Raw genomic sequence first — 133553 nt, 5'->3', positions numbered from 1 at the left:
CCAGACGGGGAGAACAGCAACAGCCAAGGCAGCAAAAGTCGTAGCTTTATTTGGAGGAAAAGGGCCCACAAGTACATCCGGCACTAGGAGGCTAAACACACGTGCTAGGAGCTGAGAACAAGAGAAAAATTTGGCCTTAACAGTAAAATATCTTGCAGTGTTTTCCTCTGGAAGCCTTCGTCATCACATTAGCCCTGAATGCTTTCTGCATGTTCCCACAGCGCTTGCCCCTGCAGGCAGGAGGAGGCTGGAGGCCAGCGGTGGAAGAGGCTCCCCCAAACCTGCTGCCCGCCAGCTGTGGTCCACAACTGCCTTCACAGAAAGTTCACCTTGGGCATCTTGGAGGCCACGGGCACACGTGTCCGCTATATCATGAGCTTCTCCAGCCGCTGCCCCTGCTCACCCTCTGGCACCCGCGTGCCCAGTGGGCCACGAAGCCAGCTCGAGGTTCACCAGCACTGCCTGACAGCCGCCTCTCCTCCACCGCTCACACCCAAGGTCTCGTGGTGGCCCACCCCAGCTTGCAATTCCAGAGCTGGATCCCCAGCTCCTTCACCAACCACCACCACCACGCAGCCACCTTGTCACAGCCCTTTCGGTTTTGTCGCTGAGGACACCGGCCCCAGTGACAATGAAGGCAGGGCTGAATTCCTTTCCCAGCCCAGCTCCCTGTTTTGCTAAGTGATTCTTTTTATAAATCCCAGGCAGAGTATCTTTTCACAGGCAGCCGTAAAGCTGGATTTAATGCATGTCAGAGGCAATACACGAGAGCTCTCGCAAGTTCTGTGGCACATTTTTTCGGCAGCTCCGTGAACGCGCTGGCCAGTAGCTGACCTTGCTTCCTACCACAGCGCACGGCCACCAAAGGCTGGGCCCCGTTGCTTATGTCCCAGACTTCTCATCCTACGTCTGATTCCTCCCAGGACGACTGCCGGGATCCCACCAGCCATCCCCGGTAACTCGTTGCTGGAGGAGCACAGCCAATACATAGGCACACAGGGTACAGCCCAGGCATCTCTGGTTCCTTGTCCCGCCTTGCAGCACCAGCGATATTCCTTCTTTTGGTGAAGCCCTTCCCGGTGCAAACAGGGTGAGTGCAGCCCTCACAGGACAAGGGGAACGCGAGGAAGGAGGAGCAACGTCAACCTGAGGTCTAGGTGTGCAGAGCAGGCTGGGCTACAGCCACCTGAAGACCCTATCCCAGTTCTTCCATCGCCATCACAGGTGTCAGACAAGATCTTCCATGTTGCATTCAACCCACCTACACCTCAAATAGCCTAATCACCCTGAAGGTCCTTGTCTAAGCCTTCACATGAGATTTCACTTTCCCTGAGATGTACTCAGCAGTTCATAAAGCAACTACAATCCCATTGTCCCTTTCTGATGGGCTTTCCAACAGCCACCACAGTTGCTGTCCTCCTCCTCCTCAAGTCGTCGAGCATCTCTTCTCCCTCACCTGAAGTATGAGTGAAATGTAAGATAAATCACGTTCTTCACATAGACTCTCTAAAGAGAAGGTTTTCTAAGGTGCAGCATGTAGGTTTGATGAACCAAACATCAATAGAAAATGGGTCCTTATGTCTCCTTATATTTTGAAATCTCCTGTGCCCTACTGGGCCTCCCAAATGTGCATCCAGGTGTAGGAGGTTCACACGGAGCCACTCCGGTTCCTAAGTCCCTGCTCTTTAGACAGGCTGGCCCCTCACACCGGCTCTTTTCCATTTACACCTACTCTGTCTAAAGGGTTTAGTGCTCTTTGCCCTGGAAAGTGCCCCCAGCCCTGCATGTGGCTGTCAGGTGTAAGGTGGGGTTCACGCCTCCCTGCCCGGACAGCCCTGAGAAAGACACGTTCCCCGCACACAGCACTCCCCAGACCAGGCTGGCTTTGAATTTTGCTTTAAAAAAGTGCCATAAAGTGATTTTGTTCTTTCAGAAGTCATGCAGCACTGCGAGTCATCCCTCTGGAATATTCTGGCATTTGTTCTGCTATCGTCAGTCTATAAAACAGCTGATAATTTTCCCCTGTATTTTTTTCCTTAAAGCCCTGAGGCTGAAATTTTACATTTTTCTCCATTTGCAGGATGAAAGCAAGCTGCTCAGGATTCATTCAGCCCATAGCCCAAACAGCACGTGTCAGCCTGCCGGTGTCACACAGAAAGCCCCACTGCAGCTACGGCCTCCGACAGACTTTTTATTCAAGGCGACTGAAAATACTTTGGTTTTCTCAGTAGAGGGAGCTTCTCACGTACCAGTTTGAGCGCCGCAGTGGTCGAACCCTCTGAAACCATGTCCCATTTCTGACTGTACCAACCCCGTGCCAAACAAACAAGCATGCAGGAAATGTGGTGGTAGGTGATTAGGGAAATGTACTCCTAGCCCCTAGTACCCATGGGCTAGTTTATTTATTGAATTAAGAAGGCTTGCAGCCTTTCCAAAATTCTCGTTCTGTTTTCATGGTAGTTGCTGTTAAAATGCCCATCCTTTCGATGTCCTGGTGCCACCCAACAGCAGCTCCGTGGCAGCCAGTACCAGGGCTAAGTGAGATCGCATGAAAAAAGGGCTTTCTCACTGTTTTCAATGCCTTTCTCTGCTACCACTGAATGCCTCTTGATACTTTTCTTACGGAGACAGAAGTTATCAGCCTACTTTTTTTCTGCAGCTCCAATGCTCTGTACGCTATTACCATGTCCCTTTAGCTGTCTCCTTCGAAAAATAGCTGCGTCTTTTAATTCTTTGTCCAAAAGCCTTTGCACAGTTATTGCTAAGACCTGCTTTTGTAGCGAACAAAGTCCTGCCAGAGCGATCTGTGATGAGCTCTCACCGAGGAGATGGGTGACCCCACGCAGCCGGTGAGAAGCCCCTGCTCTGCTCCCTGCGCTCCACCCTCACAAGTGTGTGCGCGGGCTGAACTCCGTCAGAGAGCTGGTCCGGGCAGGAAAAGATTAATTTCAAAAACAGTTTAATTCTTCAGTCAGATGGGTTCTCCAACCCGTTGTACAGAGTGACAGCAGAAGCATTTGTACTGCACAGCATGCCCAGAACAGCACGAGTGGGCGGAAGGGATGGCAGGCGAGGGAGGGCGGGGAGGAAGGGAAGAGGACTGCTTTTTTAAGAAGCAGCAACAGCTTAAGCACACATAAAATGGTAATTGAAGAGAATTGGGGTTTTAGTCTTACAGAAGATACCAGGGGAATCTCAGCTTTTCAGACCATATTTGTAGATGATGTTTTGCTAAGCCTACATGGGTTGTTGGATGATGTTTTGCTCACGCCTAAAATAACTAAAACTGAAAAATACCAGCCTTAAAAAAAATCTCCCTCCCCTTCCCTCATCCCCTCCCGATTCCTGTATCTTCTGTGCTTGGCATCGGTATGTACATAGGCAATTTCACTGTGATCTTAACAATGATTCATTTCTCTATTTCAAAGCACGTTTTCGCACTGCAGTCTTTAAGCTCACCTGCTCCCTTCCCGCTGCCTAGGGCCTTACAAAAACAAGAGCAGAGCATGGAAAACGTTATAAACGCTTTTAATGGATCTTCATAAAAAAACAATTTCAAAGTAGTATTTACACCAAAGGTATAAATATCTCCTTATGAATAAATGATGTTGTTACCCAATAAGCCCTGCACTTGATCACTCTCAGATCAAGCACAATTATTTAGCTCCTTCAGAGAGGTTAAAATAACCTCTCCTGGAGCACGGGAAACTTCTTTGTCCTGCATAATTCCAGCCAGCAGGCAAATTGGTAAACAAAAGCAGATAACATCGATTCAGATACAAGAAGGAAAAGCACCAATGTACAGCCTGGCCGCAAATGCAATAAATGCAATTTGTCTGTGAATGAAGTTAGCCTGGAAATCGGGACGCCATTTCAAGACGTCGGAGCAGCGAAGTTGCAGATCGGTTTTTTGATAAAATCAGGGGGACAGAAGGACAAACAAGGCTGAGAACAGCGGCTCCACGTTTTCCGAAGGAGACGACGAGGTGCGGCTGCCTGCTGCAGCTGAGCTTTGAACCGTGATGCACCAACCCCTCCCTGTCTGGTGCTGCTCGGTACCTCCTGCGGCAGCCAAATGTGCCGATCCTGCTGTCAGAGCGGGAGAGGCACCACGGGGCACACCAGCACGCCATGTCATGGGGTGGCATCGTCGGTGTCCTGGTGGCATCCTCATGCAACACCTCAGTGCTGTGTTTCTGCGCCGGGGGGCCACGGGGCACCTCCGTGGCTGGGCTCTGCACCCCGCAGCGTTGTGACGGGGTTGTCCCCGTGCCACTGGGGCTGCTCCCTGGCACGGAGGCTGATGGGCCTGGGCTCCTGTCTGTCCCCCGATGGACCTGGGCTGTTTGCAGCCCGATGGACCTGGGCTGTTTGCTACCCGATGGACCTGGGCTCTTGTCCCCCGATGGCACCAGCCCCTGACCCGGGGGGGGTCCCAGGACCTCAGGCCTCGTCCCCATCCCCATCTCCCCACGGGTGCCCCCACCTGGAGCCCCCACCCCAGCCTCGCCCCCCTGGGGGTGCCCCCGCCTTGCCCCCTCCCCATTCCTGGTCTCCCAAGGGTGCCCCCACTTGGGGCCCTCTCCCCATCCCCGTGCCCTGGGGGTGCCCCCCCCTCGCCCCCTCCCCACCCCTGCCCCCCCAGGCCCCCCCCCCTTGTGCCCCCTCCCCAGACCCCGCCCCCTCCCCCAGACCCCGCCCCCAGCCCCGCCCCTCCCCGCTCCCCCCCCCCCCCCCCCGGGGTGCTCCCGGTCCCGCCTCGCCGAGCGCCGAGCGGGGCCCGCCCCCTCCCAGCCAATCACCGCCCCCCGCGCCTGGTCCGATCTCCCCGCAGCGCCCTCATTGGCCGCTCCCCTCCCCTCGCCTCAGGGCGGCGGCCAATGGCGGCGCGGGGCGCGCGGGGCGCGCGGGGGCGGCTCCGGCGCGCGGGTCCTAGCGCCGGGGCGCGAGGAACCGGAGGGAGCGGGGGGAGCGGGTCGCGATCGCGGCCGGTGGCCAGGCGGGGGTCGGGCGGGCGGGCGGGCGCCATGTCGGCGCTGTGGTCGCTGTGCGCCGGGCTGCTGCTGCTGCTGCTGTGGGTGCGGCACCGGGGGCTGGAGGCCGTGCTGGTGCACCACCGCTGGGTCTTCGTCTGCCTCTTCCTCCTGCCGCTCTCCATCCTCTTCGACGTGTACTACCAGCTGCGCGCCTGGGCCGTGCGGCGCCTGCACAGCGCCCCGCGGCTGCACGCCCAGCGCGTCCGGCACATCCAGGGGCAGGTGGGGCCGGGGGGCGGCACCGGGCCCCTCAGCGCCCCGGGGCTGACGGGGCGGGCACGGCGCCCGCGGGGCTTGGGGGGGGCGGGGGGGGCGTGAAACGGGCTGCGCGCCCCGTGCCGGGGGCCCTGGGGGGGCTCAAAACGGGTCCGTGGCTCGATTTTGGGGCTCCGGCAGAAAACCCCAAAGCTGTAGGGCTTTAGAAACTCTCCCCCTTCGTAGCTGCCCCCCTCCGGCGGTATTTCGCTTGTAAGTTTCTGGGGTTGCGGGGGGACCTCACCGCTCTGAGGCAGCCGGGGTCGGTCACCCGCCCGTTGGGGGAATGGCAATGCTCATGGACGTTTTTTTCACGCCGAAGGAAAAATACGCTGTTGGAGGCGTCTGAGTTCTCAAAGCGTTGCTGTGGTGTTGCTGCTTGCAGGTGCGGGAGTGGAAAAATGAAGGCAGCAAGAGATACATGTGCACCGGCCGGCCCGGCTGGCTGACCGTGTCGCTCCGTGTGGGGAAGTACAAGAAGGTCCACAAGAACATCATGATCAACCTCATGGACGTCCTGGAAGTGGACAGCGAAAGACGGGTAACGTTCCTCGCAACGCTTCCGTAAAACTGAAGCCTACAGCGTTTTCTACCGTGTTTGTAGCTCAAGAGCAGGATCCCCTAAAGAACAAAGGATTTTTGTGGCAGTAGGTTTTGTAGACCCACCGATATTCGGGTTTTACAACGTGCGCTTGGATCACTCTGTCCAAAAAAACAGCATATGGGATTGCTTAGTTTTATGTGCTGAAGTCTAAAAGCCCAGATTGATTTATGGGCTTGGGGACTGAGCAACAAGATGTTGAGGCAGAGGAGGAATCACTAAACAGTTTCAACTATTTTTAGTAGCGCTCTTGGGGAAGTAAGTCTCTGAATTCTGATAACAGATGGGTGTACAATCCAGTTAGCCGTGGTTTGTCATCATTAATGCCAAACACTTAGCTTATGCCTGATGGGAGGATTGGTTTTTTTGGCTTTTCAGGTTGTTCGTGTGGAACCTTTGGTCACCATGGGCCAGTTGACTGCGTACCTGAATCCTATGGGCTGGACTATTCCTGTGGTGCCAGAGCTCGATGACCTTACAGTAGGTAAGGGTTGTTGTGTTGACAAGAAACTGATTGATTTTGCTGCATTTTCATTTGCTTTTATGCAGTAACGCCTTGCGTTATTTAAAAGTTTCCTGAAATACTCTGTTGAACTCTGTTCTGTTAAGGCATTTGTGTTACAAGCACTTATTTTTTCCTTTTTCCAAATAATCTTAAAAACCACACCCAGAGCTTAAAAGCAGAGCTTTGTTCTCGTAAATCACGTTCATTTTGAAGTGTGTTTCATTTGATTTGTTATGTGCTCTCTCAACAAGGTGGTTTGATCATGGGAACCGGCATTGAGTCTTCATCCCACATCTATGGACTTTTTCAACATACCTGTGTGGCCTATGAACTTGTTCTTGCTGATGGAAGCCTTGTGAGATGTTCACCAGTAAGACAAAATGTTATTTTGCTATCATTTACAATGTCATTGACCGTTGTCAGTATGGATATATGATTTAGTATGACATACTTTTTGCAGACTGAAAATTCAGACCTATTTTATGCAGTGCCTTGGTCTTGTGGTACTCTGGGTTTCCTGGTTGCAGCAGAAATAAAAATGATTCCTGCCAAGAAATACGTCAAAATCCATTATAAGCCTGTAAGAGGACTGCAGAATATTTGTGAAAAGTTTACTGAAGAGTCTAAGAAAAAGGAGAATAATTTTGTGGAAGGACTTGTATATTCTTTGGACGAAGCAGTCATCATGACAGGAGTCCTGACTGATGAAGCTGAACAAAGCAAGGTAACTAAAGGGAAGTTACTCACAATGAAAACAATGCCCCCAAGGTTTAATTGGAGCTACACTACCATATGACATTATAAAACTAGAATCATTATAAGATTAGAACAATCTCTTAATATGGGATGAAAACTTAGATCTGTCCGCCAGGATGTTTTAAATTGCAGCTCTTTGTTATTACAACAGAGTCTGTACTCCGAATCTCTTCAATTGATGGGAAGCGACCCATTGATTTCCTTTATTACTGCAAATAATTTAATCTGCCTTTGCTTTGCAGTACCCAGGGAGGAAGAGAAGTATCTTTTTACATATACTCTGTTTCAACCTGCAGTAATTCAGGGTAACTCTTTCCCCAGCACGCTCTTAATGCAGTTAATACTACTAGTAAGACAAATCAGGCATGTTTATAGAATGGATGTGCCGTCTGCTCACTGCATCGCTCAACCTGGATGTTTCTCCTCTGCCATAATGGGGCTTTGGGTTAATGATGGGTTGAGAGGTCAGTGTCTTAGGAATCTGGTTCTGTCACATTCATGGTCTCTTACTACCCTCTCATAACATGCAAGCCTCGTTTAAATTCTCCATCATGAGAAGAATGGTAAGAGGGAGCCATGCATGCGGCTGGAAGAAGGAGAAAGGAAGGCTTTCTAGATTTCTTGAGACAGTCTCATTTGAACTGTCACAGAAGATATAACATTGATCCTTCATGGTAAAGGAATTTCGGGAACGTACTTAATGTTGTCTGGTAAGGTGACACTGTCTTTCTGTGTTGGGATTTGCTAATGAGTGTATGTTTCCTCATAGATAAACAGAATTGGCAACTACTACAAGCCATGGTTCTTCAAGCATGTGGAGAAGTATTTGAAAGCTGACAGGACTGGAATTGAATACATTCCCTCGAGACATTATTACCATAGACATACACGTAGCATCTTCTGGGAACTCCAGGTGAGACCACTTCCAAAATTAAAATAACATCTACGGAAAGCTACTCTGCTCTTTCTCCGTGTAGGTACAACGTGCCTTCTTCCCCTTGGCAACACTTCTGTCTTGAATGGCAGAAAAAAAACGAATGAAGTCCGTGGCAAATGTAAAGTCCTGTATTTGGGCAAAACAAATCCAAAGTCACTACTTTATATTTAAGGCATTGTATCATAACTTCCTAATTTCGGTTTTAGTGCTTTTCTGAATTTAAAATGTAAATACATACTTAAGTATTAAGATTTTATGCCTACTAAGTGATTTCCAAAGACAAACGGTGGAAAAAACATGAATGTGTCGATTGTGGCTGAAAATGTGCCCTGCCTAAACTCATAATGATCATTATTTAGTTGCATCATTAATTTCAATTACATGAATGCATTTGTAGTGATGTGCATTTATGCAAAACTTTTATTTGGCATGCTGGAAGATTACTATTGCTACATTTTGAATCTTCGGAGTGAGATACCAAATCCTTTCAGCTGCTGGAGAAGTTAAGCAGGAGTTTGCTATGCAGAAAGTACTTCACATTTTACAGCTGTAACATTCTTTGAAGACCTGATCTTGTACGTGTCAGCTCTTGCAGGAGTTTTGCAAGTTTAGCTTCTTATGAGCTCCTTCCACCCATTTTTAAGATAATAGCCTACTTCTCTTGGAACTTCATTTTCTGAAAGTATTTGGGGCTGACTGTGTACTGGGATTCATATGGCTCTGAAAATCATTCGTCATAAGCAGAAGAGGCTTAGGAATGGGCTGTATAGCTAAATTCAGTCCAGACCTCTCTTAGTTCCTGTTTGTATTATAATAGCTCAGCAAAAGTATCAGCAGTTAAATTTATTGAAAATCTCATTTAACGTTGCTCTGAGGATTCTTAGGCATTGTCTTTTGCTTCACTTACACGTTCCTAAGTCAAACTTTTCTTCTTTCCTCTTTAAAGGATATCATTCCTTTTGGCAATAACCCCGTTTTCCGTTACCTGTTTGGTTGGATGGTTCCTCCAAAAATCTCTTTGTTAAAACTCACCCAAGGAGAAGCGATCCGAAAGCTGTACGAGCAGCATCACGTTGTACAAGACATGCTGGTCCCGATGAAGAGCCTTGAAAAATCTATCCAAACCTTCCACGTTGACCTTAATGTAAGAACACCCATTTTTAAACTGCAGCGAATTTCAAATTGCGCATCACAAGGACTGTGGCTATTGGTTTTAAAGCATAATAGTCTGCTTGTGGGAAAGGTCATTATCTTATCAGGGTGGTACTGTTCTTTCCAAGTCCATGACACAAGGCTGCAGAAGGAGTGAACGTAGCTTTCTGAGGAATATAAACATGACATTCAAATTCTAGTAGAAGGCCAGCACTTCTAAAAGATTTCATCACTTAATAAGACTTGAATTGATTTTTTTTTCACGTAAATCACTGGCAGTCATGCTAAAATCATATTGTGGAAATTATTTTCCCTTTCTTGTTTTTATTTCTGGATTTATTTTAGTTTGTATAAGAAGTACAAATTTGGCTATTTCAATTTTAGACTGACCTGATAAAGAAAACACTTCGTTCCCTTTTTATTCAGAATGTATTCAGCTTTTGCTTTAGGATCGGGGTGGGGGGGTCATTTCTATTTTAAAGGTACATTCTGGTCTTTAAGGATTTGGGGGGGCGAGGGGCGGATGTAATTCCTGGAGCACACTGCACATATTCTGAGCATCTTAATTAGTTTGTGTTACTGTCATTAGAAAGTGGATCTAAAAACCACAGCTAGAGAACGGGAAAGGAAGAGCTGTGTAAGATCTGCTCCCAAACTGGGACAATGTCCTCTTAATTCTTTCTTCATTTTGTCACCTTTATTAAGAGATCTTTTCGACAAAACAGTCATTTAAGCTACTTGACAGGATGTTTTCTTACCTCCGCAGGTATACCCTCTTTGGTTATGCCCTTTCATATTGCCCAATAATCCTGGTATGGTCCACCCAAAAGGGAACGAAACAGAGCTCTACGTGGATATCGGAGCTTATGGAGAGCCCAAAAGGAAACAGTTTGAAGCCAGGGCTTCAATGAGGCAAATGGAAAAGTTTGTAAGAAGCGTGCATGGGTAAGGTTCCCACTCGTTAGCGTGGTAATAGTGCCATATAACTTACAGCCGTGGAGTTTAATCGCATTTATTTCACAGTACGGCACTTTGATATCGCAATAATTAAACAACCACAATAATGAAAAGCTAACTTTAATTACTAGGTTTGATGTTACAATTTTTAAATACAATTGCGACTTCACTGATTTGATTGCAAAGCCAAGCTAATAAACGGGCTCGCTGGCTGAAGTTCTTGGCAGTGTGTTTGGGAGCTAGATAGCTTCCAAACGGGTCACCCATGCATCCTTGCAGCTCTGGACTGCTCTGGGAGTAAAATGTGCTGCAACAAAATATATCCACGCAAGCAGAAAGACCTCAGCAGGTCTGCGCTGACGGGCATGTAAACCAGTTGTAAACCAGCTGAACGGGTGCTAGCGTGGGTTGGTGACCGCTCAGCAAGGCTAGCCAGCCCCGTCCTTGGGAAGGCAGCCGCTGAGCTTGCACACTGAGGCTGACTGGTTTGGAGGCCGGCTCAGAGCAGGGGCAGCACAAGTGCTGTGCTGGCCGCAGCTGGCCACAGGCCCTTCAGGAATCCCGCAGGCTGTTAGAGCTTGGACAGCTTCCCGGCCTGCCCTTGGGGCTGTCCCGCTCCCTGCGGTGCTGGCAGCGCGTGTGGCAGCTCTGTCCTGTCCTTGGCTGGTGCGCCCTCGTGCAGGGAGCTGAGCCTTGACTGTTCCCCCTCATCCCTAGGCGGCGGTGGGAGCCCTTCCTCTCACAAGTGGCGCTTTCAGAGCCTCCTTTTCCGTGCCCCACTCCTCGTTACACAGGACCACAGTGAGACATGCACCCACCATCTGTCAGCGGCTCGTGCCAGCCTAATTTGCTGTAGTAGTGTCAGTAGAGAAGCAGTTACTTGTTTTTCAGGAGCAAAAAACCAACTACGTGGTATTTTTACACCATCAGGATAAGTTAACTCCACTTCTGTTTTGACCTATTTCTCAGTCTAACAGTGATTCTGTCCCATGTGTCTGAGTAACAGTGGTGAGTCTGCTTCTAGGTGATTTGGAGAATGTAAATGACTTTTACCTATAATAAGTCATCTGCCAGAGAACAAAGCAACCAAAAGTTAATTTTAAGCTTTTTTAATTAACTTGAAATTAAGCTTTTAATTTAATTCTCTTTACTAACCGAGTTTAGTGTCTTCTGTACCTGTCACTGGAAAATAAACAATGTATAAAAGCTTGATCTCACAGTTCATAACCACAACAGAGCTTTTATGTACCTGTATTTTACTGCCGTACTCTGATGGTAGCTGCATTTTGGAGAGAAAAGTGAGTAAGAATGAATCCACAGCTAAATAATGATTCCATTTGTTTTTGTAAATGGAATTCTGTTACACCGTGCCTCATTTACCCTATAAACTTATAGTCTTGCCCTAGTCTAATTTGGCAGGCTTCTTCCTTCACAGTTTTAGTCTCGGTGTTGAGTTCAAAGAAATCTTTAAAAACAAAAAGGACACACCACTGTCTCGAATGCGTTTTGTAATGCTGGCTGGTATGAGATGCCATGACTGTATCTCCATGGATCATAAGAAAGCATGCAGGAAAAAAAAAAAAACTTTTTTTTTGAAGCTGAAATTAAAAAGCTTTCAACAGAAGAAAAAGGAATGCGGGCTTTCCAAAGCAGATAGAAAAGTATTTGTTAGAGATCATTTAGGTCATGTGTGGTTTTCGGTGCTGGGGGCCAGACTCCTGGTTTGGGGCAACTTCTGAAGTTCTCTCCAGACTTGTGTCTCTGCGAGCACAAGCTGTGAGAATACACAGTTTTGGAAGATTTGGCTGCAGATAGTTAGGAGGTCTAAACACGAACCACTGTTTTATATACATTTTTTAGTTCCTCTCCTTTTCTCTTTGTAGTAGCAAAACTAATAAAAGTGGCGGTGCACTGATGGCTGAAGACATTTTCTGAACCAAAATATTAAAAGCAGCAGTAATTTCGGTTGCTTTCTTTTCCCATCTTTACCAAAATGACTGTATCAGTATTCTGCTGTTTACACCATCAAATGTTATTTACTCTTGGAAGAGAAACCATGATAACATTAAATCTGCAAAATATAATTGGCTGAGTGTCCCAGCACAATCCATGTGAGCAATTAGATTTGCTTGGTTTTAAAAAGCTTTTTTTTTTTTTTGAATGTTTTGCTCTTCATAGCTTGCCCTGTTTTCTTTTTGATTCTGTTTCAAACCCTGCGGCACAATTAATACTGAATCTGTCTCTTTCTTCCCTTTTTTTTTTAAATTTCAGTTTCCAGATGCTGTATGCAGATTGCTATATGACCCGTGAGGAGTTCTGGGATATGTTTGATGGCTCGTTATACCACAAGCTGAGGGAGCAAATGAATTGCAAGGATGCCTTTCCAGAAGTGTATGACAAAATCTGCAAAGCTGCCAGGCACTGAGCCTGAATGACCTAATTAAGCAATCAGGGAAAGATGAATTTACCTATAGCTAGCTAGTCAGTATATCCTTTTTAAAGAAAAGCTTTATTGCCTCCAAATAAGCTCATTCTTGTTGATGTTTAAAGATATGAATTCATGCTTTATAAACTTGCGTTTAGTATTTCTTAGGATGCTTTAAAACCATTTTTCCAAACTCGAAGTGATTGTTTTTAAGAGATCTGAAGTGCTAGCCTTTGTATCTTGGATCTAATTTAGTAACATGGGTGAATTCACCCAGTTCCAAACACGAGAAAAATAACTGGGAAAGATGACACCGAAGCAACACCGGCTATACACTATAGCTATTTTTAAAATTACTTTTGAAAATGGTAAGGAGGTGACAGAAATAGGTGCCAAAGCTGAATTAATTGTCAAATTAATCATGATGTTGGAAACATTTTCCCCCGGTCAGTAACCTGTAGGACAGCTTAGTAACAGTACCGTGACCTGGCTGTGCAGCGCCGCATGATGCTGCGTGGTTCTGGGTTGCTTGGGTTATCCCGTGCTGCAGTCTCAGTTAAACTCGCCAACAGTTGGTTCTGTTCCAAAACTGAGCGTTGAGGTGTGAAGCAAATGCTTTTTACTTGTGCCTGTCAGATTTGTGCTGAATTTGATTATAAAATGTAAGTGGATATAGGGTTACTTCTTTAATGGTTAATAGTATATTGTTTTTTTTGCCTCAAACTGTCATTGTTCTGGCTTTGTACAGCTGAAAAAAATGCTGCTATTTCATATAGGCAAGTATTAATTTCAGTTTTTTACTTGTTGTGGATCAGTTTATTTGGATTTTTTTGGTTTTGCCTTTTGTTGGTTGTTTTTTTGGTTTGGTTTTGTTGGTGTTTTTTTTTGCTTTTGCTTAATTTTAGTGCCTTATAAATACTCAGTTGGAGGAGGGCACGGGTCACTTGAGACCATTCTGTCCTGTCCAGCAGGAAAAGGAAGCGTGTCCTCACAATTTAAGGCTTTATTTTTACAAGGTTTGTTAGAGCAAGTGGCTGTGGGTAAGAAGAAAGCTTGCTGTGGAAGCTCGGTATACACAGGCATTGGTTCTGACTCGAAGAACGTTTTTGCTTTGAATTTTAGCTAGATTAGGCTGATAGGCTTTGTAAAAGGACTGTTTCAGTCACCTGGGGAGGAAATCGATAGTAAGTACTGTTGGATTTCCCCTTTTGATGCATGCTGGTGGAAACAGCATAGATGTGCACTTCGTGCGGTCAGGTGCAGAGGCGTGGAAGTGCTTTGACTCCATAGCTGGAAACGTGGTGCCAAACTAAGCCCCTGTCTTGTCCAAGCAGTACCTAAATTTGTTATCCTAAACCCTGCTGAGCTTGAGGGAGTAATTTTTTTTGAGGGTGGCACAGAGGGGAACGCGAAGACCTCTTTAAATGGTTTGCAGTGGGAAACTTTGTAATTTTTATTTGAGTGCTAAACCAATGATTTTATTTATTGATAGATGGATGTTTATGGTCCAGATGAAACCAATGATAAAGCAGTAACGAGATTAAGCTCGGCCTGTTACTCAGTGATGCATGCCGGGCAAATTCGGTGCGAATAAGGTACCCCTGAAAGCCCTGCCGGGGGGCCGGTAGCAGGAGCGGCCCGCCAAGGGGAGACACAGCCAGCGCAGCGCCTGCGGTGCTGCCCACACCACGGAGCTGGCCAGGCAGGAGGCAGAGCTGTGTCAGTGATCCAGGAGCGTCCGCTACACCGCTCCAGGCTTTGGGGTACCCGGGAAGGCAAACGCTGATCCTCAGACTTGTGATCTCTTTCCCATCCCTGCAAGGGAACGGCACAAGAGCAACTTCTTTGTTCCTGTGCGAAGCTATGATTTAGCCCGGCGCTTGTAAGATGATCTGTGCAGAGCAAGAGTTGGTTTGGTTAGTTCTTAAAGGGCAACGTTAAAGCAGCTAGAGAATATGCAAATACTTCTACTTAAGCTGTGTTTCTCTCACTTATGTACTGATGACCTTTAGGTATGCACTGTACTTGTTTTTTCATTCCTTTATTTATTGGCAAACTTGGTATGGTGTGATTCGGTACTGCAACCGTACCAGTCCCGCACATGCATAATTGCTGCTGGTCTTGATTTTTGGCTGTAAAAGCTGTTTAAAATAAAAATGTAGCCCGTGTACTGTCCAAAGTGGTGTCTTTTAATGAATTATAGCTTTCTTTTTAACAGTTTTGTCTATTCTTTCTTGTGCTTATTGTATTGTTACAAGTGCTCAGCAATTACAGAGAAAAGCTGCTGTCATGGTCAGAGAGCAGAGGTGTTGTGAGGCTGTTAGTTGGGCAGCCTAACGCTGCAAACAGCTTTGGAGGAATGTCGTTGAAGACCCCTTATCTCTGCCCCAAGACACGCCTCGTAGCTGAGCCTTAACCCTTTGATTATGTCACATTAACTTTGAATGTTTCTAAGATCCTCATGATGCTGAGTGGCTTTTTCCCCCTTGCCTCACCCTTTGCCTGTGACTTTGTGGCACAGGAGAACAAAACTACATTTTGGATTTAGCTGTAGCACCTATCTCATTCTTCTCGCTGTTAAAACTGATCCCTGGTTTGAAGGACCAGCCGCAGAGGTGAGGATGAAGACACAGTGCCCTCTTCAGCCTGAGGAGTTTTACATCCACATCTTCCGTTTCTTTGAAAAACGCCTTTACGGCAACTCTGTAAGCGTGGATGGAGGTATTCCTCTCCTGCTACACCTTGCTCACAGCTTTCACATCTTCTTCCTCTGCTCCTTCCAGGCAGAAGTGCATGTGCTTTCTCCTGAAAATCCAGGCTGCCAAACGCCTAAACTCCCCTGAAACGTCAATCTAGGTGCTAAAGTCCTATGTTCCTTTAACCAACTAAATGTTTAGCCCTGACCTATGCTGTGTTTTGCAATCCTCTGTTTTTCTACCCCAGCAGGATTGCTATAGCCTGTACTCACCCACATCACTGCTCAGGCATTTCCCTTCAGAGGCCTCCTTTTTCCTTTGCTTGCCTTTCTCTTACAATAATCACAATTTCTTTAAATTACTATAGTTTTACCTGTGTTCAATTCTCTCTCCCACCAAAGGGTAATCGCAGATTAATTAGCATACTTAATCAGCCACAACTAACATGTAACTACACCTAAATTTAATTATTCCAGTCCGGTCTAAACACTAGTATGAGACTTCATAAAGGTTAACTCTAAGTGAACCAGCGTACTCATGGTATACTTTTATGGCCATCCTTTGTTACAACCGACAAAACTTTCTGTTCGTTTCACTTTGTTCATTGCCTCCAGGTCTTAATACCCTACAAAAGTTGGAGTGATTACACCGAATTCCCCCTAATGCCCTCCAGCTGCTTATAAGCAGTTGAGCTGTTAATTGAAGTGGAGCTGTGCGTTACATCTTGTAGCGAAGGTGCTCGCACCTAACTGCTTCAGAGGTAGCACCGGACAGGTACGCAGACAGTAGGAGAAAGCCCGACCCCTCCCAGCTGCCGTGGCATTGTTTTCTCAGACCCAGCTCTCTGAGTTGCAGCAGTAGACCTTGGGGTGTTCATCTGCGTGCTGTGATCAGTGCTGCATGCACGTAACACGTAGGTACCACTTCTTTGAGCAGTGCGACCTGAGGGGGAAGGAAATGCTACATATTGAATGACCCGTGTGTGCCAGCAAACCTTCCTTTCATTGACTTACGCTATCTGACATCCTCTTCTCAACTGTGTCAAGTTGAAAATTAAAAATAATAATAATAATAATTACTCAACAGACAAGTTAGAGTGATGATTGTCTAAAGAGTGTTTTATTACCACAGCACAAGAGTTGTTTCATACCTCCTGTTGCGAGTATTCTCATCTACACCGTCCCTTCTACTGGCGTGTCTGTGATTTATTTGCCGATCCGAGCTTCCCAGCACCACCTTACACGTGGAAAGCAGGAGTGATTTCTTCACAAATGTCTGGGCAGCGTGGAGCAGAAATCAGATCTCTCCGATTGTTTTTCGCAACAGGCCTGAGCCGCTCACTGTGAAAAGAGGATGTGATTCAGTGGACTCAAATTATTGGCCGGATTAATCTCATTAGTCTTAATGAGCGTGGAGGTGAACAGAGCTCGTAAAAGCCCGCCTATTCCCTTGAAGGTACAGCTGTAGCTTGAAAAGTGATTTTGGAGCTAGCGCTGTTTGATCATTGAGCAATTCGGTGCATTTGAACATCCTGCTCACTGTTCAGATTCTTCATTTTTTTTATTCCTAATGGAACTGCACACTTAACAAAGCTGGGCGATATTGAAAGCTCGATTTCATTGTGCCTCCTTCATCACAGGATAGCTAACGGAGCTGCCCCACTGAAAGCTGTCAAGTTATATTCAGCTAAGGCACGTTTCTAACTACTCTCTGGAGATCAAGACAGCCTTTGCAGAGCTGCAGCCCGTAGTGCCACCGCAGCAGTTTGCTAATCTTGGCCACAAGCAAAGGTGAAAGCGGAGGGCTGTCCTGAGGTCCCTCATTAGCACAGTTCCTAACTGCTTCACGGGGCTTCTCACCCTGGCGATTTCAAAGCCCTTTGCGATGGAGCTGAGCCTTGTTATCTTCCTTCTTCAAATGGGTAAACCAAGGCACAGGCTGAGAACGCGATTTTTGTTCAAGGCCATTGATCAACCGGTGCTGGGAGTGGATCGAGGAAGCCTGGTCACCCATCCCCTGTCCAGTTCCTTCCCAGGCTGCCTCCTCTAACTGAGAGGGAAACTTTATCCGTACCTCCATGGCACACAAGCTGCATTTCACGGGGTGGAAGAACAACCACCGTAGTATCCTGGAAGTGCCTGGGTAGCCAGTACTTCTCTAACCTCCCGCTGCCCTTGCACGGCAGGGAAGCTCTGAGGTCTCCTCGCTTTTTCACAGACATTAACGTGCTCATTCACAGAGCAAACCTGCAGTGGGGCCAGCAAGTGTTCCTTAGTCTCGCAGCAGCCCTTTAACTCCACAGCCACCCCTTCTGCTATTTAGCCTCTCACGTCGGTTGTAAAGCATCAGCAACGTGCCCTTGGCCTCAGGAGCTGCTCTAGCCAAATGGTTTTCCTGCAGGCCAGTGTGAAACTGCCTAGATTCCCCATCGTACGTCAGACTTACAGCAGGTAGGCGTCCTGCTTCAGGTTGCTCAGGTACCGCTGAGCGTCGTGCAGGTACAGGGACTGGTACCTGAGCTTCTGAGGGTAGTTTTCATGCTTGGTGACATTGTAGCGGCCAACACCTACGGGATTCTGGAAGCAGAAGGTCACACATGGTTTCCCATCCCATCGTTGCAGAGGCAAAACCAGGCAGTGGCTTTCTGTGGCTAGGCCTTCAATTGCAAAAATCCAACAATATGTGGAATATCTTAACCAAGAAGGTCTGTATTGCAGGGGAGGGAGGAGGAGACATGCTGATTGATGTTAGCCCAGCCAGGCCCCTTCACAAGCAGTTCCTCTCGTCTCACTGACCCTCAAAGTAGCTGGGCCTGATTAGCTCGGCTGGCTCAAGCGTGCTCCCCGGTTGCCTACTGCTAGCAATAGCCACGGGCGGCTTTATCGCAGCCTTGCCACTGAAAAGTAATCTGTCAGGTTCCCCAGCAATTACGAAGATGTCTTGACCTCTTGCAAGTTGCCTGCTCCCCACGCAGCTGCACAAAGGAGAGAGCGAGCCGTGTGGAAGTCTGCTCCTCGTCCCTAGCCAAGGTGGGCTGTTTGAAACCAAAGCTTTCCTTGCCTGCTTTGAGCCCTTCAGGCTTTGTTCTGGCTCTCCGTGGGGAAGCTGCACAGCTGAATACAGCTCTGGGAACAGGTACTAAGGGAAGGGCTCGTAGCTGCGTTGGCTCTTCAACGTGCTGCTGATGCTGCTAGAGGGAAAGCTGGCTTTTAAGCAGCAGAATACGACTTTCTGGGAGGATACAAGGAGCTCCTGGCACCTAAAAGGACTCAGAGCAGCAGGCAGTCCAGCTTCTTTCATCCATGAAACACTTCCCTTGCCTGCAAATGACGCAGAGCAAACCTGATGGGAAGGGGGCGTCTGAGCGTCCACAGGGGAGGGCAGAGGCCTGAGGATGGGCAGGGGGGCCGTGGTTGCTGCTGGGCTCCTGCCCTGCTGTCAGCCGGGCTGCACTGCCCGAGGGCAGCACAACCTCTGCCATGGGTGCCCACAGCTGGCGCAGGAGCACAAGTTCCCGTTGACCTGGCAGGAGTTTGGGCCGTGTGCTTTATTCACCATTCATCCTTTAGCAACACGTGCTGGGCAAGGACGGCACCCGGAGAGGGGCTCACCTCCCGTGCGGAGGACGGGCATCTGGCCACCTCCCCCAGGTTTCCTTGATAGTCAGGGGGGAGAAAAATGCTCCTGCTGAGGTCAGCCTGCCCTTCCCTCAGAGACACACCTGACCTCCAGCTGGTGAGGCCTGTCCTCTCGCCCTCACGGCGTGCCCTCAAGGGATCAGGGACGGCGATGGAGGGAGCTTCCAGCCTGACACCTCCCGTGTCCCTGTCCTGCTGTGTTCCCTGCTCGCTCACCTCGTTCTCTGCTCGCTCACCTCGTTCCCACTGAAGAGGCGGTCGGACTTTCTGTCAAACCTCTTGGCAGACGACCAGAACGGGGGCTGGTTGAAGTCTGCTGATCCCCCAACGGGCTTTGGATCGTACGAGCCGGGCCCCACCACATGCTGTGCGAAAGGAAACCTCTTACACTTCATCCTGCGTGCGGAAAGCTGCACGGCTGCCCCAGGGCCCCGGCACCCCCAGGTGGGCTCGGTGGCTCCAGCAGGACAGGCAGGTCCCACGGGGACGTGGTGGGGACACCCCGCTCCCACTGACCGCGTCCCTCGGGCACTGGCTGAGCGTGGCCCAGAAGATCCTCTCCGAGGGGCAGCCCGGGTTCCTCGGCAGGGTGCTGAAGCATCCTTTGTTCTTGTTTTCCTTCGACACCAGCTCATCCAGGAAACTCTTGGCAGTGCCAGCGCTCAGCTCGGCGCCTTTCCTCTGCCGGGGCAAGGGAGCGGCGTGAGGGGCTCGGCTGCTGGTGGTCTCTGCAGCCACCCCATCCGTCTCTCGAGAGCTGAGCCTTGCCACTGCTCGTGGGCACAATCCTGCTCCCCTGTGCTCTGCCTGTTTCACCCGGCCGCTCAGATCCAAAGGAAGCAAAAGAGCGAAACTCAAACGGGGTCTGGCATAAAGCAGCTCTCCACCATACTCTGCCCCGTTTTGTGGGGGCAGTGCCACCTTGCTGAGAAACCCCATCCAGGCGCGTGGTCCCAGGGCTACGCACCTCCCAGTCGTGCCGCCGGCCACCGCTGGGCTTCACCTTGTCCCCCGAGACCTGGCAGGGGATGCGGCCGCCCGCCCGCCGCAGCCCCTCCTCGATGCTGCTGGGCAGGGAGTAGGTGCCGGGCCCCGGGCCGCTGCCCTGCAGGCACAGGGGGGAAGGCAATGGGGCCGTGCTCAGCGGGGGGACAGGGCCACCGCATGGACGTGTCCCCGGGGCGAGGGGCAGGACGTGCCATGGCTGATGGTAGGGCGCACTTCTCCGTCCTGCTGTCCATCAGCCCTCGCGTGCTGGCGGAGCGCTTGTCCCTCTCCTCCAGCGGGGTGTAGGGGTTCCCCCGGGGGCCGTAGGTGCCAGGGCCGGGGAAGCAGTCCTGGGGGAGAGACGGGATGGTGTGGGCAGCCCCTGACCAGCCCTAGAAGGGGGGATGATGCCCGCAGTGATGCCGGCAGCTCCCGAGTCAGGCTGAGACGTACCCGCCGGCCACCCCCGAACCTCGGCTCCCGTGTGTCGCAGATGCCCCGGAGGCTGGAGGGCCGCGTCTCCTGCAGGAAGCCCCTGATGTTGTACGTCCCCGGGCCCAGCCTCTCCTCCTGGAGGAGAGAGGAGAGCGTGAGGATGAGCCAGGCGCTGCTGGCAGCGCTGCCTGTGTCACTTGGCCCCCAGGAAATGTGCATGGAGGGTGGATCGACCCCAGCTCCTACCTGGCGTTTGCGTTTCTTCTTCATCACCTTGAAGTGGAAATGGGGCAGCTGGATCTGCCGTGAGCCCGTCTCTGCTCCGGCCCAGCCGGAGGCTGGCGTTCTCCCCTGCAAGGCAGAGCCGGAGCACTGCTGTGCATACACCGCGGCCGCACGTCCCGCTGCTCGTCCCGGCTCTGTCGCTCATCCCGGTGTAAGGCACCAAGAAAGGTGTTTGCTCATGGGTGGCTCGGGACTTGGCAGCCTGCATGTGGCCTGGAAGGCAGCTCCCAGGGAAAGCTGGCCTTTGCTTTGGGTCCTCACTGCCCGCAGACCACAGGAGCAGCTGCTCTGCTGAGCTGCACGCTCCCGAGCCCGGGGTGTGAGCAGCTTGCATCCACGCCGACACCCCAGGGTGCTCCCGAGCCCGAGCTAGGTGTCCCCAGCTGTTGTGTGCAAAACGGTCACAGCTGATGTGGGAGCTGCACTGGTAATTCTGGCTGTCCCCCCATGTACGCACGGCCTCACCTGGCTGCCCATGTCTCATGCAGGTGGCTCTGTGGCGGCAGCCCACGCCATGGCAGCCCTCGCCATGGTACCCACGTTCTGTGGGGCCGAGCTGAGGACCCTGGCTGGAACGGGGGCCTGGCAGCCTGCAGCCCCGCCACCCTGCCTGTAGCAGGTCCCTCGAGCCCTCTGGGATGGCTCTGAGCGGGCACCTGAGGGCAGTTTGGCTGCAGAAGTGCACAGCCCACGCCTGGCTCCCAAAAGGGACCCGGTATTGCTCTCCCAGCACCTGCATTCCCCTGTGTCACACGAACCGGTTCAGCCCAAGTGCCGCGAGGATGCAGGGGATGGTGTCACCACCCGGTGTCCCCTAGCGGGGTACCCATCTGTGTAAAACCCATCTCTGCTCCCTACAAAGGTGTGACCCATGATGTAGGGCACCCAACACTGGCAGATGCTGTATGCACCTAAATCGTAGGCAGCCCTGAGCCCCAGATTATGATATGCATTCTTCTGTTTGATTAATTACTGTGTTTGTACCAGTGTGGTTTATTTTCAACGTGTCATCTGCTCAGGAGGAGCTGTCTGAAAGCTCCCAGGGGTTGCTCAGCAGAGCCTGCACCTTGGGTAGCTGCCAGGGGGCAGGGGACGTGTGGTGCTGTTATATCGCCCAGGAACTTCCCGAGGGCTGGCTCTAGGACAAGCGCTGAGATTACTGCCTTACTGGGCATAAAAACATCATCCTAGAGCTGTGCGGTTACAGTAACATCACTGGAGGGAATGGAAGCTCTCAGGAAATTTAGCTGATGAGGTATGTGAGGCAGCGCTGTGGGCTCGCGGACCCTCCAAACTGTGTAAGACCATGCCCAGGGTCAGCCAGGATGCTGAACCCCAGGCCCAAACTGCAAATCCTCCACAGAACGGAGAGAGGTTTGGCTGCTGAACGACTTCACCTCTCACCTGCCCTGCTGGCAAGGAAAGAAACATTTTCCACCACCCAGTAAGGATCCAGGACTCTGGCTTCTCCAATACCAACCTCCTGCCCTGCTTTGGCAAGGTCCTGTAGCCAGTGTGGCTGGGCCAGGGCTGACACCTTTATTTGCCCCCCACCCAGCACAGCAGGAAAAAATAGAGCAGAGACAGGCTTTCAGGCACAAAGCCCCAGGCTTAGCTCCTCATCCAGTGCTGCCTGCTGGTTTAATAAGACATATCAGCTTTCCCTGCAGACCATGTCTCCTGTATAGCCTCAAACCCTCACAGTTAAAACACCGCCCCGGCAAATCAATCCAAGATGGTTTTGTCTCTTTGATCAGCACAGCAGGCAGTAAGTCACTGAAGGAAGGAGGAAAAGTGTTTCACTTCTGCGGCTGGAACAAGCGATAGAAACAGTGAAGGACAACTCTCCGGCCCTGAACCGCCTGGTGAAAACCTTCCACTTGCTGAGCAAGCAGGAGATGGCCATGGGGATATCCACCGTGGTACCAGGCATCCTGCAGGACCTGCAGCTCAACCACTGCATGTCTCCCCAACAGCGTCTCCATTGCTCGCTTAATTGCGGTGAGAAACACCTAGGAAGAAGTAATTACCTGGCAAAACCAGTGGAGGCAGTTTGGGAGTGAAGTTGTTATTTGGGAGCCTGGAAGCCACAGCCAGATCCTGGCTTGGGCACTGAGCTGCTGAGAGACCTGTCCCTCTGGGCAGTGCTTTACAGGATGCTGAGTCCTCTTGCAGGGCCGTCTCAAGTATTTAGTGGCTTCAGTGCTCCTAAATCACTCAGGAGCATTAAAAATGGCCCCTTTAATCCCTTGATTTTCCCATTTCCACACCTTTATAAATGGGAGTGCATCTCAGTGTTTATTCCCTGTTATAGAATAATCATGAAGATTTCCTCAAATCCCTTTTCTGAATAAAATAAGGGTTCACTCTTACTTCCTTATATTTTAAAATGATAATTCAATTCCTGGTAAAATGAGGGTCAGTGAAGTGAAATCTCCTCCCCTAGTGGAGTACTTTTATATGTGCTTACAACTGCTCTTCAGAGATTTTTAATTTCCACTGAGCTCCAGCTCCAGGCAGGAGGCTGAGAAGTGCAGCAAGGAGGCGGTCACTGGGCATGGGGGGATGTCCACCCGTTCAGTTTGACTTGAGGAATCTGGAATGACACAGGACAAAGGCTTTTGGTCTCCCGTCCTTTATTCAGGCACACTCCCATGGATGGCCAAGCAGCCCAACCTCTGAGGATGCTCTCCCCTCGTCCCTGGCCCTGAGCGGGGAAGGGGAGCAGATGAGCACGGAGGACACTGCAGGCACATGACAGCACAACATTCCTCTGGACCAGCTGCTTTCAAGGATCGCCAGGAACCAAAATTACACCCAAGGCCAACAGGACGATGTCCCTGGGGCCTGCACAGCTTCCCTAGCGCTGCTAACCGTGGGTGTCAGCCATCACACTCCCGTCACGGGGCGCTGCCCTGCGCCAGGAGCTGGCCTGAGGTGTGGTGTTTTAATGTCTCTGTCACCACACTACAGCCAGGCACGAAATGTGCCTTGTGAAGGCATTATCCACAGTGCCTGGAGTGCGCTGAGACGGGTCAGGGCTCGCTGCCTGCCAGCACAAAACAGCAGCCGAGGGGCCTCGAGGTTTGCCCGCGGGGCCAAACCGGGGCACCTCGCACCCCTCGGGATGCTGCCCTCAGCCACCACGGCCTCCCCTCAGCGCCTCGCGGCCTCCGCACGGCAGACGGCGCCCTCGTTCCCTTTCCCTTCCCGTCCCTCCCCGCCGCCGCCATGACGGAGCCTCCCCCCGGCGGCCATTCCCGCTTCCGCCCGCCGCCGCCATTTTGTGGGCTGCGCCCCCAGCCCCTGCCCGCGGCGGCTCCCGGGGCCGGCCGCCGCCATGTCGGGAGGGCTCCGCGGGTGGCGAGCGGCGGCCGGCCCGCTGCTGCAAGCCTCCGGGGCCCCGCACGGAGCGAGGCGGCGGCGGCTGCTGCTCTCTCAGCTCTTCCAGCCCCTAAACCTGCAGGGCGAGGGAGGCGAGGCGGGCTGGGAGGCGGGGAGCCGCAGCCACAGGCTGATGGTGCAGGGGGGGCTCATCCACCCCGGCAGCACCGGCTGCTACTGCTACCTGCCGCCCGCCGTCCGCGCCATGGAGAAGCTCGTCCGCCTCATCGACGGCGAGATGGAGGCCGTCGGCGGGCAGAAGGTGAACATGCCCAGCCTGAGCTCGGCAGAGCTGTGGCGTGCCAGCGGGCGCTGGGAGAATATGGGGCCGGAGCTGTTCCGCCTGGCTGACCGGCACGGCAAGGACTATTGCCTGGGCCCTACACACGAAGAGGCGGTCACGGAGCTGGTGGCCGCTCAAAGCAACCTGTCCTACAAGCAGCTGCCGCTGCGCCTCTACCAGGTGACGAGGAAGTTTCGGGATGAGCCCAAGCCCCGCTTCGGCTTGCTGCGCAGCCGGGAGTTCTACATGAAGGACATGTACACCTTCGACGCCTCCGAGGAGGCGGCTCGGCAGACCTACGAGCTGGTGTGCGGCGCCTACCGCGGCCTCTTCGAGCGCCTGGGGCTCCGCTGCGTCCAGGTGCGGGCGGCCACGGGCAACATCGGGGGCACCACGTCCCACGAGTTCCAGTTGCCGGCGGACATCGGCGAGGACAGGCTGGTGCTGTGCCCCGACGGACACTTTGCGGCCAATGTGGAGATGCTCAACGGGGAGCAAACTTCATGCCCCACGTGTGGAGAAAAACTCACCCAGACTAGAGGGATCGAAGTGGGGCACACGTTTTATCTGGGTACCAAGTACTCCGCTGTCTACAATGCCATCTACTACTCCCCAGACAACAAGCCCCACCTGGCAGAAATGGGTTGTTACGGGCTGGGTGTCACTCGCATCCTGGCAGCGGCCATCGAGGTGCTGTCAACGGAGGACAGCATCCGTTGGCCGAGCCTCATCACGCCCTACCAGGTGTGCTTCATTCCCCCCAAGAAAGGCAGCAAGGAGGAGCAGGGAGCAGCGCTGCTGGAGCGCATCTATGATGACTTTGTTGAGGCCCATCCGCACCTCGCGGGTGATGCGGTGCTGGATGACAGGACACAGATGACAATCGGCAAAAGGCTGAAAGATGCCAAAAAGCTGGGGTATCCCTACGTGGTCATAGCTGGGAAGAGGGTTTGTGAGGACCCCCCGGTCTTTGAGGTTTGGGATCAAAACTCTGGTGAGGTTTTGTACCTCACCAAGGAAGGTGTCATTGAGTTACTGAGTAAAGTGCAAGTCCCTTAAAGTCCCTGTCTCCTAATCTGTCATTTTTGCTGCACTGAGTAGGCCTGAACAGTTCCTTTTTAAGGAGCTGTGGGCTGTCAGCGATGGCTCTGGGTGAGCAGAGCCATATCCAGTTCACATCAGAGCCACCCGCAGCATCTTGCAGCAGCGCCAGGAGATGGGTTGAGTAGGGTCAGGCTATATTCCCCCGTGGGCTGTCCCTGTGGTTTCATGGGCTTTGCTTTTGTTCGAACAACATTCCTCCCTCTGGCTACAGCCCACGCAAGCCCCAGCAGAGGCTGCAACAGGGGGAGTCAGAAAGCCCTTCCTTCACCCTTTTCAGGTACTGAATTCTTTAAGTGTAGTGTTTTCAGAGGGTGAGAAAGCAAAGTGCCTTTCCCTGGCTTGCCTGTTCTCTTTGGAGACACCCAAGTTCTGTGAATGTGGAGTTTAATTTGCACATAATTTTATGTGTAAATTAATTTATGTGTTTGCACAGAGAGATCATTCCCAGCCTTGTTCCTGCAAGCATTTGATGGTGATAAATGCTGAGCATGCACCCATCCCTGTGACACTGCTGTCATCTCCCCATGAACCCTTACGTGACTGCCATCCAGCCCTGGACAGGGAGATCTTTGGAGAGAATTGCCATGCCCCATGCTGCAGCTTCTGGATCTGCCTACATGGCCACTGCCATGTAGGACTTCAGGGTAGAGCTGCTGCTCTCCTTGTGTTCCCAGAATTGAGGAGGTCGTCTAATCCTTCCCCCCATTTGAGGCAGGATCAGCTCTGTCTGCCATCTTCGTGGGAGACAAACCAGCTGCTGAAAGCCTCTGCATGAGTGCAGCATGCATCGTAACCCTGTGGTGCAGTGTAGGGCCTGTCCCATCAGTGTGGTCTACCATTGCCCTCAAGACCTGCTTGATACTGCAGTTACACGCAGGCGCACAAGCAGCGTAAGGTCACAGCAATGGCCTTACTTGTTGAGGTAAAGTTATCAACTCAGCAAAAGCTGTTATGATTCATAGGGGTGCAAGCTTTGGCTCTTTTCCCGGCATATCACCATCTGCTTTGCTGGACAAGGGAGTGGGGGGAAGCTGGGGGGCTCTTACTGACACCAGGGAAATTCCAGCAAATTGCACCTGACTCAGGGAGCCAAGTTCCAGAGGGGCTGCGCACACAGGGGCCCTGCTTGCTCCTGCTCGAGAGTAAAGAAACTGTCTTGGATGCACTTTCTCTGTACAAAATGGCTTATTCCTGCTGGTAGGCTCATGCAGTTCCCCTCCTGCTCTAAACCAGCTTGTGCTTGCAGTCCCAGCTCAGCCATCGGGCTGTTCCTTGTCCGTGCTAAGAGGATGCTCGTCTGCACAGCCGATGTGCACATGGGAGGTCTGTGTGTGTGTAAGAGACGTAATTAGCTGTCATCACGTGTGCTGGAGCCTTCACAGCAATCTGTGCAGCAGTCTGATGCTTACCCAAAGTATCCAGCCAAAGAATTAGCTGTTTCCTATCTTGCTATTGACTTGCTTATTCGTTTGTTTTTTTTCTTTAAGCTCTGCCGTAAGCCAGAGGTAAGGCAGCTCTCACGTGAATATTGACTTGCCTTGTGAGGAGCTTTGCAGATCCTAACAGTGTTATCTCAGGACTGATAACCATTGCAAAGCAGCTGTACAAGGTGAAGCCTGCTCGTTTCCCTGCCTCAGAAAAGCTGTTTCTGTCCCTCCCGAGGGTCCAGCGATGCTCTGGTTTCCCCCTTGCCGCTCCCACCGCCCTGCACACCTGCTGCTGACAGACCCAAAGCAGACCCTGTGCTGCCAGCACGGAGCTAAAAGCAGGACAAGGAGCAGCCGAGACCCTTCCAAACCATCGGGATGGGCTGGCACAGCCTTTATTTAAAGCCATCCTGCTAAGAGAGAAATACCCGCACCCCACAGGCGAGCAGCGCTTGCCTCAGCACCCACAAAACCAGCACGCACACCGCGTTTGCCCATCTTCCGCCTGGCACGGAGCGGGGCGGAGGCTTTTGGGGCTGCATAAGGAAACAGGGCATGGTGTGAGGGGCTGCCCCCGAGGAGCAGCCGGCCGGGAGCTGCCATCTCCAGCCGCGGCACCCCCTCCCCGGCCCCGCAGCCCCTCAGCCGCTGGGCGGCCAAAATGGCGGCCGGGGGGGGGCCGGGCTGAGGCGGCGCCGCGCTGAGGGGATGGGGCCGGGCCGTGAGGAGCGGGGCGGGCTCAGGAGCACCATGGCGGAGCCCGAGGAGAGCGGCGAGGCTCGGAGGTACCGGGGCGGCTTCAACCCGGACACCTGGGAGCAGGTGAGGCGGCGGGGGAGCGGGAGGGAGGCGGGGGGAGCAGCGAAATGGCGGCGCGGGCTGAGGCGAGGCGTGTGCCCCGCAGGAGCTGGAGGCCATCCCCATGTTCATGAAGCGGTGCCCGGCCGAGATCGACGCGGCGCGGCAGCCCGACCTGGCCTGCCTGCAGTCCCTGCTCTTCGACGAGGAGCAGGACCCCGCAGGTTTGGGGCCGGGAGCCGGCGGGGGCCGCCCCTCAGCGCTGGGGGTGCCCCGGGGGGCGGCGGGGCTGCGCGGCCCCCCCTGAGGCCGCTGCCCTGGTGCCGCCTTGCAGAGCTGGCCAAGATGTACAAAAACGAGGGCAACGAGTACTTCAGGGAGAAGGACTACGGGAGGGCCGTCGTCTCCTACAGCGAGGGGCTGAAGAAGAAGTGCGAGGACGCGGAGCTGAACGCCGTGCTGCACACCAACAGGGGGGCCGCACACTTCTACCTGGGTGAGGGGTCCGGAGCTGCTTTCCCTCTATGTTCTCCTCCTTTTCTTGTAATACAGCATGATAAATAGCTTATTTGTGGTAAAAAGACGTCTGGAACCCTGAAAACCTGGCTCACGCTGGAGCCCAGCTGTGTGCAGGGCCTGCACTGATCTCAAGCATCTCTTGGAGCAACAGATTCTGCCACTCTGTGTCCTCCCAAAGCTACCACCCGTCCTACCAACACCACTGCTACAGCAAAGAGGCTGTTCTTGGCCTTTTAGTGCTGTTGCATGTTGCTGTTGGTAGATCATCTGCCCAGTCACGTTGCTTATCTTTCACCTGTCTGATTCCTGTCCTTGCACTTCTTGCTCTAGGTTTGCTCCTTCTTCCCCCACTTGTTTCCTTGTGACTGTAGAAGTGGTGAATTAGTCTCCACATAAGCTATTTTGTTGCTTAGGGATCTGCTTGGATTTGAAGTGTAAATCAAAGTTTCTAAGCAGTTCTGCTTCGTTTATAGGTAACTACCGTTCTGCTCTCAATGATGCAATCCAAGCAAAAAAGCTGAAGCCCACCCATCTCAAAGCAATCGTAAGAGGTCAGTGTTAAAGCGCGTGTTCCTGCATGGAGTGCAATGAACATCCTCTCAAAACAGCTTTAAGTATGTTGTGTTTACTTGTTACTCTTGTAGTTACAAACCTCAGAGTAGACTTTTGTTGCTTTTTTTCACTGCATGTTTCTGTGGTTTAAGTAACAGTGTTTATAAACCTTAAATTACTCTGAGTGTGCATCATGCTTTCTTTCAGGACTGCATTCATTTCAGAAAAGTAAAGCAGTTACGGTACTAGATCTCTTCTCTTGTTCTGCTGTTGCTGTTTCTCTCCAGTACATAGCTTTGTGTTTTGTATTGGATTTTCAATCAAAGTGCTGTCTTTTTGCTCTTCAGTTTCCCTATTTGTAAAAGATGCATTCACCGGACCTTTTTCTGTAGAAGATAGCATAACTTTTGCTGCTTTCTACAATATTTGCTTTTGGTGCGGGGTTGTGTTTTTTTCCGTATTCCTCATTCCATGTAAATTACTGCTTTATTTTTCCTGTTGAGACATACTAAAATGTTAATTCTGATGATGAAATTTTGCTCATAACAGACACTGCTAGCATCCTTCACAGACTTGTGACTAGACTAGCGAGTGGTGCTATAGCTGCTAAGATGTCTTAGATGTTCTTCTCGGCTTACCACACCTGCTGGAAGTCTGTGATTGAACATGACCCCGCAAAACAATAGCATGTGTTGCTGTATATGCCTTTGGAAGGCACTAGGCCTAAAGCTGTCTTTATAACCACTTTGTATAGTAGTTATATACTGACTCCAATACCAGACACTTAAAGTCTTAATCCTTCCAGGAGCTCTCTGTCACATGGAGCTAAAGAATTTCACTGAAGCAATAGCATGGTGTGAGGAGGGCTTGCGAATAGATTCAAAAGAGAAAAAGCTTGTGGAAATGAGAGCTAAAGCTGACAAATTAAAGGTAAATATTATGGCAGTCTAGCATCTACTGTGCTTATTTCGGGATGGGTTCTGCCTGCTTTCCGTCTAGAAACTCTTTGGCCAAAGAGTACTCTGCAAGTTTCTCCGTAGTGTAATTTCTTCCCAAAACAGAACTGAGAGGTGGTTCTGCATAGCATGTGTTGTTGAGATGTGGAGGGAAAAGAGCTGGAGCCTTTCTGGAGATTCAGGCTGATTTCTCCACTCAGCAGCAGAGTAATGATGGGCAGTGACTTGCTGTGTTTGAACGTGGTGCAATCTTCTCTTACACGCAGCGAGCTGAGGAGCGGGACGCAAGGAAAGCAAAAGTGATGGAGAAGAAAGAACAAGGTCAAAAGGAAATTCTGCTTGCAGCAATAAAGGTGGGTCAGTGAGGGGATTTGTGTGTTTTAGTTTTTTTTTTTTTTTTTCCCTTAAGAACTCTCTTGTTTGCCTCTAAGGATTTGTTTTCCTGTGCAGATTTGAGGGCTAGTGCCAAAAATACCGAGATAAAGCCATGGTTCTCCTCACATGCTTGGCTCTAGCCCCAGCTCCCAGGACTGTTACCACATTTTAGGTAACAACTAATGCAAAATACAAACCTAGTGTTAGGAGATGGACCAACTATCCAAGAGGAGCACTCAGGAGCTGCTGCATGTCGTTGCACCCTGAAGTTATGCTTGCTAGGTCCCAAAGAACAGAACTTCAGCTGCATCCCTTTCCCCATGTTTTCCCAGGCCTTTTGTCTCAGCACGCTAACTCCTCTGGATTCCTACCTCTCATCATTCATGTAATGAGCAGTCTGGGTGCCTGGATGAGGTTCTGGAGTCTATGGGGAAGACCAGTCACCCAAGTCTGATACTGTAGGAAGGTTTTTGGTGGTATGCTTAAGAGCAGACTCATTAACAAGAGTGACACAACTTGTTCTTTTACTTACTGCTAATTTTTCTGATCTTATCTCCATGCATACACTTTTTTTTTTTAATTTCCTTCCTCCCCCCTAGGAAAGAAATATCAAGCTGGTTCTTGAACCTTCGAATGATGAAGAGGAAATATCGGATGGTCTGGCTGAGATATCTTTAGATGGGTTCCACTCCGACAATGCCACGGGGGCCAAGGTGCACTTAGATGCTGATGGCAACCTGAACTGGCCTGTCCTCTTTCTGTATCCTGAGCACGAGCAGACAGACTTCATTGAGGCTTTCCATGAGAACTCCAGGTAAATGAACCGTCAGCAGCATTCTGGCATGAAGGAAAAGTTTGAGTAAATGTCAACGGCCCGTAAGTGAAACAGTGTCATACCACTGAAGTAGCTCCAGAGCTTGAATCTCGTAGCTCACCCTGCTTTTGAGCAGGAGGTTGTGCTGGATGACCTCCTGAGAATAATTCAGGTTGGAAGGGATCTGTGATTTACAAATGCTGCTTTAAAATATATGAGGGCCAAAACCTAGATATTGCATACGTTCATAGTTCAGAGAAACACATCATACATGTCTAGTGAGTGTGATTAAAGGGGCGTACACTGCCAGCCTACACCACTAGGCAGCGGTGTTTGTGACCCATCTGCATGCATGGATTTCAGAGGTTCACTACTGTGCTGTTTTGAAACCCTCCAAATATGTGGGTCTTGACAAGAGGATTAAACTAAAAAAAATTGTAAAATGCTTCCATAAAGGAGCCTCTCATGATCACTAATGAGCCATTAGGCTTTTCTTAGGGCTAGCTGAAGTGCTGTAGACCTTACAGACTATAAGCAAGTGACTGGCAAGGGACTTCCACTTTCCTGACATAAACTTCAGTTTCTGGTCTGGCAAGTTTAAACAAACTCAGAATTTGTAACATTTTGTTGTAGGACATATGCATCCCTCAGATCCGCTAACAACATTGCAGCTTGAAAATACAGTGCAAACAGATTAGTAAAGCTGTAGTTCTTACACAGTACTCTTTTCATGACCAAAGAAAGTGAAAATGGGTTCTTGGAACAAATTCCAAGAGCTGGTGCTTCCAGTTCTCCCGACGTACCAAAATAAACAAGTGACTGACACATGAGCATATTCTGAGCGCTGATCTGGTGAAGCACGGTGCTGATGGGACCAAGGAAAATCAGTTGTAGATTAAAAAATCACAGTGTTTATTTTTACACCTTTTTCAGTGTGAAAACGAAAATTAAAAATAACTTGCTCTTGCACTGCTCAAGCTTGAAGCCAATAGTGTGAGTTAAACCAGGGCCTTGGTCTCATGGTGAAAGCAATGAGTTTCAAAGGAAGAAGCTATTAAACTTGTAGACATCTAAACTTATTTTCAGTCTGTAGACTGATTTGTTAACGTATTTTTACCATTATTCACATGCCAATTGTACAAATTAAACCGAACACTAAGCTAACAAGTCCATTTGGTTTTTTTTTTAGATTTATTGATCATTTAGCGGTGATGTTTGCTGAGTTACCTCCTTGGGATTTAGAAAGAAAATACTTTCCCGGCAATCTTGAGGTGAGAAATTTGACTTTCCTTCTATTTGAGTTTGTTTGTGATATTAAGCATCTTTGTGTGTATGAAAGCAATGGTTCCATTATCTGTTTACCATACGTGGCTGTGAAATAAGGATTTGGAGATCTGCGTTCACTTGTGAACTCGAACATTTTCCAAAGTACTTTTTTTTATTGCACTTACATTGTATTTGGTCGAAGGTATTTATAGATATTGCCTAGATTCTCATTTTTATAACAATAATTGAGATTTAGACCATCGAGTGGGTAAGCTGCTTGCTTTTTCGCTTTTTCACTTCATTGTGGTGAAATTGTTCAATACAAATGATAAAATACTTTTAAAAAAAAAAAGATACTACTTTCAGATCTAATTGGTGTGAGTTAAACACCCACCCAGTTAAACCCATCAAGTCAGTGTGATTTTGTTGTGGCTACAGCAGGTTTGGAGAACTTTTCAGGAGCTGTACCTAGAAAGCTGTTGATGTTTGTCTCATTTTCCACTTGACACGTGCCAGGCAGCAGGGCAGCCGGTGGTGCGGTGGGCAGGCAGGTCCAAAAGGACAACATCTGTGTACCTTACCAGATTAGAAACTTGGATTGTAGCTGTGTGCGTGTACCTACAATCTAAGGCACAGCCAGATCTGAATCTCTTCTATTTAAACAAATCGAATGGATTTCTTTAAAACCTACTCAGTTTAATTCCTCCCGTTGCTACATTTAACCTGTTAAAAGGTGAAATCCCAGAAGGCTGGGATTGCTCTGCTGTAAAGCACAGGAGCAGCCCCTGTATTTTGTGTTCCTGCTGCCACTGCCATAAGAGGCTAAGCTGGTCTGTACCTGGAAGACTTTGAATTTACACGAAGCGGTATGCATGGCTGAAAACAGCGTGTGACGCAGCCAGTTCAAGGTACGGAAGCTTGATAAACCTCTAGTAGATCTGTGGTGTGCTGCTCCTGGGCTTTCAACAGCGTAGTAGTTTGCCTTCTTGTATCTGAAGTCTGTAATAACCCTCCCAAATTTCTTCAGCTCTACTTTGAAGACGAAGAAAGGGCAGAAATGTATGAGCTGAACCCAGAGCAGACGTTGCTACAGGCGCTGCAGCACCAAAGGTGAGGCTGTACCTGTTCGCTTCCAGCGGGAGCACAAAGGCACAAGGTACAAGCTTTGTGCTTTAAGGGCAGTTTTCTCCTCTGATTTAACAGTCCTAACTCGTGGCCGTCTCAAAGCGGGGAAGATGTAAAACACCAGGACCACGTGACCTTGTGGCCGGCTTTAGTGACTTGTTTTTTGTTTTTTCCCTCCAAAAAAATGCACAGCTCTCTCCAGGGCTGCACAGAGTTGGGAAGGGCGAGCTGGACTACACACGAGCAGCAGCGTATAAAGAGAGCGTGTTGAAGGTTAACAATGCTCTTACTGTTCACAACGCTGTGCGAGCAGGTCCCCACCCAGCATGCAGCACAGTTTCACTCTCAGGAATTGACTTTCAAGTGTTGTGCGGTTATTTAGAGAAAAGAATCGGCTGTTTGTGAAATTGAAAAAAAAAAAACACGTTGTAAAGCTCGTGCTGTTAGCTTGCACCGTCTTGTAGCTAGCTGGGGAAGGCCTGCGGCACGGCAGCAGTGCCTTGGTCTGTCCTGGGGAGCAGAGCTCTGGTCCTGCTGCTGCAGACCGTGTCTGAACTGGCACTCCATAAAACAGCAGCATGCACAAGCCCTCAGATTTCAGGCCGTACGGGCAGATGCAGAAGCCTCCTTCCAGGGACAGAATAACAGCTCTCTTTTAATTAGGAGTAGTTGTTGGGAGAAGCGTTGTTTTATAAGATTCTCCTCCTCGGATGTGTGTAGTCCCAGCTATGAAAGGCTCTGCCAATCAGCCAAAAGCTTTTCGTCAGCATTTATTGAGCTGGGCAGAAGTCTCCTGCTTTGCAGAATGCTTTGCCAGACACAGGAAAACCAAAGGGGACTCTCTTTAATCTTTGCAGGTATTTTGTGAAGGCTGGGACGCCGACAGTTTTGGCATTGGTGAAGCGTTCTCCTTTCTCCAAGAAGTACTTCACTGGCAGGAAGGTGCATCGACTGTAACAGTGGGAATGAAACAAGGAATCTGGTGCAAGAAACAGTTGTTTCTGTTCTATCTCAGCTACAGAATGCAAACTTCTGCTTGCACAAAAATACCTCGTGCACTTCAGGGGAGAAATAATCTTGGCACGTGGGGAAACTTCCAGCAAAGAAGCATAGAAGGAGAGTGAAGGGCTTACAAGAGGGGATTATTTGTTTAAATAGAAACCCAGCTGGCTTGCAGAAGGTCTCCTCTCTGACAGGCTGCATGGGGTTTTGAAACAAACCTGAAACGGTGCCAAACATTGGCTGCAGCTGAAGCAACAGCAGCTGGGAATGTACTTAGCTGTGAAAAATCACGGATTTCCTTCTGAGGTGGGTTGTAGTTGCCGGGGTTTAACAGCAGTGGTCTGGGGTGAGTACCTGCCTGCTGCCACGAGCTGAACGCGGTCGGGCTCCTGCATGGGCCGTTCTAGCTCTGAGGATTAAGCAGCAGCTGCTTTTTTCACCGCTCAGCTCTGCTGCCAGCCTGAGTAAATCAGAGCTCTTTGTCTGGAGCGGTGTGTTTTACCGACTTTTGCTACCTACACGAAATGGAAATAAAGGCGTCTATTTTAAGCAGATTGACTCCTGCCTAATAAATGCGGTGATCATTTTTTCTCCCTGTATGAAATACTAAAAGCAAATGACAAACGGTAATTCTAAACCCCAACCCAACAGCCTCATCCATCACGTTAACTGGTAGTGGCAACGCAGCCTTCTGTGCTTCTGTAGGAGCTTCCACTTTTAATTACAATTAATTCCGAATCTCAAATTTCTCTATCGCTAAGCTACCTTGGTGAATAGTGGCTGCAGTTTTAGACACATCAAGCTCAGAGGGCGTCAAAGAGCTCTTCAGCCATAAAAGCTTCTGCTCAGGTCACAGAGGACTTTTCTCTTTCCAGTTCTGGCTTCTGACAGCTCGAACGAAAGTAAACAGTCGGGCGTTGTGTTTAGTTATTTCTAAATTGCTGCGCTATGCACAAATTGAGTAGAGGCATCTCTGAGGATGGCGAAACTCCGAAACTCGGGGTCACTTCACAGCGGCGCTCACAAGGCGGAGAGGTGGGCGGCCAGGTAGTACAGGCTGAAGCCGTTGCAGGCGATGCAGCAGAGGTTGCAGAGGGCGGACGCGGCGCGGTAGAGGGCGAGCTGCCGGGCCAGCTGCCCGTAGCTGGGGTCGGAGGCGCGCAGCTCCCTGCAGGCCTCGCCGGCGAACAGCCCGACCTCCTGCCCCAGGCCGCGGCCGCGCTCGATGCGGTGCATGTCTGCCGCGATGTCGGAGGTGGCCTGCCCGAACCACTGCGCGTTCAGCGCGGAGACGGCCACGCAGACGAAGAAGACGACGATCTGCAAGGGGAGCAACGCCCGCTGTGAAACGCGGCGGATTAAACTTCTCCCGTGCCCCTCTTAACCAGGCTCGCTGAAAGCTGGAGGGTAACTTTCTTTTAACCAAAGCCACGTGTGGGCCTCGTCACCGTCCCCAGAGCAGCCCCAGCAGAGCGGAATGAAGCGGGCCCCCGCAGGGGCAGGGCTTCGGGCTGCAGCCAGCTGGCCTTTTAAAGCAAGAGGCTACTACCTGGGTAGTTTCTTCCTCGCTGAGCAGCTCGCTGGGGTGGTACATGGCAAATAGGGTCAGGTTGAGGAACGCGCAGGTGGAGCCGATGTGGAAGTAGTAGGGGCAGAGCTCTCTCTGGATGAAGCCGTAGGTGTGGCGGGGGAGGCGGCTGCGCATCACCAGCCCTGCCGGGGGGGGGGGAGAGCAAATGGGTCCCGGGCACAGAGGCACGGCGAGGAGCGTGCGGGGACCCCAACCTACCCGCCACGAAGGTCACCCAGATCTGCATTCCCCAGAAGGTGGAGAGGAAAAGCAGGTGCAGCAGTTTCACCGCGTTGGTGGGCTCCGCGTTGGTCGGCGTCGTGCCCTGGCTGGGGCCGGGTCCCTCCATGTCAGCCAAGCCACCCCACCCGGGCTGCAAACCCGATCTCCAAACCCCTTATATCGGAGGTGGGGCACTGCGTCAGCACCCGGCCGCTGCCTGGTTTGGGTGGACTTTCAGCAAAGTCCAGCCAAAGCCCGCTCTGACCCCTGGCAGCAAGCAGAGTCAATAGAAGGGGGAAAGAAAAAGCCTGGACGGATATCGGATACCTGCCCACGCTGCGGGTATTAAAGAGGTACCTTCCTCGGGGAGAAGTCCCTGCTGGGGGAATCCTGCCCCAGCTCCCCTCCAGCACCCCAAAACCCTACGCTGGCACCCGGTGAGGAAGGTGGCAGTGAAGGAGCCACTGGGAACATTTGGGGACGAGCTGGAAATGCCACCCCCCCGGCACCCCAGGCCAAGGCTGATGGTGACCTCGCAGCAGTAAAAGCGCAGTGCTTCAGGAGGAGGAGAGGTGAGTTAAAGTTTAATGCTGTGGCAGAAGCATCGCTCCCTGCTCTTAATCCACCAGCAGCAATCCCTAGCGATAAGCAGAGCGGGTGGCTCGCATCCCGCTGATAAAGGGGCAGGATCGCCCTGAGTTGGGGGAGATAAGGACTCTCTGTAAAAATTGAATGTCTGGTGCCACGGCCGGCTCGAAACGCCTTTATCTCGTGTGATAACAGGGCGGGGGGAGGCGGCAGCCCGGCGGAGGCCCTGCAGGGGATGGCCATGGGCTGAGATACGGCAGCGATAGGGCTGCGAGCACCTGGCCGGCGCCCGCGGGTTTATCTGGGGGCAAAGCACCCTCCTGGGAACCGCCTACAGAGGCGATGGGGGGGAGCAGCCGGGCACGAGCCCCCCCGGCCCCATCCCCTGCGAGCAGCAGCGTGGAGCAGCCCCGTGGCCCTGTGTCCGTGACCTGCTCCCCACGCCCCACGCTCGATGGCTGGGCAGCAGCACCGCCACCCCCGAGCAGATGCACAGGTCATTATTTTTTTTTTTTTTCCCTTTTAATGCACTTTTATTGCCGCTCCTTCCACGTGCCCCCGCGGCCCCGGTTGGCAGCGGGACCGCAGGGCAGCCTGATGGAATCGGGATTTCAGCTCGGCGCAGGCGTCCTGTCAGCATCTTGGGTGGAAAACACGGGTGTTTGGATGTGGGAGAGGCACAGCTCCAGCACGGAGGCACGGTGGCAGCCCAGCCTCTGCTTCCGGCTTGCCCAGAGCTGAGAAAAACTCAAAACCCTGCAAGAACATCCCATTTTCCACCCAATGTGTCCATCGCCCTCTGCTCTGAGCAGGGAGCCGAGGGGCAGCAGGGCCCCAGAGCCTTGTCTTGGCCCGGGATGTGCTGGGGGCAGCGGCACCTCCGTGTCTGTGCCCGCCCTGCCACTGTGAGAACATTTCCCCATAAAGAAAGAGTTAAAAAAAAAAATCAGTTTGGGGAAGAGTTCGGATCCTACAAAGATTCAAGTAGCGTTAATCAAACTAGAAAATCGAGTCCTGTACAGCAGCTTATAAAATTAGAAAGAAACAGAAAGAGAAAAAAAAGGCCAGGTGTGTGACATGTCGGTGCGAGGGCGACGCGTTCCCGTGACGCCCCTCCGTCCTCGTCCCTCCGACCTCGCTCGGGCCAAACTCCACGGGGAGGCAGGGCCCGAGTGCCCCGTCCCACCACCGAGGTGCCCCTTCCTCCTTGCCAGCCCCCTGTCCGTCCGTCCGTCCATCAGCAGCCTCCAAGCCCCCCCGGGCGGCCTAGAGGTCCCTGAGGCGCGCGATCAGGTCGTCCTTGTTCTTCAGCAGGAACCGCTCGCAGGCCTCGAAGGTGGCGCAGAAGCTGGAGGAGAGCCCCGCCACGTTGGTGGTGACGTAGGCGAGGTACCCCGGCGTCGCCTGGTTGTAGTAGGCCACCTGCGGCGTGCGGGAGGTGGAGAATTAGGGCCGGGCACCGGGACGGGGCCGGCGTGCGCGGGGCAGGGCCGCAGCGGCTCACCTTGCTCGCCTCCTCCGACTCGGGCCACACGCAGAAGCCGGAGCAGAGCGTCTCGCCCCGCGTGAAGCTGGCGCAGGCCGGGTGGGTGGGCAGCGTCACCGACCGAAAGGCCACCACGTAGGGGTCCCTGGGGAGGAGGGCAGGAGGTGAGACGGGCCACAGGGACGGGGACGGGGATGCAAACGGCCGCCGCTCACCCTTTGTCGCAGGGTTTCCGCCGCGACGCCAGGATGACGAAGTCCTGGGGCTTGTTCTCGTGGCTGAGCGTCTGGCTCACCACGTGGTAGATGGCGTCGTCCTCGTCCACCTGCTGGACCAGCTCGGCGCTCCTGCGGGGCAGGAGGGCGCCGGTCACACGTGGAGAGGCGCTGACGGGCTGCGCACCGACAGCCAGCCACGGGGGGACCCCAAATCCACGTTTCCTACGTGCAGCCGCCAGCCCCGGGGATGGGGACGTGCGGTTCGAGGAGGGAGCAGAGCTCCCACGTGAAACACGTGCTCCCAGGGAAACCCAAAGGGACATTCAGCCTCGAGGATGTGCTTTTGGGAAGGGGTCCCTTCCCGCCCCGCAGCACTCACGCGTAGTGGCTGTCCCACTCGTGCCGGCGCCGCAGGTCGGAGAGCAGGGAGAAGGCCTGGCCGGCGGCGATGCGGACGGACATCTCGATGCGGAAGGACAGGAACTTGTCCTCCTCCAGCGTGTATATCCGCACCTGGGGGCACAGGGCAGGGCTGGGACGCGCCCATGGCACATCCCCATTTTGGGGGCAGCTCGAGGGGCCAGGGCAGGGGCCGGTACCTTTTCCTTTTCCCTGGCAAGCGCCCAGTTTGCTTTGGCTACGAGCGTCTTCAGCGCGGAGACGTTGTTGTAGCTCAGATAAACCTGCGGCAGGGCAGCACGTCAGGGGCTGGAGGTGCCCCAGGCAGGAGGCAGCACTGCCCGCAGGCTCCCTACCTTGTTGCTTTGGTCCCAGGGCACGGACAGAGGCACCTCGGTCTGCTTGCAGGACACGACGTATTTCCTGCAGGAGGGGAACCGTTCTCCTTACGGCGGGGCACAAACTGTGCCCGTGCTCTCCAGTGCTGGGGGTGGCATCTCCCAGCTCCCCGCTCTCCCCCCTCCGTCCCCACTTGTTTTTTCCACTCACCGGTCCAGCCGAATCTTTTTCCTGGCGCTGGCTTCCCTGTACCTCCTCTCTCCGTCCTGATCAATGGGAAACGCACAGCAGGGTAAGAGGAAAGGGGGTAAAAATACAGCTTTTGGGGAAAACATTCGGTGGGGTGAAGCCCCACGCCTGCCGGAGGCTAACCGAGAACCATTTTGGTGTGTTTGGAACCGTTTTTGGAGCCCACCAGCTCATGTCCCTGCAGCCCCAGCAGCAGGGGTTTGGGAAATCCCGCCACTCCCTGCCCTGACCTGCGATGTGTTGGGTTGGTGGAAGCAGGACAGAGAGAAATCCTGGCTTTAAGGCCCCAAAACCAGGTGCGCGGACACGGCTCAGCCCAGCACAAGGCTGTAGCTGTGTTGCTCACGCTGCGATTCACCCTGAGACGCACGGATGTCTGCTTTGCTGCCGTGTTTGTGTGACATCCATTCGGAAATATTTGGATCCGAGCAAATTATGGATTAGAATGCTTTGAAAGGTGAAAACAACCTGATAGGTTTTCATTCTTTCCCTGAAATTGCGGGAACATTGAGCTCAAACTTGCAGGCAACGTTCTGTGAAGCCTTGCATGGCTAACGCGTTTCCACCTCTGCTCGGGCAGGCCTGCTACTCTATTAGCAGTTACACGGAGCGATCGATTTAATTCACTGCCGCTGAGCAATCTGATTTCCATCCCAACAAAACGCCGTTTGTTTTGCAGCAGATCAGAGCACACAAAACCATCGGAGCCTTTCAGGGCTCGGCAGCTGCCTGCCACTTCCCCGGGGCCCGGAGGCGCCGTGGTGGGGACAAAGTTGGGGACAAATTGGGGGCTTTGGTCCTTACCCCCGGCTGGGGCACAACCATGGGCAGGGTGCGGGGCCGGCCCTCCTCGTCCAGCACCACGAAGGTCATGAAGGCGCTGTTGATGTGTCTTCTGCTGACGGACATCTCCTGGCCGTACGCCTCGGCGCAGACCCCCACCTCCATGCTGGGCAGGGGGCGGAGAAAGGGTGAGGCACAGGGGGCCATGGGAGGGGGCCCGGGGGTCCCGCTGTGGGCACCCACCTGTTTTTGAAGGCACCCACCTGTTTTTGAAGGCACCCACCTGTTTTTGAAGGCACCCACCTGTTTTTGAAGGCGTTGTTGACGATGGCTTTGAGCACCAGGCGGTCCCCAACCTGCGACGGTCCGCGGAAGTGGAACATCTCGATGGCGCGCAGCGTGGGGTGGGCATGGCACAGCCGGCTGCGGGGCGGGCGTTATCCCATGGGACCCGTGCCCCAGAACCCCAAACGCCCCTTCCCAGCGTGGTCAGCGCCGGGGGACCTGCACGTGCCATGAGCTCGCCCTTCCCCGCTGTGCTGCGCCCCGTGTGCCGACCCCGCCGGCGCTGTGCCCGGCCCCGGCCCTGCCACCCTGCCGGCTCCCAAGGGTCCCCAGCACCCAGCTGCAGCCCCCCCCCCCGGCTGCCCACCCCGTGCGGGCACCTGGCCGCGATGGTGGCCACGTTCTCCATCCAGGCCATGATCTGCCCGCCGAAGGTGTTGCCCTGGTGGTTGGCGTGCGGGGGCAGCACCAGCTCCACGCTCTCCACCCGCGTCTTCTCGGCCGGCACCACCACGCTGCCGTCCCGCGTCTCCAGCTCTGCCGGGGGGGCACCAGGGGGCTCAGCACCACGGCTGCCCCCGCACCCAGCACCCCAATTCCCTCTGCTCCGCCCCGGGGGGGGGACGCACGGTACCGGTCTCGCGGGGGCTGCGGGTGAGGAGGTCCTTGAGGGTGTCCTTGTGGACCAGCCGCATGCGGCGGCGCTCGGCGGCGATGCTGTGCTCGATCTTCTCCTCCTCTGTCTGCGGGGCCAGCGGCTTCAGCTTGACCTGGGCACGGGCGATGGATGGGGTGGGTGCCCTGTGCGGGGCAGCACCCCTGCGACATCCCAAACCAAGCGCAGAGGAGCTGGGCAAACTCCTGCCAGCGTGGCCGGGCTGTGCTGTAGCTGGAGGAGCCGGAGGGAAACGTGGAGGACGCGCCATTGCTGCTGCCTCCAAGGCAGGCGCCCTCCGTGCCATAGCCCCAGCACCCCAACGTGTACCCAAAACCACCGTGGATACGGGAGCAGCCCCGGTCCCTGCCGCAGAGGCTGGTTCCCTGCTGGCCGGGCGCGGGGGCTCGCTGAGCAGCGCTTACCTTGGTGCCGGGGGGTCCCTGGGCCACGAAGGTGGCGTAAGCCTTGCAGATGCTGCAGTGCTTCCCGCTGCACAGGTCCTCGTAGCTCACCTGGATGCCCACCTGGCAGGGGGCACAGCACAAGGGCCCCTGAGCCGCGGGGGCGAGCGGCTGGGGGGTGAGCACGCATGCACAGCACCGCCGACACGGGGCAGGGGGGTTGCAGAAGCACCCACGGGGGTTCCTCACCCCAAATATCCCCCCCATGGAAGGATGGGGGAGCCTGCATTTAAAGCAGGGCGTGAAGCACAGAGGTTTCCAGGATGTTTGGGATCCTGAAGCTGGGCAGGGAGGAGGAGGAGCGGTTTGGTGCCCGAGCATCAGCGGGTGTTTATCAAAAAGCTGCGTGGGATGAGGGGTAGAGCTGGAGCCCGGGGGGATGTGCGGGTATGGTGCACGCGGCTGCAGTGCTCATGAGGGTGCAGCTGTGGGGACAGCGAGGGTGCACAGGGCAGGCGGGGGGGGAAAACAGGGTTTGTGCCATACAAACCTCCATGCTGGAGTTGAAGGCTCGGTTCACTTTGGCTTTGATGTTAACGACCTGCCCCACGCTGGAAAAGACAGAGAGGGGAAGGAACACAGAGGTGAGCAGAGGATGACGCCCCACGGATGTACAGCACCGAGCATCTCCCCGCCGAGGCGTGTGAGTGCCAGTGGGCACGGGGACACCCCGCTGAGCTGAGGGACCCCCCCAGCCTGCTGGTGTTCAGCCCGGCGGGGAGATGTCGCGCCCCCAAACAGCCACGTGCAAACAGGTGCCCGGGTTTGGGCACTCCCGAGGGGCTGCAGAGCCACCCAAGGGTGTTGGCGAGGGGGGGACCATGCACCCCCTGCCTCGCGGGCACGCGCGCTCCCGCCAGAGCAAACGGCTCCCTGTCCTCCTCCTGCCCCTGGTGTCCTCCTGTTTGGGGTCACGCGTGGGGACCCCCTCAGCTGGCAGCAGCCAGAGCGGCCCCGAAGCCGTGCGCACCCCGAGCGCTCGCAGGGCCTGCAGCGACGGACGCGCTGCGGTGCCGGGAGGTGGCAGAGGGCAGGATCCGTCCAGGGGCGTTTTGCCCTGTCTCGTGCCTGAAACACCTGCTGGCAGCAAGCTGCTGGAGCAACCCTCCCAGCCCTCAGTAGGCTTCAGGGTAAACACAGGAACAGCTGCAGCCTAACGCACGCCAGGCTGGGACTAAGCAAATAAGCAAATGCAGCTCGCTGGCAACAGCAAGAGGAAGAAGTCTTTAATAAGTGTGTGACTAGGTCGGGAATGCTCCTCATCCTCTAAAAGAGACCGATGCTGGAAAACGAAGTGGAACAATGAGCCCTGTTACTGCCTCCGTATGTTTGCACCATCAAGGGCTCAAAACCAGAAACGGGGAGATCCTCTCCACCTCCGCCGTCCCCACGCATGACTCCTGGCTGCCAGCAGCCCCGGGGGGCAGCCCCGGCCCCCGAAGCTCTGCGAGGTCACTCTGGCCGGAGCGGGCGCCGGCCGCGGCGTGCCCGGGCGTTAGCGGGGTTAGGCCAGCAGCCCCGAGGCCGTGTCAGTGGGGTTAATGCTCCCAACTCACGGCAGCGCTGCGTTATGCCGGCCGCTCCGGCTACTCTAGGGCTGCGAACGTCCGTACCAGACACCGCTCCTCGCGCGCTGCTGCCCGGGGGTGTTTATATACGTCTGGCTGGTGCGGAAAGAAAGAGCAAGATACGGGGCGGTTAGGGACGGAGGCAGGAACACAGGGCAGGGCTGGGGGATGCGGAGCACTCGGCATGCAGCTGGTTAGTGTTTAAGCGACAGACCCAGGCGCGGAGGAGGACAGATAACAGAGGCAACCTGCAGCTCCCCAAAGGTCTCTCAGGCTTCACGCGGCCCCACGTTACATCCCTGCCAGTATAACGCGGTGTTATGCCGCACCGTGGGGCATGGGGCCTCATCCAGTCTGGCCACAAGGTCCCTTTGCTGCCTCCTCCCTGCTCGGCAGCGCGAGCACCCTGCCCAGCTCCATCCATCCTGCACGGCAGCACCCTGCCGTGCCGCGTCCCCACGCCACAGTGCCACGGCAGCACACGGTCATGGCACGGGGCGGCTCGTCCTCACCCGTGCCAGCTGCCAGCAGTGGCTGTGAGGTGACAAAAGTGGGGGGTTAAAGCTTCCTGGGGCTGACGGTGAGACCCGGAGCAGGTTTCCCAGGTTTGGCCGGGTTCATGGTTGCTTTATCACACTGCTTGCTCACATCCAACCCTGCCACCGGCCAGGGGACGGAGGTGCCGAGAACCTGGCACCGTGCGTCTCCGCTCCGGCACAGCCATGGATGTGGCAGCAGGGTGCTGTAACACACCCAGGTGGGAAGCTCTCGGCACGGCGAGGCTCTGCCCAGCCCGGCCCCGGCTCGCCCGGCCGCGCTGCGGCATCAGGAGCACGCCCCGGCCACGGGAGCGGGCAGAAAGCAGCGCATTTACCTAATCGTGTGCTCAAAATAGATATCGTCCATCGAGGCGGTGACGCACGGGCAGCCGGCGTGTCTCTCGGCTGGAAAGGAAAAACAAACGGCGTCAGCAACCCGCAGCGGCGTGCCTCGCTCCTCTGCCTCGTGTCTGGGGGGGGCGGGCACCTCCAAAGCCCTGCTCCTGCCTCTGCCCCTTTCCCCGCCGGCAGGCTGCCCAGCCGCTGGCAGCCTTTGGGGATTTGTGAATGTTTCGCCCAGGGTTTGCCCCGCGGGGTGGGCGTGCTGCAGCTCCCAGCCACGTCGCTCTGCCTCGCTGGTGGTTTGGCCCCGGCCGCAGAGATGCGCGGCAGCTGATGGCAGCAGCACAAACATTTTAAAGCCACCCTGCCGGCTCGGCTTGCCCTCAGGACCGCAGAACCACCCCCGAACTGCAAAACTGCCCCACTGCCCTGGCAGCCCTTGTGCTGCCCTGGCTCTGGCTGCACCCCGACTATGGAGAAGCGGGAGGTGTCTGGGGGGGAAGCAGCTGCTGCATTTGATGTGGCCCCACGAAGCCGCGTGCGCTGCAGAGCCAGCCTCCTCCCCCTCCGTCCTGCTCCTGGCCGCTCTCATTACTCAGCTCACTGGCACCGTGCCCGGCCCGGCTGGCGTCAGCGCCGCCGTGGGCAGCGGGGCAGGGACGGGCACGCTGCCGCCTGCACGCAGCCCCACGTCTCCCAGCACCAGGAGCCTGCCCTCCGGCCCCGCTCACCCCGCAGGAGGATGCATCCGCTTGTCCCTTCTGCTCTCCATCACCCCGTGCTGCTCCAAGCGTCCTGGAACAGCCCCCTTTGCCTCCCCACCCGGGGTGCCAGGGGCAAGCCAAGCTCTCCAAAACCCACCCGTGGGTTAAACGTGCCTGGGCACCTTACCCGAGAGGCAGGCGGCCGTGTCGATCCACTTGAGCAGCTGCCCAGCGCTGAGCTCGCCGCGGTGGTTGGTGTGGCAGGGCAGCACCAGCTGGCTCATCTGCACCTCCGTGGGGCTGCGGCCGCCCATGGCCCCCGGCGCCTCCTCGCGCTCCCCCGGGTCCCGGCTGCACGGCGGCGGCGGCGAGGTCGAGCCCTGCGGCGGAGGGGCGAGACGCTGGCACGGGGCTGGGGGTCGTTAGCCCGGCCTCGTTAGGAACCGGGCGTTACGGGGGCGCTGAGCCTTGGGAGGGTGACCCTCAAACCCTGCTGTTTGCCTTTCGCGTCCCAGATTTTGGCTGCATGAGGAGATCTTCGCCTTGGCTCCCTTTGCACAAACGGGAGAAAACCCCCCGGGACCGAGGACGCGTGCAAGCCCCTGCCCGGCGGAGCGGGATGCTTTGGGCACCAGGGACACCCAGCAGGGGATCGCTGGGGAGAAACGGATAAAAATGTTCTGAATGCAACAGGGAGCAGGGCAACCAGGAGGAATTTTACAGACCTCAGCAAAAAGGAGAATAAAAAAAAAGAGCTCTTTGGCTGCTTGGAGCGAGCTTCCAGGCCGTTCATCAGCACTGGTGCAGCGCAGGAGCTGACCCAGTCGCTTCCCCCCCCCAAAAAAAAACCCCAAGCCCACCAGCCGGGATCCTGGCCACCCAGATGGAGCTGTGTTATCGGGGGAAAGGCGCCTTTGTTCGGGGTGGTGGAGGGCCAGGTCTGCTCCCCAGCAGCCTCCAGGCTCGCCCGGCACAGGGCTCGGCGCAGGGCGGTTTTGGAGAGCCTGGGATGGCCGCGGGGCCGTCAGGGGGGCGGATCAGCCCTCGATGGGCTGTGTTACACCGAGTGGGCCGTGTTACACAAGGGATGAACTCAGTTAGCCCCGTGAGCAACCGAGGAGACACGAGAGCCGTCTGGGCTTCATTACGCCGCTTCCTTCCTCTTTGTGCTCCAACCACGTCCCCCCCATTTATCGCCCCCGTTGCAAGATCCCAACGGCGGCAGCTCCTTCTCCCCTCGGCTCTCCCCCGCCGCCTTTGTGAGCGTCTCGGAGCGAAGCCTTCCCTCCCATCCCGGGCTCGCCTCTCAGAATAGCATTTTTCCGCAGCCGCTCTAGCAGGAGACCTCTGTTTCCATAGCTACTGGTCCAAGACATCCCAGAAACGGCACAAAACCTCGGCTCAGCGGGGACGGCAGCGAAGGCGGCGAGCGAACCCTACGGGGAGGGCGCCCCGTCCCGCGGGGACGTCGGCAGCCCCCGAACCCCCTCGTGAGCCCCCCCCCCACCCCGGGCTGGTTTGCAGCATGCCAGGGCGCCCACCCGGGCAGCACGCAAGGACACGGCTATTTCTGGAAGCCGGCAGGCGCTGGGGAGCCAGCCAGCAAAGAGCTCCAAAGATTCCTGCAGCGAAGTGAGCAGCAAGCCTGGCCAGAGCGCCCTGCGTTTGTTTCCTCCATGCTGGTCGCTTGGAAGATTTTGGGGAGAAGCTGCCATGCTGTGTTATCCCCCCGGCCCCGTACCGCAGCTGGGGATGCTCACGGGGACGGGTGTCGTGGGGGGGGGAGCGGTGGCCACGGCGGGCAGGGAGCGTGCGGGGTGCTCGGCACAGCCACGCCGGGGGCGCCGGGGTTACGGGCACGGCACGCGGGGTACCTGGAGGCCATTGCAACAGAAGCTCAAGATGTCTTCAGGGACTATGTTCCCCTTGACCATTTTTAAAAGACACCTGGAAAGGAGAAGAGCGGGCTGGGGTTAAAAGAGGAACAGCAACCCGGGGGCTGGGGGCGCTGCCATAAAGGGGCTCCGGGGGCACCCCCAGCAGTGCTGGAGCGCTCTTGGGGGGGATATGGGCACGGCTCAGCCGCTTCGCATCGCCTAAATTCCCTGTTAGCCACAGCACGGGGGCTCAGCCCTGCTGAGGACCTGCCGGCGGCTCCCCGCGGGGCTGGAGCAGGGCTCGGCCGGCGGCGGGGCTGTTTGCTCTCGGGGCTGGGCACTTTGTTTGGAAGGAGCCGGCTACATCCGCAAGCGGGAGCAGAGGAGCAGAGCGGCGTGGGCAGGACGGAGGCTGCTGCCAGCAGCTTGTAAACAGACAAAAGGTGACGGAGGGGCTTGGCACCGGGATCGGCACAGGGGTCAGCACTGGGCTTGGCATGGGGCTTGGCCGCACCGGCTCACCCAGGCAGCAGGGATGCTCGCAGGGTGGTCCTGGCCTCACCCACGGCCACCAAGGAGGGATGGGGGAAGCTGGAGCCCAGCCCCGAACAGAAAATACGACATCCAGCAAGAGCAGAGAGGGCTCGGCCACCCTCACCCACCTGGTCCGGCCGTGTAGGGTCCGTCCCCGGCCAGCAGCGCGGGGACAAGACACGGGTGCGCGTTGGATGCTCGCAGCGGGGTGTCCCCCCCTCTCCCCTGCGCCCCACACCGACGTCCCTCCCTCCGCAGGCCGCCAGCCCCCCGCGATGCCCCAGCCGGGGGCTGCGGGACTTAAAACCGACAAGGGCAGAGCCTGGGCTCGCACCTGCCATTCCCCAAGGGTCAGGCCCGGCGCTCGCGGGTTTGCTGGAAAGCCTCCCGGCTATTTTGGGGCGCTGGACTGAGCCCAGGGGCGGTGCCGGGCCGATCCCACAGCCGGTGACGCTCCGCTAATACTTTCCGTGTGTCTCGCTGCCACAGTCACAAGACGGCCGAGGTGTCCTTGGCAGCGGGACGGGCTCACACCGACAGCAGGGCAGCAAATGGGATGCTCCCGTCCCCGGCCACACTGCTGCTCCCGGCACAGAGCCCAGGGGCACGCCGAGCCCCGCTCCCACCAAGGGCTCCCGGGGGTGGTTTACTGCAGGCAGAGGCGGTGGCAGTGGCCGGGGGTGGCCCCGACCCGCCCCACGGCCGCACCGTGCCTTGGAAACCCAAAGCTGCTCCTGGCCCCGATCGCACCCTTCGTGTCACCTTGCTCGTTCCAGCGCCAGCAGGAAGGGGACCAAAAAATAAAAGAGCCACCTGCTCTGCATCCCCCGGCTGTTTGGGGCGCGGGCACACGCCTGCCTTCCACGTACAGGGGAGGGAAGCGCACGGCCGCAGCGCTCCCGAGACCCGGAGCCGCTCGGACCGAGGGCATTTACAGGGTGGGAGGTTATCGAGAGTAAGCTCGCAAGTGTCTGTCCTCATTAAAACCTTCCGTCTTGCTCAGCTGTCAGGTGGGGAAGGCCACTGAGTGATGCAGCCCCCGGCTCACCATGGCAACGGGATGCATCGCCCCGGCGGTGCCGCTCTTCCTCTGTCACCCCTCGCGTGACCCACTTCTACCAAAAAAAATAAAGTTTGCCTTGGAAAAAAAAAAAAAAAAAAGCTTTCAAGCGGAATATTTCTCCTGCCACGCTCAATTCCTGAGCCGCCGAAGAGGGGGGAGAGGCGCAGAGGCACGAATGGCCCCACAGATTTGGGGTGTGGGGCTGGGGAGAGGGGGGTGCCAGGCGCTGTGTGTCCACGAAGCCAGTCTGAGTTGAATAGTAGGGAAAAATAGCAGGGAGCAGTTGATAGTAGGGAAAATGGGGATGTTTGTTCATTTTCCCCTCGCACAGAGGTTCCCAAGTCCTTGAGCCCCCAGGAGCACGGGTGAGCCACCCCCAAACAGTCGGGGGGTCCCCGGCGCTGTCCCCCTTGGGGTCTGAACGGGGCACGGTGCACCCGACGGACACATCTGTCCTCCCACCGGCTCAGAAACATCTTCCCCAGCTCCTAACCGAGACGTCCCTCGTCCGCCTTCGCTCTCCCACCTCCCCTCCGTCCCCGCGGTGCGCCCTTACCCGTCCCTGGGAATGCTTAAAGAAAAAAACGGGGGGAAGGAAAGTGGCGACACAAGTCCTCGGGGCGGGGGGGTGGATTATCGGTGTGTAATTGAACAATATCCATGGTAACGAGCAAATCTGCACGCCTTAAAAAAAATTAACCTGACCTACTTAGGGAAATCCTGCCGCCTCGACTGGGCAGCGAGGGCCCCGTGCCGGAGAGGTGAGCTCCTGGCACGCTGCGAGAGCTTTTTTGGGACCGCATGTCATGCCTTCCCCGGGGGTTTCGTGGAGCAAAGCGAGGCGTCGGGCCAGGAAAGAGCAACCTGAGGGCCACACGCGGTGGGGGCCGCGAGGACAGGTCTGTTTGCTGTAGGTTGTACATCAGCAGCCCGTGGAAAGCCTTCGCTGCTGCCAGAGCAGCTGGGGTCCCTCCATCCTCCTCCTCCCTCTGCTCCACTCCCAGGGGTGTCCGCAGCCCCCAGCCCCGTCCCTGCCCGTCCCCAGCCGTGGGGGCAATGGGGCCGCAGCTGCCCCGGCAGGGGGCCAAAGTCCCCTGGGTGCTTTGCAGGGGACAAAGGTCCCCAGCACCACTGCCGCCAGCCCCAGGAGGGAGCAGAGCTGCACATGAACCCTTGTAGGTGCCGCCAACACGGACAGGGACAAACGGCACGAGTGTGGGGACGCCCGACAGCACTGCCCGGCACGTGGCTGCTGCCCACCTCCCTGCTCCCCACGGCTCTCCTGGGGAGGGGACCACCATGGTCGGGACCACCATGGCCAGGACCACCACGGCCGGGACCACCACGGTCGGGACCATGATGATTGGGACCACCACGGTTGGGACCACCACGGTCAAGAGCACCACGGTGTCATGCAGCCGCCCTATCCGTCTGCCCACGCTACCCCAGCCGGCCCCGTAGCGGCCCCATGCCCACGCTTCCCAAATATTTGCCCCCTTTGAAGCACAAGGAGTCCGATTCACCCCCGGTGCCCCCACATCCCTGCCCGCACCCCCGGACAGCCCTGGGGCTGTTGGAAGCGGGTGGCTCGGGCTCGTGCAGCGCCTCCCTGCCAGCGTCCCCCTCCCCGCGCCCCACGGCACGGCTTGGTGCAAAGCCCCGACACCGGCAGCCTGAAGGGCAAGGGGGCATCCCCTGGGCAAGCGGGGCAAGGAGGGACTCCCCCCCCAGGCCCTCTCCCCGCAGCACTGGCACTGCAGGCACTGCTCCAACGCCCGCCGTGAAAACTCCTTTGGGTGGCACAGGGCATCTCGCCCCGCTCGCGTGCCACCGTCCCTCGTGTCCCCGTGTCCCCCCCTGCCCCGGGTGTCCCCTCTGCCCTCACCTCAGCCAGAAGAAGCTGAGCATTTGCAGCGCGGCGGAGCGGCGTGAGGAGGAAGAGGAAGACGAGGAGGAGGAGAAAGAGGAGGAGGAGAGCGAGGAGGAGGAGGAGAGGCGTCCGGACACCTGCGTGCGGCGCTGGGCTCGGCCAGCACCCGGGGTGCGGGTGTCGAGGCCAGTTCTACGCTGCTTTTGGGACGCAGCCAGCGCACACCCCCTGCTTCCTTTTAAATAAGCGCTCAACTTTTCTTAAGGTAGCGCTTCACAAAGCTTCCCTACCCAGGGAGGTGCCGGGGAGCGCCGTGCTCCGGCACGGGGTGCTGCAGGGCACGGCACCCGTCTCCCCGCGTCCTCCTTCCCCACGGCACCGCGTCCGAGCGGGCACGGGCACGGCACGCACCTGGAAGGACTCCTGCCCGCTGGCTTTCCCCCGCAGCCCCCGCAGCTTCTCCAATTTCCTCGGTCGCTCCCTGGCCCCGCTGCATTTGAGGCAGATCTGGCTGGGATCATAAAAAAAAAAAAAAAAAAGTTTCCAGAAAAAAGGAAAGAAAATGCAAATTGCCGTGCTGCTGCGGTAGCCGCGCAGCCTGTTAGCTTTTCGGGAGGTGTTGTTGTGTTTGCATTTTATTTACGTGCTTTGATAAGCAAACCTTTGGCCGTCAGCGTACATGAGTTCGATCAAAGCCCCTCACAGGCACACCCAGCACTGGAAAGCCAGCGGTGAAATAAACAAACTCAACAGGAAACAAGGCCTCGCTTTTTTTGGTAAATAAAAATCACGAGGCTTCGGAGCGGCCACCCCGGGGACAGCACGGGTGGTCCCAGCGGGTACCCAGCATCTGGACCTGATGCTGCGGGACGCGGCGGGGCCAAATTTAGGCTGGAGGTGGGAAATGCTGGAGGGCGCTGCAGACACTTCAGGTGCTCGACGTGTGCTCCCAACAAAAGTTTCGAGGCCAGGCTCGGTGTTTTTTCGGGGCAATTAGGGCGCTGCCGTAATTACGGCCTGCAGCCATCGCACCGACCAGGTGCGTCCCCGCCGTGGCTCCCACCTCCGAGCCCGCACGCGCGCGAGCTTCTCACTCCCCGTCCACCACCGCGTGCCCGTCTTTTACAGTTCTTCGGTGCGTGATGCTCACGGAGCGGATAATTAGCTAAATGAATTAATTGACATCCATACGTGTAATTAGCAAACGGTTGCGAGCAGCTATTCTCCTTGGGATGACTGAAATTTCTCAGGGACTGGGGTTAAAAGACTGTGGCAGCCCTTCGGAGTAAGTAACGAGGGACGGTCCCCGGCTCCGCGAGGCCGGCAGAGGGGCAGGAGCCGCGGTCGGGCTGGGGACGGCGCTGGGGAGGCTGCAGGAGAGGCCGGGGATCCTCAGCCCAGCCTCGTGTCGGGCTGAGCCTGCTCGAGCAACCGGGACAGCGATTATTAATTACACCCTTAATTACTCCGGAGCAATAAAAAAAAAAAAAAAAAAAAAGCTGACCTATTCGCTTCGGTGCTGCTCGGAGCACTTTGAGCGAGGGCTGCGGCCGCTCACGTCCTCCCCGTGAGGCCAGCCACGAGGCTTGCCCTGAGGGAGGCCGGTTGGGAGGCCGGTTGAGTCCCATCGGGGCCCCATGGGACCAACCCTGCCCCCGGAGCCATTTTGGGGCTGGGGGGAGCGCGGCAACAGGCTGCGGCAGGCACCCGCGCTATCGGCGGCGAGATCTTGGGCAGCGCGGCGCCTCACGGCGCGCTTCGCCCCAACGGTTAATTAACGCGGTGGGGCTGTTCCCAGGCTTCGCAGGGCCCCGGGGGGCAGCGCGGGGAGGCTCCGTTAGCTCTGCCCATGGCCCCGGGGCTCGTGGGTGCCAGTGGGGAGAAGGGAGGGCAGCACGAGGGGGCTGCTGTGGGACGGTCTCGTTATGGGGTGACGGGATGGGGCAGCAAGGTGGGGTGGTGGGATATAACCCTAGAATCCTATAATAATTAGGGTTGGAAAAGCCCTCCAAGGTCACCTGGTCCAACCATCCCCTGCCACCAATGTCACCCACCAAACCATGTCCCCAGGCACCACGTCCAACCTTCCCTTGAACACCCCCGGGGACGGTGACGCCACCACCTCCCCGGGCACCCCGTCCCAACGCCTGACCGCTCTTTCTGAGGAGAAACGTCTCCGCATTCCCAACCTGAACCTCCCCTGGTGCAACCTGAGGCCATTGCCTCTAGGATGGGGCGTGGGGGTGGGACATGGGGATGGGACGTGGCGACGGGTTGTGGTGTCGGGGTGTGGGGATGGGGTGGGACGGTGGGGGTGGCATGTGGTACGGGATACGGGGATGTGGTGAGGTGTGGGCTGTGGTGGGATGGTGGGGATGGGATGTGGTACGGGATACGGGGATGTGGTGAGGTGTGGGCTGTGGTGACGGGACACGGTGACGGGCTGTGTGTACGGATGATTTCTTGGTGCGGCGACGGGCCATGCGGAGGGGCCGCGGACCAGGACCCAGCACTACGGCGGGCGCTGAGCCGCGCTGACAGGACCCGCTGACGGCTCCCCCCCGAGCCGCCTCCTCCTCATCCAGCAGCTGCTCCCAGCCCCCCAGGAGGCGGCAGCACGGCGGGGGGGGGGCGGCGCTGGGGACGGCAGCCGAGGGACGGGGCCCTCGGAGCCCTCACAGGGCCCTCACGGCTCCCTCACGGCTCCCTCACCCCGCGCCCGCCCCGCCCGGTGCCGCCAGGGGCCGCCATTGCCCCGAGCTCCCGCTCCCCCCCCCCCGCGCCATCTTGTTCCGGCGGGGGTGGGAGGGGGGGGTCGGAGGCACCCGCGGGCCCCGGCGGGGCGGGGCGGGGCGGGCGCGCGGCCAATCAGCGCGCGGCGGTTTCAAGAGGCCCCTTCCGCGTCCCGGTAGGCCCCGCCCCCCTCCGCGCCTAGCCCCGCCCCCCTCCCCCGCTGCCGTCCGCCCCGCCCCCGGGGGAGCGCGGGTGGCACGGAACGGATCGGGACCGGACGGGACGGGACGGGACGGAACGGCTCGGAACGGCCTGGAATGGAACGGAATGGAACGGAATGGAACCGGCCCGGCCCAGAACCGGCTTGGCACGGCGCGGCACGGCGCGGCCACCGGCACCGGTGACGCTTCCCCGCCAGCGTCCCCAAATGTGCGGCCGCTCGGGTAAACAGGAAGCCCGCACCGCAAAGCCTGAGCGCTGCTGCTCCCTTGGGAACACAAAAAAATAACCCCCGAGCCCTAAAAAATTAACCCCTGAGCCCAAAAAATAACCCCTGAGCCCCCCCGAATTAAGCCCTGAACACACAGAATGACCCCTGAACCCCCAAAAAATAACCCATGAACCCCCCAAAAAAAAAATCAAACATGAATCCCCCCCCAAAAAGAAACGTGAACTGAAAAAAACAACCCATGGAGCCCCCAAAATAACCCATGAATCCAAAAAAATAACCTCTGAACCCCCAAAAATAACCCATAACCCCCTTCCAATAAATCACCCTAAAAAAAATAACCCATTAACCCCCCCCCCAAAATAACTCATGAACACCAAAAAAATAACCCATGAACCCCCTCCAAAAAACATGAACCCCCCTAAAATAACCCACGGGCCCGAAAAAAATAACCCATGGAGTGAAAAAAATAACCCATGAACCCCCCAAAAAACAAGGAACCCCCCAAAAATAACCCATGAACCCCCCCCAAAATAACCCATGGAATGAAAAAAATAACCCATGAACCCCCCAAAAAACAATGAACCCCCCCAAAATAACCCATGAACGCCCCCAAAAAAACCCCAATCCCCCCCAGAATCACGGGTGAACGCCGGGCACCGAGGGGCTGGGTGGGACAGGAGGCGGGTGCCGGCACGCCGTGGTCTGGGTGCTGGCGCTCGCGTGACCGCGATGCACGCGGCGAGGAGCCGTTTGAGGACGCGGGTGTCCTCCTGCCCCGGGGGGCCTCGGTGGGCCGTGTGGGCTCCTCGGCGTCCCCACAGACAGCGGGGGGCCGAGGGGCTGGTTCGTGCTCAGGGCCCCGCCGGGGATGTCGGCAGCCCCGGCCGGAGGCAATAAAAACGCCTGGAATGATGCAGCAAAACAGGCCGGAGCCGCGTGGCGAGATAAATCATCCATGGAGGCAACGCGGAGGAGGAGGAGGAGGAGGCTTTCTGCTCTCGCCGCCCGCCTTTCAGAGCAGCCCTCGCGCCCCCGGCAGCGAGGGCCGGGGCAGGATGCGGCCCCGGTGCAGGGCCGGCCTTGTGCCGGGGTGCTCCGAGGCCCCGGCCCTGCCAGGAGCTCGTTCCCCACCTCCTCCCGGCTCCCTCGCTTTCACCTTGGCGCACGTAAACGCGTGGAGCTGCCAGGAGTGATAAAATGGCTGTCCCCCAAATTTATGGGGTTTATCGGTGAATAACTCTCGGAGGTGAAGCGGCCGTTGAGCCGGGGAGGAGCGAGCTTTGTCTCAGGATAAATCGCCCTGGGAGCCATGCGGGGCCGGCAGGAGCCCAGCGCCAGCCCCGGGGGGCAGCAGGGACGTGCCCCGTGCCCCCCATGCCCCCCATGCCCCTATTTTTGGGGCAGCACAGCCGAGGCTGAGCACACTCCAGCCTCCCCCCGCCCCGCACCGCTGCAGTACCCATCCATCACAAGTTTCGGAGCCTCGTCTAATTTTGGAGGCCTTCAGCAAACCCAGCGCTGTTGCAGGCTGCCAATGTTTCCTCGGGAAGGCGGCTTCGCTCCGAAGGACCCTTCCGGAGGGTTCGCTTTTAATAGCGGGATGTGATGCCCCCAATCCTGGCTCCCAGAGGACCGGGCACCGTCCCTCCAGCTGCGATCCCCCCTTCTGCCAGGGGTTTCGGCCCCGAAATCACAAGGCTTGTTTGGGGACCTAGGAGGGGAACAGCAAAAGGTGTGCTTGTGCAGCACAACGGCGACCAGCGCTGCCCCCGAGGCGTGCCCACAGCATTTGGGACGCCCTCAGCGCAGACGGGGCCGGGCTCAGCCCACGAGAAGGGGAGAAGGGGAGGATGGAGGACGGAGGGGCCGGTGGAAAAACCAGAGGCAGTGAGGTCGGCGTGCTGGTAGGTGCGAGGGCTTGCAGAAACCCAATTGCTTCTTCAGTTAACCAGCTTGGGGAGAATGAAGCTGAAGTGTGAAAAATGAAAGTGAAAAGATAGGAACCAACCCACGGCTATTTATTCTAAAAATACTGACCTAAATACTTAAGCGCACATATAAAAGTAGTTGTCTTTTCTTATTTCCTTTATGGACTCTCCTGTTTCGGTTATTATTTCACCGAGAAACCAAAGGATTGGGCTTCTCTGGGGCACCCTTTGCACTCCCAAGGAGTTTAATGTATGCTCAAAGCCCCTCCAAGAGCCCAGCTTTGAGGTTTGGCCATGCCGACGCCGCAGGAGGGTTGAGATGCTCCGAGCGGCTCCCGTGCCACAGCTCTTCCCTTTGGCAAAGGCAGAGGCTGCACGCACCACGCCACGGCCAAAAGCGGGTGGGAGGAAGCAGCAGGAGGCTGGAGAGGTGCCCGACGCACGCAGCACCCCGCTTACAACCCCACCAACCCTCCGAGCAGCGGCAGCGGCTTTCCAGCCCTGCAGGACGCTGCAGGGGTGAGTTTCGGTGCCGAAAACCCCGCTCCCTATGCAGTGGAGTTGTCACCTCGGGACGCAGCCCCTGGCTCGCTGCACCCAAAAACCGGCGGCTTTTTGCCTAAAAACGAAGGTGCTGAAATAAAAACATGCACAGCAATGCTGAAGGGAAGCTCCTGTCCCAAAATGAGTGCCGCAGGGGGTGGCTCGGGGCGCCGCGGGCAGCTCATATCAGGCGGGGACACATGGAAGAGGCGGCCGATAAGTGACTCCGCTGGTGGAAGAGGTGGGAGCGATACGGCCCAAAGAGGCGGCCGTGGGGAGCGAGGAGCAGGGCTGGGGACGGGTCCTGCAGCGCCAGCCGGGCGCCTTCCTCTGCCCCGTTAAACCCTCCTCTTCTGGAGGGACCATAGGGGCTGCCTGGGTCCCTTCCTCCGCCTCGGCTCGCTGCGCCACAGGTCAGCACATCTCCCGCTGCGCCGTAACGCCCGCTGCGCTCTCTGCTTTTTAATATAGGAAATGAAAGGTGCCAGAGATAGCTAAAAATCAGCAGTTTGGGGCTCCGGCTCTGGCCTGGAGTTACTCGCCTGAGCGCTGGTTTGCGTAGGGAGGGGATGCTTAATTGCAAAACATCCCTTGGAGGGAGATGCAGGCCTTCCACATGTGTTCGTCTCGTCTGCAGCTACAGAAGCTGCAGCACGAAGCCCCGGCAGCGCCAGCTCCAGGAGCACCAGGGGAAGCCCAGCACGGCCCTGGGGAGAGCAGCTCCCATGTGCCGTGTCCCACCCGCTGCTCTGCCCTCCGTAGGGCCATTGTGCGGGGCGAGCCGAGCGCAGGTATCACGGGTACGGGACCAAAGCCACGGCGCAGGAGCTGCTGGGGGAGCGCTGCTGCGCTTTCCACTCACAGCCCATCTATTTTGCAATAACTTCGCCGTGATGTTCCCACGTAGACAAGCCTAAGCTAGCATAGATAATGAAGTGGGTTAAAGGAGACAGGAGGAGGGAGAGGAGAGGAGCCAGCAGCTCGTAGTAAATCAGGGAGAGAACAGGGTTACTTTACATTCAAGGACTCAGTGGCAGGACGAGTTTGGTTTATGCCGAGAGGCTCCGGGTTTCCAGGACGAGGCGCAGCCCGGGAAGCCAGAAGCGTCCCTATGGCGGGGCTGCCGACCCAGCCACATGTCCATCGCACCCATCCTTCTCCTCGCATTCCCCGAGTGCCCGCTCCACACATGCCACCAGCAGTAAGACCAGCAAACAGCACCCGGCCCACCTGTGAGGCTCGCAGGAGTGAAGCGGGTGGCGGGGAGACACCAAAAGAGGCCCCAGCCCTAAGGGGCAGGCAGCAGGGTCTGCACCAGGGGTGAAGGTGAAGGTGAAGGTGAAGGTGAAGGTGAAGGTGAAGGCAGCCCCAGCAGCTCGTGGACACCAGGGGACCCGCACGCTGATGCTCCCCCACCTTTGGCATGGGTTTCGAGGCAGTCCAAACACGCTAATTAAACGCTGCTCGGCTTAATCAGAGCCATCGAACACCAGTCAGAAGAAATGAATCCCGCGTTTTATTAGATGCTGCTCGAAGTCGCGTTTTGGCACCTCATCCTCGCTTCTCGTCTTCTGGGGAAGGAAGAAGGACATCTGCGGGGAAGAGCGAGGGCGCAGCAGATGGCAGCGGGGATGATTCAGGGCCTCGAGGAAGGAGCTGCGGCTCCAGCGGCGTCCCTGGGGGGGGGGGGGGGGGGACGAGACACCTCTCCCTGCATCCCCCAGCCTCCCCCCCCCCCCCCCAGCCACGACTGCAAGGCCGCGAGGCAGGCAGGGATCCCCAAAAGACGTGTTCCTCCGCATTGCACGCTAATGGCCCCGCGCGATAGGTCCCGCTGCAATTAAATCGCACGGCGCGTTAATATGCAGCGTGGCGAGGCCGCTCTTCCCACAGCGACTCCCTCCCAAACCTGCCCTTCCTGCTGCGCATCCCTGCCCACGGGGATCCCACAGCAGCCCTGGCTCGGCCTCCAGCAACGCCCGGCGCGGTCGCTGCCTTCCCCTTGGGGCGCCGGGGGCTGCTGCCTTCACCCACCCCTCCCCGGGCACCCGGCAGCGTTTTCTCCTGCCTTCGAGCTCGGCGGAGCGGGGCCGTTTCGGTACCCGCCGGGCGGGCGCTGGGTGATGTGGAGAGGGAGGCTGTGAGCCGTCAGATGGGTGGTTAAAGCGACCGGCGGGCTCTTGGTTTGGGTTTTTAATGGTTTCTGATGCCTTAATCACCGCCATCCAAGGAAAAATCCCAACGGAGAGAAGCCCGAGATGAGGAATTTGGTCCACGGGCTGCCCTCAGAGCCTTGGGAGTGCTCGGGAGGCTCAGCGCCTCCTCCCGTGACTTGGCTAGACAGAGCCGCCGGCTGCGGGTGTTGGGATTTCTTTTTTTTTTTTTTTTAATTTTCCTGTCATAACTTGCGTTAAAACTTCGCAGAGCCACTTAATTGTGCTCTGCGGTGGCGCAGATATGAAATTAGTCTCCCTTCTCATCTTCGGCGAGGCTGGTCCAAAGCGACGGCTTATAATTCGCTCTAATCACCTCACCATCAGGTCGCGGCAGATGCGAAGCCGGGGCTGGAGGGAGCGGTACCCGGTGAATTCACACGGGACCGGGGTCCCCACCCTCGGCCTGGCGTCGTGCTCCGCGTTTCCCCGTGCCGGGGGTGGCAATATTTCGACTTTCTCTTGGTGCCACTTGTGGGAAGCTTCCAATCAGCCGCGCTTCTCCATCTCCCTTAGCAACAGCCAAGAACCAGAGCCGGGCCGGAGGACGGGAGGAATGCCGAGGTGGAGGCTGCCCGGCCTCCCCGCCGCCGTCCTCCGCCGGAGGCGTCGTCCCCGTCCTCCCCTCGCGGCCGCGGGCCCTTGGAGGCACGCGGGGAGGCTGGGCGCCTGCCGCTGTTGGATTCCAGGTCCCAGGTGGCCTGAGGGGGAAGGAGGCGGCTGGATTTTGTCTCCTCAGTATCTCAGACAATCGACGGGTTAAAGGGAAATAAACTCCCCGTGAACGGGAGCGGACGCGGAGCTCGATGCGCTGCGAAACGCGAGCAGGCTCAGAGGCAGCCACGGCCGTTTGAGGGTGTTGTATTTAACGGGGGTATTTAGTGAACATCTCCTGTTTACCCTCATGCTGGAGGGTCACACGTGGCCCGCAGCCCAAGACCCAGGGGAGGCCCCTCGTTATTTCCAAGCCCGCCAGAACGGCAGAGGAGCAGCGGGAAGACACAAAGTCCGTGGTTTTTCTGTCCTGGCCCTCGGGTCTGGGCCCTGCAGCCCCGCTGCAGAAGCACGCGTGGAGCAGAGCCCGGGACGGCCACAGACGCCCTTCTCGAGTCCGCTGCCACCCGGACAAGCGCCAGGCACCCGCTCCGCAGAGCACAACGTGTGCGCCAAGCCAGGTTACGCTCGCTCCTTCCAGCGAGGATCTCGGACGACTCCAAGCCCTGATACTTTCCGACCTACCACAGCGCACGCGGATTTTTTCTGTTTGCTTTAAAGCGAGTTCGGCCCTGCTCAGGCAGGTCCCGATGGCCGTGAGTATTCCCACGGGCGCCGCGGCGCTGCCTGCCGCTGGAGGAGTTACTCCTACGCCCGGCGGCTCCCCGATCCCGAAGCCTGGCCAACCCCGCAGGAGGCTCGCCGGGCGCCCTGGCCCTGCTCACGCCACCCGAACACTTCAGCCTCTGCAGCACCAGGCTCGATTTTAACAATTGGTGTTTTATCCCTAACGAAATAACCCGTGCCCAGTGCGCAGGCAGCAGCCGCGCATCTCCGCTGCCTCTTTTCTTTTTGGGAAGGTGAGGCCGGGCAGGGGCCGAGCCCTTCGCAGCCCTGGTGCTTGCGGTGCTCCCACAGCTCTTGTGTGCGAACCGCGGCCGGGAGCGGGTGGCGGGGGTCTGAGTTCTGCTGGGATCTGCTCCCGGGCCTTCGCCCCTGTTTTACAGAGGGGGTCCCACAGAAGGGGGCGAGGTGTGACAGGGGCGAGGTGTGACAGGGGCGAGGTGTGACAGGGACGCGGCTGTGACAGGGACGCGGCTGTGACAGGGACACGGCTGTGACAGGAGCCTTGGGTATGGGGGCACAACCCCACAGCACCCAGACCCCCCCAGGCAGCGGTTAGCACCCCCCTCCCCAAACAACGTGCGCTCTCCATTTTATTTCACTCCGTTTTGTTTTATTTGTATTTTATTTTTCTATTTTTAACCAGAGAAGCAGCGGGGCCCGCCCGTGCGAGCCTCGCCCCGTCACCAAACGGCCGAAACCCGGCAAAGTTTCGCAGCGGGGCGAGGACGAAGCCGACCCCTCGGCGCCCCTCGCTGCCCCCACGGCGCCCCTCAGCCGCCGGCCGGCCCCAGCGGGCGGGCGGCGCCGTTACCGGCACCGGGGCTCCCCCCCCTCCGGCCCCCCCGGGGGCTCCCAGCCGGGCGCCGCGGCTCTGAGGCAGCGCCCGCCCCCCCCCCTTCTCCCTCCCCTCAGCGCCCGGCGGGCGGTTTCAAGGCCCCCCTCCCTCTGTACCCTCGGCGCCGACCAATCAGCGCGCGCGGTGCGCGGCGGCCCTGCTCCTTAAAGGGCCAGCGCCCCTCGAAGGCGAGCCCGCCGCGGCGGAGGAAGCGGCGCGGCGCTAGGACCCGCGCGGCGCCTCGCTCCCCCCCTCCGCGGGAGGCCGCGCGCAGGAGGGGGGGCGCGAGCGGGGGGCGTGGCCACGCGTCGCCCCGCCCCTTCCTCTCGGCGATTGGCCGCGGCGCCTGTCAGTCGGCGGGGGGGCGGCGCGCGGTGCGGCCACGTTCGGCTGCGCGGCGGCGGCGGCAGCGGGGTGGCGGCGGAGCGGGGCGGCAGCGGCGGGGCCATGGGGGCGCGGCGGGGGCCGGCGCTCTGACAGCCCGGGGGCGGCCAGCGGCGGAGCGGGGCGGGCACAGCGGGACCGGCAGCGGCAGCAGCAGAAGGAGGAGGAGAGGAGGAGGAGGAAGGCGAGGAGGGCGGCGGCGGCCCCCGCAGCTCCGCGCCGAATATGTTCGCCAAGGGGAAGGGCTCGGCCGTGCCCTCGGACGGGCAGGCGCGGGAGAAGTAAGCGGGGCTGCGGGAGGAGGAGGAGGAGGAGGAAGGGGGGGGGGGGGAGCAGGGGGCGCTGCCCGGCTCCGGCCGCGGCTTTGTGCGGGGCGGGGGCGGCGGCTGCTGCTGCTGCTGCTGGTGGTGGCGGTGGTGGTGCCCGGCCGCCCGCCCGCCCCGCCAGCCCCGTGCCCACGCTGCCGCCGCCGGGCTCTTGCAGACTGGCCCTGTACGTCTACGAGTACCTGCTGCACGTCGGCGCCCAGAAGTCGGCGCAGACCTTCCTGTCCGAGGTGAGCCCCCCCGCCGCCCTTTGTGCTCCGCCGCCCGGCCTCCATCTTGTGCGGGCGGCGGCCCGGGGGGGGGGGTCCCCGTGTGTGTATCCCCCTTCCCCCCCCCCCGGTCCCTTCTTCCCTTCCCGTCCCATCCCCAGCCCGCCGGGCTCTCGCCCACTTGCGGCCTCTCGCCCCGCAGATCCGGTGGGAGAAGAACATCACGCTGGGCGAGCCCCCCGGCTTCCTGCACTCCTGGTGGTGGTAAGTGCGCCCCTCCGGCCCGCATGGGGTCCCCGTGGTCTGGGGGGGGGAGGGAGGGGTTGACTCGGGAGGAGCAGGGAGGGGGTAGCCCCTGGGGGGTGGCGGTGGGGTGGGGAGCACGGCGTGGGGAGCTGGGTTTGGGTGGTGGGGCTGGGGGAGCGCCCCTGCGGCCGGTTCCCACCCGCCGCGTTACCCACGTGTGGTCCCGCGAGGCTCGGTGGGCCCCAAAAAACATGAGGTCTTGATTTTGGGGTGCCCGGTCCCCCCAACTGGGGTGGGAGATGCTCACCGAGTGCGCTGGGCAGTTGGCGGAGGCGTCGGCGGTAACCGGAGCTTCTCGTGCTTTTTGTGCCGTGCAGCGTGTTTTGGGACCTTTACTGTGCAGCTCCCGAAAGGCGAGACACTTGCGAACATTCAAGTGAAGCAAAAGCCTTTCATGACTATGTGAGTAACAAGTTTCTAATCCTCGCGGTAATTATAGAGTTGGGGAGCTCGGGCTTCTTCGGCGCGCCGAGAGCGAACGTAACCAACTGGCAAAAGCGTGTTTTTAACCAACAGCGTTCTGATTTGACTGCACAGTATTTCATAATGTTGCAATTATGTAAATGAGCCCAGATACTTATCTTAAGCACTTAAAGGCGTTCAGGCTACTGGTAGAATTAAGCAGTTTGGCGTGGCAGTGGGCAACAAAGCGTTTGCTGTGACCGCCGTGGAGGATCGATGGCGATGGGTTGCGTGCCGAGGACATCTCGCTGGCGAGCCCCGGCGCGTGGGCAGGCGTTGGGGCGCAGCTGGGAGGCGGGGAGGGAGGGGGGGGGGATTCCCCAAAATGCCATCCCCCGTCTTCAGCCTCCGAAAACCTCGCCGCCTTTGGCGAGGCTTGGGGCTGCCTTGGTTGGCTGGGGATCCTCCCCCAGAAGCGGCGGCGGGGAGGTAGGCGCGAGCTGCTGGTGATGGTGCAGACCTGCCCTCTTCCCTCTGCGGTCGGCGGTGGTTTTTTCGCCTGTTGGTGCCGTGGGCTTCTGGTCCTTGTGCAAAACGTGGAGCAGAACGCTTTGAGGAGCCACCGCTGTGGTGCTGCTGGACCTGCTTTGCCACGAGTCCACTTGCTTGGTGCGCGCAGGAGCAAACCTAGAGGTGCCACAGCTCGCTGCTCTCCAGCCCGGTGGCTCTGGAGACCCCGTTCCAACCACTGCCCTGGGCGTGCGGGTCCTCGGGTGTTTGGTGACAGCAGACCGCGGGTTGTCCTCTGCAGAGGTCTTGGTGGAAGCCAGCAGATGCTCCTCCTCGCCTGGGATGCTCGGGGCCGAGGTGCTGCGCTCCCGAAAGCGTCCTCGTCCCGCGGGCGCGGGGCTTGTTGGCGCTGGATGCGGTGGGAGCAGGGTGGGCTGCCCGCTCCCGTCCTGCTGAAGTCGCCCAGATCCGCAGCGCTGATCTGCAGCGGGGAGGAATTTGAATCAAAGGATTAGTCACCTGGCTGTGGGCTTGGACTGGAGTCAAGCGAGTTGAAATTGTGTAGCAGGAGCTGTTTTTGTCTGCTCCTGGGAGCCTATGGTATGGAAACCATTTTTCCTCCCTTCCCCGGTCTCTCGTTGCCTCGACATGCCTGGGTTGAGCCGCCGGGAGATGTGCGAGGTTTGGCTGGGAGCAGCGCGGGGACCTCCACGCGGCTCCTCCTGCACGGGGAGCAGAGCCCAGCGGCGCGTCCCTTCTCCTGAGCCAAACCGAGCCCGCGTCCTTCCCCTCGAGGCGCCCAGGATGTGGTGGCGTGGCTGAGCCCACGTGGGGACGGGTGGCTTGGTTGTCCCCTGGGGGAGCCGCTCCGGGTCTGTGCTGGGTGTCCGTCCGTCCGTCCCACGGCCATCCCCCACCGCTCAGCCCCTGGCTGCGCTGCTTCCTGCGTAGCTGGTTTTTATTTACTGGGTCAGATTAAAATTTTGAACTCCTGAACCGGGGGTGAGGGCGAGCTGACAACCTGGGGTTTGTCAGCAAATCCATCAGTGCCCGGCTCTGCTGCTCAGTCCTCTGCTGGGCGCCGCCTGCCGCTTGCCCCTCGCGTGTTTGGGGCCAAATCCTGCCGCTTCGGGGCCTGGCGGGCAGGGAGGCGGGACGGGGCTGAACACAGGCCTTCAGGTAAGGAGATCCGCAGGTAAAGATGCCGTCAGCGGCTAAGGCATGGTAACGCTACGTTCGCAGCAGCCTTCTAATAATATCCGAGGATTTAGTGTGTTTAGAGAAATTAATCTTTTTTAGCTTGGTAATAATTCTAACAATAGGCACGAGTGCATTAGATGATTCGCATAAACTTCTTTAATACACGTTGCCGTGAGCTTACGGGGCAGAGGCACAATCCTGATTGGTTTTAATTCTCGCTGTAAGACGGTTTTGTAACAGCCCTGAGTGCTTTACCTTTTGGGTTTCCCTGCGAAGGCTCATAAGGAGATTTTCAGCCCTCTGTTGGCTTCCCTGCACCGGTTTTTTTGTTCTGGTGGGCCCGGTTTTGGCCCTAAAACGGGTGCTTGCTGCCGGCTGCCTGGCTGGGGATGCTCGCGGCGCTTTCCGAGTGTACTTTGCAGGGCAGGGACCTGCCCGGCTAAAACTTAAATATTGACCGAGGACAGGAACCAGCTGATAAACGGTGCGTGTGAATAGCGCCTTGTTTTTAGGGTGCCGGCACCGCAGGGCTGAGCCGCGCACCCGGGCACATCCCGCACGGGGTGGGGGAGCACCTCAGCAGCCGCCAACCCCAAAAGCACACCGGCGGGCGCGCGACAGCTCAAAAGCGACGCCGGGCCTCCTGCGAGCCCCGGGCTGGGTGGACCAGTGAGTAATTTCATCTGTTGGTTGTGGTTAAAAATATCCCGATACAGGCCTTGCCCCAGATTCGGGGGAGATGGCGTTGAAACGTGGCCAAGCGCAGAGCTGGCTGCGCAGCGGTCGCCCAGTTTGCGTGCGTGGAGTGCAGTCTTCGCTTCCCAAAAGGCGACGTGTTTGCTGTGCCCCCGTGAGTGCGAGGCAGGGGGGTGCCCCGAGGCCCCGGCTCCCCAAAAAGAGCCCCAGGAGAGGCGGGGTGCCGCGCTGGGGGGCACGGGGAGCCCCGGTTCGGAGAGGTGCGGGGAGCGGCGCGCTTCGTTAGCGGGGTGTTAACCGTGGGATTTGCGTGCTGTGTGATTTCCATTTCATTTCCCAGCGTAACTATACGGAAACTGTTAGGAGCAGCAGGACAAATTACCAATTTCCCCCTCCAGTTTTTAATATTTAATTCTTTTTCTTGGGGGGTGAAAAAAAAAAGCCAAAACCGAGGCTGTCCCTCCCTTTTGGGGCCGCTCCTTGGCTGCTGTGGCGGAGGAGCTCTGCTTTCCCTGTTTCCTCCCAAGGTGGGACGTCGGGGCGCCGCGCAGGCACGCTGGTTGCTGGGAGAGCTGTGTCGCGTTGGGATTTGGGTCTGTGCAGGCGGGAGGGACCCGGCGGTTTTGTCCCCAGACGCAGCTACCGAGTCGTGTTGGTAGGTTCTCACCAGTCAGCCTCTTCCACCGCCTGTGCCAGAGGAGAACACCCAGAAGTTAAAATGCTGGGGGGCCCTACAGCTGCGTGCACCCGCCGATCCCCAGCCGACTCCTACAGCTGGACCTGCTTTAAGGGCTTCCCTTGACCCGCAGCGATTGATTTAGGGGTGTTTTCTATCGTGTTCTTACCCAACTGGGCAGGTTTCTGCTCCCATCCTCAAGCCCTGGAGCTGCTGGGTGGGGTGCTCGGGGGGACACGCGGCCCAGCTCTGCCTCCCCACCGCCCCGGGGGCGCAGCGCGGTGCCCGCTCGCTCCGTGCCGGCCTGACGGGGGATTTCAGCCCCCGCCTTATCTCGGAATTGGCCGATTGATGGTTGCAGTTCAGCGTTTCAACATGGTGAAAGCCAATACAATTTGAGTTAGCGGTGATGACTGCCAGTTTAAATACCGCAGTGAATTTCTGTCAAAGAGCTAATACACAGAAAGGGGAATTGCAGAAAACTTGATCACCAGAACCACTTCAGTCGATTTTGGCCTCCAGCTACAGAAAATGAACTTAAATCTAGTTGACTGTTGCTACATACTTTTTGTGGTATTGCTCTGCCTGCGCAGCCAACTTGGAGGGGAGCTCGGAGGAGAGGAGGATCAGGATGGTGCTCGGCTGCCAGAGCCCTTTTGCTCCATCCTTCCTCCCCTCTGCTCCCCCCAGCTCCCCCCCAGCAAAACCCGCGCTCGCGAGCGTTTGGAACCACGTTGGCTTCGCCCCGAAAGATTTACAGACCAGCGGCTTCGGGTTGCTTTTAGGCGTATGCAGCGTGCTTGTTAGAGCGGGGCATTGATTTATTTTATTCTTTAACCTCAGGAAACCGATGCAGTTCTTCCTATAGAACTTTTCCTGTCTGGAAGGATGCTCTGGCGCAGCAGCGGGTGGCTGCAGCCGGGGAGGTTGTGATCGGTCCCAGAGATGATGGGGAGCTTGGTGTCAGCGCCTGGCTGGGGGACAGCCGGCGCTCCCCCTTTTTTCCCCCCAACATCTGGAACTTTTCCAGTTGGATTCGGATCTCAGCGAGCAGGTTTCGGAAGTCGCTGAAGCCAGAGGGATGTGACAGCCGGTACGGTGGGAGCCGGGGTGGGATGGCCACCAGGAAGGATGCTGGGCCGTCAGCAGCGGCTCTGAACCCCAAGCTTCCCCTGGCTGGAGGAGATGCCTCCCAGCTGTGCCCAGGAGGCGACGCGCGCGAAAGGGTGGTCCTGTTCAAGCCGTTTGCCAGCCCCTCTCTGCCTCTGGCACCGTCCCCGGGCTGTGGGGAAGCTCCCTCCTTCGTCACAGCACTTTTTGTCCGGTGCTGGGCGTTAGCACAGCTGGGCGCTCCCAGGGGTGCGCGCGGGCGGCGCAGCGTGGCACCTCGGCAGGCGGGACAGCACGTGGGAGCCCTCCTGGGAGCCGATGCCCTACATGTGTGCAGGGGGGTTGGCGCGGTGTCGCCTCCCCCAGCTCGGGTTTTCTGCCTGCTCCAGGACCGCCGAAGGCTGGTGCTCCGAGCCCCTGAGGCTTCGTGGCTGCGGGACCAGCGGGGTGGAGGCGGTGGTCCCCGGGTACATCCGCAGCGTGCTCTTCGGAGCCGATTTAAAAGGTGTTTCAGGGGAGAGCTGGTCCTTTGGGGCCAGGCCTGGCGCGGTGCGGGGGTGTGGGTCGGGCACAGCTCTGTGCGGGCCCTGCCAGCCCCCACGGGCGTCGCTGGAGCCCCGGGCAGCGACTGCACAGCTCCGGCCCCTCTCGGCACAGCTGGGCCGTATCCAGACCTGCTCTGCGGGGACAGGGATCCCCACAGGTAACCGGAGAGAGGAGTTTCCTCCAGGAGTGGCAGGCTGCCAGGAACAGCTGCAAAACTCCAAATCGCTTCTAAAAAAACAGAAGGGAAAAACAGAGAAATTCCCTCTCCCAGCAGCGTGCTGGGTTCAGTCTCCCCTCCTTCTCCGGGGACAGGTACGGGTTTGCCCCCGCTGCACACGAGCACCCCTGCCAACCTTGCCTTTCCCGGAGCTCTGTGCGAAGCTGGATTTTTATTTATTTTTACTTTTTTAAACAGCATCAGTGGTTGGTGCAGAGCAACCTCTACTTTTGCACTTTCTGCGGCGCAGGGCGGCAGAAACACGCAGTTTCGGAGCGCTGTCTTCCTGGAGCTGCTATTGATGGAAAAGCCAAGTGTGCTAAACTCGAGGTCAGAGCAGGGAGCTTATGTCTTAGTCTTTGACTGGGGAGCCTAAATATTTATCCTGTTCTGTCCCTAATGAAAACAAATTGTCAACAGTTGTTCAGTAACTGACTAAATTAAAATCTGTAATTAGTCAATTAGATTAAAGAGTTGGCACAACCTGATTGTATCATGCTGGTTAGGTTATTAAGAGAAAGGGTGTGATTTTTAATTACTGAATGCTAATTTTGACAGTTTCAAATGGAAACAGACGTTTCCCCCCCTCCACTCGGAGTGCCTCTGTAAAAGTAAGGCACTGGAATGTATTTTATGTCAACAAATGGTGTGAAGATGCAAAGTTTCTCCGGCTTGAATCCACCAGGGATTTCCACCGAAAAGTGGGGGCGGGATGGGGAAGAGAGGAAGCTGCCCAAGCCGGTGGGGGGTTTTGATTCTGCTTGGCGAGGGGAGGCTGGGTGGGTTTGGAGAGGGGAGGCTCCGGGTGCCTCCTGGGGGGGGCACGGGCGCCCCCACGACTGGGCTGCGGCGCTCGTGCTGCTCCGTGTCTCCGCCAGAGCCAGCCTCGAGCAAAGTGATGGGTGGCGAGGAGATGCAACAGAGTCTTTTTGTGTGTGTGTGCGCGTGCTTCTTTTTTTTTTGTTTTGCTTTTAACCACCCGGCACCGCGATAGAGGCCGGCTCCGGTGGAGGCGAAGCCCAGGAGGAGGAGGAGGAGGAGGAGAGGAGGAAGGCCGCGCAGGGCCAGCGTGGCGGCTGCGTGCGCTCCCATTGTCTGCCCCGGAGCCGCAGCCACGTGCGAGGGGACCCGCGTGCCGCGGCCCCCGGCTCCGCGCCGCCCTCCCCGCGGCAGGGGGGGGGGCCCGGCCCCCGGCAGATTTGTGGCTCTGGGTAAACAGCGGGCTCGTAAACCTTCCCCTCGCTTCCTTCCTGGGGTCCTCGCGCAGGAACAAAGGCGGCGGGGGCGAGGGTGCGCGAGGCACCTCGGCTCCTCGCGGGGAGGGGGCAGAGCCCCCCCGTCGCTGCCGCGGGGAGGTGCGGGAGGTCGGCACGGCGCGTATTGGGTACGAGTGAGGCTTTCCTGTTCCCCTGATCATTTCCTTCCTCACCTTGGAAACTTGGATTTTCTCCTACCTTTTGTTCCATATTTTCTCTTTTTAAAGCAGCCCCTGGCTCTATTGGAAACAGCTGCCGCGCCGCTGCTGGGAGCTGGGGCCGCGCTTGGGCTCTTTCTCCTCCTTAATCCTGCTCCCCGCTCTGCCGGCGGCCCTCACCAAATCAAATGGCAGCCGGTCGCACAAACCCCTTGCTTGCGCAGGGGCAGGAGGTGCCAGCTTCGGCGCGCCCCGTCCTGCTCCAGCCCAGCCTTCTCCCCGCTCCGGTGCTGCTGAGCGTCGTGCGGGCACCTCTGTGGGGACAGCTCCCTGGGGTGGGGGTGGTTTTGGGGTGCCCAGCCCTGCCCTGAGCCCTTCCCCATGCCACCGGCGTGGCAAAAGCCGTGCCCGAGGCTGGGCTGAGCACGTGGCGCAGTCTTGTCAGGGAGGAGGCACCGCACCGGCGGTGGGAGACGGGGTGCCCGGGGGGAGTCTGGCTGCTGGAAAAAAAAAATAATAAAAAAATATATATATATAAATATCCCATCCTGCACGCCCCGGGGAGACAGTGCTAATTGGGTTTCATGTTTCCAGGCCATGGGAAGGGTTGGCGCAGCCACCGCCGAGCATCTCCCGGGGCGGTGCCGGCGGGCTCCCCTCGCGGGACGGGGCTGCCGGCGGGTGCTGGGCGCTGCGGGCACCGCCTCGGGGGGCCGGGGCAGCCCCCTCGCCCCCAGTTGGGGTTGTGGGGGGGGCCCCAAAAGGGCGCTGGGGGGCCGTGCCAGGAGGAAACGGCTCCTTCCTCTGCAGAGCAGCCCCGGGCTGCTGGGGGGAGAGAGAAAACGGCTCTTCTGCGAGTAAACAAATACCGCCCCGCGGGCTCGGTTGGGGCTGGGTTTTTTGTTGGTTTTTTTTTTGCCTTTTTCTTTTTTTTTTCCCTTTCGAAACTCCTGCTCGTGGCCGCAAGCGCCGGTGCCGGGGCTGTTTGCTGAAGGGGTTGGTGCCAGGAGCCGAGTTCAAAGCTTACAGCCGGGGGGGGGGGGGGGGGAATTTCCAAAACACAGGGTGGGCGCCCGGCTGCTTCCCCTGCGTGCCGCGAGGCCGTGCCCGTGTCCCTGGGGGGCACGGAGGGGGCACGGGGCGGTGTCGGGGGGCTCGGGCAGCGGCGGGGTGCTGCTGGCCTGCTCTGAGGGATGCTGTTACGGTCAATTTAATTTTTTTCCTGAGGAGAAATGCCCGCTCCTGCTGCGTGCTCAGGGGCTGCTGGTGTCAGAGTTAAGCTATTGCGTGTGTGTGTGTATAAACGCACACAGATATATATATATTTATGTGTCTGTGCGTACGTGGGGCCTGCCGCCGGGGCAGCAGTGCCTGGCTGCGCGGGGTGGCCTGGCGGCGAGGCCCCGGCCTGAGGCGCAGGCCGCCTCCACCCCTGCCTCGTGGAAACGGCCGTGGCGGGACACGGTGTCGTGTAAAATTAACGCCTGTCCCCGCCGGTACCTGCGGGGCCCCGGCTCAGGCAAAGCATCCCCGTCCCCAAGCTGGGGGAGCGACACCGGGGCCCCCGCTGGCGCTTTTACCGTTCCCCCCCCCCCCCCCCGCCCTTCTCCGCTCTCTCTGCCTCCCTGACAGGCTCAGTCACAACAGCAATTTGGGTGTTTTGACTTTTTTTATTTTTTTCCTGTGCCGTTGGCAGGGTAACAGCGAGGAGGCTCCGTGTGTGGGGCCGGGGGGCCCTCGGTCGGGACCCTCCGTGCCACTGTTGTGTCCCCCCCCCGGCCCCAGCTGCAAGTAGGGGTCTGTCAGTCTGCCTGCGGCCCCTGTCCTTTGTCACAGCCCCACAGGCGCCCCAGGGCGGGGGGAGGAAGGGGCAGGAGCCCCCTAGGCACAGCGGGGGCACGTTTACCCCGTGCCCGTCCCTTTTTCTGGGTCTGGGGGCATCCCGGAGCCCCCCGGCCGCAGGGACTAACGCCCCACGGCGCTGCGTGAGGCCCTGTCGCCGCAGCCTGCGGTGTCAAGATAAAGTCCAAAGGAAGACCTCTGGCTGTGTCTTAAGCTAACATTTTTCTTTCTAATTTTTTTTTTTTTTAATGTTTCTGCATAAACCCTTAAACATTTGATCTCGAGCGTCTCTCCTCCCAGGGTGCAGCAGCTTTCTGTAGTGAAAATGAGCTCTTGCTGCCCGGCCTGGCCGCCTCTCGCAGCTGCTGGGTGGTTTGTTTTATTATTATTATTTTTTTTCCGTCCGTTTCTCCCCCGGTTCTCAACCAACCACGCCAGGCTGAGCTCACACCTAATTGCTAATTTTTTGGGGGGGGATTCAAAGAAGCTTCCAAAGCAAAGGGTGCGCTGCAGCAGCTCCAGCACAGGAGACGTGCCCCGCAGGGAGGCACGAGCCCTCCGGCCGCGGCGTGATGCTGACGTTTGTTCCCAAAAAAAAAAAAGAGTGCAAATCCCCCGCGCCTGCTGTGGTTTGATCCCGCACCCCTCTGCCGCCGCACACCCCGGGGTGAGCTGCCTGCAGGAGCCTGGTTTTGCAGCTCTGCTCCGGGCTAGGCAAGAATGGGGAGGTTGGTGGCGGTGGTTATTTTTTTGGTGGTGGTTTTTTTTTTGCCTATAAAAGGCTGCGTGCGCGGGGGAAGAAGGGGCAGGGCGCTTCCTCGTGGGCTCCTGCTTGCGCCGGGCCTGGCAGGTCGGGCAGCAGCAGGGCGCCCTGCTCGCCGTGGGCACGGCCTGGGCCCCCTGGCAGGGTATGAATCACGCCCGTCCTTCTCCATGGATTTTTCCTTTTGCCCAGCGATGTTCGTGGATGTCTCAGCCCTGCCCTGGCTGGAGGGCAGAGGCAAGTCCTCCCGGTGCTGCCGGGCTGCTCAGCACCGGCGTTGCTCTGGCTTTCTGCGGCCGCCCTCGTGTTTTGCCCCCGTTGCCGGCGGCTCCTGCGTGCCCGGGGGAGGAGAGCGGCGGCTCGGGGAGCATGCGAGCTCCTTCCCAAAGGAGCGGCCTAGGGCTGCGTCCCGGGGTCATCGCAGCTATCGCAGCAGGGGACTTTCTTCCACCTCCGGGCACAGCAGGCTCAAGGCACGGCCTGGAAGGCGTGTTTGATTTGGGAAGACCCTGCTGAACCGGGGCCGGCGTAGCGCAGCTTGCCCGGGGACGCGTGCTGCCAGGCTCTTGGTCACCAGCCACGTGCTTGCGTGGGGACGGCTGGGGCTGGAAGCAGGAGCTCCTGGGAAACTGATGGCCCACGCTGCTCCAAGGCATCTTCAGCCTGGTCCAATGGCAATTCTCCATGAAAAAAAAAAACAATTGCTGTTTTGTTCTGTCCTGGACATGGCCGTGCCGACGATGCCCAGGTGCTTCAGGCCTTTGCTGTTCTCCTCTCGGAGAAGGAGGTCCGAGATGGGGCTCTTTTCCTCGTTAAAAACACATTTGTTTGGTTGTCCCGGAGCCCTTCTGGGTGTCATGGCATGTCCTGACAGCTTGTCTGTCCTTACCTGCAGTCATCAAGGAGTTTTCAACATGACTTATATAAAGCCTTTGTACTTGGATTGCTCCACCGTGCTGCACAATGGGTTCTTTGTCATCGTGCCAGCTAATTAATTTTAACTTTCACTGTTGCTTCAACATGGTACGCCGTCCGCCTGGTCCATTTGAAGCTTCCCCCCCCCAACCTTAAGCGTTCTCCAGCTCTCGCAGCAGCTCGACTTGTTGCTGAGGAGGAGCGAAGCCAGCTGGCCCCGCCGGTGCTCGCCTCCTGCAGAAGGAGCTGCCCTGGCGCGCGCATCGGCTGGGGGCTGAGGGGAGGGGTGAGGAAAGCCATTAGGAGGCTGTGCTGAAAGTAAGTTTTCTCCAGTGGCTTATTTCTCCCGGCTGGCAGCCGGAGGTCCCCACGGACAGCATCCTCTGATGGAAATAACAGGTTTTCGCTCCCCGCCTGCTGACTGGCGTCGCGAGGGCCCGGAGAGGCGAGCGTGCTGCGTGCGTCCGCAGGACAGAAGCCCGGGCACGTCACCCCAACAGGGAGCTCGTGCTGGGCGACGTGGGCGCAGTTGGATGTAACCCCCGTTATTTCTGGGGGGCTGGGATCTTTGTGCGTGCCGGAAACTGGGCGTTTTCCTCCTGGATCCCGCGCGCCAACGTCCGCTCCCCCCGCGCTGACACCGAGCTGGGCGCCGCGGCGTCCGCGTCCCGTGGTCCTCGCCCAGCCGACGGGAGAGGCTCGCGCCACCGGGAGGGATGGGGACGCTTCAGGTGCATTTTCTTGGTGCTGCCCTCTGGTCCCTCCTGGTCCTTCTCGGGGTACGAGGCGCCAGCTTGGTGTCCCCGGCCTCGTCGGTCGTGCCCGGGCTGTGGCACAGGCCGGGCGCGTGCGGGCGACCCCGGGCATTGTCTTCCCTCCGCGCGGGGAGGAGGGATCGAGGCCTTTGCATGCATAAACATGAACTTAATTTGAACTGATGGGTTTTGTCTGCGCGTCGCCCGGCTGCGCCGCGGCGGAGGGGAGCTCCCCTCGGCTCAGGGTGGGAACGGTGGCGGGTCAAGGAATATGAAATTGATGCCTTTGTGTTTAATCTGGTTATAAGGACAGCTATTAGAGATAATGAATTTTGCCTGTCCCCATCGTTGTAATACAAGAACCTAGATGTCTTTCAACACGGGGAAGGTCACTCCTCTTTATTTCTGGTTGTAAATTTTGCCGGTTACAGATGTTTGGGGTTGATATGCAGAGCTAATCGCGTTCCTCCGCGGGCCGGTTGGCGAGGTGCGGGGCAGGAGGGGAGCACCTGCAGTGCGTGGGAGCCCTTCGCAAGGGCGGCCTGGCCACCAGCAGAGCAGGTTTTGCATGGACCCTTGCAGCTCCTATTATTATTATTATTATTATTATTTATTTACTGGGGCCGGTGGGAAGAAGCGAAGTGTGCGTTGTCCTGGGGCTGTGAGCACGGGGCCCTGGCAGCGGCTGGGGTCCCGGATTCCCAGCGCCGACCTCGCGCCGCGCGGTTTTGAGGGGGTTCTGCGGGGATCTCCGTGCTTGCTGTGCCTGCCCTGACCTGAGGGTGGGAAGGGGGACGAAGGAAAGAGGGCCCTGTGCTGCTACAGCACGTGGCTGCAGCGGGCGGCGCGAAGCCCGGTGACCATCAAAGCGTTGACGCCCGCAGCGGGGCAGAGCCGGAAACCCAGGCGGAACCGGCGGCGAAGCAGCTCCCGGCGATCGCACGGTTAATTTTTTCCGTCGAGCAGCTTCTGCTCCTGGTGCCAGCGGCGGTTTTGCCTTTCCGAAGGAGACTCCAGGAACAGGGAGACTCCAGCCCCAGGAACGGGGCGCAGAGCAGATGCTGGGGGGGGCGGCTCCCCGCGGGGTCATGCCGGGGCCGTATCCGCGGCAGGTCGGGCGTGCGGCCCGCCGATAAGCCCCCGGCACCGCTCCCCTCCTTATCCCCGCGTCTCCGCGAGCGCACCCGGGGCCTGGAGGCCGCCGGGCTGCATCTGCCTGCCCTTTCTTACATCCAGAAGGCAGCAGCACGTGCTCCTCTGCCTCCCCGGCCCCGCTTCCCTCCTCTCCTCCAGGCATTTCTCCCCCCCCGCGCTCCTGATTTATGCTGCTCCACATTTTCTCCTCGTTTCCATGCCTTTTTCTCCCCTCCCTGTTGTTGTTTCCCCCCTCCTCGTGCTGCCTGGCTCCTTTTTCTCGTCCTCGTTCGCAGGCTCCCCCGTTTTCCCAGATGGGTGCAGCGTTCAGGGCTCCCCGTTTTCGTGCGTTCACCGTGGATTTTTATCCTCCCTCCTGGGACCAGGACCCAGGCAGGCTGGGAAGCCGTGAAATTCTCCGGGGTGCTTCAACTTCGCTCCTCTCGCCGAGCAAGAAAACACCCCCGGCGCACAGCTTGCCGGTTCCCCCTCCCTTCACACCACTAACGCACGCGAGGTCCCTTTTCCCCGCAGCGGGATGAATTCCTGGAAAGCCTCCCCTGCTCCCAACCCCCCCCCCCCCGGCTGACAAAACCACCCGGCTTTGCCCTCGCTCAGGGGGGTGGCAGCGAGGGGGCTGCTCCAAACCTCGCCGGCTGCTCGGCGGGGAGGGGACCCGGTCCCGGGGCGCAGCGCCGGCCATCTGTCCCCTTCCTCCCCTCGCCTTCGGGCCGCCGGGGGTAGTAAAACTTCTTTTTTTTTTTTTTTCCCTCTTTTTTTTTTTTTTTTGCTTTGTTTGTCCCCGTTTCATATGCGCAACCCGACTTTTTTTTTTTTTTTTTTTTTTCATTGCCTTGCCAGGCACATAGAAAGTTTGCCGGGTTTCGCCTGCGCGTGCATACGCTGAATAATTTTATTAGCCGCCTGGAAGGGAGCCAGGGCGGCGTGCAGCGAGCAGGGAGCCTTCCTGGGCGCCTCGCCTCTCGCTTCGTTTTCCTCAGCCGCCCCCCGCCACGGGCCCCACCGGGTCGTGCCGCCGGCATTACCCTTTTTTGTTTTTTTTTTTAATCTTTTTTTTTTTTCTTCCCCCCCCCCCCTTTTTTTTTTCCCTTTAGCTCCCGAAAGGGTTAAAAATTATGGGGAAGTTCAGCTAGCACTTGCAAGATATGGTTGCCTTAGCAACAGGCCTCCTAATCTGGTAGGTGACCTGAGAGACTGTGGAAGATGCAGGGCTCGCTTTGGCATTTCATTATTTCATGAGGCTGCGGCTCTCCAGCTGCTTGGCTCCCAGCGCCCGGCGCCGCGGGCATTCCTCGGCACGGCCCCGGGGGCCCCGCGTCCCCCCGCACCCCCTCCGGCCCGAGCTGCCCCTGCCCTCCTCTTCTGGGTCTGTTTTTTTGGGGGAAGGTTCCCCCGCGGTTGTAGCGGGGCAGGTGGTGGCTGTGCGGCTTTGGGGTGGCGAGTTGGGCTCCCTGCCTTGCCCCCTGCTTCCTGCCGCACAAAGGGTTCGCCCCGCTCGGCGGGGCGGCGTAACGCCTGTCCCCCTTGCCTCCCCCATCCTGCAGCTGCAAATGTTCCTGTAGCCCCCTCTGAAACCCCAATTCCCTCGTCCTGCCCCAGTCTATTCCCCCTTTTCCACCGTGAGCCGGGGCTGGAGCAAAAAAAAACCAGTGGGGCGCAAGGAGGGGGCGGGAGGAGGTGATAGGAGAGGTGGTGAGGTGAGATGGCCCCGTCCAGCAGCGATTTGGAAACGTTTTGGGGAAGAAGGGTGGGTTTTGGGGGAGCACGGACCGGGGCAGGGTTTTTGTGGCCACTCCACACTCCAGGCTTTTTTATTTTTTTCTAATGGGAACCTCCCCGGAGTCGGCTTCTCCCTGCGCCGTTCCCCTTGCCATCACGAGCACCCGCGCGAAGCTGCGGCTGCCGTCGGAACGAGGAAAGGACACCGGAAAACTCCCTCGCCCCGTTCTTGGCCTCGCCAAACCCTCGAGGCCGGGCACGTGTAGGCGTGTGCGCGCACCGGGGGAGCGCGAGCTCCACCAGCTCCTCCTTGCCGTGCGCGGAGCGGGCGCCTGGCTCCCCCCCGGCCCCTTTTGTGCCCCGCTGCCGCTGCTCGGCCGCCCTGGCAGCTGCGTGCAAACACGGGGGAGAGCTGCCTTTGTTTCTCCGCGGCTCCAGCAGAACGAGCGCCGGGCTGGGCTTGGATGGAGGTGCTGGTCTGTCAGCTCGCGGCGTTTATCCATCCCCAGACGTGACCCCAGCACGGGTTTTTGTTCCTCATAACCGAGCTCTGCGCGGAGCGCGAGCGCCGAAAGCAATCTGGTGCCCGCGATGCCCGGATTTACGGCTTCGGAGCGTGGTTGGAGGTGGCGGCTTCTGCTGGGAAGGAGGAACCTGGCCGGGAAGCGGCATCCCCGCTGGGTGCTGCGCGCTCAGGACCTGCGCAGCGTCGAAGGCGGGTGCCCGCGGGGTGGGGGGGGATGCCGCAGCGTGGTCCAGGCGGCCCCCTCACGGGGCTGAGCTCACCCCGCAAGTTGTAGGGTGGAGGTGGGAAGGGCTGGGCTCCTCCCTGCTCCTTCGGTGCCGCTGGAGGCAGGGTGTGGGCGCGTGAAGGAGGGGAGCGGGGAGCACGCTGCTCCTGGAGGCGCCCGCCCCTCGGCTCGGGGCGCAGCTTCTGCGGCTCCACCTCCAGCTCGGAGAGCAAAAGCGTGTAGCGGCGACCCCGGCGAGGCGCTTCCTGCCCGCGCTATCATCGCGTGGCTCAGCGGGGGCTCAGCTGCCTCCGGCAGGACGGTGCCGAGCCGCGGCACCCGCGGCGGGCAGAGCGGCACCCGGGTGGCTCCGGCCCCCGTCTCGCCCCGTGCTTTCATCTCATCCGTGGTGCAGCACGGAGCCAAAACACGGCTCTCCCCCCATCCCGGGACCGTTCCCCCTGGGGCACGCCTCTTCCCAAACCCCTGCCCTCCCTGCGAGGTGCCCCTCGGCGAGCAGGGGATGAGCGATCAAACAGGAGAAAATCCAGGCAAGTGAGCAGAATCCCTAGAAAGCCCTTGTTTTGATCGCTTCATCCCTTTTTGCCTCGCTCTCCGCTTTGTGAGGCTTTCTGGGATTTGTCCCTCCCGACAGGGGGTTGCCAGCGGTCAGCCTCGCGCTCGTGGGCCGCCAGCGGGTGGATGGAAAATGGGCAGCCAGCTGGCAAACGGGGGCTGCGCAGAGCGCCGTGCCCTTCGTGCTGAGGGCACCTTAACCACGGGATTATACGCGTTTTTAAACGAAAAAAAATCAAAATTCCCAGGGAAAAAAAAAAAAAAAAAAGCACCACGCCGTCTCCCCCCCCGCCTCCGCCCTTGCGAGAAGCGGCTCTGTGATGGCGGCTGGGAAGCGAAACCGCAAGTGTTGCGCGTGCCATCTGCTCCGCTTGGATCGAGGGACGGCGGGAGCCCGCGCCGCCTCGCCGGGGATTTCAGCGCGCCGGGGTACGGGCGGTGCCCCCGGCACCGGCTCCTGCAGCCCCCGAGGCTCCTCGGGTGCACCCATTTGGGGCCGGCTCCCTCCTCTGCACCCCGCGGGGAAACTCCTTCCCCAGCGAGGAGAGATGTCGGGCGGTCTCCGAAGAGAAGTGTGCTTGTTCGGGGGCTCGCTGCGGGGTTGTGTCTGGGTTCCCGTGCAGCTTGCTGCGTAGCCGAGCTCCCGCGGGCCCCCCGGGGCCGCCAGGGCAGTCGGTGTCCTCGGCTGCTGGGAGGCTGCAGCCTCCTGGGGAGGCTCGGGCTGGGTTCTGGGGGATCCTCCATCGGTTTGGCCAAGACGTTGTAAACATCCCCAAAATGTGTGTGTTGGGGAGGCCACCCCAAGCCGGGAGGTCGGCTCTGACTGCACGCGCGGCGGTTTTGCAGCGCGCAGTCCTGAGTCGCCCCTCGGCTTGGCTCCGCTGTGGGACTGCTGGCATTCAAGCACAATTTTTTTTTTTATTTTATGCCGGGGAAGGTGGTCGGAGCCGGGGGAGTCGGAGCGGGCACCCACAGCCCTTCCCCAGTGCTCGGGGCGTGCTTCACCTCTGCGCCGGCTGCCTGAGCTGGCTGCAGCGTCGCCCCGGCGCTTTCCTTCGCACGGCTTCGCCGGCGATATAAAAGGCAGCAGAGGAGTGGGTGGGTTGAGCGGAGGGAGAAGGAAGAAGCGCTTTCCAAACAAAACCAGAGGGCCCTTGAGGAGAACTGGGAAACCTGAGGACGCCTGAAGCCGCCGGAGAACACGCGCTGCGAGCCCAAGGCAAGCTCCCGGCGCCTCTTCCAGAGGATCTGGAGGTGCCCTGGGCTGGAGAAGGCTCTGAGCCCCCGCTCAACCCCGTGGACCCGTCCGGGAGGTTCCATCCAGAAATCCTCCTCGCCGAGCCCCCATGTCCGTGCCGGTGCTGGCTCAGCGCCCTGCCCCGCGCCGCCTGCTTCGGGCACCGTCCCAGCGGGTGGCACCGTCCCAAAGGGCAGCCCCGGGGCGGGGGGGGGACAGCCCGAGGCGCGGCGGCGCGGCGGCTACCCCCGGGCGGGGCGCTCAGAAATTCGGTAATTGGGCTGGAACAATTATTTTTGGCTTTTGCAGAGGGAAACGCTATAAATAATCACCCTGCAAGCTCGCACGGTGACTTTGCAGTGCGCACGGGTTTTTTTTTCTTTTTGCTGCCGTCCAGCTCGCTGTTTATTGGCAGCCGGGAGTGCGACACTTTATCTCCCGAAAACGCAATTTGAATTGATTAAAGAAGCGCCCGCCATTGGCCGGAGCAGCCAAAGCCAAACTTTCTGCAGAAACGGTTGCGTTTTCTGAGAAGCTGCCCCGAGAGCGGGGGCACGTGGTTCGGGGCGCCCATGGGTCCTGCGGCCGCGTCCCAAAAGCGAGCCGAGAGGCGGAGGGCGCGGCGAATGTTTCGGCGGGGTTAATAAAACCCGAGGAAAACTCTGGCCGGGCAGTTTCTGCGCTCCGCTTCGTACCTCCTCGTCATCAAGGCCCCTGCAAGCGAGAGGGTTCGTGCTCGCTCCTGGCCCCGCTGGGCGCGTGGCTGGGTGGCGGCGCTCCTGCGGGCAGCGCCTGGCGGGTGCCACGCCGGGGGAGGCAAAGGGAACAAAGCAGGAAACAAAGGACGCTGTGCCGGGGATGGCCGGCCTGGAAGAGCTCACCGAAAGGCGGCGGGGAGATGGGTGCGGGGCTGCTCGGTGGAAAAGCAGGATTTGGTGGCGGTGGTGACAGCTCGGGGCGCGCTTCCGTACCTGCCCCTCTGTGACAGCAGCCCGCCCGAGCAGCCGCGGGGCCGTGAAGGCTTCCCGGCGCTGCTGAGCCGGGCTGGATTTGCACCAGAGGCTGACCTGGAGGTGAAAGTCCCCGTATCCCATTACCAATCCCGCGAGCTACCCAGTCACCCATCCTAATACGCTCTAATACACTTGGGAGCCACATCACAATGGTGCTAGCAGAAGAAAACAGCATATAGTGCACCTTCTTTTGTAAGCCCTCTGTCGCATCTAAAATAAATTTGCATCTAAATTGACAGGCTGTTTTTAATGTCTGCTGGCTATATAACGCTTAAAGGCCCAGGCTTCCCTTGGAGGTGAGCGGGGAGTGCAGCCCCCGGCCGAGTCCCCTCGGAGCAGGGGGTGACGGCGCTGCCTTCCGACCGCGCCAGCCCTGCTCTGCAGTGGGTCTGAGCAGAAACTTCGCCTTTCCTTCTTTCCTTTCCTTTTTTTTTTTTTTTTTTTAGCGTATCAGTGAGACTTGGTGACAGATCGCTGCTGGAGAGGGCGGGCGGCACGGTGCTGGCCGGGCTTTCCCCTGAGAGCCCGCTCCGTGCCCGTCTGCTCGGACCCCGACCCGTGCAACGTGTCGTGGGCGGCGGCGGGGATGGGGACAGGGAAGGGGACGGGGAGCACCACGTGGTGCACGGCTCCGCTCCTTCTGCACTTCAAAGATGCTTAACCAGAGAGAACTTCCCTTCACATTGAGTTGATCTGGGATATCCGGCACGGCTCCTGGTAGAGGGCACTCCTCTGGCCCCCAGCACGCTCCCGTGGCTGCGTGCAGCCCGGCTTCCCACGCCGGAGCTGGTGCCTGCTCCAGGGGCCGCGAAGCGAAGGCGTGGGGAAGGCCGCCCGGCGCCCCGGCAGCCTCGCTGTGGCAGCTTTCCTTCGCCATCCATTATTTATTCGCTTCTCTGCAAAACAAAGTCGCTGGCGCGCACTGATTCCCACGCCGGTGCCCGCTTTACAAAGGAGGTGCTGGTTTCGTTCCCGACCTTAAATACTCGACCGGAGAGGCCTTCCTCTTCTTCCTGCAAAGGGTTGCGCCGCGTTCGCTCGAGCCGGAGGGTTTTAGCGGGTGCCTTCCCCCCCGTGCCCACGGCTCAGGGCGGCGCTGCCTCGCGGCCGCGCACATGGTGGGTCTGGGTCCCGCGGGGGGGCGGCTCTGCCCTTCTGGGGCCGTCCCAAGGGGTGCGAGAGGGCACCGAGAGCATCCCATCGGGGAAGGCCGACGGAGAAGCAGGAGCAGGAGCAGGGCCACGCGTGCTGGAAAGGAGCCGGAGCGATCGGCGGGGCCGGGAAGTTCGCGCGCCGAGCCCTGCGCGGGGAGGAGGGCGAGGGAGGAGACGGCGAGTCGGAGCCGTGTTTGTCAGGATGGAAATAACTGTCAGCCCCATTCAATCTGTCGCCTTGTTCCCGGGGGACAATTGCAAAACAGGATTACTGGTACTTAAAAATTCATAGAAAACGTTTCTTATCACAACGTCATAATTGTTATGACTCAGAAGAGTAGAATTGCCATTTTCCTGTGCTTTTTTTCCCCCTCACTTTTGTTGCGCGCAGAGTCCCTAGCTGCAGCTGCAGAATCATAAAAACAGGGCAATGCTTTATTTTATGCTAACTGCTGCATTTGACTTGAAAATTATGTCCCACTGGGTCTTGTGGTCAGCACATTACGGCGTGATTGATGGCTGTCAGAGTGGCGGGCTCTGGCAGATTGCGATGGGTGGAGGAGAACAGATGCCCGCTGACTTCAGGGGCTTAGCGGAGCCCGGGACTGAAGCGCACGTCAGAAAACAAAAGCAGATGGGAGGGCTCCGGATGGGCTGACTGTTCTTCTCCGGCTGCGTGGCGGGGAGGAAGGCTCACGTCGCTCCCTCCGGCCGCCCCTCCGCGGCCGGCTCCCCGAAAAGCCGCGGGCGAGCCGAGGACCGAGCGCGGGCGGACGCGCGCGGCCATCCGGAAGGCGCTCGCTTTCAGGAAGCTGTTCGCGCAGATGTCTGGAGGGCGGCCTTTTCCCCCACCCCTCGAAAAGAACAGCTTGCCTTCCTTCGTCGAGTTCACGCGCCTTCCGACGGCCCCGTTAACCCTTAGCCCTACTGATGGCTCCAAGGCGAGGGGCGGGCAGCCTTGTCTCGAGACAAGGGGGCAGGAGGAGGAGAGGGAGGGCGTCCTTTCCACCGAAGTGCATTTTGAGTGCTATTCTGCGGCCCTTCACCTGGTCTCCGTCCCGTATTTCCCGCTGACCGTTCCTACAAAGGGCTTAGAAAGACCTCGTGCTCCCCTTTCCCCCAGCTCGCATCTCTATTTCCTTCCCTCCCCTCGCTCCTCTCCCTGCCACCCCTCGGGTCCAGCCGAACCCGGGAAGGCTGCTGCTGTCTTCCCTGCCCGCCCTTGTTGAGGATGGCAGGGTTAACGGGGAAATTAAATTTCACTGCTGTTTTTAAATTAATTGAATCATCAGCGTGGGTAACGGGAAGCGGCGGTATCGTAATGTATTTGATATGGGTCTTTAAGTCAGCGCTCGCTGCAAAAATCTCAAGTGCTGGATCTCGGTGTAAGCGATCGCTAACTGAGCTGCGGCGGCTGTGTCCGCAGCACAAAGGCTCCTGCTACGTCTTCAAACGCCGGGGCCGTAAAGTGGAGCTGGTTTGTGGTACGGCCATTTGCCGTGGATGCTTCCCCCAGTGCTCCTGGATCACGCTCGGAACAAGCCCCAGCCGCTGGGGCTCCCGGTTCCCCGCATGGGAGGACGCTCCCGGCTCCGGAGCAGCCTCGGGGCCTTTCTCCACGGCTTGCTCACCGTCCTCTTCCTCCTTCCCCCCGGCCTCGATGCCCTGCTCCAGCCTCGCAGGGTGGCGTCAGCCATCCCCGTGGCTCCGCGCGAGCCGGTGGCCGCCCCGTCCCTGGCGTTTCCCCGCCCCGCGTCGGGCTTCTCCGGCGCTGGGCTGAAGCGGGGAGACGCGTTTGGCCTGATTTCAGGGAAATCCGTCTTAAAAACAGCGCTGGGGGAACCTCCTCGCCGCGCAGATTTACCGGCGGCGCGTTGCAGGCGCTCGCTCCCAGGCGCTGAATCACCGCGGCTCCGCCGGCCCTCGCCCAGGGTATCTCCGGCCCCCCGAGTTGCTTCGCGTGGCCCGTCCGTCCCTAAAAACGGGCTTCTCCCAAAGGAGAGGCAGCACCAAAGCCATCTCACGCGGGGCTGTGGGTTAACGGAGGGCTGCTCGTAATGAAAAAGGGGAAAAAAAAAAAACAAACCAAACTTGTGGTTCGTGCTTCGCGGAGCGGCTTCCAGGTTTTCACCCAAGCCGGGTTTCTCCGTGCCACCCTACTAACCTGATATTCCCCTCAGTGGCTCTTTACTCCAGAGAGTGCAATTCTATAAATTACCCTCTGAGTGCGTCTGGACAGTGTACGGCCGTGGCTGCAGCGTGGCGTTTCGAGGCGAAAATCTCAAGGCTACTTAACCAACGGCAGCCTATTAGGAGCTGTCTCAGTATGAATATTGATCTCGGGGTTTAGCTCTGCTTTACCCACTCCTCTCAAGATGCAAAACCTACAGGGCAGCGCAGGGTGGGCTTTTGGGGAAGCTCGGTTTCACCTCCCTGGCCTGGTGATGGGGAAAATGCGGATTTGGGAATAAATTTTGGGGAGGACAGAGGGTGGTTGGCGCTTCGGGGCTCCCATAGATCAGCGCCGAAGGGCTCGTCCCAGCGCAGCGTTCCGGGCTCGGCGCTGAAGGTTGAGGGGCGATGACTTTTTAAGAGCGGCGCGTGGTGGAGGAGGACCCAAACTCGCTGATTATTTCTGCTCGTTATGTCCCTAATTGCGTGCGACGGGCCATATGTTCTCCGCGGGGAGAGCGCTGCAGGTGGGGCGGGCGCGGGGGGCCGCGCGCGGCGCTGGGTGCTCCTGAAGCCGCTCCTTCCGCTCTGTGAGCCCAAACCCCACTCGCTCTGAGGATGCTGCGGGTTTCGGTGCTGCTGCCTGCCTCGCCGTTCCCGTCCCTGGCCGATTAAAGGACGGCGAGCTGCTGAGCGTGGCTCCGTCGCCGGCGTCCCCGCCTCGCTCCAGACCTTCCTGCAGCGGCTTCGTGCTCCGCGGTGCTTCGTCTGCTGCCGCCTTCTCCAGCTCCCGGCAGGTTTTCCCCACCCGTTTTCCTCCTCTCCTCCCTCTGGCCGCCGGCAGGCTGAACCTCTGGCGCGGCCCGGCTCGCGTGCCCGGGATAGCCCCGGAGCTTCCTGGCGGGGTCAGCAGCGCCGGTCCCTTCCTAGCAGGCTGCTTGGAGCAGAAGGTGAAACCGAACCGTCTCACGGCAAAGAAATATTTGTTGGCAAGTCCGGAACTTCGTTTCAACAGGGCTCTGCCGGCTGAACAATTGTTTGAGCCATAAACCAGAAGCCCTTAATTATGGCTAATTATTTTCTGCGGTGGATCTATGTAGGAGCTCAGCGGCACGAGGTCTCCTCTGAAACGACCCGGTTGCATGCTCAGCCTTCATCCAGCCCCAGTGGCCCCAGCAGGGCACGGGAGCGCAGCCGCTGGCCGGGTGGGAGCCTCCTGCGCCGCGCGCCCTGCTCCCCCTGCCCGTGTCCCACCGCGGCTTCGCCGCCCCGTTTGGCTTCGCCATCCCGTCCGTCTTTCTGGCCCTTACGGACCTTGCATCTCCTCCGCCAGCAGAATCGTTCGCCCAAAGGGGAGAGAATCAGATGGGTTTTCCTCTGCTGGGCGCGATACCAAGGGCTGCTGGGTGCCCGGGATGCTGGGGGACGGTCTCTCGCCTCCAAAATCCGGCGGCTACAGGCAGCGCATGGGGTCTTAACTGCTCAGCCCGTTTCTTTGGAGACCACGAGCAGCGTTTGAGCCAGTTGCTAGGAATTTCTGTAAAAGCCGGGGCCCCGGGCGGCGTTAACGCACCCGCCAGGCGAGAGCGAGGCCGGAGCGGTTCGGGCCGTGGACTTTAAACCCTGCGGCTTTTCGGTTCTGTTTAAAAACCAGCTAGGTAAATATTTGTGAAGCGGTTACGCCGGGGGGGGACGCCGCCGTGCCAGAGTCCCGGTGGGGACCCGTGCCACGCCGCGCCGCGCCGGGACACCCCCCGGGACGCCGGGACACGGCCCGGGAGGCGGCAGCGGGCGCGGGGAAGGGACCCGAGGCGCTCCTGCTGTCCCCGCGGCGCCGGCGCAGCCCGGCGGCTACGGCACAGCTGTCGGCGCTGCTGCTGCCTGCGCACGCGGCCCCGGCCTCTTCCTCGTGGCACAGATGGTTTTAACGCTTTCCTCTTCCTTCTTTTCCTTTTTTTTTTTTTTTCTCCTCTTCTATAATTAACTCTTGTTTGCAAGTGGGAAGACACTTTTTTCTTTCTGGCAGAGCCATCAAAATCTCCTCGGCGATGCGATTTTTGTTAAGCCGCCGCGTAGCTATCCCCCAACCACATTCTGTTGTTTTTCCCGACCACGCGAGGCGGGCTGCGCCCCCCATCCCTCCCTCCCTCCCTCCCTCCCTCCCTCCCCCTCCTCTTTTTTTTTCTCTCTGCTTTCGCCCGGAGGTGAAATCTGCAGCGATCGCGGGCGAAGGAGGCCGGGCTCCCGAGAGCAGAGCCGCTGAATCCGGCCGCAGCGGCGGCGAGGGCGATACAAAAGCCGGAGCCTGGGGGAAGATGGAGAGGCCCTTCCCTGCCACGGGAGCCTTTAGAAACCTCCCCCCGCTTTGTGCGGCGTGGCGGGGGGCTGCTCGCACAAAAGCCCCTCGTCCCTGATGTCACTTCCTCGCCGCGGCCGGCAGAAGTTTTCCCAGGACGGCGCCGCGGGATGCTGGGCTCTGGGGGCCGGCCGGGGGCTCGAGACCCAAACGCGGTGCCCGCGGTGGTCCGGCACCGCTGGTGCCGTGGTGCCCACGCGTCCCAGTCCCCTCTTTACGGCTGTCGGGCAGAGGATTAGGGCAAGAGGGAAAACCCAAGCCTCCTCCTCCAGCAGCTCCTGGCCACCAGAGCCCCCGTCCTTATCAAATCTCTGCTCGCTCCAGCCCACGCCGTGGCCGGGCTCACCCGCAGCGAATTTTCTTCCTGTGCTCCCGAGACTTTAAGTTCCCCCGCCTCATGTCGTAGTTTATTGGGGGCAGGGGGCTGCACGCTGGTTTTATGGGGTACCCCCAGAGCCTGCTTCAGAAAGCTCCCAGAGCATCACCGCGGGATCGCCTTCGCCGCCGCCCTTAATGGGGAGAATTTCTCGCAGAAGCGAAACAATCGCGTTTTGCGGGCTGTAAGGAAACCAGGGCTCGGGGTTTCGGCTCCCCAAACTGCCCCGTGAGCACGCAGGGATGAAGGGGGTGGTTAAAAATGGCACTTTTATCAGAACCCTGTCCTGGCGAGGGGGACAGCACCCTGTCCCGGGGCTCTGTCCGTGGTCGGCGTGCTGGGCTGAGAGCTTGGCCGGCGCGGGCGAAGTCCCGCAGCCCGGGAGATGGCTCTTTTCCCTCCCTGGGAAGGGGAAAACAAGCTGTCCTTGGCTAACGGCAGCTAGGAAAAAATGTGATTATTTGTCCTCGGTACCCGGGCGTGCTTTCGGCACGCAGCTGAGGTTGTCCTGACTTCCCCTTCGCGGAGCCGGACGCTGAATCCCCCGGACCCGGGGCCGTGCACCTTGTGCCCTCCTGCAGAACGTGCCCCCGTAGCTTAACGTGCTCTGGAAACGAGCCGCTTCGGGTTCGCCCTCCTCCTCCTCCTGCCAAATCCCTTCCGAGCAGGGGCTGGGAGCCCGACCGGCCTCCAAGCTCGATTAGCCCCTGGCTCCGCCGGGTGTGAAGAAAGCCACCCGTTAGCGCGCGCGGCGCTGAATTACACGGCGGCTTACGTCAGATTTACTCCTCCTGTCCCGCGCTCTAGCTGCTCTATTAATTTTCAAATGCCTCGAGCAATTACCGGCCCTGGGAAACTGTATTTTTGGGGGCAGCACCCACAAATAACTGCAATAAACAAACCCTGCCGGTAAAAAGGGGGGGTCCTCAGCTTCCCCAGCACCCGCAGGGACGCTCACGGCGTCTTGAAGGCTGAAAGCAAGGACAGGAGGCACACGGGGACGAGGGAGGGTTTTCCCCAACCCCACCAGGTCGCTCTGAGAACGGCGGGCGCCCGATTTCTTCCCCTTCAGCTCCCCTTTGCGCCACGCTTCCCCATCGGGAGCATCCTTTTGGGGCCGAGCAGGAGCGTGCCTGCCCCCGCGGGTCCACGGAGCCCCCCGAGCAGCCGCCGCGGGGCACGGCAGCCCCTGAAAGGGTCCCCACGTCCCCGTGCCGAGGTGGCGGCCGCCGAGCCCTCGGCTTTTTGTCTCGGGCATCTCGTCGGGGACGGGCAGATGGCGTTCACCTGCTCGGGACCGGCTCTCTCTCCCCCTCGCCTTTGGTGTTGGGGAATAATAACAGCCAGCTGCTAGCAGGAAAATAGGCTTAAGCAAATGTGATATTTTGGCATTCAAATGCCTGACAAGAACGGGAGGACGGCCACAGTATTTGCATTAATTTCCCCCCCCCTTTTTCCCCGTGGCGGGAGATAACGCACCAAGCAGGGACGTTTTGTGGGGCCGGCCTGGTTTGAGACGGGGGTGACCCGGGGGCACCGCAGCTCCCGGCGATGGCAGGGGCTGGTCTGGGCTGATGCGGGGCAGTTTGCAGCTAAACCGCACCAAAAATGAGGTCTGGCGAGGGGGCAGAGAGTTTCGGGTCAGGGTTGGGAGCCCTTCCTGACCCAAATGCAGCGCCGACCCCATGCATCACTTGGTGTTTGGCTAAGAGCACCACAAGCAGCAGCCAGGATTACGGGATAAAATCCACTAGGAAATGTAAAGCAGCAAAAATATATATATATATATATATATTCATTTATTTCCCATATGCGCCCTCAAGGCACGTTGCGGTGCGCTGCCTGCCCTACATGACCAGAGACATCCCCCTTAGCTGTCGGTGAGCCCCTCGGCCCCGTTAAACCCCAGAGCAATGGGGTGGCATTCTCCTAACGCCGTGGATCCTTTTCTTTTTTTTTTTTCTTTCTAAATCAGATTACCAATTTAAATCTAGCTCTTCTTGAAACCCCTTCCAGAATTCACTTGGCAATTCCGAACTCTTAACAAGGCAGGAAAACCAGAAGCGGCGGTGGAGACAGGCACTGTGAAACAGAAGCCTAGCTGCCAAAGCCAACAGGCTCCCGATTCGGAAAAAAAAAAAAAGAAAAAAAAAACACAATGAAAATTAAAGCTGCATCGCGTGCTTTCGGTTTATTAATGTTTACATCGCATCAGAGCCGCGTGGCACTTCCCCAACAAGGTCTGCTCCCCGTCTTGATGGGCTTGGAGCCGAAGCCCGTCTGCGAAGCAACCTGCCCCAAAGCCTCGCTCTTTCTCCCCAAACGCTGGCGTGGCTCGTGCCCGGGGTGGGAGCAGCTCGGGGGGGGCTTCCCTTAAAATTTGTCCTTGATTTGCGCTTGGCAAAGGTGGGAGAAGTCGCTCTGGGGACTTTATGTTGAGTTGAGGCTGGTTTTGGGGCACGGGCGAGCGTGTGGCTGTGGCCCCAAACTCCTCCAGTCGCTGCCGGCGGCACTTCTCCCCTTTCATTTCAAAAAATAAGAAGGTGGGGGGGGAACCAAATAAAAAAACGGATCCACGAGCTTTCTGCGAAGCTTGCGGAGGTGCCTCAGGACCAGATCCACGGGGAACCACGAGGAGCCGCGGAGCTGAGCACCCCGCGCCGACGGGCGGGCGGCAGATTAATAGCCCGGAGCGATCGCATTATCTAATGAAAATTTGAGATAATTATTTGATATAACTTTTTTGGCAGGTGGGCCCTCAAATGGATGGTATCGATTGCTGGAAAAGAGCCTGGCGTGTCTGCCGCTGGAATTATTCGAGGGGAATTTATCGTAATTAATAACCTGCGTGGTCGGGGCGCCTTCCCAGGCTGCTAATTGCGGGGCAGCCGCTGGGCAGCGGGGAGGCCTCCGAAACTTCTCCGCACGAGGCCTGGGTGCTGGGCACGGTGCTGGGGAAGGGGCTGGAGCTGGAGAAGCTTCAGCCCGACGGAGCTGGGGGCAGCGCAGCTTTGCCACGACTTGGCGAGCCGAACTGAGCTTCCCCAAAGTTTCCCTCCGCAACTTTTCCGCGCCCGGCCCGGCTGCATTCAGCCCATCCTACACCTCGCGCTTTTATTATCCCCGCCCCTCCTTTTTTATTTTCCCTCGTCTCCCCTTTAATTCGGTTGCCGTGAAATTTTGCAGCCCTGCCAAGTTATTTCCTTGGGATATATTTAGCTGAAGCCAGATCAGCAGAGAGCGATGCGTGTTTGCGTAAGGATGTTTGTAAATGTTAGCAGTAACACTGTCAGGATCGCGGAGCAGATGTCCGCGCGATGCTACCAGGATCCTTATTTACAAACTTGTAAATGACTGAAGGGGTTTCCTTCCCGGGGATAAGGGGGCCGCCTACTTAAGAGATTAAAATCCTATTGTTTTGGGGCCGAAGCCGCTCTGGTGGAGCTGCTGTCTCAGATTATCCTTTACAAGGGGAAAAAAAAAAAAAAAAAGGGAAAAAAACCTCCGTATTTGCTTGAAACACCATTGGATGAATGTTTTGCCTCTTTTTTTTTTTTTTTCCCCTCCTTTCTAAAGCTCCGGCTCCAGATGTGAAGGTGCAGGCTGGCGTTTTCTTTCTTTTTAAAGACAGGGAGGGGGGAGACAGCCCCCGGTTGGGGGAGGCGAGCGGCTGCTGTCTCACCAGCGCTTCCCCTGCTCTCAGGTGATGCACTTAAAGTCGTCGCAGAAAGCTCCCGGAGGGTAACGCAGCCAAACCTGCCTTCGCCGAGGCGCTTCTTGGCAGCGCGTGCCGGGGGAGCGCCGCAGCCAGCCCCAGCCCGGCCCCTGCGCCGCCGGGAGCGTTCCCAGCGCGCCGGCGCTGGCTCGGGCTCGGAGGGGTTTGAGCGATGCGGGAAGGGAAAGTCGCGAGTAAACCGCGCAACTCCTGTTTTTGCTGTCGCTCACAGCTTAGGGTTTTTTTTTTTTCGCGTTCCTCCGAGGAGGCAGCAACCTGTTGCGGAGCTCTCATTGCGAGGCACCGGCTCCGTGCAGGACCAAGAAAAACGGCATCGCCGCTTCGTCCGGAGAGCCTGCGCCCGGGGAGGCTGGCGCCTCGCTCCCGGGGGTCCTCCTTTCTTCTCCCTTCCTTTCCTTTTCCCGCGGGGACGTGTTGGCGTGACGCAGGGAGGTTTCAGGCGCTTGGAAAGCAGCTCTGGGGGCACGGGAGGATGCCCACCTCCGGCGGCGTTTAGTTTCGCCGTGATGCAGCCCAGCTGCCGCCGAGGCGAGGTGGGGACACGCGGGGTGCCAGCCCCGTGACACCGTCAGCCTGCGGCCGCCCCCCGGCGCTAATCAGGTTACGGCGAGGTGTGGGAGTGTCCCGTTATTAAATTTAAAGCCTCGCCGCGGAAGATGAAGGCAGCTTTAATGAGATGAGAAGGCTTAACCGGAGTCCGATTTAATTCGGTAGTACCTGTTTATGCAGCCTGCTTAAGTCCTGGCCTGCACGCCCATTTCTTTCTCAGGCTCCAAAGCCCGTGCTGCTGGCAAACAATAAATAGCAGTGGACAGGTAGGGGCCAGCTCTGTCCTCACCGTCTCTGCGCGCTCGTAGCAAGGAGGTGGGCTCGGGCCAGGCCTTACAAAGGGCGCGCCAAGTAAAGCTGCTGCAAACTGGGGCTTCTCGCGTAACTTCTTGCACGCTGCACGCCTTGGCGGTGCCAGTCCTGCTGCAGGGTCCGTCCTGGAGCTTGTGCTGCTCCCTCTGCAAGGTGCAAGGTGCAGCTGGAGTCCTCCGCGCTGCTCTTCCGGCCCTCGCGGAGAGGAAAAGGGGGGCAGAAACCTCCCATGCCAGCAGCGCGAGCGCTCGGCTGGCCGCGGCACCCCTCAGCAGGTCCGTGCTGCGGCGCTCCCTGCCCTCCCCACCTCGTTCCTCAGCCCATCTGCTGGGTTGCTGCAGAGCAGCCGGTGCCCGCGGCGCTTCCCAGGAAGGAAATGTCCTCTCTTAGAGCCTCTTGGCGTCTCGCACCAGTGTTTTGAGGTTATTTTAAAAAAAAAACAAAAAGGTTTTGGCGAAAGCCAGGCCCTGAACGCTGGGGTTTGCTCCGCAGCTGCGTGCACAGCACCACCCCAAGCGTGCACGGGAGGAAAAAGCTCACGCTTAATGGCAGGGTGAGCGCTGCCGGGCAGAGCTGGGGCCTCGGCATCGCGGTGAGCGGAGAGCAGCGGCGGTGGCGGTGCAGCCCGGCTGGCCGGGGCTGGCAGCGGGGCAGCTGTGGGGCGGAGAGGACATGGGTTTGCGGCGAGCTGAGGCGCGGAGCGGAGCAAACCCGCGTCAGGTCTCAGAAAGCGGCCCTGAAGCCCTCCAGCCTCGGTGGTGACGCATGGGAAGATGCTGATCGCAGGTTGAATCAGCCTGGGGGGGGGGGCAGGAAACCACCGCTGCCGGCGCCGGGAGGGGCTCGCGCAACGCCCACTCCCGCCGAGCCCTCGAGCCCAGCAAAGACCTCGGCTCTCAGCTCAAGAAAACGCACAAAACCTCGATCCTCGTCCCGGTGGGACGTGTCCCTTTCGTCCCTCGCGTGGCACGGAGGAGCGGAGGCGAGTCGTCGTCCAGCCCGGGGCAGGAGGTCGCTGAATGTCCCCGCGCCGCCGGTGACACCGAGGTGCCGCGGGGCAGCCCAGGGCAGGGGAGCGAGGGCACGCGGCGCGGCCGTGCCGGCCTCTGCCCTTCCGCCCCTACAGGCAATTAGCAGGGTTGAATAACCCGGCTTCTTCTGACGGATTAGGTTAAGAAAATAAGGCTGTTTTAATAGCCCTTTTACGTCCCGGATAGATTTGAGCTGAAAAAACTAACCGAGATTTAAAGCCGCCTGCCCCCAGGCTCCGCACCGATTTCACCCGGCGCCTGCGATGTCGCCCCGCTTTCGGGAGAGCCGCTCCCTGCCTCCGCTTCCTACCTCGCCGGACAAGATGCGCCCGCGCTCCCCGGCCACAGCGCGTCCTCCTGGCCTCCCCTTGCGCCCGTAAACCTCCCGCAGGTGGGCAGCCCCACGGAAAGGCACCCGGCGTGGTGGCCGTCACCTCCCCGCCACCACGACGTCCCCGGCGGGGCTGGCACGGCCGCGCTGCGGCGCGGAGCATCGCTGCCTCTTGGCAGCACGTCCTCGGGCGCGCTGCAAGGTGGTGCTGAGCGCCGCGGCTCTCCCGGCCGCCGCATCGCCCCGGCCAGCGGGGTTTCTGGCAGCGGGGCCAGGCGACGCGTCTTGTCTTTTTTTTTCCGGCTTTTTTCCCCCCGTAACCCCATGCCAGTGGGCCTGCGTGAGCGGACTCCTCCGGATAATTTAAGCCTCCAGCTCCTGGCTGTGTTGTTTTGTCCAATTTCTCTCGCCTTCTGACCTACATCATTCTTTATTTGCAAAGCTATACTCGCAGGCAGCGGTAATAAATCAATTAATGACTCTGATGAATCGCTTAATGGCTGACAAAATAACACTGCAGTCAACAGCTTGGATCTCTACAGCAGTACCAGAAGACGCTGGTTGACTCAGGGTAGGGAGACGAAACAGAGACTGTTAGCTCAATTAGCGCAATTAGTGCGCGATTTAAGGGCTTAGACGGCATCTGCCGGCGCACCGAGGCGCTGTGTTAACTGAGCGCCTGGCTTCGGAGGCGAAGCGCCGCGATCCACATCGTCAGCGCGCCGCTCGCCTCCACCAAAAAAAAAAACGGGGAGAAAAAACCCAACCTGCACGGGGGATACCTCTGCCTGCGTGCCCCGGGAACTGCGTTTTGTTTCCAGCGTGGGCCGAATTTACCGGCTAATAAAACGCGAAGGAGCAGGCGCGCCGCCTGCGTGGGGCTGTCGCCGAGCGGCCCCCCCCGCCCCCCGCACCGAGGTGAATTAGCTCGTTCCCCCTCCGGTTGAATGCCGGCGGTAATAAACCCGGCCCCGGAGCAGGGACGGGCTTGGACAACCCCAGGCCACGCATCCACGCTTGGGTTTCGCTCGTCCAAGGTTTCCTGCAGGCGCCGGGCGTGCCGTCCCCGCGGGGTCGGCTGGGGGGAGCGGGGCTCGGCAGGTGAACACCGAGAGTCCCCAGAAAGAGTTTCGTAGCTGAAGCAGCGAAAATAAGCCAGGCGGGGTGAAGCTGGGAGAGCCGAGACGTCCTGGTTTTCTGGAAATAGGATTTGGAAGGCCCTCTGGGGTTAGGGTGTGCACCCTTGGGTTTGGGGCACGCACCTTTGGGTTCGGAGGGTTTGTTCCCGGCGCTCCCATCGCCCCTGCTCCTTCTGCCCCGGCACATCCCGCGGTGCCCGGGGCTCCGAAAGGTGCCTCGGCGTTCACCTGAGCGGCGGCGATGGGGAGGGGAAGAAAAAAGAAGTGAAATGTCACTTCGCAGCCTTGTAAATCATTCATCAAGGGCTGACCAATTTGGCTCCCATCCTACAATATGCTCAGGGCACTTGTGGGTTTTTAATTATTGAGCCCTGCCAAGCGCCACATGTGCGCGGCACGTTAAACCCGCGTTTACGCGGCGAACGCAGAGGTGAGGTTTGGGGGTGTTTATCGCGGAAAAAAGGGTTCTGTGGTTTTGTGGAAAAATGTGCATTTGCTTAAAGATTTTCTTTGGCTGCGTCGCCCTCCTCCCCCTACTCCCTGTTGCAGAGGGAGGAGGAGCGCAGCACACTTCGGTTCAACACAAAGGCATAAAAAAGCTCAGATTTGTTTTAGCAGGCCAAGTCACTTTTTGCACCGAAAAGGGGCTTTCTGGCGGCTCTGCCCCCTCCACGTGCCGACCCCGCTGTCGCTCCGATCCTGTCGCTCCGATCCCAAACCCGGGCCCCGCACCGGGCCGGCGGCGGCCCCCGGGTGGGCTCGCGGCCTCGCCACGCGGGGGGATCCGTCTTGCCGCGGGAGATTCCCCGGCAAGGGATTATGGTGTGCTGGAAATCTCTTGAAACCATAAAATATCACCTTGGCAGCTTTATTGCGCCGCGCGCCGCCTTTGGAGAGCGGCGTTTTGCGTGATAGAGGGTTTAATAAAGGAAATTCCAAATGGGCTCGCTGCAGTCGGGGGCTTGCTCTTCTGTATTTTTGCATTAAGAACATTCATCTGCTTTGCAGAGAAACTGCAATATGTTCATGGCCTCGGATTAAGATTTGGTTTTACTTTTATAGCTGACCCACTTGGGGGGATGGAAGGGGGGAGAACTGGGTTCACTCCCTCTCCTTTCTATTTTTGCTGCCGTCTGAAGTATAAAAAGAGCCTGGAATGGGTAGGCTGATTTTTCCTGCCAGGCCTTTTTTTTATTAACTGTAAAAGCGCTCAGATCTGGCCTTCTTCGCTGCTTTTTGTGGGGAAGGCTGCTCGGGATGCCCCGTTCTCCCGGCCCCTCGTGGGGTGGTTATTTCACGGAAGGCTCTTTTTTTGGGGAGATTTGGCCCATGCTGTCCTCCGGGATGCTTCCGGGGCTGGGCGAAGCAGCGCTGGCGCAGCGCGGTCGTCTCCATCCCGCCCGGCCCACGGCGTGTGCCTGGAGCTGGCCCCGCTGCCGGTGGGACTCGGGGTTTGGCGAGGCCGTGGTGGCCGAGCTTTGGGTTCAAACCGAGCTCGGGATTTCCTCGGGGTGCTGCCGGGATGACGTTTTTTTTTTATCCCTGTCCTCCTGGGTGCTTCCTCGGCGCCGTGGCGGCATGCCCGCCAGGCCGGGAAGGTGCCCTTTGTTCCGCGGCCAGCCCCGGGGCCGGTCCCCCGGCCAGAAAACCTCCTTTGTGCATCGGCGTGCGTGGCGGAGAGGAAGTAAATATTAATCCAGTCGCTAAGCAGGGCTGTCTGGGTAACCCGCCGCCGTCCCCTTCCCTTTCTCGTGGCGAAGCCGCTCGTGCCCGCGCCGGGGGCTCGCGGCAGGGAGGCGTGAGCCACGGTTCGGTGTGATTTTTTGCGATAAAAACCCCTCGTGGTGGCGGTGGGGAGGCAGGGGAAGTGTCTTTTTCGGAGGACAGAAGCGAAGCAAGCGAGTGCGTGGGGGGGAGGTGGGCTACGAGAAGCGTTTAAAAAGCCTTAAAATAGCTCCTGCCTGGAGTGACGCGCTAGGTGAGGCTCCTGGGTGGATTAACGAGGCTGAATGGCTGGTTAAACAAACAAATGAGCCCCAGACCCATCCCTGCTTTTTGCACGGCCATCTTCTCCGGGGGGTGAACTGCAACGCGAGCTCTGCCCGAGCCGTGGTCCCAGCAGCGCGCCGGCGAAGCTGGTGTAGGATCGGGCGAGCACGGCGAGAAGGGGAGAGCGGGCGAGCTCCGCTCCCAAACCCGGCCACCGAAACGGCCCCGAGCGTCCTCTGCTCCTTCCTCCGGCCGCGAGAGATGCTGTGGGGCCGTGCGAGGACCGCGCTGACCGACCCGGCGCGGCGCGGCCGGGGGAGACGGCTTTTTTAAAATGTTCTCCTCCTGACCTCCGACTCGAAACCAACGTGTTTGTCCTGGTTTTGTTCCCCGCAGAGCGCAGCTGCCGCCCCGAGTCCCGTGCTTGGAAACATTCCCCCGAACGACGGCATGCCCGGGGGCCCCATCCCGCCAGGTTTCTTCCAGGTAGGCTGCCGCTCCTCCCGGCGCCCGCGTCGACGGGGCGCTCGGGTCTGCTCGCGCCTCGGTGCCCGCGCTCCGGTTCTGTCCCCGAGGGGACCCTAGCCAAGCAGTACGCCAACGTAGATGACCCGTTTGTGAATAACCAGTGATCTGCTCCCCTTCCACGTTCGCTTTCTGGTTTCCGTGGCCTTAACGCGATTCCGTTTCTTGCTTGAAGAGGTTACTGCGTATTTGCAATCGATGTTTTTCCAGAGCTGCTTGTTTTGTGTTTGGGTTGAGATTGTGTTTGTTCTTCGGTCCTAACAGACGTGCGTAATTGAAAACATTCTGGATTTTGATTCCTGAAACTTTTTCCCCCTCTGGTTAACCACTTGATTTTTTCCAAATGCAATCACTGAAAGCATTAACAAACGCTGGCGTGGGCTGTGGCTGCAGGCAGAAGCGGATTCGGTCCAAGCGCACGGCCCCGAATGCCATGGAGGCACCTTGTAAGACAATACCTAGCCAAGTCCCCAAAGTTGTCTTGCGCGTTCCCTCTCCCACGCTGAGCTCTGACTGAAGACAGGGTAACGTATGACTGAGTGATGCTAACCGAGAGGACTTCAGCAAGCGCTTGGAAAAGAAGTTTTCAAAGCCTGAATCTTTTTTTTTTTTTTAATTTCTTTGGAATCTCTTTGTATGGCATGATATGCACTGGGTCGTAGCGACGTAAGCTCGCAGTGCATTAAAGTCTTCCTGCTTGAGGAATAAGCACTTGTTCGTGTAACAAATGGGATAGCAGTCGAAAGGGATATTTGTTTTGGCAAGCTGCTTTTTTTATCTGGGTTTGTGATTTGTATATGGGAGAAATTCTTGGGCAGTGGACAGGCGAACCTGATAAAGGGCCCGTGATTTATGGTGGCGGTATCGGAGCGCGGTATCGCAGCCGGTGCGTGCGTGGAGCCGGGGAAGGGGAAGGGGGGCTGTTTCTGGTTTTAGAGAGATCCCATTTCCTGAACACGCGTGTGACAAAACGCGAGTAGCCGATATTGATTGGTAACCCTGAAACGGGCCGGTCTTGTAGCAGCGCTCCGCGACGCGGGGTGAAGCGAGCAGAAGAGATGCTATCTCGCAGGTCATAGCTGCTGCCAGCAATTCGAGTGCCAAGTTGCTACTTCCAACAAATGTGTTTCCAAAAGTCCTGATCTCATCCCGTTGCAAAGATGACTGTCCTCTCAGGCTCCCACTTCGCACAGATCTGCGAGGGTTGCAAAATTGGCAAGGAGTTAGGGCACGGCTTCAAAAGCCTGGGTTGGATTTCGCCGAGAGGGGAAGGTGAGGGAGAGGAGCTGCGATGCCCCAGACACGCTGCTCATGCTCGGGTCTTGACACTTCTCGTTGACAGCCTCCGAGGCCTCCCCCCTCGCTTTCCTTTTTGGCTTTCTGTAGCTTTTTGGCACCGAGGGCCTGACTGGGGAGCAGACGACCCACCCCAGATCTCCACCTCCGTGTGCAGCCGGACCGGGAGCCGGGCTGCCAGCAGCCGCCGCCGCTGCCCTGCCCCTGGGGACGGGGTGCCCAGACGCAGCCCCTCTTTCTCAGGATCTTTGCTGGGGGCTTCCCGAAAAGGCAGCAGAAATAACGGGCCATGTGCGAAGCTGCCGCCCACCCCCGGAGCTGCGGGAGGAGAGGGAGGGAGTGTGGTCGCTGCTCTTGGCTTAGGTGAGGAGGAGGAGGGACGGGCGCCGATGCATATGGATCGCATGTGACGTCTCGAGAGACTGCCTTTCCTGAAAGCCCTCCAACATCTGGTTTCTCCTCCCAGCCCTGGGGAAAGAAGGGAGGAGGGGAGGAGAAAAATCCCACCTTTTAACACAGTCAGAACATCACCCCCACGAAAGCCCGGCTGATTTATTGCGAGCGTTCAGCTCGTTCCAGCTTCAGGACGTGCTCGAGCCGAGCTCTTGCAGAGGTGTGCTGGAGCCTCTGCATCGAGCTGGTTGCAGCTCGGGGTTAATTTCTTATCTCTGAAGGAAATAAAAGTGCTGAACTTCAGAGGGCAAAACCAAAAAGGTCACGGGAGGTGCAGAGGACTGCAGCAGTTGGGCTTCTTTTCCCCCGACCCTTTACGTGCCAGCCCCAGGCGTGGGCGAGGTTTCCAGCAGTACCACCCCAGCAGCCCGTCTCCGTACCGGGGGACTGGAGGACGGAGGGAGTGTCAGGGAGCACCAGCGCCTCCCTCCAGCAGCACCGGGCTGGCTGCGCAGAGCTGCCTGCACCCTTCCGCGCCGTGCCGCAGCCACCGGGGACCCGGAGGGCTCAGGTTGCCCGAGGACAGCAGGCGTGGGCGTGCTGCTGGAGGTCCTGGGACAGGGACAGATCCTGGCCTGGCACCGCGGTGGCATCAGGCCAGGAGCTGAGACGGCAGTGGCAGCAAACCGGGTTGTTCGGTGCAGGCTGCGGAAACCCTGCGCTGCCGCCCCGGGGTGCACGGACTCCCTGCAGCCCCGTGGGCTCAGATGGCAAAGGGAAGAAACGAGGAGCTCGAGCGTGAGCTTGCAGGAGCAGGGACGTGCTGGCAAGGCGAGAGGAGGAGGCCGGGCTGCAGCACCCGCCTGCAGCTGCTGGCTTGCAGAGAGCCTTCCCCGTGCTGGAGCTCAGCAGCGACCTTTAGGCTCGGGGCCAAGGGAAATGCAGCCCTCGGCGTCTCCCAAAGCCTGTGCCCAACAGGAAAGGAGAGGCCCTGGGCACCCTTTGGCTGCCTGGGCTTTGCGTGGTGCCAGCAGGCTGCAGCGCCTGGCGTCAGGCTGCGCTCCTGACAAACGGTGGCCCGGTTCACGGCTAGCGTGGGTAGGTGCTTTTATTTAAATCCGCCTCTTTGTCCCTTTAAGACGAGCAAACAAACCCTTCTCTCATCCTCCTAAAGGTCATCGAAGTCATTTCTGCTTTTGTTTTGAAAGCTGAATTGATGCCCGTTCGCAGAGCCCTCGCGTTTGTCTCCTCTGCTCCAGCACTGGGGAAGGGGAGTGCCAGGGAGACGTAGAAGGTAAAATTAAAAATTACAGGCTATTAATACAAAACCTTCCCCGTAGTAAATAACGGGGCCGTAGGAGGTGGGGGCTGCTTGTCCCAGCCCCCCCGCGACTGTGCCTCCTCTCCCAAACGCACGCTCCCCGCCTGGCTCTGTACCGCTGGCTCTGATGAAATGGAAAGTTGCACATAAATCAATGTCTGTGGCCGTGTTAGCTATGCATCAGCAGCTAGCCTGCGAGATGCACCAAAACAAAGCGCCGGCCGCTCGCTGTTCCTACACTGCCCCCTAATGCAGAGAAGCCTCGGGAGCCGGGGAGGACAGGGGCGTCCAGCCCGGGGGCAGCCCCTCTCCCAGCCAGGGGGGCACTGCCGGGGGTGTTAGCCTCCTGAGCGCCCTGCCACCGCCCGATTTTGGCAGACGGGAGGCGAGGAGGAGCACCAAGGGCATCCCGCAGCCGGTGTCCTCACCGAGCCCCCGGAGCAGGGACCCGCGCGGCCGCAGGAGTGGGGCGTGCAGCTCAAGTGGCTCCTCCTGGGCGTGCCTCAATTCGCAGCCATCTCCACGATGCCTTCCTTCGGCTGGCTTCATGGAGCTTCCCGTGGGATGAGGCCGCTCGCCGAGCATCCCACTGCCAGTGCTGCGTAACCCCACGAGCAGCCAGGAACCCCACGCCGTCGGCTTTCCTGGTCCCGCTAGGGCTTCTTTTGTAGGGGAAGATTGCTCCTAGGCAAGATTGGAAGGAACACGGCTTGCGAGAGAGAGCAGGGCTGGAGGGAAGAAAAAGCAAGTGTCGGAGAAAGTTTTTTTTTTTTTTTCTGGAAGTTTAGCAGGATGCCCGAGGCTTTTGTACCGAATGTCTGGAGCATATGGTGGGATTTGCAGTCAACTTTCTCTCGGGTGCTCCATCCAGATGGAGGTGACTGTTCTTGGCTTCGGCTGACACGGGTTTGTTTCCTGAAGAGCTTGTGTTTAACATATTCCTTCAAACCAGAACTCTGCACTCGGGAGCCCCAGCTGCAGGCGAGGCAGATCTCCTGCCCACGGCTCCCTTCCCGGCTGCTGGCGAGCTTGGCCGCGCCGCGGTCTCGCTGCTCGCGGGAAGGCGCAGTTGGGTCTTCAGGCAGCACCTCCTGCCTTTTTGGCGTTGCTGCCCTCTCCCTTACAACCAGGAGGTGACCCGGTGTTGTCCAGCCCCGTCTGGTGGGCTCCAGGCACTGCCTTGCTGCACAGTAGAAGACATCTGGCATAGCAGAGGGGTTTGGCTTTGTGCTGGGCTCGGGGGTGTTGCGGCAGGCTCAGAGAGGCTCTGAAATTCAGATTTCAGGAAAGACGTAGAAGAAAGCTCCTCTGTAGGGCACAGAACTTCCAGGAACGGGAAACTTTATTTAGCGAGCGAAGGCTGTGAGCAGTGTCCTCCTGCAAGCTCACAGCTGCCTGGGTTTGGCCCGTTGTCAGAAGGTTGGCGAGCTCCTCCAGCACCGAGTGCCTGCTGAGTCCTTCTGCACCTCGGGCTGTGGGAGGCTGCGGTGCTGAGGAGATGTTGCAGGGCAGGAGGACACTGGCTAGCTGGTTATTTCTCTTCAGACTCCTGGAGGTGCACGCTAGGGCTCTGAAACCTTCCCCGAAGGCTGGGCTGGCTTGGCTGAAAGCACCGGAGGAGCCTGTGGAGCTGGAGGAGCCAGCAGGAGCCCCAGGGCGCTGCAAGGTGGCCGTGGTCCTCCAAGGGCTGCAGCGCCTGCTCACAGGGAGCCCAGAGCATCTCCCCTAAACGCTTGCTTAGGGAGATTTGGTTGTTTACATGTCACAAAACTTCCCTCTCCCTTCACAGGAACAAAGCTCCAGGTTCTTACCCAGTGAACTCAGGCACTTCTCTAATTAATACCCATTTCCTTTAGTTCGGTAGTTTTTAATGATGAAACTGGTAGGGCAGAGGCAGGTATTTTAAAATGCAAGACGCCTTCCTGTTGCTAACTCTAAATTGTTGGTATCTCGTTGCGTTGCTGCTTTGCCTTCTTATACCATTCTTCATTGTTCTGCCACCCCCAGAGGTACTTGAGAATGTTTTTAAATATAAAAACTCCCCCATTAGCTGAAAGTATGTAGCCCATAAAACATGATCCATTTGTGGTGAATTACTCTCGGAACATAAATTGACACATACAGAACTATGATCGCTGGTGCAATTTTCCATGTTTAATATTTTACAAGAAGTTTGAGAAGTTGAGCTCATGAAAGACAGAGTGGAAATAATGTGATTGCATGGAAACTCCTGCTGCAAGGCGGCGGCGGCAGCAAACCTCTGTCAGCCGGTAGGCCAGATTTGTCTTTTAAAGTCTCTGTAGTAAAAAGGGCAAAAAAAAATGAAGCAGAGAGGAGGTCGGCAGGCAGGCTGGGACACCTAGCGCTGTCGGAAACAATTTCTTCTAACACCGGTTTAAATGGTTGGTTGGTTGTGGGGATTTTTGGAGGTAAGGAGCCACGTCCAGGGCCTCCTCCTTGGGGCCTGGGAGAGGCGTGGAGGAGGAGGAGGGTGCGCGGGCCTGGCCTCCCCCTGTGGCAGCGCCGCTTAATGACTGCTAAACACACGTTTTTAAACAAAAAAGGGAGTCGTTCCGTTGGTTGGAGCCCACATGTCGGCTCTGCAAAACATTTGTCTCCAGCGCTGCGGTCCGTCAAGATCATCTCCTGTTTGTAATGAGGGGAACCCGCCGGAGAAAAAGCAAGCAGGCGTTCCCGGCTGGAACACAGGCGCGGGCCCTGCGCCATCTGCACATGGTGACGGCGGTACGATAACCGCTGATAACCGCCGATAGCCGCCTCCAGAGGCTCGGCGTTCCTCGCCCAGAAGCACACAGCGCTGGGCAGCCCTGCCGTGAGCAGGGGGCCCGGCCCGGCCCCGGGACAGGAAGGAGCCGGCACTTCAGATGTGCTGCTCTGTGCCCCTGGGAGGAAGAAAGCACACCTCCTCCTCCTCCTCCTCCCTGCCTAGGAGGAATTCCTTCCAAATTGCCCTAAACCTCTGAAACCGGTGGCAGCCCCAGGCCCAGCCGCCGTTTGCCCTGACAGGGGAAGGGCGAGCAGCCCAAAATGGCCGCAGGCCTTCTGCCTCAGGGCACAGGCGCCATGCCCTGGGCCGGCGCGTGGGGCAGGATCGTGCCCGGGGTGTAACGCCTAACAGCAGCCCCAGCATCAGACACTCTCCGGCTCCAAGTACCGGGGCTGGGAGCAGGGAAAGCAAGTGGCAGAGAAAGTCTTGTGAACAGCACGGCTCCATTTCCACGGCCGCCAGAGCCGGGTGGCTGGTTGGAGTCTGTTTGGCTACATCTCCCCGCGTAACAGTTTGCAAAAAAAAAAAAAAAAACACCACACACACACACACACACACACAACCCTCTTACTTTATTTACATTGCACTCAAGTTTCCGCGGTACAAAAGATTTGCAGGTGCAAATATGTCCTGCCTTCATTAACTTCCCCTCCCTTTTTAATTTATGTGATTTCAATTTTCCTTCCCTGTACTGTTAATTAGGGGACCCTCTAATCAGTACCATTATCACAGTGGTATTCATGTTTAGGAAAGCTGCTAAACAAATGCTTGCAAAATTGCTAAATGGCTAATTAATGTCTGTTAATTAAGAAAATTGCTCATGGTAACAAACCATGCCATTGCTGGCAGCAGCTAGAAGGCGAACACTTGTTGAAATTAGTAACGAGGCAGGTAGAGAACATCTGCTCCTGCGCCTTTCCTGGAGTGTGTAGTCGCTTCGCATAACGTACTTACCGAGCTTATTTGCTTTCTGTACCAATTACACGTTCTTTGACTCAAAAATACTTTTTTTTAATTTTTTTTTTCCTTACGTTAACATGCACCGGTATGTTCTTGCACCGAGCTCGCAGTTCCTCCGAGCAAACTTTTCATTTTGTGCTTTCAAGAGAAATTAAAAAAAAAAAAAAAAAGTGGGCGTTCAACCCCAAAATGTCAGCAACTGCTGCATTGCAGTGTTCGAAACCTACACGAACTAATCTTTCCTTTTTTCCCCTAGACGGCCTTAGTAGCGTTTTACCCGAAAGACATTTTCCTTGCACCATTAGGCAACCCATCTCGAGGAGGGATGGTGCATCCGCAAAGGGGAACGTAAAGGGCCCTCCAGCACGCCGCGGACCCTCGGGTGGCAAACCCTGGGAGGTGCTTCCAACCATCAGGACGTGGGAGGAGAGAGGAGAAAATGTTTTTTTTTTTTTTTTTGGTTTGGGGGTGTTTTTTTGGTTTTGTGGTTTTTTTTTTTTTTTTTGGATTTTCCCCCAACCTCTCTGACCCTCTCCTGCGTATTTTTCTTGCTCGTTGCACGCCCTTGCGAAGTGTTTCCCTGTGTGTTTATCATTGCAGACCTGGTTGAACTACTGGACCGTTGACTGTAATGTGGCTGCTGTGCTTTGACAGATGTTCTGATTTTTCTTTTTTTTGCATATATCATTATTCATTGTTCAGTTACAAATGAATAGAAACTCAACTAAAAGGAGAGAAAAAAAAAAAAAAACATTAAAAAAATTGGCGAACTGCCTTCCCGACAAAACAGCTCCACCCGTGAATCCTTTTTAGCTCTTTCTGCGCTTTCATGTGCTAATCTATAACCTCCTTCTACTGTCTGACCTCACAGGGACCGCCTGGTTCACAGCCCTCGCCACACGCACAGCCTCCACCCCACAACCCTAACAGCATGATGGGACCCCACAGTCAGGTAACGACACTAGCGATGGGTAGGGCTGTGAATCGGGACGCGCTCTCCATTTTGCTCTGCAAGCGTGCTGGGAGCGGGCACCCGCTGCCCCCCAGCTCCGCCGTGGGATGTGGCTTTCCTCCCAGTTTCTGATTGTTTTTGCTGGGTGTGCAGGTGACAGTGGACTGAGAAGTCACTCGTGGGTATCAGACTGTTTTGCCTTCCCCAGGTAGCCTGAGAAATGTAGCTGGATGTGGGATTTTAAGCTTCTGTTGGTAGCAGCAGTTGTAAAACAGTAGCTTAAGTCTTCTTTTTTTCGATGCGTAGCATTGGGGAATTTTTTTTTTGTGTGTGCGTGTCTGTATGTGCTTATTTCCCACCTTTATTTTTTTTTTTTTTAATATTTTTATATATGTATTTAAACACGGTATCTAACACTCAGGGTTTCCCGTGCACTAATTATAACAGCCTCACAGAGTATTGCTGAAGTATGTCAAATGCTCTCGAACAATAAACCGACAGAAAACGTTAAATAAATGGACTCCGAACACCTTTTTTTTTTTTTTTTTTCCTTTTTCAACTCGACTTTTTTAAAGAAGGATTTCTCCAGAATAAAAAAAAAAAAAGTGTGTAAAGTCTAACCGGCGTGTGTGGGGCACGTGCTGTCTCCTCGCGGTGTGTCGCTGAACCGGGTTTTGTGTCATTGCAGCCTTTCATGTCACCGCGCTACGCAGGAGGTCCCCGGCCCCCCATCAGGATGGGAAACCAGGTACTGCGCTCCCGACCCCGCTCCCCGGGTGGATTTTCCCTGCGATCCCAGCAGATCGAAGCCGCGGAGATAATCCTGCCGCCGGGCTCACCGGCTCCGCTGCGGGGTCAAGCGGGGCAGGTCGCTTCTGGATTTTGGGGCTGGGTTTATCCTCTTATCCCATCCCTGCAGCAGTAACCCAACCAGGGGGTACTTCCCATTACAGTGAAATTAAAGGAAACACGCAATTCCTTCGGGTAGCAAAAGTAACTTAGGAAAAACTGTCGCGGGAGCTCGTTTTGTGCTAACACTTCTCCCAAGTAATGTTATTCTAGCGTAGCTCTTATGAACAGGAACAGCAGCGGCTAGGCAGCGGAGCAGTCAGTGAGTAGGATGCGGCTTTTTGGGTGTTTTTATTTGCTGCATTTAGTCACTGGACCTTCCAAAAGGCGGCAGCTGAGACGTAAGTGTCTCGCTGCGCACAAAAACCAGGAGAAATCCCGCGTGTGTCCCCTCGGGGTGGGAGAGCCTCCGGCGCCAGCCCTGGGGCCTGGCACGGGGAGGAGGCACGGATCTGGACAGGGACAGGCGCTGCTTCCCGGCCCCCCCAGCTCTGTTGTTGGAGGTGGAGCTGCTGCTGTTCCCAGCGCTTGTTTTCTTAGGTCCTACCCAAACTTCTCCCTAAAGCTGCGGGTTTGTCCCGCCTCGCGCTGCACAGACGCGGCCAGCGTGCTGGCAAGCAGGGCCCGGGGACAGTTCGTGTGGCAGCGTGGTGCAGGGGCTCCAGGGCTCCTAGCCTTTAGTTTTCCCTGTAAAATTAATTAGAAGGATCATGGCTTTTCCCCAAACACCACGTATAAAACACAGGTTTGTGCATACCCAGAGCTCGGTGAGGTTACGGTCACATCCAGAGGGACAATAAATAAATGGGAATAAAGAGGAAGGCAGAAAAGTCAGGGAGCAGAAGTGTCAGTACCCGCCACTACAACAACCCTGGGTTATCTTCCTCCTGCTCCCATCTTCCGAGATGTAAAAAAAAAAAAAAAGGGGGTGAAATCTCGGATCTCGGCTCAGCCTCGTTCACCCGGTGCCCACATTGGCGCAGGGGGGGCTGGTTTCGCGTTGGTATTTGAAGAAAAGGCAGCTCCGCCTCAAACCTGTTTGCAGTTTGCCTCCCCGAGGCAGATGGCATCTGCCTTTTCTCCCCCTTTATCTGCTCGGAGCAGCACGTGGAAGGCAGCCGCTGAACTTTAAATAGTGTGTGGCTTTTGGGGAGGGGGGACAGCCGTGGACAAAACCACAGGAGCAGACGTCCCCTGCCACCACCCTGAGCATCTGGGGACAAACCTGAACCGCCGCCCCTCTTGCAGGTGCCGCGTGGCACACGCGTCGCGGGCAAACCCATCCCTGCGCCTGGTGGGATTTGGCCGCGGTGCCAGCCCCTGCCCCGCACAGCACGCGGCTCCCCGCCCTCCTAAATCACAGAGGGGGCTGCGGGCAGGCAGGGGGGAGAGCAGGAAATTCTGGCATCTGGTTTGGGTTTTAGGAGGTGTTCGCAAAGGGAACCGGGAGCGGTGCCAGGAGTCGGAGGGATGCGGCGGGAGGCGGCTCTTTGGGACAGGGGGGCTGATGGGTCCCTCGTAACCCCTGTTGCCTTGGGAATCGGAGAGCCTTGACCCAAACCTCTCTGCCTCTGCTGTGTTTTGGCAATTAATTTATTGTTTCATTCTTCCCCACCTTGTTTTCCCAGCCCCCGGGGGCCGTTCCTGGTACACAGCCGTTGCTGCCCAATTCAATGGATCCCACGCGACAGCAAGGTAAACCCGCAGAGGGGGGTTTGAGCATTTCCCCCGTCTCGTTAGCTGTTCATTCGGGGCCCGGAGTCGCCCTTCTCCCACCTAACGTGCCTTCTTTCCTCCGGCAGGGCACCCGAACATGGGCGGACCCATGCAAAGGATGAATCCTCCGCGAGGGATGGGCCCCATGGGTCCCGGTCCGCAGGTAACCTCGGCAGCACCAAAGAGCCTCGCGCAGCTCTGCCAACACCAACCACCATCTCCACGGCCCCCGGGGGCTGGGAGGGCTGGGAGATATCCCCCCCCCCCCGTCCCCCCATTAGTGTTAATGCATTTTACATTAGTCCTGCAGCTGGAAATCCCTCCTTTTAACGTTAGTGAGGTCTTCAGGGCTGCACGTCCTCATTAAGGGGATTGCAGCCCCCCTCTTGCCCTTCAGCCGAAGGGGATGCCACTTAGCACCGAGCCCGAGCAGCCTCTGAGTGCATTATGCAGCGTGCCTGGGAAATAGCTCTGACCCTAACAGCAGGAAAGGGGAGGGATGCTTACATTAAAAATAAATAAATAAAAACAAATGGAAAGGTACCTTCAGCAAGGGAATAGCCCTTCCCTTTGCTAGCTTCTCCTCCTCCTGCCCTGATCTGCGGACTGCTTGAGCTCTCTTCCTTTTCGGTCATTTCTTATTCAGAAAGTTTTTGGAGGGGTGAAGGGGGAAGGGGTTGGTACAGAGGAACTCCTCAGCCTGGGAGGAGAGGTGGGTTTATGGGGGACAGATTTCACCTGCGAGTTGGGCAGCCCCTCGGCACTCACAGCCTGGGGTCCAGCGGTGCCTCCTCGCTGCCCTCTGCACTTCAGAGAAGTCGGGTCACCTTTCTTCTGGCTTTGCCATTGGGGTTTCAGAAGCTCTGCTCCTGTCCCAGGCATTTAAGCTCACTCAAACCTCTAACGCTCGTGTGCCGTGGGGGTCAGGGCGCCTGCGCTGGCGGTGGCTGTCCGGGTGGTTTTCCATACGTTGCGAAAGTGTGGCAGCTCCCTGCACTCTCACTGCACCCGACCGCGGCTCAAAGAGCTGCTCAGACTAAATCAAAGTTTCCTCTGACACTGCAATAATCCCAAATCCTGCTCAGCTACTCGAGGAAGGGGAGGCAGGGTGGGGAGAACCAGCCCAAGGAGGAGCAAACTCTAAAATTAAGCAGATCTGGGTTAATATATTCTGCCTTTCTGTTGATTCATTTTCCGAAGTGGATTTGCATGCTGCTCTGTTGACTCACTTCTGTTTGTTCCTTCGAAGAGACTTCAAAAACAGATTACCACATTTCGGTTGTAGGTTTATCCTCTCTGCATTGTCGCCTACGTCGCGTTTTTAGCGCGAGGATCAGAGTCTGTCAGGAGACGAGCGCGTGTGCTTGGGTTTTGTTTTGTTTTTCCCCTCGAGACTGTTGAGCGAAAGCGAGCATAGCGTAAAGAGAGTCGTGTCGGTTCCTAACACGAGCCCGGGAAGGGAGGAGAGCCCAGCTTCACGTCCGCCCGGCCTAGGGCAGGGATAAAACCCCTCACACATCACCTCCCAGACAAGCCCATGCCCTGGCAGCACCGCGATGCCAGCGATGCGGGACCTGCTGCTCCCTTGCGACTCTCCCGTTGTGGAAGATGGCAAAAAAAAAAAAAAAAACACACAAAAAATGGCATTTGCTAGCGCGGCCGGCGCCAAGGGGAGCGTGCCGGGAGAGCTGCAGGCGCTGGCAGCGCGCGGCCGGGAGGCTGCTGGCTTCCCACTCGCAGAGCTTGCCGCGAAGCTTGGAAGCCGCGGCTGAGCGCTGCGTGGGATGGCGGCAGGGCTGGGAGCCGGGAGGAGCTGTGAAATCCTCGGAGCTTTATTTTTGACTCCACCGCTCCCTGTGTACGTACATTAGAGAGAGCTTTTTAGAAGCGTGCCCTTCCCTCCGAGAAGCGCGACTGCGGCGCCGGCTGCCTGCCTCCCCAATCTGGCGCTGCCTTCCCGAAACGGCGCGCTCGGAGCGCTCGTGTGTGCAAGGAGTGGTGGAAAACATTGAACCAAAACCAGCAGCCCATAGCTCCTTGCCCTTTTTTTTCCCTTTTTTTTTTTTAAGTGTTGCAGCAGGACCTTCCCAAACATTAGCTACAAGTTATTCCGCATCCAGCACCCAGCCGGGACATCCCGGTGTCCCGACAACTACTTACGAACCGGCCATCAATCGCCTCCTACAACCCAGCTCCGCTGCTTTTCCCCTTTAACAGTCACACTTTCAACTCTGCGGAGGCCCCGCTCGTTGATGCCAGGATCAGGTTTGCCAGCGCCTCTATTAAAAGGTTTTGTAGCTCGCTGGCTTCCGTCGGCGGCTTGCCCGGCATCCAGGTCGCTCGGCGCAGCTGCGCTCCCTCCCCACCCTCCTTGAGCATCTTTCAGATGGCTTCGTTTGCCATCCTTTCAGCTCCAATTAAACATGCTGAGCTTTTTTTTTTAACAAGGGGTTTGATGCTGCTATTCAGCGTAAATGGCTGGAATTTTGATCAATTAAGGCCTTGCTGGTAATTTGTTTGGGGAAGCCCTTGTCTGCCTCCTCAAAACAAACTTTGTAGATGCCCGCAACAGAGCAGCGCGTAAATCCGGGGAAAAGTCAACAGTGCTGGAGTAGGAGCTTAAAAATTTAGCTTGGAGGGCTTGGGGGGCTGCGAACTAGGAAGCAGCCAGCAGTCCCCCTCTCCTGCCTGAGCGTTTTTTCTCTAAAGGGCAGAAATGTTGCCAAAAACGGGGTGATTGACCCCGACGGAGGTGCGTTGAGGTTGATGGATGTGAGTGGCGCTTTGGGGTGTTGGGGGCACCCTGCTCCTGGGGGAAACCTCAGCCCAGGCAGCCAGCGAGCACCGCAGCTTCTTCCCACCCTGACACCTTCCTCCTCCTCCTCCTCCTCCTCCTCTTCCTCCTCCTGCAGCCTCCCGGCGCTGCAGGGCACGGGGACTGCAGCACGCAGCTTTCTCCCCAACCCATGTCCGGGCTGGTCTTGCTTAAAAAAAAAAAAAAATTACAGAAAATAAAAAACCTATGTTTGGGAACAGGCTCGCTTAGTGGGGGAAGGTGGCGGCGCAGCTCTCCCAGCGGCAGCGCGACCTAAATCAGGCAGCGCGTCGCCCAGAGGGCAGGGAGCAGAACACGAACCAAATGCAGCGCGGCGTTGGGGGATTCCTGTTCCTTCAGTGCCTTGGGCTGGGCTTTGTGCTGGATCTGTTTTCACCAGATTAAGGATGCTGATCTGAGGCTCCCCGGCCCCGCTGGAGGCCGAGCGGGGCGAGATAAGCTGGGAGGGGAACCCCGAGGGGGCCGGGGGCTCGGGGGGCTCCCCGTGGCTGTGGGGTGCCAGGGCGGCCGCAGGCGCAGACTGGCTGCGGGGGGTCTCAGCAGAGCTGTGCAGCTGGGGGAAAACAAACCTTGCTGCTCCGCACTGCCTGGGAACAGAGGAGCCTTGCCTTACTTTGGGTTTATTTTTTAATTTATTTTTTTCACATTTTGGCTAGATGCCCCTATGTCCGCAATACGCAGCCCATAATTTTCTTCGGTGTTCGTTTCCGCGAACTAACCCTCTCGTTTTGTTGTTTGTTTGTGTTTTTTTTTCTTTCCCTTCTCTTTTCCTCTCCGCTTTCCCTTCTCGTTATGGTAGACTGATCCTTGGTTATCGTTGCAGAACTATGGCAGCGGCATGAGACCTCCGCCCAACTCGTTAGGCCCTGGCATGCCCGGAATTAACATGTAAGCCCCCGGCCCCACGCTGGGCACACGTGGCCGTGCGCTCCTGGTACCCGGGACGCTGCCCGGCCACCCCCGTGGCACGCAGGGTGATGGATGAAAGCAGAACTTTTGTTTTTTCTGTTTCCTTTTGCCTGCAGGGGGCCGGGAGCTGGCAGACCATGGCCCAACCCCAGCAGTGCTAACTCAGTGAGTATGCTCTGTCCTCCTACTTAAACAACACCAGGGCTGCTTGGGAAGCGTCCCAAAAACGGGGCGTCCGGCCTGGGGCTCGCCGGGTGCTTGGAGAAGCCTCCTCCTGGCCCTGGCGGGGCTCGGATGCCCCGGAGCGTGCAGCTGTGTTGCTCCACGGCTGGTCGCACGGTGCCTAAACCCCCGCTCTTCTTTCCGTATAGATCCCATACTCTTCTTCATCGCCTGGTACATACGTGGTGAGTCCGCCGGCGCCGTGCGGGTGGAAGTGGTGCACGTGGGGCAGCGGGCGGATTCGGGGCTGGGAGGGCGTTAGGAACCGGGGGGGCAGCGGGGGATATTCCCCCTGCTTGCTCAGATCGCCCCGTTGTCGGTGCTGGGGTGAAACCGGAAGGCTTCAGAGCTGTGCTCAGCTCCGGGGGTGCCGCGTCAGGGGCACGGGTGGGACAAGGATGTGGAGCAGCACCGGCGCGGCTCACCCCAGCTCCATCTCTCCGCAGGGTCCTCCCGGCGGCGGCGGTCCTCCGGGGACACCCATCATGCCCAGCCCTGCAGGTAGGAGCCCCAAGCCCCTCCCCGGGGCCAGCCCTGCCCCCCCAGGTTGGGTTTTTGGGGGGGCTCGGTGCCACAGCTGCAGGGGAGGAGCTGTGGCGCAGGCTGCGGCTGCTCCTTCTCCTTCTGCATTTTGATGAGAAGCCCTGACCTACATTTCAGGCTGGGTCCTAACAAAACACCCCCGGCGCTTCCCTGCCCCGCTGTGCCGTGCCCCCTCGCAGCCGGGGTACCTCGCTGCCACCAGGCTCCCTCCCACCCCGCCCGCCCGATATTTCGGGATATTCCTCTCTGTATTCACAGGTTCAGGGAGTGGGGCTCGGGGAGGTTTCGGGGTGTGAAGCGACACGCGGCCACGAATTACTGCCCCGCGCATCCCCTGACAAGCGAGCCCCACGGTTCCCGGTTAGAAGTTGAATTATTTTTCACAGTTGAATTTCCGTGATTAAAAACTTTGTGGATCTTCATTAAATACAAATTAGCCAGAAAATGGTGGTACTTAGAGGGAATTTTAGGTGATAAAATACAAAAGAATGAGTTCAAGTGGCATGAGTTTGTTTTAATTAAGAAATGAATTAATCACCCGACTTACTGGGCTTCACTGTTCCACAGATTCAACAAATTCAAGTGACAACATCTACACAATGATTAATCCAGTACCGCCCGCAGGCAGCCGATCGAATGTAAGTCTGCTTTCTAATAATTTACATATCAGATACCATAACAAATCATAATTAACTTCATCAGTTGAGAGTAAAGCAGTTTAATTGATTTCAGCCATTTGTTACAAAACAGGAATAAAACAAACCATCAAAAAGCGATTAACTCTTTGGCGACTTTGTTCATTTTTTATGCTTATCAAGAGAGCGGCCGTCCTGCTGCTCTGGTCAAGGCGGTGGCAGCTGCGCGCCCCGCAAGCGTACGGGTTTTAGGGCATACGGGCAACTGCAGGCCTTGTTCTTTTTGCATTTGGAGAGAGCTCCTGGTGCCGGCACGGTGTTTGGGTTTGCACACCTTGGTTTGGCCAAATGTTATGGGTGGACGTACGTGACCGTGGGCCCCGGGAGGTGTTCTGCAGCCCTGGGAGGTGGCCACGTCCCTCTTCCAAGCTCCTCTTGGACCAGGCTGTGGGGACGGGTCACCCGGAGCCACCGTGGCCGCCCCGGTGTTGCCTTTGGGCTGACGTGGGTGTTGTTTTCTCATCCGCAGTTCCCGATGGGCCCTGGCTCTGACGGCCCCATGGGCGGCATGGGCGGCATGGAGCCCCATCACATGAACGGATCGTTAGGTGAGCGCCACCTCCGCGCCCCGGGAGCCCCCGCGGCTTCTGGACCATGGGGGAAAAGCGGAAGGGAGCGGGGCAGGAGGGAGCCGGGGCTGTCGGTGCACCTTCAACAAGGCTTCTCTCCTTTTGTCTCCACGCCACAGGGTCAGGAGACATAGATGGACTTCCAAAAGTAAGTGAGCTGGTGGGCGGCTGCCTGACCCCTCTTTTCTCACCGTGCCTTGGGTGGGGACGGGAGCGGGGCCGGTGGGGCCGTGTCCCTCCCCCGTGGTGTTTTGGGGACGTGGGGACCTGCTCACCGCCTTCCCCCTCGTCTTCTGCAGAATTCTCCAAACAACATAAGTGGCATTAGCAATCCCCCGGGCACTCCAAGAGACGACGGGGAGCTGGGAGGCAACTTTCTCCATTCCTTCCAAAACGACAATGTGAGTCCCTGGGGATGGGCGCGACCAACACCGGGTGCCCAGCCGGAGGCTGTGCGCCGGGGAGGCCGCCTCCCTCCGTCCTCCTTTCTGACCGAGGTTTTGCTCTTTGCAAGCTGCCCCGGGACGAAAGGTGGGGGAGGAAGAAAGACGTGGGGTGGGTGTGGGTGGGTGCAGGCTTGGGTGCTCCCAGGGCGGCGAGACGCAGGGGGAACGGAGGAGAGGAGGACGTGGGAGAGGCTCCCACGGGACGGAGGCCAGCTGGGACAAGCAGCTCGGCTCCCCGCCTCCATCCCTGGAGCCGCTCGGGTTCCTCTGAACCAATTTAATGGCACCGGGTGGCCGCCCCCTCCCAAGTTACCAGCACAGGTGTGGGCACTGGGCTCGCCCCGAGCCGGGTCGGCGCCTTGTGGCCGGCAGCCCGGTCGCCGCGCTGGCTCAGGCGCTGTGCCTGGGAACGGGCCTCTCTCCTGCTTTTACTACATCAGCGTCATGTACATGCGTGCGTTTTAATTATTTTTTTTAATTGCTTCTTACCCCATACTGCTTTGGTTATTTTCTCCCTGGAAAGCCAAGTTACAGAGCAGATTACGTCCTGAAAAATTAGAGTCTCGAGCACACGCTCCTTGTGATTTATTAGCTCCAATTAGGTCGCTTTGTAGTTCTCAGAAGCCCAAGTCCTGCTGCTACATCCCCTTCCCCAGCCGGAGCAGCGCGGTGCTCAGGTCCGGCCCGCCTGGCGTCTCACCCTGGCTTTGTCTCTCTTGCAGTATTCCCCCAGCATGACGATGAGTGTGTGATTTCCCTCCCCCTCCTCCTCTCCAGGATAAAGAGAGTCAGCTGCCGTTCGGAGGATCTCAAAGAATTATGCAAGAAGAAGCTAGGTGTATTGGCAGGGAGACGCGTGGCGGGGGCCAGAACCCCAGGTTTAGTTTCATGCAATAAAAAGGCTGAACTTTTTATTCCATAAAACATGAAGGACAAAACTTAAAATATTTCAAGACATGACAAGATCCTTCTTTGTGCAGAAGGGTTTATATATGTACATGACACTTCTTTTTGGAAACAAATGGAAGCCTCTAGCACCCAACTCCGATCTCTTTGCTTTGTTCTTTTAAATAAAGACAGAAACAGAACCCTGTTGTATGTTTGTGCCGTGCGACACCAGGAAGCTAGTCTAGATATGAAATCTCATGTTGTCTCTGTTGTAGTCATTTTTTAAATAAACTGGACAGTTTACAATGGTGGTTTTCGTTCAGAAGGCCTGTTTTTTTGGTTTTTGGTTTTTTCCTTTTTTTTGTTTTTTTTTTTTGGTTGTTTGTTTGCAGCACAACGCTTCCTCCTCCAGTAACAAGATCTGCTTGTGGAAGAGACTCCACCACCTCATTATAAACTTGTTAATGCAGGTGACCCCTTATAGGATCACATCCTCGAATTAATTGTGATCTTACTCTCTGTGACTGTGGCATGCACTGTGTTAGTCTTTCCCCCCCCTCTCAGAGTACAAGAAGAAATCTCTGCCCCTCCCTTCCCGAGAGTCCTTGAGCTGGTTCACTACAAAACCAAATTTGACTCTTTTTTTTTTTTTTAAATCCACCGAAAGAAAGGAGAAAGAAAGGGTTAATCTGACCTGGGACTTTGAAACTGTGATCTCCAGCTAACTTTGGTTCTTTTGGGGGCTTTGTTTGCTTTCGTCTTTTTGTTCCATTTTGGTTTCTTTTCTCTTGAAGACGTGCTTTTGTCAGGGTTTCACTTCTCTATGATTTGGAACTGGATGGAGATATTTTTTAAGGAATTATTGTTGTTAAAAAAAAAAAAAAAATGTATCCTTGCTATTCTGTAGGCTCGCTCTGTCGTAAGAAAATAAAAACTTAACGGGAAGCTCGGAAAGCCTTCCCTGCTCCGGGGGAGGCGGCTGCAGCCGAGGGGCAGCCGAGCCGTGTGGAGGGAGGCTGGCGGAGGTCTGGGCTCTCTGTACATTACACTACCCCTGTAGTTGCTCTTTGTTTTTTCTCAAGCTCCATTTCTGCTCCATGTATATCATATTATGTAAAATATTATCTCCCTGGATTGACCCTTGTGCGGATTATTGAAAGCATTGTATCTTGTTTCAGTGTTTTTTCTTACCTTGTAGTCTGGTTCTGAAATACCGAGAGGGGAAAAAAAAAAAAAAAAGTAATTATTATACATTGTAGTTTGTGTACGATATTTGTTGATAATGTTTTATTAAAGGGATGTCTTTTTTCCGCACCCCTTCATTGAAATGTTTTTGGGAACATTTGGCTTGTTTTTATTATTCTGACTGCAAGACATGAGATGACAAAACTTTTTTTAGTGTGTAATACGAATTTTTTTAAATGTTTGCCTTCTTTTTCCTAGGCATTTTAATTGTGCTTTACCTGTAGAAAGTCGCTGGGTAGGGAGGGCGGGTGGGACGGGGGGGCGAAGGGTGTCAGTCTCATAGTTACAGTCAGGTTAATATTTTAAAAGTAATGCTAAGAAATGACCGAATGAAGATTTGTTGCATCGCAAAATACGCCCGTGGGCTCCAGAAGGGGTCAAACTTTTTTCTTTTTCCGCTTTCCATCTTGTTCAGGTTTTGGTTTTTGTTTTCTGTTTTTTTTTTTTGTTTGTTTTCCTTCTTTCTGTTCTGACGTGAGGAAATGAAAGGACCGGTTTTAATGTATTTTAAAATGAATAGCTAAATTATTGTCTTCATTGGTATGGGATGGTTTTTTGAATGAAACGGTTCTCCCCCTTCCCCCCCATGCTGTAATAAATATCGACATAAACATTTGACCTCGGTGCGCTGCAGTTTGTTCCTGGTGCTGGCGGCGAGAGGCGCGCGCGTGGGTTCTCGAGGAGCAGGCGCTTCTCGGGGCTCGGAGCCCAGCGGGGTGCTGGGGGCACGTTTTGGGGTGGGGGGGCTATGCAGGGCGAGATTTCGGGGCAGGTTCACGCTGTGTAGGTGCTGTGCTTGCAGTGCGGCCCCTGGAGTGGCTGGGGAGAGGAGGTTTGTTTAATGGTGCTCTCTCGGTTTGTCTCTATTTCAGCATTTAGAAGAAAATTGAGCTTTTAGCCCAAGAAAATATTCTTTCTGTGCACCCACTGGGGGTGCACTGCTGGTAGAGCAAGGTGGGGGCATGGGCTGCAGGTGAGGGTGTACAGAGAAGCTTTCTGGGGCTAAAAGGGTATATATATATATATATATATATATATATATATATGTATAATAAATATTATTATTATTTATTTTTTTTACACCCTGTCCCCCAGGGTTTCTCCGTCACAGGCCGGAGAAGCTCAGACGCCCGTGTTGGGTTCATACCTGGAGCCGTCAGGGCTGGGGCCGTGTGTTCCTACCCCTCTCTTGCAGGAGGAGAGGTTCGGCAGCGCGGCCCCTGCGGGTGTTCAGAGCTGGTGCATGCAGGAACCAGGGACTGTCACCAGGGACTGTGGTGACAGTGGCACGAGCGGGGCAGCTGGCACCGTGCCCGCGTGCTGGCTGCCGTCACAGGGTGTAGAGACCCTCCCTGCAGGGTCGCAGGCTCATGCCATTAAACACCGCGCTGAGAACCTGCCACGTTCTCTCCTTGACAAGCCTCCTGAGCCCGAGCTCAGGGATGATGAACCGTCTCCCACGTCGGTTTTCATTAATTTAAAGGCGGGAGGTGGCTGCGAGCAAGCAGGGGCTGCGGGTCGGGTACAGCCCGTGCCTGCTAGCGCAGCCCGCGGAGTTCGGGTTTGTACCAGGCGCGAGCCAGGGGAAGGTGGTGGGGAGGAAACACTTCTCGCCTTGCACGGCGCGAGGGATTCAGCCTGCAAAGTATGTGCGTGCTGGACACCTGGTGAGACTGCTGGCATAGGAGCTGGGTGAGTGGGAGCAGCCCGAAAAGGGTCCCTGGGGACAGCCTGGGCAGCGTCGCGGCAGGCGTTAGCAGGAGGCTTTTGTCATCAGCCGCTCGGCCACCGGTGCCGTCAGCACTTTGTCCCTTGGCTGGCTCCATCGGCGTGTCCGAAAGCGCTCACGCAGGTGGGACATGCCACAAATGCAGCTACCAGGGGTTTTGGTGGGGAACAGCCGTGCACCCGCGCACATCCCCGGGCAGGCAGGAGCCCAGCCCCGGCGCATCGCTGCAGCGCACCCCTCCGGGCACCTCCAGGGCCCCCTCGCAGGTGCGAGCTGTCCTCTTCTCGTACGTCCTGCTCCCCGCCTGCCGCTCATTAAAAGTTAATGGCTGGTTCTTGCTGAGGTAATGCTGCTGACGAGCCTTTATAACTTATTGATGCCCACCCAGATGTGCCTCCCTGACCTGTCGTCTTCCTCCCGCTCCCACCTCCCTTGCACCCGTCCCAGGAGCCCTGCGCTGCCCACCTTGAGGTCATCTCAAGTCATCTCACGTGGATTTCTGAGGCCTCTTGTGACCAAAGCCAGCACTTCAAGTGAACTCATTCCCCTCCCGACTGCCCGATGTCTTATTGCCTCTGCCATTTCCCAAAACTGCCGAGTTCTGCCCTCGTCCATCCCTCCCTGTGCTCTGGCTTTGCCTCTGCTGTGTCTTGGAGAAGGCAGGATTCCAGCCTTGCTTGGTTTGTGCTCTTCTGCTGCTGTTACTAATAGCCATCGCTCCGTGGAGCGGTAAAAGCATCTAAAGGGACTTTGGCTCTTTCCCATAAAGACCATCTTCAGGCTCCCACGCCTACTACAAGCACGCAAGGTGCTCAGTTTCTTCATGCCCCTCTTTGCTGCCATCACTCTTTTCACATGGTTCTTCAGTGAAAGCGGTCTGCTCAGGAATGCTGACGCCGCTGTGACCGCGCCGCTCGCTGCGCAGCGGGGTCACCTCCCTCAGACGGGCACTGACCCAAGGCAGGAAGGGTGAGGGGACGGCAGCGGCCCGCGGGCTGTTCCCTAGAGCTGTGCAGCAGGGTCTCTGCGGCACAACAGAGAGCCAACCTGAATGAAACTGAAAGGAAACGCCTTCAGAAACAATCTCCACAAAGCACAACTATTAAAATGCGCTCCTAAATAACCGGGTATAAATTATGGATTTAAACAGATGAGCTGAAACGGGCAGCCCTCGAACAGGCAGAATTAGACCAACGCAACGCTCGCTAAATTGTTTCTCTTTGAAGCATTTGCTCCCAGCTACTGGGGGATTTTTTTAATTTAACCTAAGAGATGTACCCCAAGTCATTGTGTGCAACTGTTGCTCTCAGGTTTGACTAGTGAAAATCTGTTTTCTGCAACCTGCGGAGCGGAGCTGTTTGATAGCCTGAGCCGGGAACCCGCGGCTGAGATGTTCATCCAGATGGCCAGGCAGGATCACAAAGCACAGACCAGTCTCTGCCACAGGATTCTGCAGCGATTATGAATTTCTTGGAAATGTGCTCTTCCACACCTTAAAATAGCGCAGGCTGTCCTATGCCTTCCCATGTGCTGAAGGGTATCAGTGCAGAGCTGCAAAACATTTTACATTTGGTAGGAGCTAATTTAGCCTTCATTTTACAAAAAACACACTTAATCCTCCCATCTTAAAACGAATATGCTTCCTGCTCACTTAACTCTGGGTGGCAGGAAGAAATTCCTGTTTTTAGCAGCAAATACCCGTTACCAGGCACCAAAGTTTCATGCTACGTTCTACATCGCTTTCCCAAAATGGATAGGTTTCTTCATCGGTAGCGGGAGAGGTAAAAGAATTGTGGTTCTAAATTCGACAAAGCAAGCTTGAGGATTAAATAATTTGGGAACTAAGCACTGGGCAGTACGTGCAAAGCACACGGAGAGCAGAAGCTGTGCAAAGGAACTGGACTGGTTCTAGGCAGCAGGAGGACGCACTGGATGACTCTAACCAGACACCAGAGATAAGCCCCTCAAATGAAAACTTCTTCAGGCACAACTTTGTTTAAAAAAAAAAGAATTTACTTTCAGTAGCAATATAATTTATTTTTGAAAGTAAACCAATCCACCTTTCTTTAAATATGGGATGGTTCTGGCAAAGAGAAGCAGCAGGTACAGTTGGTGAAGAATCTTCTTTTGAGCTGAATTTCACACAGCTCCATGCAGATACAGTGCCAGAAACTTCTTGAATGTTTCTGGCTGAAAGCCATATATTCCAGCGGGCTTCTGCAGAGAGAAGACATGGATGCTCAGTTTGCAGCGAAGTAATTAATGTAGACAAACAATGGCTTTAAATGCACTTGAACAAAGGTGGTAGCTTCCAAATCGTGCTCTCCCTCCCCGAACGGTTTATGTGGAGGTACTTCCACTGGTGTAAGTCTCAGACAGCACCAGCACTGCCCACCAAAGCGAGACGCCCTCCCGTGTAACTGCGCTCTGTTTACTCGACAGCGAAGCTGACAGTTGCGTGTAAGCACTTCCTCCGTCAGAGCACAAGCTGATTTTAAACAAGCCTGCTAGGAGACGGTAGGTTACAGCTGGGGCAATCTTTGTGGAGGAGTTCGTATTAAGCTTGGCTTGCGGCTCGTACGCCGTGCGGTGCCTCGGCAGTACAAATACTCCCTGGCAGTTACACCTGCTTAAGGCTCTCCAGTCAGAACAGGGCCGGTGCCTGCATCAGCTCCCTTCGGCTGGTTTAAAACCCGTGCCACAGCCTTCTGCCAGCTCCCACACCTCTGGCAGAGATGAGAGGGTTTTACTTCCAGGGCCACTTCCCCGTCCAGGGCTGTTTCACCCCGGTTTGCTTACCGTAACAACTCTCTTCTTGACTTCTGGAACACACTGGGCTTTTTCATACAGATTCTGATCAGAGTCAATCCAGACGAGGTTCTTTATGCCATCACTAGACACGAGGTCCGTTGTATTTAACTGGAACACCATGAACTGGAAGAGCTGGCCGTCTGTGCCAACGCTCTGCACCACTATCGGCTGCTCCAAAACCTTGGGATCGTCCTAGGAAAGAAGGGAAGAAGGAGAACATTGAAAAAGCCAGTTACCACAAAAACTGTAGGACTAGTTGCTGATTCTGCATCTTCTACTTGGTTTAAAGCCAAGTTTTTAATAAATGTATTGTTACCTTGCCCAGAAAATTACTCTAGTCAAACAAGTTTTGAATGTAGATTTTGGATTTTAATTAAAATTCTTCCTTCAGCCAGCAATGAAGTATCAATTTGCATACTGAGCTGTGGGATGGGTTAGGTTCTACAGTTAAACCTACACCCTGCTTCCTACCTAATACCGCCCCGGTGCATGTTACATCATGAACACGCTCATTGCCGAGGTGGTTTTTTTGGATCAGCAGTAACCACTCCTGAAGGTTAGTCAGACCCCCGGAGTGGGAAGCTATGATATAGTAAGATCAGTGCAGATTTGAAAACTACTGTACCCTCCACGGCAAGGGAATTTCACAGTTCCTTCCCTTAGCTGCAGTGCTAGAGAAAGAAGAAAGCAGGAGAGCAGCCGTCTCCGATACGTACCCCATACAGCACCCTAGCCTTTGCCAGCGCGTTGCCGAAAGCAAACATCAGCATTTTAGCACGAAGCTGTTCTGGTCTGAACCTGTCAGGGCGAACGCTGGCCGATTCCAGGAAATACAGAGTGTGAGGATGAGGGTATGGATAACCATCTCTGAAACCTAAACGGCAGATAACCACGTCAGAAATCGCTCGGTAAGAGACAGCACGGCCAACGTTTTCTCCCGTATCTTCAGGAACTGTTTGAAGAATTTGCCCAGGTTTTTCTCCACAGAACTGCCTAGGCCGGGGTAAACTTGCCACTGGTCCGGAGTGCTTGCACTGCACACCCTGCGCCCAGCTCCGCTGCTCCCCTTCCCATCCACTCCCACAGACGTCTGGCACAAAGGCAAGGACTGCTAGAAAATTATTTTCAACTGCCAGATGTACCTGTGTCGTTGAGCTCCCTGTACACATTCACTTCCTGAAGATCAATTGTAGGCGAGATGGGATAGAAGGTCTCCAGAACGTGCTCTTCGGTGGCCAGTATCTCCTCCTTGGAGGCTACTGGTGGTATCGGGGCCACAGAGTTCATAAGTATTCCGTTCAGGCCGCGGACCTGAAGGAGAAAGGATTCTGGGGACGGAAATTAGGCTGCATTCAGACATCACTAAAACAACATCAGAGCAAGGCGTACGTTTCCTTCTGGGTAACAGCATTCTAGTAAGTCTTTGTTCTGCAAGGCCCACTCTCTCCCCCTCGCCTCCAGACTAATCTTGAATAGCAGCTCCGCCGTGGGTTCTTTTTCCAAAACAGCAGCATTAATTACTAGCGTTAGTTTCTTAACTAAGCATGTTTTACAAAGACAACAGAACAGATTTGGATGCCAAAAATAAATAACCAGTTCTAAGACGCTGGCTCTCTTCCCCCACTGTCATGTTGATGTTGTCTAACACCTCAATAATCTCCTTGGGGCAAGTGCCCTGTCACCATGTCTATCCTTACAGCACTATTTAAAACTGGAAGAATTGCTCGGTTCCAGAACTTGTTTCATTTTTTCCAGGTTTTCAGCTTTCAAGCTAGTGACTTTGTTACCCCTCTCACGTTAACCAAAAGAACCAAAGGCTTCCACCCCAGCAGCAACCAACCTCTTTCCCACACAGCGGCAATCCTGTAGTTCCTAGCCAACATTCTTTTAGCCAGGGAAGGATACTTCATTGTCATTAACCGGCACAAATGTATCAAGTCTTCAAACAGCACAGGGCTTTAGAATAAGGAGAGAAAAAAAGAAAGGTTACATAAAGTAAAAATATTATCATGGTAGGCAGATGCTTCTGGGACGTGAATGCTATAGAACACTACTGCCTGTAAAATATATAACAGCATAACATTTCCAAATGGTTAACACAGATTTCAGACTAATACCCAACAAACCAACCTGGTTCCAAGTTGGCAGAGGTAATGCTTACCATTAGTTATTTAAAAACTGACATTCTGAATCAGCTAGAACTGTATCTCAAGTAGAAACAGAGACCTTCGCCTAAAAGGAGCTTTAATAGAGTGTACGTGTTTACACTGGTACTACTGTCAACATTCAGACCTGCGTTGTTTTGTTTTTTTATAAGGTGACAACCTTATACAAAGGCTCTGACAGTTTTGCACGGTAAGTGAATCTCTCAGGAGTAGATCCATGCATGAGTTTCTCTGTAGTGTTAAAAACTCTGGTTCTTAAACCATCTTCTTAATGGCTGGCTTACACTAAAGCCATGCGCAGGACTGAGAACTTACCAATACTTTTCTCTGCTGGGAGAAACTTCTGTCGTCTCCCAGAGCCGTGCGTGTGCGATCGCACGGTGAACTGCCTCGTCCTGGTCCTGGAGCTGGTGAGCCGGGTCGTTGACGATGCTGAGCACCGACGGAGGCAAACCTTGCACCAGCTTCGTCTTGGTGAGCCACTGCGCTTGCCGAACCCCTAGAATCAGAGAATTAAGGTTGGAAAAGACTTTCAAGATGATCTGGTCCAACCATCCCCTGCTACCAATGTCACCCACCAAACCATGTCCCCAGGCACCACGTCCAACCTTTCCTTGAACACCCCCAGGGACGGTGACTCCACCACCTCCCCGGGCACCCCGTCCCAACGCCTGACTGCTCTTTATGAGAAGAAACATCTCCAAATTTCCAACCTGAACCTCCCCTGGCACAACTTGAGGCCGTTCCCATTAAAATAGCGGGCCTGTTACTGAGACCAGCAGGCGGGTTGGCAGGGGTTCGCAGCGTGGATTTCTAAGAGAAAAATAACCTGTATTTCATTTATTTTTGCACCGAGGGAGGCGGCCAGGGCGCTGCGGGTACCTTCCAGCATGCGGACCCGCTGGTGGCACACGAAGCAGCCGCGCTCCTTGCGCAGCGCCATGTCCTCGTAGCGCGGCCCGGGGGAGTGCCAGGGGTCGTGCCAGCCTCGCTGCCAGGCCGGGAAGCGGGGCCGGGCCAGGCCGGGCACCCGGTGCTGCCGGCCCACGTACGTGACCGCGTCCAGCTCCACCTGCTCGCGGACCGGCCGCCGCTCCGCCCTGCGGGACAGCACCTCCGGGGGCGGCCCGCGGGTGGTCCAGGGCGTGCGGGGCAGCGGCCCGCGGGGACGGGGCGGCCCCGTGTGGGTGACGATGCCGCGGGTCTGGGTCCCGGCCCCCGCCGCCCGCCTCAGCGCCGCCGCCGCCGCCATCGCCTCAAGGGCCGCCGGCGCCGCCATCTTGTCGCCCTCAGGAGGGCGGAAGGGGGGCGGGGCCGCGCCGCTGGCCGTGGTGAGTGACAGAGGAGGGAGCCAATGGGAGGCGAGAGAGGAGGGAGGTCGGCCAATGGCGCGGCGGAGGGGCGGGCGGAAGGGCAGGTGCGGGGGTAAGTGAGGGGAGGGGGAGGGAGGGGGGGAGAGAGGCACGGGGCGGGGGGGAGGGGGGAGCGGAGCTGTGGCCCCTCAGGGCCCTGGGGGCAGCCCGAGGCCGTGGGGCCTCTGGGCGCGTGTAAACCCCCAGTGAACGCACAAAGCACAACAAACGTGGCCGAGCCCCTGACTAACAGCGTCTTCCATCTTTGTCTCTGCCCGACTTTTCCCTCAAAAACTCCCCTCGGGCAGTTTGTCTGAGCAAAAAGCCCCCGCCGGGTGCCCAGGCTGAGCGATGGCTGCTCGCCTCCCAGCCTGGGCACAGCAATCCGGCTGGGAGCACGGCTGGCGATCCTCTGGCTTCCTCTTCTCCCCCTGCCAAATCCAAATTATCGTCCTTCTCGCACAGGGGTGAAGATTAATTAATGCTTGCACGGGAGCTTGGAAATGAAGCTGCTCCGAGTGCTAAGTGTGCTTTTCTTCAGCCTCGTCACCCGTGGTTTTATAATTTCCTCCAGACCTTTTGTTTAAATGGTACCGATATAAATGTATTGGGGATACTGTTAAACCGCTGTATAAAAATAACAGAGTCCCTGAGAGGTCGGCATCTCGATTTTTGTTGGAGGAGCACTCTCTGGGTGTAGCTCTGTGTGGGCCAAGGGTAGGAGATGAAAATCACGCTGCGTGTGCTTCTTGCCTTTTCCTACATGTCTACATTTAAAGCCAGAGCCAAATCTGCTTATAACCAAATTGTTTGTTCATTTGCCTGTGAATTTACTGTTTTCTTGTAGCTTCTTGGCTCTACAACCCACCTTCAGCTCCGTGCCCTCCCTCCGTTTTAAGGCAGTGCTCTGGTAGAGTTTGGGGTTGGTTAGCCCTTCTTGTGGACTGACCTCCAGATTTTTGGGCCACTTTTTTTCTAGAAATCACCACCTCGGTGGCAGGACAGGCAGGAGCCTGCTGCTGCCGAAGGTAGCTCTTGCTGGGAAGGCCAGCTGGGTTCTGCTTTGCAGCTCAGGGCTGGCGGTGTCTGGTGATCTGCTCCGCGCAAAGCAGAGGCAGCGGGCGCTTGAGCAGAAATGGAGCGTTGCAGGCAGCAGTTCAGCTCGCAGGTTTTCAGTTTTCTGATTCCCCTGAGACACGCACGCGAGATGCTCGAGAGAGATTTCTCTGTCCTTCTCCAAGTAACGCTCAGCTGATGAGCACGTGCTTCTCTTGATCCTGCTGTTTGTGATGCAAGGCTTGTGTTTTGCAGACAATGAGTGGAAATGAGGATGAGTGGCTGGCTCTCAGACCCCAAGAACCTTCTCCATCCCAGTGCTGTGGCAGCGGCTGCAAACCCTGCATTTATGACGTATATGAGAAGGATCTTGCACGATGGGAAAGGGCCAAAGCGAAGCAAGACAAAAGCCTCCTCACGGAAAAGAAGGAGCAGGTTAATTTGTCTTCATCGTGTCCTAGAGCCAGCGCTTTGATCATATACTTGCTAGCATGTGGGGTTGTGCTGGTGGGTGAGGGATGCAGCTGTAGATTAAAGCGGTGTCTTAAGACTGTAAATGTAATTCCCCAAACTCGGCCTTCCCAGACCCGCTCCCCCTGCCTGCTCTCTCCCTGCTGTAATGCGATTTTCCAAGTGTCGAGTTCGCCCTGGTGTCGCATTACAGCCCTGGGTCTGCAGCTTCTGCCAGACCATGTGCTGCGGAAGCGTCCCCCGGGCAGGCAGAGCAAACCTCTGTGAAAAGTGGGAACAGAGGGAAAGATGCAAAGAATCACAGTGTTCTCTGCTGATGGTTTCCTCCAAGAAGTTCCACTTTCCTGACCTTTTTTGTCTTTTCCTGGTATTTAGATTCTTATTTTGAGAATGAGAAAGCCTGCATTGTGCATGGCCTGGTATTCAAATAGTTGTCTTCAGAGTGTAATTTTAAGCTTGTCACTGCCCTGTTACGTAAGATTTACTGTGCTGGGTCAAGCAAAAATGTTCAGTGTTGAAACAGCTAACAGTACTTCCTATTCCGAATGGTCATCAGTAGGTTTCAAAGTTGCCCCCAAAGCAGTGCTCAGCTCTTTTAGCAGTATTATTTCTGTTTGTTTCCAGACACGAGAAAATGAGTGCAGTGAGTCATAATAAGATGACCTTGCTCTAAGGTGTAAAAATGTAATTTTAAAGGGGGGGGATCCAAGATCCCAAAGTGCATACTGCAGAACACCATAATGAATCAGCAGAGAGCTGAAATTTGCACTGGGCCCTAGCATTTAATATGCGCTCTTCTGGAGTCAGTATCTCAGGCGCTAAATTAGCATACACGGTTGCTTCCAAAGAAAAATGAAATAATAAAAGACACCATCTAACCAAGTAATTATTTATTGTTGTTCTTGCAGAGCAATAATTCAGAACTAAATCCAGATACATTTACTGCATTCAACATAAGCTCAGTGGAGCAGCTAACAGAGGACACCTACCAGTACAAATTTGAATTACCGGGAAATGGCAGTCTGCGATTGAGTTTAGGACAACATATCGTGTTAAGGTATTGTTCTCTGTGCTAGTTAAACAGTCTGCATTATGTAACCTAATATATAGGTTTTTGTCAATAGACAAAGCCTTCATACCAGGCAAATCATAATTTCTATAGCTCCATGATGATACAGATGAAAGGCCTCGTGAGCTCATTAGTTCTACTAATTTTATGGTAAAAGCCACTCCAAAGCTGTATTTTTCTTCAGCATTATCCTTGCATCGGTGGGTCAGAAAGAACTAGGTGTGATTAAGAAAATCCATTTGCAGAAAGAAAGAGTCAAAGAATAGATGTTACAACAGATGATTTACTCCAACGTGTTGGAAGAAGACAATGAGCTGCGCTAACCCCAGGGCTCAGTATTTTAGGGTCTGTATCTTGGGGTAACTCAGCACCCATGGTGTTATTTCTGATGTCCAGGCATCTCCCGATTTCTAGAAAAACAACCCTCCTGTGTAGTTTATTGCTTGCCAGAAAGGGGTCACTTGGGAAAAGTTTATGTCTCTCTCAGCCATCTGTGGTGATCATTGCCAGTTAGAAAAAGTCATGTTATGATACCATTGATCTGTATCTGTTGACGTTATTTGTACGTTAACAGCTGATGTATACAGCTGGCTGGCTGCTGAAAGTACATGCTTCTCATTCCACGCTCTCTCCTAATGCAGCAGAGGAAAGGGTTTGGTCACGTCCGTCAATTAACGTAGTCAGTAGTGAAGAGCAATGTGGATACATTCTATGGAAAGAGAAGACTTACATGATAATACAGTGTATATTGACAAGAGCTCAATTTAAGGCTGTGCCCTAAATTTCATTAGTTAATTGCCAGATGCTGTCCAAACACAGAAAGAAAGGTATACCCCAGTCCAAAAGGAATAGCACACTTACCAAGAAAGCATTTTCTCTCTCCTTTCCCACTCTTGCGCACTGAACAGTTTCTCATAAAACATCTCAAGCCTCCTTCCATGGACGTGTCCAAGAGCTGAGTGTGGGGTACAGATGGGGCCAGCACCAGGAAAACAATAGATGCATTTAGAAGTTACGTCCCCCATCGATTTGTACATCTCACAGGGAAATGTTTTGCATCTGTGCACAGGCTGGGCCATCGGGAAGAGGATCTGCTGCCTCCCTCAGCCTTGCCTCATCTCCCCAGGGAAAAGCACAAGTGTTGGTAATACCTGTCAATGACACGAGTTACAGTGGCTTCCTGTATTTCTCTTCTCAGAGGAGAGGTGAACGGTTTGGAGGTCCAGCGAGCCTACACTCCGATTAGCCCAAGGAATGCAGAAGGTTACTTTGAAGTTTTAATGAAAGTAAGTAAGTCTATACAATATAGATTAGAGTGGAAGGTGCTGGGGACGGTGTTTTCTTTTAGGAACCAAGCACGCTGTCAGTACTTCAAGTGAGACTCTGTCAAATCCCTCATGGGCTGTTTCTGTGTTGTTTTGAAGCAGTTGTGCTTTGCTGATAAAAATTGCTTTTTCTTTTTTTTTTTTTCTTTTTTTTTTTTCTCCTCCCACAAAACTGAAAGCAGAAGAAGGTGACACACAAACAACCGCTTTGCAGCATAAGCCCTGCTAAGCGTTTGAGAGAGCCTCTCGGGAGCCTTGCAGTTGCCGGTGTGGAAAGAGGTGCCCATTCCACCTCCCTGATTTCATTTTGCCTTTTCAATCTGTCTTTGAAATCACACCCAGCAGTCTGCCCAGTTGAACCAGTGATTTTGGAAAGTCGCTGCCCAGCCCTTACTCTCCCTGCCTTATTTTGCATTAAGGACATTTTTCATAAAAAGCTTTCATTTTGGTGAGAAATATGGAAAGAAAACAGGCAGCTGTTCCTGATGCGCAGGTAGGGCTCTGGAGTTGCCTGTGGTCTGAGCAGTGTCCCCATGGCCCACAGGGCAGAGAGGTAACCCACAGACACAGGCTGCACCTACCAGGGTAGACGCAGTGGCAAAGCCCCATTTTGGATGAGCGTCCTAGCCCTTTTGGAGGCAACCACAAAATGCTGGTTGAGTTCGAAAGGGTTTTATAGGAGAACTTGGTTGGAAAATTGTCTGAATAAAGTCTGCAGGGCCCTTATAAATAATCATTTTGTGTGGCGAATATCGAATTGAAGATTTTTCTGATATTGTATTTGTATGTCACTAGTGATTCCTCAGGGCAGACAGAGACTTCAGTATAGGTGTGAAAGTCTGATAGCTGAGTGTCCCGGGTGGCTTGCACAAAATGACCATTTGTCCTCTGCCTGTCCTCCAGGATTTCACATTTTGGAGGTCTATTATGCGTTGTATGTTCAAACGAAAGCCCTGTTCTTTAGAAATGTGTACAGCTTGTATAAGACACCTGTGGGAGGGTCCTTTCACCATTCTTGTAGCAATTGGTGTGTGGTAGGGGAGAGAAACATTGCATTTGAGTTGTATTAATAGGATACATTCACAAGATGACTGTGAAATTTCATGTATACTTGCTTATTACTCACAGGTTTTGCATTTCAATAATAATAGTAATGATTGTAATGATACCTTTCCTTTATATAGAACCTTTCATCCCAAAGGGAGCTATAGTTACTCTCTGACGGTGACAAAAGAGGTTGGTAACACCTAGTGTAAAGCAGCCATTTTTATAACTCACTCTGTAGGTTGTGGTATATTTCACACTATTCAGGCAATTTTGGAAAGTACTACATTATTATTATTACTATGCAATCCAAGCCGTGTTCAAACCCTTCTGTCTCCTGTTATTATAGCATTGCATTTGTGATACTACAGTTAAGAGTGAGGGAGTTGCCATTTACAGAGCATAACCCTCTTTTTGAGTGATTTTATAATGTTAGGGTTTCTCTCCATGTAAAACTGGGTGTAGAAGTTTTCCCCCAGGAGATAATTATTTTTTTTTCTTTTTGTTTAGAAAAATTCATTTTAATCCCACTCAATCACTTCTCACTTCAATTTTTGGAAATAATTTTGGTGAAAGAAGGATTCTTTTAGTTGCCATTACCATGTTCCACTGGGAACGGGCCATAAGGTGGGGCTGACTTTTTTCCACTTGTTTTGGGTTTCCATGTATGGTTGAAGAAGGTAAGTATCAAACACTGTTCCTTTGATGCAACCACACACTGTTTGCACGAAACTAAGTGCCAGCCCAGGGCCCTCTGAACATAAAATGTTTCTCACAGTAACTCGGAGCCTGGATGTATGTATATGATGCATTTACATTTTGAATCTAACAACCAGTGCAAATAGATCTTAATGGCTAAGATATTTAAGTGAGGTCATTACAAGGGGAAGAGTATCTGTGCTCTTTATTAGCCAACATTGCTTGCAAGCGCAGACACACGCTTGCTCGCTCACTCACTTTTTCTTAGCTGCTTTGTGGTTCACCAGTTTTGTTTGCCTGCAGTGCTGCTTGGTGGCCAGCCAAGGCACTGGGGTGTGGAGCTGGGCTTCTGTCCAGCGTGTGTGCAGAAAACACCCCAAAGTACCTTTCTCTCAGGTTATGTGGGCTGGAGACTTTGACGGCTTGTATCGCATCCCATCTTCTGACCTCCGGTTGTGTGGCTCTTCTTCAGGCTTATCAGTGGCATCACCTGCGTGCGAGACCAGTTGTCTGCCACCACTGTTAGCCTTATCTGCTCTTGTGGGGTGGGCCAGACGTTGTTCTCTGGCCAGACCCCATAAAGTGTGGCCATTCTTTTGCGCGTATTCATTCTCGTCAACCATAAAGTCATCGTACAAATAGGACACACACAGCGAGCAAGAGAGCACATTACATCCAGCAACAAGACTGCTTGGATAAGCCCTTCATTTTTCAGCATCTCCTTGCTTCTCTTTTTCTTGCAAGCACTGACCCTTTCTCATCAGTCACAAGTGAAGCTAGCATTCCTGTGGGGAAAAAGCCTAGATAATGTTTCTTCTGTGCCTGGTAGAAAGTGAAACATTTTTTTTTGCCAATGTTTTTCTTCTGTGAGGCCCAAATTAACATATATATTTTTGAAATGTGGAGGCATCCCTTAGCATCCAGATGATCTGTTCTGAAAACAGAGTTTTATAAATGAGAAACCTGACTTTGGGTCACTAATTGTATCAACACAGCATTTGAGAGACTGAAATAAAGAAAGAGCTATGCAGTGTTTATATAACTATCAGTACCCAGAGGGCATTTCCAGATCCCATACCCGGAGATCTGGAGAACACTTGAAGACTTGGACTGTGCTTTGCATTCAAGACACTCTTCTCTGTGTGCTTTGTAAGCAAGAACTCTGATAAGCTTTTTCCAGTTTTGGAAATTCAGACTGCATGAGAGTGGGTTGTGTTTACATTATAGTCAAGCTGGAATGGATCCAATATGATTTAATTTAAATGTCTTTGTTTTGGGTATAACTTTGAATTATTTTTTCAAATAGAACGATCTTTCTTTCTTTTTAAATGCATGAAATGTTTTTTGCCCCCTTCTCGTTTAAATGTAGATAACTTTATAATTGAAACTGGGAAAACTTTCCAGCAGAGTATAATTATTCTTTTCTTTTGTGCAATGTTTTTTATTAGTGCTATGAAGCTGGGCTAATGTCACAATACATAAAAACTTGGAAAAAAGGAGACACGGTCTTTTGGCGTGGGCCGTTCGGAGGGTTCCCATATCGACCTAATAAGGTTAGTTTCCTAAGAGACATAGGATGTTTCAGTTTGTGGCAGCTAGCTTTGTTTAATACTCCAAAGGGAAGACATCAATTTGATTACTGTTTTCATGATTATTTTAGGGACTTCCTGGGTTATTGTACGGCGCTACAGCATTAGCAGTCAGCTGGAGAAAGTAGACCTTATTGAACTGCAGCATATTTAAGGAAGAAGAGGAGAGGGAGGTGGGTGGGAGACTGGAAAATTAGCAAGGCTGTCTGTTCATCACTTGCATTAAACGTTCTTGATTTGTTTAACAAAGGGAACTTATTCTGCACCAGCAATGAGTGCAGATTGGTTTTGCCGTGTTTGAACCACGTTGCTGTTTTGTGACTGAGCACGAGTGAAGAAGAGATGTTGATCTTCTTCTCTCCTGGGTGTTCCCTGAACTATAGCAGCTCCAGTGAGGTGTCACGTCACCCAACCACTCTGCAAATGCTGATCCTATCTACTGATACCGGGCTCTCTGCAAAGAAAGGCAGATCCAGTTTCAGGGGAAGGCTTCTCACACAAACTAATTTCATTACTTAATTCTGACCTTTCAAATGAGAAGCAGAATCGAAACATTGGTCATTAAGATCCCAAAGCCTCATTTCTTCTTGTTCTTTCTTTTCTTCTTCTTCTTCTTTTATTTTTTTTAACCAGCAAAAATAGGGCTGTAAAATCCCAGTGGCCGAGCTCCATGCAGAGCAATTGTGTTCTGCTTCCTGAAATAGTGTCCCTGCTGTGTTAGGCTACTGTTCACTTCTGTTCCTAAAAGCTTCCAGATCATTTGGGACAGAACATAGCAGCCGTGCCTAGAAGTGGGTGCATTCAGGGGCTGGCTGGGTGATCCTTGTAGGTGCAGTTGACAAAGCACCTGAGTGATCCTTAAAACAGCTTGCTGTAGAAGAACTGTTAATATTTATGAATTATAACAAAGGTCCTGAATATAAATTTGAGAGTAAAAATTCTTTTTTTTTTTTTTTCTCTATTTGCTGCCCATAGGATAGGATTTAGATTCAGGCAGATCAAAGCCATTCGAAATAAACTGCCCTCAGAGCAGCCCCTGAGCAGCAGCCCCTTCCCACCACCAGCCTCCTCCAAGAGGCTGCTGACTGTCAGGATGGGTGAGCATCTAAGCTTCAGAGCCTGTTTCGTGGCAAGGTGGTCATACTTAAGGCCTGACCTTCCGCGATCTGACAGGCCGTGTGTTCCCACTGGCTCTGACTAATTAATGTCTTGTGTAGCACAAAGGAAATCATTTCAAATTCAGATGGATGTGTGCATAAAAGATGTGTTCAAGCTCTCAGTGAAGTTGGTAGGAGTTGGACCAGTTCCTATATGTAGCAAATCCATCTGGACGTTGTTCGTGCTGATAGCTTCTCTGCTATATGTAGTCGCACTCCACATCTTGAAGCCCTCTGGCTTCCAGCACCCCATCAGACTTTGGCTGTAGAGGATTGGGGTTACCAAATCCCCGGCTATGATGAACAGGGTAGGCATAAGATGGTTTAGGAGGGAAGACCCCAAAACACTGGCTTAAGACCCACTTCTGGGATTGGTGCACTGGTAGGTAAGGTGCTGGGAACCTGCTGTCCTCCTGCGCACAGCACCCTACTGCCTGCGTGTCAACCCACAGTGGGTCAGCAAAGAGTACAGCTGAACAGAAACCGAAATATAAATGAACTGTAATGAAGGCTGAAGTTATAAATGTTTATATTCGGATATAATCCAGTTTCATTAAGTTTGGTATATAAAAATCCTGCAAGTGCTGTCTGTAATGGATTTTGTAGATTGCCGTCTGATGGATTTTGTAGAAAAATACATTTTGAGATTTGCATTTACCAGTTCATGTCCTGATACCTGATGAGGTCTCTGTGTCGAGACCCTTTACCAGTGTGGCAGAAGGAGGAACTGGCAATGAGCACGTCCGTTTTCAGTCACGATGGTTAATTCAAAATTCTGTTTTGTCGTTAGCACGGAGAACTCCTCATGCTGGCTTCTGGCACTGGCCTCGCACCGATGCTTCCCATTCTCCAGTCCATAACAGATGATGAAGAGGATGAAACTTTTGTAACTCTTGTTGGCTGCTTCCGTACATTTGAAACAATTTATTTGAAATCTCTTCTCCAGGATCTGGCTCGATACTGGAACATCAGAATATTTTACATCCTAAGCCAGGTAAATAAATGGGTATGAAGTGAATTTATGTGAGGGTTCTGTGTGCTGAACGAACCTTTTCTGTCAGTGATCTTAATTCTTTCCCAAGTCATCAAGGCTACTTTGTGATCTAGCAGCTGCTGTTCTTAAATCTACTAAATATTCTCATGCTGCTAGCAGTCTGAAGAATTTCAGGGAAGTGACCATCGCTGCTTGTCCCTCTTTGACCCCCTCGGTAGCCCTTCTGTTGGCAAGGACCCCCTGATTCCTATTCACCATTGACCATTTCCCCCCACTTCTGACAGCTGTTGCTGCACCTAAGCATTTATGTAAAGAAAACTTGACTCTGGGAGACTCGCAGCAAATAAACTATTTCTTTTTTCCTAATATCAGCACCTTAGTCTGTCCTTATCTTCCATTCATTGCTCATGGCTACGTCTCTCTTCTTCTAGTGTGTTAGCACCAACTTCCCAGCAATTATTTTTCCCAGCTGACCCATTTTCAAACTTTTTAAAGTTGTGTCCCACTCTCTAAAGTTATTTTCTATGCCAAATCCATGGGATGAGGGCATACCTCTCTCAGTGGTCTTATGATTTGAGCAGTCTTTTTCATTTTCATTTGGTCCCAAAGTTGCCTGTGTTCTGCACAGATTTGGTAGTTGAAAATTATTTCCCTCAGAAATGAGGATTCATTGCAGGGAGGATATAGAAAGAATTATTTATGCTAAGGGAATGAATCCCATTGCATTTTTAGCTCCTCAGATGAATCATTTTTTGTATCTCATGGTGGATCTGCCTCATACATTATGTTCCACATATGGCCTTGGCAAGTTGAAATTAGGTATAGAGAAAAGTACTTGTGATTTAGGCATCCCCTCAGCCGTTCTGTAGGACTGTAATCAGCAATTGTCTCTGGTGACACAGGTTAGATACCCTTTTCAGGACGGTGCTTTCTCAAGAGCCTGAGGAGGTCTTGAAATTCAACTCAGTGAAGGGCAAGAAACCCTTCTGACCCCTGTCAGCACAGCCTGCCCCACACGTACGTCTTTCCCTTTTGTCTCTTCTCTTAACAGGTTTGTTGTACTCCAGCTCTGAGTGGTGCATCTTCCCTTTTAGGATTATATGTGCCTGTCCCAGCATTTCACTCTGCTGCCAGAGTGAATACTGCTCCCATCACATCTGAACACTTCCATTTCTAGTTAATAGTACGGGGGGTCCCACTGGATCTGACATTTCTCATGGGATCAGAGCCGTGTCTGGAGCAGGGCTGGCTTCCTTTCCGTTGCTTTGGTCAAGGGAGATGGGACTGAAAGAGACTTGGGAATGGAAGAGGCAATAGGGAGGAGTAGTCTTGGGACTTAGGACTGGGGAATAGAGAAGGCATGGTGGGAAGTGGTTCCCAAAGGAGAAGGTTCTGCAGTGCTTCTTGGCAGTAGTTACACTCTGGTTTTGTTCAGAGTGGGTCGTTTCTACCCAAATGCAGTCACGAGGGTGAAAAATGTCCTGTGCAGTACCCTGAGGGGAGGAGGGAGACTTGGCAGTAAGCAATCGACTGTCCTTTTTACTGTGTCACACTGCAAACCTTTTTGCCTTTGCAGGAAACATCACTGGAAAAACTTCCTTGGAGCTATCAGGAAAACACATACACTGGTCGCCTAAATGAAGACTTGATGAAGACGATAATAAATTCCTGTCGAAGAAAGCCATTCGTACTAATTTGTGGCTCTTCTTCATTCAGTGAGGATATGAGGCGATATCTAAAAGCTGCAGGGATTGAAGAAAATTCCTGTTTTGTCTTTTAACAGGATATTCCTGACCTAAGGAACCTCAGGCCAAGCCTTGGACATCCTTGTTTCAAGACATAGTTTATTGAGATGACTGATTTTGAGCAGAGTTCCTTGTGCATATACTTTCATAGGTCTTTGGATCAAATATTTGCCTCCATTATGATTCTCAATCTTGAGAGTGTTTTAAGGATCAGGTGGCCTTCCAGAATGACTGCTGCAACCACCCATATGTCAGGGAACAGCATACTAATTTCAGTGGAAGTCTTCGTGTGCAATTTTGAGAGAGATCTCTTAAGGGTACTAAGAAACATCCAAGTATACAGCTCTGTTGTAGCATGAAGACTAATGACTCGCTTTGAAATCCATGTTAGTCTGCAGTGGTATTGTGCTCTGTTAAAGGTACCCTGGGGAGATTTAATCCTCAGGGAGAAGATTGCATGTCCAGAGGAACAGCAGAGCACTGGCACAGCACTCTGCAGTCTGTGGGGTTCACATAGTTGTGTTGTTATCTTGCTGGGTGATACTAGACAAGTCACTTCAGCCCCTCTGTGCCTCAGTTGCCTTGTAGTACACTAATAGGGGGATGCTTTCTGTAAAGAGCCCTTTTTTAAAGATATATATGAGGATGGAATTACATGTGCTGTCCAGTGAGGACTTACACTGCCTGCTCTGAACCTTAACCCTCAAAGTGCTGCCTGGAGGGAGAAAGGGAGTGTCCTAAATGCCCTTGTGAGAAGCCATCAGGGCCATAGCTGCTATCTGTCCGGGAAGATGGCTCTCTGCTTTTCACGTCCCCTAAGTGTTGTGTAACAGCCCTGGTTCATTAAATCAAAGTTCTTTCCAAGTAAATAGCTGTTTCTTTTTGTCACAGGACTTTAACAGAATGAAAATGCTCTAAGCATATGACAGCAACACCCGAGGAACAAAAGCTTCATAGGAACTCAGCTTTGCTGGGGTGCTCTCCCATGGGGTACGGGCAGAGCCATGCTCTGTGCAGCCCTGGGGCTGCCCTGGAATCGCATTCTGTGTGCTCCGGCCCCTTTCTTTTCTGTCCAAGATGCTGTTGCCCTTGGCTTAAGATATCCTCTCTCCACTCTTTCACCTTCTTAGACCACCATGTTCACTAACTTCACCTGCAAGTACAGCCTTTTTGCACACCTTTGTGTTTTTCCCTTCATTCCTTGTTCATCCTGTGTTGGGATTTCCCAGGGTGACAGATGATGATGCATCATCATTCCTGTCCCATTTTTACACGTCT

The 133553-nt window shown here is 56.0% G+C and overlaps 9 protein-coding genes and 1 long non-coding RNA gene across 23 annotated transcripts; 5 read left to right on the top strand and 5 right to left on the bottom strand.

Annotated features, from left to right (window-relative positions):
- Positions 1–4976: 4976 nt before the first annotated feature.
- Positions 4977–14792, top strand: DHCR24 (24-dehydrocholesterol reductase). The gene is made up of 9 exons (XM_067001829.1): positions 4977–5258; positions 5677–5832; positions 6271–6376; positions 6649–6767; positions 6858–7121; positions 7923–8066; positions 9037–9234; positions 10009–10187; positions 12471–14792. Exons 1-9 carry the CDS (start codon positions 5028–5030, stop codon positions 12622–12624), a joined length of 1551 nt encoding a protein of 516 aa, XP_066857930.1. The 5' UTR covers positions 4977–5027; the 3' UTR covers positions 12625–14792.
- A 1609-nt stretch (positions 14793–16401) lies between these two features.
- On the bottom strand, positions 16402–23792 carry CIMAP2 (ciliary microtubule associated protein 2). The gene is made up of 9 exons (XM_048061893.2): positions 21131–23792; positions 20627–20731; positions 20399–20515; positions 20158–20295; positions 19926–20063; positions 19475–19639; positions 19195–19323; positions 17766–17896; positions 16402–16660 (listed from the first exon to the last, which is right to left on the bottom strand). Exons 1-9 carry the CDS (start codon positions 21140–21142, stop codon positions 16558–16560), a joined length of 1038 nt encoding a protein of 345 aa, XP_047917850.2. The 5' UTR covers positions 21143–23792; the 3' UTR covers positions 16402–16557.
- A 144-nt stretch (positions 23793–23936) lies between these two features.
- Positions 23937–25392, top strand: PARS2 (prolyl-tRNA synthetase 2, mitochondrial). The gene has a single exon (XM_013176147.3). The coding sequence runs from the start codon at positions 24006–24008 to the stop codon at positions 25389–25391; it is 1386 nt and encodes a 461-aa protein (XP_013031601.3). The 5' UTR covers positions 23937–24005; the 3' UTR covers position 25392.
- Positions 25393–25541: 149 nt separating this feature from the next.
- Positions 25542–34822, top strand: TTC4 (tetratricopeptide repeat domain 4). The gene is made up of 10 exons (XM_048061891.2): positions 25542–27685; positions 27768–27885; positions 27996–28157; positions 28654–28731; positions 29538–29662; positions 29955–30041; positions 30663–30877; positions 32067–32148; positions 33171–33253; positions 34126–34822. Exons 1-10 carry the CDS (start codon positions 27572–27574, stop codon positions 34223–34225), a joined length of 1164 nt encoding a protein of 387 aa, XP_047917848.1. The 5' UTR covers positions 25542–27571; the 3' UTR covers positions 34226–34822.
- A 120-nt stretch (positions 34823–34942) lies between these two features.
- TMEM205 (transmembrane protein 205) lies at positions 34943–37021 on the bottom strand. The gene is made up of 3 exons (XM_048061894.2): positions 36060–37021; positions 35820–35983; positions 34943–35590 (listed from the first exon to the last, which is right to left on the bottom strand). Exons 1-3 carry the CDS (start codon positions 36187–36189, stop codon positions 35291–35293), a joined length of 594 nt encoding a protein of 197 aa, XP_047917851.1. The 5' UTR covers positions 36190–37021; the 3' UTR covers positions 34943–35290.
- A 151-nt stretch (positions 37022–37172) lies between these two features.
- Positions 37173–50721, bottom strand: ACOT11 (acyl-CoA thioesterase 11). 9 transcript variants are annotated; one of them, XM_067001819.1, is made up of 18 exons: positions 50437–50561; positions 46556–46628; positions 44869–45061; positions 43971–44040; positions 43142–43192; positions 42019–42079; positions 41490–41591; positions 41044–41179; positions 40790–40946; positions 40428–40547; positions 40146–40290; positions 39303–39358; positions 39110–39176; positions 38954–39037; positions 38734–38867; positions 38352–38483; positions 38155–38281; positions 37173–38072 (listed from the first exon to the last, which is right to left on the bottom strand). In XM_067001819.1, exons 1-18 carry the CDS (start codon positions 50544–50546, stop codon positions 37917–37919), a joined length of 1974 nt encoding a protein of 657 aa, XP_066857920.1. In that variant the 5' UTR covers positions 50547–50561; the 3' UTR covers positions 37173–37916. The 9 variants fall into 9 exon arrangements, with proteins under 9 accessions (XP_066857920.1, XP_066857922.1, XP_066857928.1 ...); XM_067001821.1 differs by lacking the exon at positions 46556–46628 and adding an exon at positions 50687–50721 and having other exon boundaries at positions 37174–38072; positions 50437–50536; XM_067001827.1 differs by lacking the exon at positions 50437–50561 and adding an exon at positions 50041–50237 and having other exon boundaries at positions 37174–38072.
- Positions 50722–60435: 9714 nt separating this feature from the next.
- Positions 60436–113687, top strand: SSBP3 (single stranded DNA binding protein 3). Of its 5 annotated transcripts, none has more exons than XM_067001835.1 (18): positions 60436–60734; positions 60937–61009; positions 61191–61252; positions 61612–61696; positions 94313–94402; positions 102071–102151; positions 102840–102899; positions 104629–104695; positions 104803–104879; positions 108376–108440; positions 108578–108626; positions 108833–108868; positions 109130–109184; positions 109794–109864; positions 110391–110469; positions 110610–110638; positions 110790–110891; positions 111714–113687. In XM_067001835.1, exons 1-18 carry the CDS (start codon positions 60679–60681, stop codon positions 111831–111833), a joined length of 1257 nt encoding a protein of 418 aa, XP_066857936.1. In that variant the 5' UTR covers positions 60436–60678; the 3' UTR covers positions 111834–113687. The 5 variants fall into 5 exon arrangements, with proteins under 5 accessions (XP_066857936.1, XP_066857934.1, XP_066857935.1 ...); XM_067001830.1 differs by having other exon boundaries at positions 60440–60734; positions 111659–113687; XM_067001833.1 differs by lacking the exon at positions 94313–94402 and having other exon boundaries at positions 60438–60734; positions 111659–113687.
- Positions 113688–116789: 3102 nt separating this feature from the next.
- On the bottom strand, positions 116790–121082 carry MRPL37 (mitochondrial ribosomal protein L37). Its single transcript, XM_013176443.3, has 7 exons — positions 120657–121082; positions 120090–120273; positions 119450–119565; positions 118752–118937; positions 118326–118483; positions 117598–117801; positions 116790–117015 (listed from the first exon to the last, which is right to left on the bottom strand). The coding sequence occupies exons 1-7, from the start codon at positions 121051–121053 to the stop codon at positions 116938–116940; spliced, it is 1323 nt and encodes a 440-aa protein (XP_013031897.2). The 5' UTR covers positions 121054–121082; the 3' UTR covers positions 116790–116937.
- A 48-nt stretch (positions 121083–121130) lies between these two features.
- CYB5RL (cytochrome b5 reductase like) lies at positions 121131–133229 on the top strand. Of its 2 annotated transcripts, none has more exons than XM_048062035.2 (7): positions 121131–121199; positions 122438–122617; positions 123562–123710; positions 124921–125008; positions 128239–128343; positions 130327–130530; positions 132107–133228. In XM_048062035.2, the coding sequence occupies exons 2-7, from the start codon at positions 122441–122443 to the stop codon at positions 132308–132310; spliced, it is 927 nt and encodes a 308-aa protein (XP_047917992.1). In that variant the 5' UTR covers positions 121131–121199; positions 122438–122440; the 3' UTR covers positions 132311–133228. The 2 variants fall into 2 exon arrangements, with proteins under 2 accessions (XP_047917992.1, XP_013031582.2); XM_013176128.3 differs by lacking the exon at positions 121131–121199 and adding an exon at positions 121257–121716 and having other exon boundaries at positions 132107–133229.
- On the bottom strand, positions 123529–124872 carry LOC136791349 (uncharacterized). Its single transcript, XR_010833150.1, has 2 exons — positions 124584–124872; positions 123529–124431 (listed from the first exon to the last, which is right to left on the bottom strand). It is a non-coding gene; the product is annotated as an uncharacterized lncRNA (long non-coding RNA).
- Positions 133230–133553: the final 324 nt, after the last annotated feature.

The sequence above is a fragment of the Anser cygnoides genome, chromosome 8 (genome assembly GCF_040182565.1).
Source record: "Anser cygnoides isolate HZ-2024a breed goose chromosome 8, Taihu_goose_T2T_genome, whole genome shotgun sequence".
NCBI classification, from domain to species: Eukaryota; Metazoa; Chordata; class Aves; order Anseriformes; family Anatidae; genus Anser; species Anser cygnoides.
Note: the sequence above shows the minus strand (reverse complement) of the source record. Positions and strands in the feature narration are given on the sequence as shown.

What these genes read in the sequence shown, in the direction of transcription:
- SSBP3 (XM_067001835.1), top strand. Translation starts at nt 60,679, where the DNA reads ATGTTCGCCAAGGGGAAGGGCTCGGCCGTGCCCTCGGACGGGCAGGCG. An exon ending in GGCATGCCCGGAATTAACAT is followed by an intron (nt 108,441 to 108,577) that starts GTAAGCCCCCGG and finishes TTTTGCCTGCAG; the next exon opens with GGGGCCGGGAGCTGGCAGAC. An exon ending in TCACATGAACGGATCGTTAG is followed by an intron (nt 110,470 to 110,609) that starts GTGAGCGCCACC and finishes TCCACGCCACAG; the next exon opens with GGTCAGGAGACATAGATGGA.
- MRPL37 (XM_013176443.3), bottom strand. Translation starts at nt 121,053, where the DNA reads ATGGCGGCGCCGGCGGCCCTTGAGGCGATGGCGGCGGCGGCGGCGCTG. An exon ending in AGGCTAGGGTGCTGTATGGG is followed by an intron (nt 117,802 to 118,325) that starts GTACGTATCGGA and finishes CTTCTTTCCTAG; the next exon opens with GACGATCCCAAGGTTTTGGA. An exon ending in TCAAGAAGAGAGTTGTTACG is followed by an intron (nt 117,016 to 117,597) that starts GTAAGCAAACCG and finishes TTCTCTCTGCAG; the next exon opens with AAGCCCGCTGGAATATATGG.
- CYB5RL (XM_013176128.3), top strand. An exon ending in ACTTTGAAGTTTTAATGAAA is followed by an intron (nt 125,009 to 128,238) that starts GTAAGTAAGTCT and finishes GTTTTTTATTAG; the next exon opens with TGCTATGAAGCTGGGCTAAT. An exon ending in TATTTTACATCCTAAGCCAG is followed by an intron (nt 130,531 to 132,106) that starts GTAAATAAATGG and finishes TTGCCTTTGCAG; the next exon opens with GAAACATCACTGGAAAAACT.
- CIMAP2 (XM_048061893.2), bottom strand. An exon ending in AGAAGAAACGCAAACGCCAG is followed by an intron (nt 20,516 to 20,626) that starts GTAGGAGCTGGG and finishes TCTCTCCTCCAG; the next exon opens with GAGGAGAGGCTGGGCCCGGG. An exon ending in GCCGGCGGCACGACTGGGAG is followed by an intron (nt 19,640 to 19,925) that starts GTGCGTAGCCCT and finishes TTGCCCCGGCAG; the next exon opens with AGGAAAGGCGCCGAGCTGAG.
- TMEM205 (XM_048061894.2), bottom strand. Translation starts at nt 36,189, where the DNA reads ATGGAGGGACCCGGCCCCAGCCAGGGCACGACGCCGACCAACGCGGAG. An exon ending in CTGGGTGACCTTCGTGGCGG is followed by an intron (nt 35,984 to 36,059) that starts GTAGGTTGGGGT and finishes CCCCCCCGGCAG; the next exon opens with GGCTGGTGATGCGCAGCCGC. An exon ending in GCGAGGAAGAAACTACCCAG is followed by an intron (nt 35,591 to 35,819) that starts GTAGTAGCCTCT and finishes CTCCCCTTGCAG; the next exon opens with ATCGTCGTCTTCTTCGTCTG.
- ACOT11 (XM_067001819.1), bottom strand. Translation starts at nt 50,546, where the DNA reads ATGATCCCAGCCAGATCTGCCTCAAATGCAGCGGGGCCAGGGAGCGAC. An exon ending in CCTTCAACTCCAGCATGGAG is followed by an intron (nt 41,592 to 42,018) that starts GTTTGTATGGCA and finishes GCCCCCTGCCAG; the next exon opens with GTGGGCATCCAGGTGAGCTA. An exon ending in AAAAAGATTCGGCTGGACCG is followed by an intron (nt 39,177 to 39,302) that starts GTGAGTGGAAAA and finishes CCCCTCCTGCAG; the next exon opens with GAAATACGTCGTGTCCTGCA.
- DHCR24 (XM_067001829.1), top strand. Translation starts at nt 5,028, where the DNA reads ATGTCGGCGCTGTGGTCGCTGTGCGCCGGGCTGCTGCTGCTGCTGCTG. An exon ending in ATGAAGCTGAACAAAGCAAG is followed by an intron (nt 7,122 to 7,922) that starts GTAACTAAAGGG and finishes GTTTCCTCATAG; the next exon opens with ATAAACAGAATTGGCAACTA. An exon ending in CCTTCCACGTTGACCTTAAT is followed by an intron (nt 9,235 to 10,008) that starts GTAAGAACACCC and finishes TTACCTCCGCAG; the next exon opens with GTATACCCTCTTTGGTTATG.
- TTC4 (XM_048061891.2), top strand. Translation starts at nt 27,572, where the DNA reads ATGGGGCCGGGCCGTGAGGAGCGGGGCGGGCTCAGGAGCACCATGGCG. An exon ending in TCTCAAAGCAATCGTAAGAG is followed by an intron (nt 28,732 to 29,537) that starts GTCAGTGTTAAA and finishes TAATCCTTCCAG; the next exon opens with GAGCTCTCTGTCACATGGAG. An exon ending in CAGGCGCTGCAGCACCAAAG is followed by an intron (nt 33,254 to 34,125) that starts GTGAGGCTGTAC and finishes TAATCTTTGCAG; the next exon opens with GTATTTTGTGAAGGCTGGGA.
- PARS2 (XM_013176147.3), top strand. Translation starts at nt 24,006, where the DNA reads ATGTCGGGAGGGCTCCGCGGGTGGCGAGCGGCGGCCGGCCCGCTGCTG.